Source organism: Haematobia irritans, chromosome 2 (assembly GCF_050003625.1).
Source record: "Haematobia irritans isolate KBUSLIRL chromosome 2, ASM5000362v1, whole genome shotgun sequence".
NCBI lineage: Eukaryota > Metazoa > Arthropoda > Insecta > Diptera > Muscidae > Haematobia > Haematobia irritans.
This window is the reverse complement of record NC_134398.1, coordinates 82,679,374-82,823,552: the sequence shown is the minus strand read 5'-3', so window position 1 is coordinate 82,823,552 and position 144,179 is coordinate 82,679,374. Positions and strand designations below refer to the sequence as shown.

Sequence of the window (144,179 nt, the reverse complement as noted above, 5' to 3'; positions counted from 1 at the left end):
TCGCACTTGAATAGAAACGAATATTGTAGAAATAAACAAGTATATACGGCCGTAAGTTCGGCCAACTGAATCTTATGTACCCTCCACGATGGATTGCGTAGAAACTTCTACGAAAGACTGTCATCCACAATCGAATTACTTGGGTTGTGTAAAACTTCTTAACATCGTTTTCTAAATTGTGAATTAGTCCATACGTGGTAGCGATCCAGAATTGAAATATGGGGGTCGCTTATATGGGGGCTATATACAATTATGAACTTAATATGGACCAATTTTTTGTGATTGGGGATCGATTTATCTGAGGGCTATATATAACTATAGACCGATATGGACCTACACTGTTAGAAAAATATGTTTTTCATATGTTCCGATATAAACAAAATGTGTTTCGGGCACGATTTTAAACCACAATATATTTAAGTGCGAACATGTAATTTTCCTAAACTAACACTAAATGTTTGGGACATCTATGTTAATATGTTAGAATATATTATGTTTGGGGCATGAATGTTTCATAAAAATCATATGTGTGAATACAAACATATATAAATTTACAAATTTCAACTAAACATACATATGTTGTGATATTTTATTCAAAGCGACAGAGAGAGTATAGAGAGAAATAGAGATGGAAACCGGGAGAGTTGACGAAAGATATCAATATAACACAGCAAAAGAGTCAAAAGAGAACAATTTCTCTGAAACCGCTTGTATGTTGTTTCGGAAAACTGTTTTATGATAAGGCCAAAAATTTGATATGTTTAAGTCTAAATATTATTTAATTTGAATAAAGAGAATATACATTCTGAACCAAGAGAATAGACATTTCAAAAACAAACAGCTTATGTTTTCGCCTTGAGAGCAGCATTTTATGTATGTGTGGACATATGTTTTGTTTATCATTTTGGCATTATTTTTTTCTTGGTTCGTTAAAAGAAATCAGGGGTCTTCATAAAAATAACGAAAGGGCACTATACTCTTTTTAGAGTTGGCACGGTAAAATGAAATAAGGAGGAAATAGTGAAAAATTACACAGTAAAATGTAAAAAAAACAAACTTTAGTTCCTCTTTAGTAGTCCACGAGGAGTTGACGGACACCATCAAATATAAAAGCGGGCATTAAGTTCGACTTTTACAGCTAAAACAATTTAAAAAGTTTATTTTCTTTAAAATGAATTATTAAAGAAAAATAAAAGGAATTTTAGAGCGATGGTGTTAAATGCTAGTAAAAAACTGTTCACTCCTAAATAAATTTATGTTTATATTACAAAATTATGTATGTATGTTTATACTCGACTCCACGTTCTTCTTTTGTTAGTTTTTGAATTCCTTCCAAATTTTAAAGTTTTGTACAAAAACAGTTTTTTATTACAAGATTGTTATTTTTGCAATAAAAAATAATATTTTATCCAAAAATCATTCAATTTCGTTTATATCAAGCACTGTTACTGACTATAAATCTTTACTAACGCACATTTCGATGTTTCATTTAAAAAAATTAATATAGTATAAATATAAATGTGTAAATTAAAAAACAAAAACAAAAACAAAAAAAAAAATGTTCGGTCGGAGCAGGGATTGAACCCACGACCCTTTGCATGCAAGGCAGACATGCTAACCACTGCTCCACGTGGCAAACAAATGTATGTTTCTGTTAAATAATGTTATGTTTGCATGGGCTCGTGGGCGCTGCAAACTATGCTATATAAATGTAACTTAAAACGATAATTATCTACTGGTGACTATAACAGCTACGTAGCCCAGTGGATAGTGTGTTGGCTTACAAACTGTATGGTCTTCGGTTCGATTCTCCGTGCAGGCGAAAGGTAAAATTTAAAAAATTTATAAAAGTGAATAATTTCTTCAACATTATTTGTATTACAGAGAAAGGTGCCAAAACTAAAAAATTTCGTGGAAGTGAAAATTACGAGTATGTTAGGGAATGAGCACAATCGTGTTTGGGAAAAATTCTTCCAAGCATATAATATTTTTTGGCTCAAAATGCTTCCAAACATATAATATGTTCACATAAAACAAACATATTAATGTTTCGGCAGTATGCAATAATATATGTGCTTCCTGCAAAATATTTTTGGAACATATGTTAAAGAAGCGATTTTTTTTGAGGGTGTAGTTAGGCATGGTTGTTAACGGCCATATACTAGCACAATGTACCAAATTTCATCTGACTCGGATGCAATTTGCTCCTCCATGAGGCTCCAAAACCCAATCTCGGGATCGAGGCTATATATGATTATGGACTGATATGGACCACTTTTGGCATGGCTGTTAAATATCATATACTACCACCACGTACCAAATTTCAACCAGATCGGATGAATTTTGTTTCTCCAAAAGGCACCGGAGGTCAAATCTGGGGATCGGTTTATATGGGGACTATATCTAATTATGGACTGATATGAACCAATTCCTGCATGGTTGTTGGATAACATATACTAACATCACGTACCAAATTTCAACCGAATCGGATGAATTTTGGTCTTCCAAGAGGCTCCGGAGGTCAAATCTGGTAACCGGTTTATATGGGGGCTATATATAATTATGGACCGATTTCGACCAATTTTTGCATGGTTATTAGAGACCATACACTAACACCATGTACCAAATTTCAGCCGGATCGGATGAAATTTGCTTCTCTTAGAGGCTCCGCAAGCCAAATCTGAGGATCGTTTTATATGGAACTATATATAATTATGGACCGATGTGGACCAATTTTTGCATGGTGGGTAGGTCATATGCTGACACCATGTACCAAATTTCAGACGGATCGTATGAAATTTCCTTCTCTTAGAGTCCCCACAAAAAAATTTGGGGGTTCGTTTATATGGGGGCTATACGTAAAAGTGGGCCGATATGGCCCATTTACAATACCATCCGACCTACATATATATACTTTATGGGGTCTTAGAGCAATATTTCGATGTTTTACAAACGGAATGACAAAGTTAATATACCCCCATCCTAAATCATCTAAATAAGATTACAGGCAAATGTTGTCGTTTAACCCCCATTTTCATGAAGCTCCGTTAGTGGTACGTTAGCTAACAAACTTTTAAACCGTACTATGGACATAACTGTCATCTTGGCTATATATTCCATATGCCAGTTAGGAACTTAACTGCTAAAAATTTTTCAGTTAAAATAAACCCGAGAGAAGATATATCCATTTTACTTTCTGTTAACTGGGAGTTAAAGTCTAACGGAGCTACATGAATATGGCCGTAAGGGAGTTAGATTCACATTATGTTCGAAATCTACTAAATCTACTAAAGTGGATTTTATACTAAATCTAAATCCACTAAAAGTGGATTTTATATATCCTTTTTATAAGGCAAATGGCAGTTGAAATCGATTTTGAAAGTGTGAAGTCGATTTTGAAAGTGTAATGTGAATGAGTAATATCATTAATTTAAAACACAATTATTATGAAATATTCGTGAAGAATATTCCTTAACGGAAAATCTTCAGAATTACCGTTACATAACATATTCTTTTTGAGTTTTTTTTTTTTTTATTTTATTTATTTATAGTTGATACTTTTTTTTTAAGTAAATGCTCAATTATGTGAATAATTATACCTAATGGCACCGTCATTTATTATATTTTATTAAGTCATTAACGGCCAAATGCATTACATTTTGAGAATATCAATTCAAAAATTACCGAGAAGTATTTATTATTGCCATTACAAGTTAGTCATTATAACTCACCGCAATGTAATGCAATGTGTAATGACAGTTTTACTCCTGGTAATGTAACTTGTAATGAGATGTGGTTACCTAGTTTTTGCTGGGTATATGGGAATATAAACCTCCTAAAAAATTGAAGGTGTTAAGATGGTATCAAAAATGTTGGCATACATTGTGGTGAAGGGTATAATATAGTCGGCACCGCCCGACTTCAGACTTTCTTTACTTGTTTTCTATTTTTTGTGTTTTTTTTTGCAAAAATAGTGACAGTGCTAAGTTTTTGTTTACAAATAAACAATTTGATTTCAGTAGAGCATAGATATATTTTTACATTACACCAATTTTTTACCAACATTACTTTTATCTCTGGTAAATATTAATTATTCTCCAATTCGTAGGTTTTAAAATTTTCGGACAAAATTTTATTTTCAATTTTGGTTTCAGATTACACAGAAATACTATAGATTTTCAGGAAAAATATATTTTTTTAAAACTGCATTATGATGTTTTAAATGCAACAAACTTGATTTCGTAGAATTCTAAGTCGTAGGAATTTTTCTTAAAATATATATGTAATGCGCATTCCATTACCATGAACAGGACACGCATTTTGATATTAAAATATATTTTGATAATAAAAAAATGTTTATTCTCTAAAAGTCAAATATTTAATTTGGAATATTTATCCACTGAAAGTAATAATTTGCTATTGGGATTATTATGGAAGAACAGTGAAAACCCCTTTGATTCATAGCGGAAACCCCTATCTTTCTAAATAATCAAAAATAACGAAAACATAGAGTGTTTTGGTGTTTACAATTTATTTTAAACCGAAGCAAAATATTATTTTTATATTTGATTAGCAAAAAAACAAAAGAGGAAAAACAAAAAACATAATAATAATAAAACGTGCAAACGTATTTCATACATTCAAAATCGAAAACACGGACTTGTAATCAGCCATATACTGCAGTCGGAAAATAATGACGTCCAATTCCTCGCTATGGACTATCTACGACATTCAAAAGGTAAAGTTCAGCAAATGATTCAGTTTTCCCAAAACCTCCCAGCCGATAATCTACAGATAGGCTTCTGTTTTCCCATCATCAACATCTTTGGCTGCCACAAACCATCGACGGCTCAGTCAATCCTAAGAGTGGGGTGTTTTTCCATTACTCACAGATAGCGTACAGAGTTGTTGGTCTACATCTACGGAGTGCCACTTAAATTCAGCACAGCAATTAGCTATGACGGCAGCATGCGAAAATACAAGCCCACAATTTGGTTGCTTTGTCGTAGGTACGTACGAGTAAATCACATACTCTCAGTCATCACCTACGTCCTCTTTGACATCAGCAAATCGTCCAGCAAAAGCAATCAGGGTACAGTGATGAACGACAAATCGGTGACCGTTTTGTGCAGTGTATCCATCAAATGCTGATAACCTTAGAATCGATCTGTGGCTAGTGTTAAGACTCGATCGAAAATAATTTCGAGCATAGGATGAACGACGGACGCATGAATGGATCAATGGTGGATGGCCGGCTGAATGGAAGAAAGGGCGGTGGAATGGGTGAGAGGAGTATGCTTTGAATTGGTATAGCAAAATGTCAGTGGGATATGTATTGGTATTTACTGATCGAAGCCCGGGTTCCTCTTCTTCGGTTCCATATTGAGTGTACTTACACTCGTTGTATTTTTCCTGAATGCGCTGTTGATGTTGTTGTCGTCTATCGTTGTCGTAAAATCGAGCCTTCTTATCTCTGGAATGAATTGTGGCGATTTTCTGTATTTTTTTATGATTTTTGTTTTTTTTTTTTTATTATTTAGAAACATCTTCGAGTATCTCTTCGGTATTAACATCAGTTGTATATAGGCGTTTGCATTTGACGACGACGTACATACATGCCTATCGTTTATGTACGTTCGTCGTAGTATGGTGCAAAGATTTGACGCGTGTTCTGAGATTCGATTCGAAAATTGAACATTTCCAACCCCCCAGAAACGACACAGATCCCAAGAAAATCTTAAAGTCAGTGTTAAGTGAAGTGTTGTCGCGAAACAAAGTATCCCGAAATTTCGATCAAATTTCAATTGAAGCTACCACATTCAGGGATCCATTCGATCAATTTTCCGTAGCGCCTTTTTAAAAATTTAACTGCAAGCTTTCGCGAGCGTTTGTGAGTGATAAAAACTCAGAAATTCAAAATTTGCCAACGGCCTTTTAGCTGGTGGATATCTCGCGAATGGTGCAGCTGAACGATATGCATATATCTGTATCTCCGGTATATTCTCTCATTGTGTTCAGTGGAATTTGTACTACAGGATAGATAGAAACAGATCCAACTACTATCCCCAATTTCGTGCCTATATCATCGTACAAAAAGAAAAAATAATCAAAAAAAAAATTAACATAAAAAAACACTATGTAAGTACATAAATTTGCCCCGCAAAACCATCTGTAATAAAGTGGAACGATGTAATTATGCCAAGTTATATCATATCCTGATTAGTAGTAAACAAATCAGTAATTCACTGTGGGAAAATCGGGAAATGAATACAGTCACAAATATTCGATGTGTGAATTTTGTTTTTTTTTTTTCACACTCTCATAAAAAGTATAGGCTGTACTTTTAATTAAAACAAGAAAAGAAACTCTCTTCCCCTTTAGGGATAATGAACATGGTAACGGTTGTAATAATCAAAGATTTATTCTTTGTTGTCTCGTTCTTATCGTTATCTTTATTTTTTGCGTGTAGGCTTGATTTTGATACTTTGGTAGACCAACTAAAAAAAGTTGACTTGGATCCAACTATTTTAACTTTCCTTTGAAGAGTTTGGTATTGATTCCGCTTTTTCAAATAGAGACAAATAAATGTCAGTATGCACTGAAAAAAAATATTATCGTGACGCCAAAGATTTCATGCCCATAAAATACGAATGCGAATTTCGCTTAGCATAGAAGACGCATTTCTGTGATATAAAGTTTTTTTCCTTGTCCAAAAGTCGATAAGCTTTTCAATGAAGCCGTTTTGTCCTTATAATTAATTATAAAAGATTCAACTTACAATTGGGTACCCTAACATGAAAGTAAATTTCGTTTTACTAAGGACAACTTGGCTTTAATACTTCTGAAAAAATCTTCAAAGTTAATGAAATCGTCTTTAAATTTTGCATCTTGGCTACAAAAAGACGGGTTTTACTTGAAACATAATTCATAATTTTTACTTATAGCGAGCATAAGCGTATGAAGGCCTCTGGGGAGGGGGCTTAGACCCCTCCAGAAAAATTTTAGCCCCCCCCCCCAGAATTTGAAAACCTATTTACGATTTTCCATTGTTTCTATATATCTCCCACAAGAAAGCGTTACCAAAAAAGTAGTGAAAATGTTATATTTGGATCCGGAAGTGGTGGAAAATTGGCGCAGAAGTTATGAATATAACATGGGCTTGTCCTAGGACGGATGTCCACCATTTCAACAGCTGTTGCACTAAATTTGAATGACTTTTTAGGGTGTGATCTGAATTCAGTGTTTTGAATGTGAATTAAAAATTTGTGTGACAATTTTCCAAAAAAAAATGTTTATTTTTTTAATGCATTCTTACACCGAAACGTTTGACCTCGAACATTTCCAAAAATTATCGATATTCCTAGAATAGATTTGGCTCTTTTTGCGGCAAAATGTTATTAATGTTTACCCTTTTTTAACGTATTTAAAAAAATACCCATTAAAAATATGAAAAAAAAGTTGTAGAAATTGCATTTTAAAAACTTCCAGTATAGCTAAAACAATTAGCATCTTAATGAGGACATTTTTGGAAGTGCTTTTACCTTAAAGTTGTGTCTTTAGAACAACTTCAAATTTTTTGCTGGGAAAATTATGGAACTATTAGTTGCTTTATTATAAATTAATTGTCTAGTTATGTTGAAGTCTGACTTTTTATTCATTTTTATAAAATAAGATATTAACCCTCTAATGCCCCAATTTTTTCGCCACAAGAAAAAATTATACGGCAAAATTCAGTATATGCTGCAAAGCCTCTTGAACAGTTTTAACGAAATTTTCTTTTTATTTTACCCAGTTTTGTTGGCTTAAGGTGTGTTTTACTAAAGGCTTCCTCATATAACGAAGCCCGCCTAAAGGCAGGATTGGGCATTAGAGGGTTAAATGAATCTATAACTTCAGTCTATTAATTTTTAGCTAGCAAAATTGTCTAGCTACGCTAATGATAGCGAGTCTAAATTTGGAAATTTAAGTTGTCGTAAGTAACACACGTTAATGGACTTTGCTTTGCATGAATAAAAAAATTGAAAACAAGTAATAAATTAATTTTTTTAAATTAAAAACTCATATTTCAAAGAGAATCGGGGTTTAAATGTGTCCTTACTTCAATTCTCCGCCTCTTCGGCTCGGAATCAATATCAAACTCACAAGTGCACTGTTAGAAAAATATGTTTTTCATATGTTCCGATATAAACAAAATGTGTTTCGGGCACGATTTTAAACCACAATATATTTAAGTGCGAACATGTAATGTTCCTAAACTAACACTAAATGTTTGGGACATCTATGTTAATATGTTAGAATATATTATGTTTGGGGCATCAATGTTTCATAAAAATCATATGTGTGAATTCAAACATATATAAATTTACAAATTTCGACTAAACATACATATGTTGTGATATTTTATTCAAAGCGACAGAGAGAGAGAGTATAGAGAGAAATAGAGATGGAAACCGGGAGAGTTGACGAAAGATATCAATATAACACAGCAAAAGAGTCAAAAGAGAACAATTTCTGTGAAACCGCTTGTATGTTGTTTCGGAAAACTGTTTTATGATAAGGCCAAAAATTTGATATGTTTAAGTCTAAATATTATTTAATTTGAATAAAGAGAATATACATTCTGAACCAAGAGAATAGACATTTCAAAAACAAACAGCTTATGTTTTCGCCTTGAGAGCAGCATTTTATGTATGTGTGGACATGTGTTTTGTTTATCATTTTGGCATTATGGGCACAATTTTTTTCTTGGTTCGTTAAAAGAAATCAGGGGTCTTCATAAAAATAACGAAAGGGCACTATACTCTTTTTAGAGTTGGGACAGTAAAATGAAATAAGGAGGAAATAGTGAAAAATTACACAGTAAAATGTAAAAAAAAAACAAACTTTATTTCCTCTTTATTAAAAAGTAGTCCACGAGGAGTTGACGGACACCATCAAATATAAAAGCGGGCATTAAGTTCGAGTTTTACAGCTAAAACAATTTAAAAAGTTTATTTTCTTTAAAATGAATTATTAAAGAAAAATAAAAGGAATTTTAGAGCGATGGTGTTAAATGCTAGTAAAAAACTGTTCACTCCTAAATAAATTTATGTTTATATTATAAAATTATGTATGTATGTTTATACTCGACTCCACGTTCTTCTTTTGTTAGTTTTTGAATTCCTTCCAAATTTTAAAGTTTTGTACAAAAACAGTTTTTTATTACAAGATTGTTATTTTTGCAATAAAAAATAATATTTTATCCAAAAATCAGTCAATTTCGTTTATATCAAGCACTGTTACTGACTATAAATCTTTAATAACACACATTTCGAAGTTTCATTTAAAAAAAAATAATATAGTATAAATATAAATGTGTAAATTAAAAAAAAAAAAAACAAAAAAAAAAATGTTCGGTCGGAGCAGGGATTGAACCCACGACCCTTTGCATGCAAGGCAGACATGCTAACCACTGCTCCACGTGGCAAACAAATGTATGTTTCTGTTAAATAATGTTATGTTTGCATGGGCTCGTGGGCGCTGCAAACTATGCTATATAAATGTAACTTAAAACGATAATTATCTACTGGTGACTATAACAGCTACGTAGCCCAGTGGATAGTGTGTTGGCTTACAAACTGTATGGTCCTCGGTTCGATTCTCCGTGCAGGCGAAAGGTAAAATTTAAAAAATGTATAAAAGTGAATAATTTCTTCAACATTATTTGTATTACAGAGAAAGGTTCCAATAACTAAAAAGTTTCGTGGAAGTGAAAATTACGAGTATGTTAGGGAATGAGCACAATCGTGTTTGGGAAAAATTCTTCCAAGCATATAATATTTTTGGCTCAAAATGCTTCCAAACATATAATATGTTCACATAAAACAAACATATTAATGTTTCGGCAGTATGCAATAATATATGTGCTTCCTGCAAAATATGTTTGGAACATATGTTAAAGAAGCGATTTTTTTTGAGGGTGTGTGAAGACAAAATCCGGGCATGTTTTTTTTCAGTGTAATAGCCCATTTACATTGGTTAGAAATCTACTAATAGTGGATTTGAAATCCTGTTTTTATAAGGCAAACTAGTTAAAGTGCATTTTGGAAATGTATTTAGAAATGTGAATGCGGTATAAAATCCAAATTATAACAGAAAGTAAAAAAAATGTTGTTGTTTTTTTTAATTTCAAAAACGGAATTTTTATGGTAATAGTAGGTTTAAAGTTTACGTTAACTTTAATGAATATGTGGGTAATGCTGTAAAGCAAACATGTTTTTCCTTATTTTAAGGAAAAGTGGCCTTACTTCAAAGAGACGCGATTTTAACGGAGGGATGCGAACATTTTTAAAACCAAGATTATGAACTTTCTTTTAATCACAATTTTTTTTCATTTTAAAGATATTTGGCCTTGATATTAAGGGGTTACCATCATCGTTACCAAGTAGTCCCAAGTATTACCAGAGTGTTCGACTGTAATTTTTTCTTTGTGTCTGGGATTCTAGAAATAATCGACATATTACCTTGGTACATTTTCATATGAGACGCATTATTGTATCACTAACGGCGGAGTGCTTGAAATTTGAAACAGATGTAGCAAATTCTCTTAAATTTCGGATCCTTAGTACAGAGCGTCACATATAAATCTGTCAGATTTTAAGTTTCTGTCAGGTAGTGCTAATTTTTTCTTTTTAACTTCTGACACATATCCAAATCTGCGAAACGCTCTACAAGCCTTTGGTGGACTTACATTCTTGTTTATTGACAAGACAACCTGTTAACGTATTCTCGAACTTTTATTTTGCATTTGGCGTAATATCAAGCGGGCATCTGAGTCATTTAGAAGCCTGTGTTTCCCTCCAGAATTCGGCACAGGAGCAACATTTCATCGTTTTTGTACTGCTACACGCTCAAAAAATCACTTCGTAACCCCAAACACATTCTGCCTCATACATATATATTTTCAGTATTTGTCCAAACAAAATATTACTTGTATTGTTCAAACATATTATGTTTTACCTTTAGAATATATATTTTCAAGGCGTCAATTGGTTACTACCATTTGTTTACTTGCAGCAAAATATCGTAAACATACTTGTGCTGTATTACAATTAAAAAATTTATAATTTATTTGAATATTATACTTCAAATATTTTTATAAACAACATTTATAAGTAAATAAGCAATATCGTTTACGTTTTACATATTCCTCCATGTTGAAATTTTAACCTCACTGGGTTGTGTTGATGTTTTTAGTTATCTTTCTCTCTCTCTCTCTCTCATTCGCCATCTTTACTTTTTCTTATACTCCCTCTCTCTTTTTAAACACATAAGCAATTTCTAAATTAATTTATGTTTGCATCTGCACATATTATATTTAAAAATGTTTATGCCCCAAACATAATATGTTCTAAAATTTTAACAAATATGTTCCAAACAGGTTATGTGTGCTAAAAATTTGTGTTCTGAAATGTGGAAAATGTTAACTAATATATGGAATGCATTCTACCTTATTTCTACGAAAATAACATCGTTGAAACAAATAAAACTGTCTTTGGCGCTATACGAAGTTCAACTTTCTTCACAATGAGTTCATTTTAACTTAAAGAAGGGGTCACTTTTTCTGGGTGAACACGTGACGATTTACCATTTTGCTACTATACTACGTCTAATACGAGTTTTCTCATATTCTTAACCCTTGAAAGTCATCCTTATTTCTCATACACTAACGTCATCCTTCGTCATTTTGACTACGACCAAAGTCAGTGCAATGGTGGACATCCGTCCTATGACAAGCTTATGTTAAATTCAACGTTTCTGCGCCAATTTTGCACCTCTTCCGGAACGAAAAAGAACATTTGCACTACTTTTTTGGCGACGTTTTTTTTTGCTGGGTGGTTCATTCAAATTTTTGTTCAAGACCAAACTCACACTCAGCAAAACATCACGCTCAGCCTTCAGATTTAATTCTTGCTAGCACATTTTTATACCCTTCAGCAATACTGTGGCACAGAGTATAAAAAGTTTATGCATTTGTATGTTATGTAGAGCCCAGAAGGAGCAGTTCTTTTAGTAAACCGATCGCCCTAGAATTAAATTCTGATTCGATTTAGCAATGTCCGTATGTCTGTCTCTCAGGCCGTCTGTCTGTTGATGTATTTTTGTGTGCAGTCCAGATCGCAGTTTTAGTCCGATCGCCCTCAAATTTAGAGTGAGGTCTTTTTCGGCTCAAAGACCCCTATTGATTTTGAAAAAAAAATCTGTTCAGATTTAGATAATACTGTCATATATTTATAACCGATTTTGTCATAAATGACGTATTTATCAACCGATATTCTTCAAATTTCGTATATTCAAATCGTTTGAGAGTCTCGTAAATATTGCAAACTATCAGTTAAGTCGGTTCAGGTATAGATATAGCTGTTATATATATCTTTTCCCGATATGTATTTATATGGCTACAGAGGGCAGAGTTTCATATTGATTTGATTAAAATTTTGCATAAGGAGTTCAACTGTTAGTATTGTTAAGTGTGCCAACTTTGATCCAAATCCGTTCAGATAGATATAGCTCCAATATATATCATTTGGCCGATTTACACTCATATGACCACAGAGACCAAAGTCTTACTCCTACACTGTTAGAAAAATATGTTTTCATATGTTCCGATATAAAAAAGGTGTTTCGGGCAGAATTTTTTAAACACAATATATTTAAGGGCAAAAACGTAATGGTCTTAAACTAGCATTAAATGATTGCGACATATACGTTAATATGTTAGAATATATTATGTTTGGAACATGAATGTCTCATAGAAATAATATGTGTGAATGTAAACATATATAAATTTAAAAAATTTCGAGTAAACATATATATGTTGTGATATTTTATTGAGAGAGAGCGACAGAGAAAGAGTATAGAAAAAGAAATAGAGATGGAGATGGAGACCGGGAGGGTTGACGAAAGATATCAACATAACATAGCGAGAGAATCAAAAAGAGCAATTTCTGTGAATCTGCTTGTAAAGGGTGATTCTTTTGAGGTTAGGATTTTCATGCATTAGTATTTGACAGATCACGTGGGATTTCAGACATGGTGTCAAAGAGAAAGATGCTCAGTATGCTTTGACATTTCATCATGAATAGACTTACTAACGAGCAACGCTTGCAAATCATTGAATTTTATTACCAAAATCAGTGTTCGGTTCGAAATGTGTTTATCGACAAATTTTGTTCAGCGATGAGGCTCATTTCTGGTTGAATGGCTACGTAACTAAGCAAAATTGCCGCATTTGGAGTGAAGAGCAACCAGAAGCCGTTCAAGAACTGCCCATGCATCCCGAAAAATGCACTGTTTGGTGTGGTTTGTACGCTGGTGGAATCATTGGACCGTATTTTTTCAAAGATGCTGTTGGACGCAACGTTACGGTGAATGGCGATCGCTATCGTTCGATGCTAACAAACTTTTTGTTGCCAAAAATGGAAGAACTGAACTTGGTTGACATGTGGTTTCAACAAGATGGTGCTACATGCCACACAGCTCGCGATTCTATGGCCATTTTGAGGGAAAACTTCGGAGAACAATTCATCTCAAGAAATGGACCGGTAAGTTGGCCACCAAGATCATGCGATTTGAAGCCTTTAGACTATTTTTTGTGGGGCTACGTCAAGTATAAAGTCTACAGAAATAAGCCAGCAACTATTCCAGCTTTGGAAGACAACATTTCCGAAGAAATTCGGGCTATTCCGGCCGAAATGCTCGAAAAAGTTGCCCAAAATTGGACTTTCCGAATGGACCACCTAAGACGCAGCCGCGGTCAACATTTAAATGAAATTATCTTCGAAAAGTCATGGACCAATCTAACGTTTCAAATAAAGAACCGATGAGATTTTGCAAATTTTATGCGTTTTTTTAAAAAAAAAATTATCAAGCTCTTAACAAATCACCCTTTATGTGGTTCCGGAAAATTGTTTTATGTGTTCATTTGTTTTGGCTATGCGCTTGGCATGTTAATAAGGCTTCGACAAAAATTTGATATGGTTAAGTCTAGACATTATTTAATTTGAATATTAAATGAGCAAACAGAATAGACATTCGGAACTAAGAAAATAGACAACATGTGTTTTTAATTGAGAGCAGCATTTTATGTATGTGTGGACATGTGATTTTGTTTATCATTTTGGCATTATGGGCACAATTTTTTTCTTGGTTCGTAAAAAAATCGGAACGAGTAAGTCAAAATATTCAGACAAAGTATAAAAAAGGAAAAAAAAAGTTGAACCCACGACCCTTTGCATGCAAGGCGGACATGCTAACCATTGCTCCACGTGGCCAACAAAGGTAGGATTCTGTTAAATAATGTTTTGTTTGCATCGGCTCGTGGGCGCCGCAAACTATGCTATATAAATATAACTTATAACGATAATTGTCTATTGATGACAATAAGAGCTAGTGTGTTGGCTTACAAACAGTATGGTCCTCGGGTCGATTCTCCGGCCAGGCGAACTGTAAAATTTAACAAATTTATAAAATTTAATAATTTCTTCAACATTGTTTGTATTACAGAAAAAGTTGATAAGAATTAACTACTAGTGGAAGTGAGAAAGATGTGAGGGAATATGCAATTAGGCAGAAATATTTTTTTTATCACAAGCATATAATATTGTTGGGCTCAAAATGCTTCCAAACATATAATATGTGCACATATAACAAACATAATAATGTTTCGGCAATGTCCAACAATATTTTTTTGAGGGTTTATTTAAGTGAAATTTAGCACAGGGAGTAAAATTAACATTCTAACATATCTATGTAAGCGAAATTTAGTTGTAATCGCCTGATTTTGATACTTATGTGCACCTGAAATTTGGCACGGACATGTCTTTATCGGCAAGGAGGCCATGTTCGAAGATAGGCTATATCGGTCCAGGTTTTGATATAGCTCCCATATAAAGCGATCCCTCGATTTGGGGTCTTGGGCTTCTAGAAACTGTAGTTTTTATTCGATTTGCCTAAAATTGGAAATCTAGGGGTATTTTAGGACCACAAATATGTATGCCGAAAATGGTGTGAATCGGTCCTTGTTTTGTAGTAGCCTCCTTATAGACTGATCTCCCGATTTTATTTATTGAGCTTCTAGAAACCGTAGTTTTTATCCGAGGAATTTTAGGTCCACAAATAGGTGTACCGAAAATTGTGAGTATCGGTCCATGTTTTGATATAGTCCCCATATAAACCGACATCCCGATTTGGAGTCTTGGCCTTATATAAACCGTAGTTTTTATTCAATTTGTCTGAAATTGGAAATCTAGAGGTATTTTGGAACCATAAAGAGGTGTACCGAAAATGGTGGGTATGGGTCCATGTTTTAGAATAGCCCCTAATAGACCGATTTTACCTCTTGGGCTTCTAGAATCCGTAGTTTTTATCCAATTTGCCTGAAATTGGAAATCTGGACGTATTTTAGGACCGTAAAGAGATGTTTAAGAAATGGCGTGCATCGGTCCATGGTTTGGTATAGCCCCCATAGAGACCTTATAGACCGATCTCCCGATTTTAGTTGTTGGGCGTCTAGAAACCGTAGTTTTTATCCAATTTGCCTGAAATTGGAAATCTAGACGTATTTTAGGACCGTAAAGAGATGTTCAAGAAATGACGTGCATCGGTCCATGGTTTGGTATAGCCCCCATAGAGACCTTATAGACCGATCTCCCGATTTTAGTTGTTGAGCGTCTAGAAAACGTAGTTGCCTGAAATTGGAAATCTAGACATATTTTAGGATCGTAAAGAGATGTGCACGAAATGGCGTGCATTGGTCCATGGTTTGTTTTAGCCCCCATATAGACCGATATCCCGATTTTAGTTGTTGGGCTTCTAGAAACCGTAGTTTTTATACAATTTGACAGCTAGTGGTACAATTAACCGAACTTACTGCTGTATATACTTGTTTTACGTTCATCCTAGGGAGCCACCGTGGTGCAATGGTTAGCATGCCCGCCTTGCATACACAAGGTCGTGGGTTCGATTCCTGCTACGACCGAACACCAAAAAGTTTTTCAGCGGTGGATTATCCCACCTCAGTAATTTCATTTCTGAGGGTTTCAAAGCTTCTCTAAGTGGTTTCACTCCAATGTGGAACGCCGTTCGGACTCGGCTATAAAAAGGAGGTCCCTTGTCATTGAGCTTAACATGGAATCGGGCAGCACTCAGTGATAAGAGAGAAGTTCACCACTGTGGTATCACAATGGACTGAATAGTCTAAGTGAGCCTGATACATCGGGCTGCCACATAACCTAACCTAACCTAACCTACGTTCATCCTGTTTGTTTCTTTGATTCCTTCTCTGTCTGTTACAATGATAGAATGTTAGGTTGCTGCACTGTTAGAAAAATATGTTTTTCATATGTTCCGATATAAACAAAATGTGTTCAGGGCACAATTTTTAAACACCATATATTTAAGTTAAAACATGTAATGTTCCTAAACTAACACTAAATGTTTGGGACACATACAAGGCCGTAGCCAGGATTTTAATTCGGGGGGGGTTCAACTTAAAAAAAAAAATATTCATATAATCTCATGTGTAGAAAATTTTATTTATGCATAGGTATGTATACAATATTTTTACAATATTAAATTGAGCCGACGGGCTTTTTGGGCAGCAAATAAATCAATGACTTCTTCAGTCGGCACATTTATTCGGCGATGAACCGACATTAATGCCAATCCATTGAGTCTACTCTCGCTAGTCGAATTTCTAAGATACGTCTTTAATCTCTTCATTGTTGAAAATGAAAGTTCGGATGAGTACGTAGTAACTGCAGGGATGGAAAATGCAGTACTATAGTACTTTTTTCAATACTTTTTCAGCCCGGTCAGTACCGTAGTACCCCCGCGAATGATTTAGTACCTGTTTTGTAGACATTTTTGAGTCTATATCAGATTTATGGTACAATATCTTTGACAAAATATTTTAATACTTTGAGAAAGTCTTTATCAACCTTATTTGCTAATAGTCTTTTACAAATATGGCAAAACAGACATGTTCATGTGGGAAGAAAATCTCGATTTTGTAAAAGACATAGTCAAAAACAGGATTTTATTGATCTTCAAGAATGTTTTAGTCGAAAAAAGAATGCGATTCTATATTATCGATTTTTTATTAGAAAATGTTGTCAAAATTTTATTTCAATTGAAAATTTTGTAAAAATTTTATTTCTATAGAAAATTTTTGCAAAATTTTATTTATATAGAAAATTTTGTAAAAATTTTATTTATATAGAAAATTTTGCCAAAATTTTATTTTCTTTAAAATTTAGTCTCTTGACAATAATTTTCCAGTGGAATTTTTGTAAAAATTACCTTTCCGCTCAAAAAATAACTTTTTTGTACTTTCTTAAAAATTGTATTTTCCATCCCTGAGTAACTGACAAATTGACCAAAATTTTTAAAAGAATATGCACGTTTGGAAATATCTCTTTATTGCACTCTCCAAGTGCTTCCATCGCTGAATTAGGCAGGTTCTTTTCGCAGGTTTTGCGCCATTTAATTTACACATGTGTGTTTGGCTATTTCGTTGTTGTTGCTATGGCTAAACAAAGCGAGTCATGTTCACAAAAAGAAAAACAAACACAAATAAAAAGCAGAAAGACATTTTCCAAAAATGAAATTTGTGGTGCGAGAACAAAAACAATTTGTTTTTTCGGCCGTCGTTTGACGGACTTTTCAACTAGTACTCTATGATTTGTACAAGTGCACGGATGAAAAAGGCGGTTTTTCATATGTTTGGCTATAAACATTATATGTTTGGAACACAAATTTTTAAACACAATATTTTTGAGTGCAAGCATATAATGTTCATAAACAAGCATAACATGTTTGGGACATATATGTTAATATGTTAGAACATATTATGTTTGGGACATAAAATGTTTGTAAATATAATATGCTTGGATGCAAACATATATTAATTTAGAAATAGCCTATAAGCATATATGTGTTTAGTAGCTTGGAGCGCTATTTAACAGGGAGCGATATTGAATTAAGTTGGTGGTTGTTGCTTGTTATTACAAAATTAACATTTTATTTTTCCTTGGGCAATTGATCAGCTACTTCTTTGATCCTTACAAACTGTGTGGTCCGCTGTTCTAATCCCCGTCCGGCAAAAGGTAAAATTAAAATAAAATAAAAAATCATACAATTGAATAATTTCTTCTACAATGTTTGTATTACAGAAAAAGGTGCTAAGAACTAAAAAAGCTCGTGGAAGTGAGAAAGATGTGGGGGAATATACAATTGGGCAGAAACAAAATTTTGAGCATTCAGGTCGAAAACCTATGTTGTTAGCACCTATATTACCTGTTTATTTTCATAATTCGTTATGATTGTAAATATATAAATAAATAAATAAAATTTTGAGCACAATATTGTTTGGGAGAATTTTTTTTAAGCATATAATATTTTTGGGTGCAAAATGCTTCCAAACATATTATATGTTCACATAATAACATATTGTTTTTTGGAAGACAACATTATTGAATTTGGATGCAAAAATACAAAATGTTTCGAACATAGACTACCCAAACATATATTGGTTAGATTAATATGCTTTCAAACATATTATATATTGGAAGAGATCAAACATATAAATGTTTGGGCAATACCCAAAAATGTATATGCTTGAAGCAAAATATGTTTGGGAGTATATGTTACAGAAGCGATTTTTTGTGAGCGTGTGTTATAGGTAAGCGTTTTTCAAAATAAAACCTCCAGCTTTTCTTCAACATCTTCGATAAGATTTTTCTATGCAGCTAAAAATATATATTTATTTATATAAAAATATTCATTCATTTCGGGGGGGGGGGGGGTTTGATCCCCCTCATCCCCCCCCCCTGAATACGGCCTTGGACACATATGTTAATATGTTAGAATATATCATGTTTGGGGCATGAATGTTTCATAAAAATAATATGTGTGATTTTAAACATATATAAATTTACAAATTTCGAGTAAACATATATACGAGGGCAGTTCGGAAACTTCTTAGCCTAGTACAAAAAGCGCGGTATAAACAGAAAAAAGTTAAGTGTTTTGGAAACTTCCATCTCTGTTATGAACACATGTTAAATTTTGTTTCGAAATGCGTGCTGTCATTAAATATTTACATAAAAAAGATTTATCGGGACAAGAAATTCATAATGATATGGTGAATGTGTTAGGTGAAAGTGCTCCTTCATATGCAACAGTAAAAAATTGGGTTGCTAAATTTAAACGTGGTCGTACAAGCATTGAAGATGAATAAAAGTGCGTGAAATTGCTAATATCATGGGCATCTCAAATGATCGAGTCCATTTAATTTTGCATGAAGAACTACAGATGAAAAAGCTTTCTGCAAGATGGGTGCCGCATTTGTTAACAGTCGATCAAAAACGCATAAGAATGAACATTTCTCAAGCTTGTTTGGATCGTTTTAAGCGAAATAAAATGGATTTTAAGCGTCGTTTCATAACTGTTGATGAGGCATGGATCCACCACTATACTCCAGAGACAAAAGAACAATCCAAACAATGGACTGAAGCTGAAGGAAGTGCCCCAAAGAAGACAAAAACAATTCAATCGGCTGGTGAAGTTATGGCAACGGTTTTTTGGACTTCAAAGATATTTTATTGATTGACTATCTGCAAAAGGGTAAAACAATAACAAGCTTTTGGATCAATTAAATGTACAAATTCGAGAAAAACGTCCTGACTTACAACTCGAAAAAAATAATTTTTCATCAATACAACGCACCAGCGCGCAAGAGTGTTCTAACAATAGCTAAAATCAACGAATTAAAGTACGAGTTGCTTGACTACTCACCTTATTCTCCTGATTTAGCTCCCAGTGACGTTTACTTGTTCCCAAATCTAAAAAAAAAGTCCTTGCTGGCAAGCGTTTTACCTCAAATGAAGATTCAATTACAGTTGTAAACCACTATTTTGAAGACCTTGAGGAAAACTATTTTAATCAAGGGATAGAATTGTTAGAAAAGTGTGTTGAAGTTTCTGGAGATTATATTGAAAAATAAAAATATTTTTGAAAAACTAACTATTCTCTTTCGTTGATAGGCTAAGAAGTTTCTGAACCGCCCTCGTATATAGTGTGAATGAGGTATTATATAATACCGCATTCACTCTATATAGTGTATTTAAATTTCAATTAAAAAGATGATTTAATAAATTAAACGTTTAATTGGGAACGGTAAATTTTTCAATCACGTTTTTAGCTGGAAACTGTATCAAAATTGATTGACAAATTAATTGAATCAATTAATTTTCTAATTGCATACGTAACAAGTAACGATTTTTAATTAAGAGATCCGCGATAGCCGATAGATAAGATTCACCCCCAGCCGGTATTTGACGATTTCCTATCCCTGAATTGAAGCAAATAGCAAACAAGTTAATACCTCACCTTTATTATTTTCTTCTTTAACAGTCGAAGGTGAACCATAATCGCGACGAGGGAAGCGACGAGGTCAGGAAACCATTAGTAACTACGACAGAAAATTTTTGGAATCGAAAAATGGCTTTAGACTTTCTGGCTGGTTGCGTTGGAGGTAAGCACCATATACGGATCAATATACTAAACAGCATTGACCGCATGTTTGTCTTGATTAACAGGTTGTGCTGGAGTATTAGTTGGTCATCCCTTAGATACTGTCAAAGTACATTTACAAACCCAGGATCCTAGAAATCCCAAATACAAGGGAACATGGCATTGCATGCGTTCTATTGTGGCACAAGATAAATTTAGTGGATTATACCGTGGCATCACTAGTCCCATGGGTGGCATAGGGTTTGTCAATGCCATTGTATTTGGTGTCTATGGCAATGTTCAGCGCTCCCGATCCGATCCGGATTCGTTAATGTCACATGCTCTGGCCGGCGGTGTTGCGGGTCTTTTCCAAAGTATTGTTTGTTCTCCCATGGAACTAGCCAAGACACGGCTACAGTTGCAAAACGATTCTTCGTCTGGTCAGAAATTCAAAGGACCCTTGGAATACCTGCGACACATTGTGAGACATGAGGGTTTGCGGGGCACAATGCGTGGTCTGGTATTTACCGCTGCCAGAGATGTTCCAGGTTAGTTCTCCACAACTCCCTAGCTCCCTGCGACAGAAAGAAACTTCTAATCATTTTAGGCTTTGCCAGTTATTTTGTCAGTTACGAGTACATGATGCGTCAGCCAAGTCAGCCCAATGTTGTATATGGCCTCTGTGCTGGAGGTCTTGCTGGCATATGTTCCTGGCTGGCAACATATCCCATTGATGTTATTAAGACATGTATCCAGGCGGACGATTTGAAACATCCCAAGTACAATGGCTACATGGACTGTATACGAAAGGGCTATGAGAGCGATGGCATACGATTCTTCTTTCGCGGGATGACATCTACACTGCTACGATCATTTCCAATGAATGCCGCCTGCTTCTTTGTGGTCTCTTGGATTATGAGTTGGACAAAGAAACGAGATGTCGATGTGGTGGTGCACACAGGTGACGCCATGGCATTGGTTAGTGTGGCTACAAGTGCTCCACTATGCCACTTACCCACAGTCGATCGCTCTGAAGAACAGCTACAGCAACGAAGATTCAGATTGGCTCAGAGCTTACGAACCTTTGGCACCTTCAACGAGGCTGTATGCCACAGCGAAACTCAAGAATTGGCCAGCGAATTCTATCCCGACAAAGAAAAGTACTACATTTTCGAAGATGATCGGTTCCTAGCAAGTGCAGATAAGCCAATTAATTGTTAAGTAGTCATTAAATGAGAAAACATACACACACGACCCCTATTGTTAATTTCTATTCTTTTTTTTTTACTTATCTATTATATTGTATATATGTATGTATGAAACTATTATATATGTATTTATGTACTCTTGTGCGTACAATTATTTTTATAATTTATATATGAAAGTCTTGCGTAGATGCAAGTAAAGAAAACAAAAACCAAAGATCCCAAATAAATGACACAATACTGCCATATTGACACAAACAACCATAAAACATACGAACGAAATATTGAATTTGTAAATTCGTATGCTCCACCCATAGTTTATTAACAAGATGACATCTCTGAAGCAGGTGACTACATTTTTTTCATGATATTATTCTCCAAACTTCATTCTAAAATTACTACAAACTTTGCCAACAATATTGTGGCAACAGAATATATGGCAATACTTAAAGCATATTCTGCAAATTTTATAACAAATTTCAACTCAAAACTACTAAATTATGAATATTTCCTGTTCAACCGAAAGTTTACATAATTACACTGGTAGACATCCAGTACACTAAAACACATTGAATCCATCAGAAAGGAAAGTTTTGTATACATAAAAACGCCGCTTACACGACGATATCATAAAAATAAGTAAATATTTTTTGAAAGATTCACGAAAATTAAGTTTTTGAAAAGAAAACGCCAGATACCAATCTCACAAGGCTAACTAGACATATGTTTCTTTGCTGGCTAATGTCTTTAGTGTAGATTTGGCGTTATTGTTGTCGACTAAAACAAGACATTGTTTGATCGTTCACCAATCAGATGAACTAAAACATGATTCCTGAAGGATTCCAAATTTTATAATAAGAATAAAAAACAAACAAAAATTCATTTTAAATATGGGAGTCTCGACAGGATCCGAACCCGGACCTCCAGATATGTTTTTTATAACAGGTATTAATAAAAGGAATCACTTTTGGTCTACACAGGTAAGTTAGTATTTCTACACTGGTAGAAAAAGTTTCGTTAATATGATGAATTTCTACGTTGTGTTAACGAAATTCTTCATTAAAAGTCACCCAACGTAGCATTTCGTTATAACAACGTAATTTTACATTGTATTTACGAAACCCTTTATTGAATACATTTCGTAGTATTAACGTAGCCTTTTCGTTGTATTAACGAATATTATTCGTTGTATGAATGAAATTTATTCATTGTATGGATGCAGCTTATACGTTGTATGAATGAAAATCATTCATTGTATGAACCCAGTTTTTTTCATTGTATGAATGAAAGGCGAACGTTGTATAAATGAACACAAACGTTATATTAATGAAACCCAACCAATTAGTGCATTTGAGTGTAGTCATTGGTAGTGCATTATTTTTTGTTAAGATCTTTGAAATATGATTTATATACAGTAGGAAATAATATTTACTGATAAATTAAGTAATTTAATAATCATATATTGTGACTTTCACTTAAGAAAAAAAGCCTCTTATTTCTAAGATCAAAAAATGATAGAAAATTTCATTAAAATTGAGCCAACGAAAATTTTTCATTGATATAACGAAACATTTTCATTAAGACAATGAAAATGTTCGTTAATAGTACGAAACGTTTCGTTGACTAACAGAAAATTCGTTATAATAACGAAAAATTTCGTTATATCAATTAATTTGTTTCATTGGCTCAATTTCAATGACACATTTCATTAATATAACGAAACTTTTTCTACCAGTGTATCGCCGTGTCCATTTATCCAAATTTTTTTACAACCAAGGTTCATTACGGTAATTGTTCCGCATTCTTCATCTGAAAGTTCACTTCCCCGGGGCATTTTCACTAAAGATTAAAAATGAACACTAGATTTCTTGCGAATATACAAAAAACACCAATTTAACTTACCTCACCCAAAGATAATAAAAGAGGAAGATGGGAGATTGGCTTGCGTCATACCAAATGTTGCATTTACCAGATTAGTTTAATACATGTTTGTAACCTTTTAGTTGTTTTTAGTTTTTATTTTTTAAATGAAAAATTAAATTTTCTTAATGAAACAATGATAAATTTTAGGCAACAACAAAAAAAATTACATTTTCCCCTTTATGGAAATTTATTTCGTGCTCTTAATTTCTTTTTATGTGCATTTTAATGCTATGTCAATACTTGTCATATACGCGTTTGGTTCGAGTATTAAACTAATGTGGTAAATGGTTTGATGTGCTCAGTAGCCAATCTCCCATCTTCCTCTTTTATTATCTTTGACCTCACCCATCCAAAGACAATAAACTTGAGGAAGATAGGAAATTGGCTTGCGTCATACCAAATGTTGCATTTACCATGTTAGTTCCATACATGTTTGTAATTTTTTTATTTGTTTTTCGTTTTTATATTTTAAATGACAAACTTAATTTTCTTAATGAAACAATGTTAAATTTTAGGCAACAACAAAAAAATTACATTTTCCCTTTTATAGAAATTTATTTCGTGTACTTAATTTCTTTTTATTTGCATTTTAATGCTATGCCAATACTTGTCATATACGCGTTTGGTTCGAGTATGAAACTAACATGGTAAATGGTTTAATCTCCTCAGTAGCCAATTTCCTATCTTCCTAAAGTTTATTGTCTTTGCTGTGCACTCTTCAGCGAAAAGAACGTAAATGTTGTTAATGTTTGCCCATCAGACAAGTTTTCTGTTGAACATTTTACCGTTTGTTTTTCAAGACGCACACGCAAACATGTGCTTATTGCCATGCTTAGATTTGTATTGTACAAATTACATAGTCGCTACAGACGTATTAGAGAGAGTATGGAGAGACGTTTTAGAGAGAGAGTAAGGAGAGACAGAAATACTCAAACTCCCATTCGTATTATTAATTAACTAGCCCAATTCTGAATATTCCCTAGGGAATATGTTCCCTGGGAATTCATTTTTCCCGGGAATAAAATCCTCCTATTCTAAACAGTAGGGGAAGGGAATAACATGGGAGAAATAATTCAGAGTATTCGAAGTCAGCTGTTCAAGTGTTTTATTTTAATAAAATTTTAATATTAAAATTTTGAATTGAAATTGTATTAAATTGATGTAAAAGTTGAGTTAAACGCGAAAAACGTCAAAAATGTTTAGTGCCGTGTTTATGGTAGTAGCTGAGGAGAGGCGTATCAACGTAACAAGGTCTAAAGGATAGAAAGGAGAAAGCTACGCGATGCCATTAACCCACTTGAGTTGCCTGAAACGTTGTAACTACATACTTGTACATGAAGGGGTTGTTACTTAGTTCATGGGATTTATAGGGTTAAAGTGGCAGCCCGATTTGATTCAGACTCACTTAGACCATTCAGTCCATTATGATACAATATTATAGGGTAAATAATCCAGCCTTCAAATACCTGTTGGATGTACTAGCAGACCACATTCCACGTCAACGCAAGTCTTTTGGATTATTTCCACTAGTAAGATTAGGTGCTAGGGAGCCACCGTGGTGCAATGGTTAGCATGCCCGCCTTGCATACACAAGGTCGTGGGTTCGATTCCTGCTACGACCGAACACCAAAAAGTTTTTCGGCGGTGGATTATCCTACCTCAGTAATGCTGGTGACATTTCTGAGGGTTTCAAAGCTTCTCTAAGTGGTTTCACTGGAATGTGGAACGCCGTTCGGACTCGGCTATAAAAAGGAGGTCCCTTGTCATTGAGCTTAACATGGAATCGGGCAGCACTCAGTGATAAGAGAGAAGTTCACCACTGTGGTATCACAATGGACTGAATAGTCTAAGTGAGCCTGATACATCGGGCTGCCACATAACCTAACCTAACCTAAGATTAGGTGCTACGCTTCTTTGTCGAAGGTGGCTACCAAAAAGGACGTAGGAAAAGATCGAGTAGAAAAGGAAAAGATCAGAGTAGCCTGAACAAAGTTCATAAAGAAGTCATAAATATATTTAAAGAACACCTATGCCCGAATTGGATATATTTCATCAAAACAGAAGAAGAAAACTAGTAAATTTCTTCAACTTTTTACGCCACGCGGGATACATGTTCGCATTATTGCTCCTTTATGAAACAAGCACCTACATTAAAGGAAGGGATATTATAGTTTAAATGTAAAACCTTTATTTTCTATTAGCCCAATTCTCAATAGCAACTCCCTGGGAATTTTTTCCCTATTCCCTGTTCCCCTATTCTAAACGAAATCTCCCCGGGGAATTTTTCTCTTTTCCCTTTTCCCTTATTCTAAACTTACTTCGAAAATGGGAAACTCTTCCCTTGGGAGAAAATTGGTATTACGAATGTCAAAAAAAAGGGGAAAACGATTACATTTGTTGGGAATAATTCCGCCAAAAAATTCGAGGGAGTTGCGACCAAAATGTAAGTATTTTATTAAAAAACAATGAAAAACAATAATTTTTCTGTAATTTCAGGTCAAAAACGACAAATAAAAAGCAATTAGACATCCTTATTAGCACAATGCAATTAAATGTAGATATTGCGCGGGGATGGTCAACAAGAAATAAGGAGGAGGTCAACAAGGTATGGCGCAAATTGGAATCCGAGTTAAACGCGGCGGGACCACCATCAAAGACTGTTCCAGAGTGGAAGAAGGTATGAATAATATTAAATTAGTTTATTTAAAAGAACCTAACTCATGAACTATTTTCAGGTATGGTGCGATCAAAAAAAATACGTGCGACACAAGGCGGCACAAAATTTTAAATCATCGCATGGAACTGGTGGAGGCCCAAATATGGAGCAAACGTTTTCAGCTACCGAAGAGGCCATATATAATTTAATTAATATGAAAGAGTCTGTGGAAGGTGTGGCCAAGACGTATGGGCTAGGGTCTTCAAAGCAAAACCCTCAGAGCCTTCAATCTGAATTGGATGATTTTTTACTGCTAGATTGTGAGGTGCTTCAAACTAGTGTGTGCAACTCGGATAATACACCTGAAAAGCCACCATTGAAAAAGATGAAAACAAGTGTGCAAAAAGAAAACATACAGGGCTCGTCTCGCGATGTACTTGTGGAAGAAATCTCCATCCAAAAAGAAATGCTCAAAGCGATGGCAGAGCAGCAGCAAAATACTAAAAAAGTATATCGCTCGATTGACCGCCTTTGTGATTTAAAAAAAGAAATGTTGCGAGAACAAAAGCGCCACAATTTGGTGATGGAACAATTGAGACTGAGAGAAGTGGAGGACAAAATTGATAAAAACAGACGGCTTTTGGAAATAGAAGACTTGAAATATTCGCATTAATTGTACCTGAATATAATTACTATAATTAATAGTTTTGTTTTTTAGTTTTAAAACATGATTTTTTTTTGTTTTTGTTTACTTTTGAAGTAATGATAAGTTTATTTTAAATAAAATGTGATACACAACAATGAATTTCTAATATAATTAAAATAAATTTGATCTTATTAATGTGAAAAAATTTAAAGATTATTTCCAATGTTATTTCTAATATTTTGAGCAATGGACAAATACCGTGACGGAGCTACATGAACTTCATCAATAGTTTCTATGGTAGGGCCACAATCATTTTCCAGGTCTTCAACAACATCATTGCATTTGAAATGAATGCATATGTTATGCAATGCACAACATACATTCGTAATTTTAGCGGCTTTTGCTGGTGCGTAGTGCAGCTCCCTAGCACCAAGAATGCATCTCCATCTATTTTTCAATACACCATTCGTTCGTTCGATCACATTGCGGCACTTGGATTGAATTTCATTGAACTTAACTTCAATGTCATCTTGCAGTGGATATCTATGAGGCGTTAAAAGCCACGGTTCTAAGGAATATCCTGCGTCTCCTATTAAAAAAGAAAAAGTTAGTTTACAAATTATTTTATCATTCAAAACCTTACCGAGGAGCCAATAAGTGCTGCCTCTTCTTAGATATTCTTCTTCAAGGTAACTTCGCACTTCACTAAAGTTCCATATAAAAGAGTCATGGCACGCACCTGGATGGGATGCATCCACATACCGAATTTTCATCTCGTGGTCACAGATCTGTACATATTTTGAAAATCCTCTCATATTTGCAAAAAATAAAAGTTGTGGAATTACTTACCAGCATTACGTTTAAACTATAGTACCCCTTCCTGTTATAATATAGGTGTTTGTTCCTTGAAGGAGCAATAATGCGGACATGCGTCCCGTCAACACATCCTATTACGCTAGGAATTCCATGCTTGACGTAAAAAGCTAAAGAAATTTTCTGTTTTTCTTCTTCCGTTTTGATAAAATTTATCCACTTTGGACATAGGTGTTCTTCAAATATATTTAAGACTTCTTTGAGAACTTTGCTTAGGCTACATTGAGCCACAGATACGTCTCGATCTTTTCCTACGCCCGTCTGGTAGCCACCTTCGGCAAAAAAGCGTAGAGCAGCACTTAGTTTTACTAATGGGGATAATCCAAATGACTTGCGTTGAGGAGGAATATGGGCTGCTAACACGTCCAACAGGTATTTGAAGGCCGGCTTATTTACCCTATAATATTTGTGAAACCTTCAAAAGGAAAGCAATAACTAAGTAACAAGCTCTTCATGAACAATTATGTAGTTACAAAGTCTCAGGCAACTCAAATGGATTGATGGCATCGCGAAGCTTTCTCCTTTCTATCCTTTGGACATTGTTACGTTGATGCTCCTCTTCCTCAGCTACTATCATAAACACTGCACTAAACATTTTGTTCACACTTTCTCCTTTAAATAAACTACTACGTCAAATCAATACAATTTCAGTTTAAAAATTGTGTGTAAATATTTGCTAAAATAAAACAGCTGAAGCAAAACAGCTGATTTCGAATACTCAAAATTATTTCTCCCTAGTTGTTCCCTTCCCTTACTATTTAGAATAGGAGGATTTTATTCCCGGGGAAAATCAATTCCCAGGGAAGGCATTCCCCAGGGAATATTTAGAATAGGGGTATATATAAAAGAATTTTTAAAATATGTACAGATCTGTGACCATGGGATGAGCATTCGGTAGTTGGGTGCATCCCATCATCAATTTTAATTTAAGGTTTTCGACCGGAAATTACAGAGAAATGATGCACTTTGGTTACACTCCCTTGATTTTTTTGAGGGAATTATTCCCAAATATGTCATCGTTTTTCCCTTTTTATTGTCATTTGTAATACCAATTTTTCCCCAAGGGAAAAATTTCCCATTTTCGAAGTTGGTTTAGAATAAGGGAAAAGGGAATAAAGAAAAATTCCCCAGGGAGATATTGTTTAGAATAGGGGAACGGGGAATAGGGAAAAAATTCCCAGGGAGTTGTTATTGAGAATTGGGCTAAACATATTTCATTAATATGACGAAATATAACAATTTTAAATTTATTTTTTTACGATCCATATCATTATATTAACGATCGCTTTCGTTTTATAAATGAAATTTTCAATTCCAGTTTCGGAGTATATAAAACGACTGTTTTAAGGGCTAAATGTTTCCAAAAGTTACTCTCTACACTTGTAGAAAAAGTTTCGTTATATTAATGAAATGTGTCATTAAAATTGAGCCAATGAAATAAATTCATTGATATAACGAAATCTTTCGTTATTATAACGAATTTTCTGTTAGTCAACGAAACGTTTCGTACTATTAACGAACATTTTCATTGTCTTAATGAAAATTTTTCGTTGTATCAATGAAAAATTTTCGTTGGCTCAATTTTAGTGAAATTTTCTTTGTGTGTATGTGCAAATGATTATAATAATTTCATCTTGAAAATTTTTTTTATTCTAACTCTTGAAAAAATTACAAAGTTAATATTCGTAATATTAACGAAACGTGTTTCATTAATATAACGAAAAACCCAAACACAAAATTGTCTTTTAACGATTGATTTCGTTGTACTAACGATCACTTTCGTTCTTATAACGAAAAATAATCAACGAAGCCCGTTCGTTAATAGTACGAAACCTTTTTCTACCAGTGTAAATTAAGGTAATATTGCAAGAAGTAAGTTTTTGATTACCGGTAATGTTTGAAGAATCACTAGTGGTTGCCCAGTTTTTGCTGGATGATACACTTAACCATAGACCAAGGAAGGTATAGACATCTCATGTGAATTCACAATGGTTTTGTTTATTTAGAGTGCGCAGTCATTCCACTCAATTGCGCAGTCAAGTGACTCAATTACTTTTTGGAAAAAGAGAATAACCCTACAAATCAGTCAATTTACATTACAAAAAAGGTGTGGACGGATAGAATTTTATAAGCTTTTACAATATCTGGTGTTTCAACAAGAGAACAAGGGAAAGAAGACAAATTAAAGCCAAATTAAAAAATCACTCAATTGCAGACGAAAAAGAGCCCTCTACGGTGTGCAGACAAACTACAGCGCTGTGAATTCAATTGAGATGTCTTATATTTAATTGGTCTATGCACTTAACATAATTATACTTTTGCACAATATGATATCCAATAAACATTTCATCGTCAATAGGAAAGGCATTTTTAGCAAATATTTTAATCTGCAGCAAAGAACTGTCTTGCACCCATCCAAACTATATTAGACTTATTGAATATGATAGATAATATAATATCATTCGCAGATGATGTCATAATTTATAACTCCGCAAACAGTTTCATTTAAAACTGTGACAGCAGTTCGTCCTTGGATCACCTTTATATGGAGTTAAAGATTATCACAGTGCGTAGACACTGCTCCATGTTGTCAAAGCAGTATCTCCTGAATTGTTATCACAGTAATCATCCAGAGCTCCATCTTATGGATAAACAACCAGGAGTGTAAGGGATGATCAACCTCTAGATCAGGAAACTGACCAGGCACGTCTGAACAGGATTCATGAGGATACTGTAGCTGAAGCGGTGAGAAGCTACACGGACGAAAAAATACTGTTTTTCATATGTTTCGGTGTAAAAATTTTATGTTTGGAACTCAAATTTTTAGTACATTATTTTTAAGTGTAAGCATATAATATGTTTGGGACATATATACTCATATGTTACAATATATTATGTTTGGGACACCACATCTTCTTAAATATTATGTCTCTGGATTTAGTCATATATTATTTAACCCTTCGTTGCATGACATTGCATATATGCAATGTTACACCCAGAAAAAAGTGCCTTCGAAACTAAAGGAAAAAATGTTTATAAATTTAGTTTATCCATTTTATTTCCATTAAGTTAAATTTTTGTGTGAAATAATAAAATTTACTTGTTTCAGTAAAAAACACCTAAACTAAAAACAGTTAGGAATAGTTCATTAATTAGAATAAGGCATGGAATTTTACTAATACTGTTTTCTTCGCTGGGTATAAGAATTTACTACTGAACAAGAAAATTTTATTCACTGATAACAAAGCATTCGTAAAAATAAACAAAAACCGAACTAAAACCAAGTTTCCTCAAATTTAGTAAAATTTCTTATAAAACGATAACACTGAATTCCTTTATTATAGAAAGCTTATCATAAATACGAATAACACTTGGCATAGAAAAATATTATAGTTCATTCGTACTAAGAAGTATTCAATCCTTTCAAAACTTAAGGAAACACACTTGTTAGAATATAGGAAATTTTCCTATATTTCTTTTATCTACTGTAATCGATACCTGTCATCGATGTAATCGATATGTTTGCGCGTGGGTTGTTTTTTTAGTTTGAATCGCGTTGTTATGGTATACGGAGAGATTGTTAAAAAATAATATAGTAAAATAATATAATAAATAACAAATAAAATATTTGTAATTTTAAATTAGTGAGAAAATGGTTCGTTTCTTTTTTCAAAATTATTGAACATAAATAACAAACAATAAGTCTATCAATGTTCGTGATGGTGTATAAAGAAAGAAAACAGCAACAGAATAACAACCCCTTCATTCGTCTTCATTTTGGAATCTTCAATCATCAGGTAACATTCATACAGTGACGCTAATCTTTTGTGAAAAAATTGGTTTATGATTTTTTATATTTGTAGGTATTGAAGTTGTAAAAGGAGGACAAAATCGTTACGAAGCATCTTATTAAAAGTGAAAGGAACAAGAAGAAGAAAGCATTACGTTTTACAGTTGGTGAATTTACATGGATATTGGAAATAGTAGAATAATAAACTAATATTTTAAGGCCAATCGATACTGTTAATTCTTAATAAATATATTTAATATATTAATAAAAACATGTCTTTTATTGAAGAAAAAATGACTATATAAATAAATAAAACTGTATTTAAAAACGAAGGTAAGCAGTTCTCATTTTAAAGTAAAAGGTTTACCACAAATATGTAAGATTTGTCCAAATGAATGAAAAAAGTTAAAAATCATCCATATATGAATTCAATTCAGTTAAATTTTTTCATTCTGTAGTATAGTGGTACATAAATATGGGAAAATGTTAACTAATATATGGAATGCATTCTATCTAATTTCTACGAAAATCATATCGTTCAAACAAATAAAAATGTCTTTGGCGCTATACGAAGTTCAACTTTCTTCACAATGAGTTCATTTTAACTTAAAGAAGTGGTCACTTTTTTCTGGGTCACTTTTCTGGGTGTAGTTTCTTGCCTGTCTAGCTCCTATTCATTTACATATTTTACCATTATTTTTTTTGTTATTCACATTTTGGAAGCCCTAGATTATATTTGATAAAGATTTTGTCCAGTATCGTAACAATTTCATTTAAATAAAGCGAAATTAAAATAAGCATTTTGAGTACCTCGAAAAATTTAACTTATTTGTTTTAATATTATGAAACTTTCTTAAAATTTTTTAAATGTAAATATAAAATGAAAACTTTACTCTATTCTAAACGCTACGTATATAGTTTTATAATACAAATTATATTTGCAAGTGCTCTACAATGAATGATATCATATCTGCAATTTCATGCGTTTGAGCCGATATTAACTGTCATTGCATATATGCCATATAATTGCATATGTGCAATGTCATGCATTCAATCAATTTTTGTTACTACTAGGACACTTAACGATGAATATGAATATAAAGACGAGTATTTTGATGATGATGGAGATTTAAACACCGAGTTTGATATAAATCGAGGTCGTAGAAGAAGATTCGAGTTGATCCTTGCCCTACATCGTTGGAGAATCGTATAACATACAAGCTGCTGGGTTGTAATTGTTACACGTATATCATCGTGATAGATAGGTTAAATGGGTTCAAAATTTTTTTGCGGTGGTCTATCCCCTGTCAATATGTTGGTGACAATTTTAGGTGTTTAAAAGCTTCCTCATGGTGGAAGACCGTTCGAACTCGGAACTATAGAGCTTAATATTGAATCGAACTACACTCAGTGATAAACAGAAGGTCAATATTGTGGTATCATAATTAACTGTAAAGTCGCCATTATACCTACCCTAAGTAAAAACGAGGGTCCAGATTTCCGTGTATCATATAAGCTGGTATATACCAAAACCAGTTTTCAGCATGTGGTACGCTCCAACTTCTTTGTTCCATCATCCGATTCATAAGCGTAGAATTTGACATAAACAGAGTTCCAAAGTCTCTTTTTCGACATACACAAGCATCCGCTGCTCTTACTAGGCACAGATGTGGCTCCAACTCTAGGTATCAGGTAATGATTGCTATGACGTTTCTGTTCCTCTTTTCTTTAAGCATGGTAGTTCTCCAGTCTTTTTCTTGTTTGGGTCACTCCCTATGTTAGAAGTTTCGTCGCCCCTCCGACCATTGCACTGTTCTACGTGGAACATATTGCACCCCGAGAAGGAATATGACCACCTCAAACATGTTTCAGAAGTAAAATGTTAGTTTTCGAAGGGGAACATGTAACATGTTTGACGCAACCATGCTATCTGAATTTGGCAAACATTTTATGTTTGGCGAGAAAAAAAAAATTTTAGTAAAAATGTTCCATTTTCCCCATCCATCAATAAAATTTTTCATTTAAACCATTTTTGATCTCATCGCTTTTCTCCTCTACCTGTGATATATAGAGATAACAACGTGGACTAAAGAAATTGATTATCTGCATGAAATTGCATATATGCAATGTTACGTAACTTTTGCTTCAGTGATCAGAATCGAACGAAAATTGGTTTACGGTATCATAACTCCATATACAACAATTCTAACATACTAAATAATTTTTATCCTTGCTCAAATTAAATCATGCAACGAAGGGTTAATTTAGAAATTTTGTATAAACATATATATCTGACGTTTCTAAACATATATATGCTTATACAAAATTAATAAATTAATAAATTTCTAAATTAATAGGACAAGAGAGAATAGATAAAAAAGATAAATTATTACAATATTTATGATGAAACATAATATGTTTGCACAGTACAAACATTTTTTTGTTTGCATAAATTCTAAAAATATAGATGCTTGAAGAAAAATATGTTTGGTAGTATATGTTACAGATGCGATATTTTTCTGAGGGTGTACAAGGTTAATCCTGCCGGAGGGTGTACAAGGTTAATCCTGCCACATGTGGCCCTTGATGATGTCATGCATGACATCATCTTTTCGCTTGCCCAGCTAAACCTACCCGACTCACCACCACATCACTCTAGACACATCCCACCTGTCTAGGGTTAAGGTCATGCCAATAAATCGGAATGCCTTTAACCGCCTTCAACGCTTCTTCCTTAAACAAGTTCTACGATTACCAGAATGTACACCAAATTACGCTTTATACAACGAACTTCTCTCTTATCACTGAGTGCTGCCCGATTCCACGTTAAGCTCAATGACAAGGGACCTCCTTTTTATAGCCGAGTCCGAACGGCGTTCCACATTCCAGTGAAACCACTTAGAGAAGCTTTGAAACCCTCAGAAATGTCACCAGCATTACTGAGGTGGGATAATCCACCGCTGAAAAACTTTTTGGTGTTCGGTCGTAGCAGGAATCGAACCCACGACCTTGTGTATGCAAGGCAGGCATGCTAACCATTGCACCACAGTTGCTCCCAAACCACGATATTGGAATCTTGTAATAGCGTGGTTGATTTGATGCCAAAGAAAGACCGGATTTGATGCCAAAGAAAGACTTAAATCTAGATAGAGGCAAGATATAATCTCACCGGAGAGAGACTACACGCAAAAAAATAATTTTGATAAAGACTAACTGATAAAGACTAACTCAAAAAAAAAAAAAAAAAAAAATCTGGCTAATTGCATTTTCCCTCACATCTTTCTCACTTCCACGAAGTTTTTTAGTTCTTAGCACCTTTTTCTGCAACACAAACAATGTAGAAGAAATTATACGATTTTATAAATTTTTAAATATTTTTTACCTTTCGCCTGGACGGAGATTCGAACCGCGGACCATGCAATTTGTAAGCCAGCACACAATCCACTGAGCCATGTAGCCGTTATTGTCATCAATAGACAATTACCCATATAAGTTATATTTATATAGCATAGCTTGGGGCGACCACGAGCCGATTAAACAAAGTTTATTTAACAGAAAAATACATTTAGTTGGGCACCGTAGAGCAGTGGTTGCTATGTCCGACTTGCATGCCAAGGGTCGTGGGTTCGATCCCTGTTTCGACCAGATTTTTTTTTTTTTTTTACATATATTCCAGATAAGGTCGGAAGATTCCGAAAAAATGTTCAACATTACATTCTACTATATTAAATTTTTACTATGAACAGTAAAATGTGTCTTATTAAAGACCTACAGTCAGAAAAGAACATATAAACAGTGGTGCCAACTGTTTTGGGCTGAAAATCGTCAATTTTAAAAATATTTTTCGTCAAAATCGTCAATTCATCCCAAAGAATTCGTCAAAAAATCGTCACTCATAAAACAGTTGAAAAAAAGATTTAGGAACAAAAAAGTTTTATTCAAACATCTGAGGCATCCATATATTGTATACACAATAAAGCTGTTATTAAAAAAGGGGTTTTATTCATTTTAGTTACATGAATAATGCCGTTTAAATCTCTAATTAAGTAATATAGTTTCCAGTTTTTAAACGACGATTAATTGAAACAAATTTTTAATTAATTTAAATTAATATATCTGATTGTGACCACATGTACTACATTGTTTAACAAAATTTTCTTGACAGAAAAATTTCCTATTCTCCAAGCTAATTTAAATCCTTATTACTTGCTCATGTATAATTGTTTTATTATTTCTATTATCGGTAATGAATAAATAAATAAAGTGAATTTAACTAAACTGTCTTCATAGCAATCAGAATTATTTTGCTTTAAATAGTTTTTAGACAAAAGAATACCTTGCAAGTTTCAAAGGGATTCCGAATTTTAGGTTTATTTATATTGATTGATTTGAAATTTCTTTCTACATTGGAGACGGCAGGAAGCACGCTACATATAAATTGGCATATTATTGAGATCCAAAATAACTTGTTTACATTACATCTTATAACTACATCACTTTGAAAAATCGTCAAATCGACATAAAAACCCTTAAAATGAAACACTTGAGTCGAGCATTTTAAAAAATCGTCATCTCATAACTAAGTTGTTTGAAATCATCGTCAAATCGTCAGAGGCCAAATTTACCATCAAAAATCGTCAAGATGACGAAAAATCGTCAAAGTTGGCACCGCTGCATATAAACGAAATGGACTGTGTTGTTAGTTCAAAAATAAGTTTTTTTTTTATTGAAAAAATAAAAATTTTGTAACAAACGAATTTTTTTTGGTGATAAAAGTGTATACTTTTCGAAGCAATTCAAAAAACTCTAACAAAAGAAAAACGTTTTCGGTACACGTTTTCCAAACGTTTTTTTTTTCTTTGCGTGTACATGGATTTTTAAGGCACGTGTGGACTTAATTTATTTAAATTCACATATTCGCAATGTAGATGATCAATATTTGCTTTGTAACCTTTTAGTGCATTTATGCAAGCGAGCAATGTTTGCCGAGTCGAATGAGAGTTATGTTAGAATGATATGGACTTGTGCTTAAATTATTGTTGCTTTTTATGTTAATGTTACAATATATTTTTTTTTTTTCAAATTTCGTGGTTTTGAGAATAGCGGTTCGTGAAGTTTTGACTCAATTGAAATTATTGCAACATTATTTGCTTCAATTCGATCTATCTGTTTTAGCAGTGGACGAGACAACAACCATGCCAGAACTAGAAGATTTGTGTCAACTTTCGTTACCCAATAAGCATACTATAGACAAATTTGTAACCCTTTCAAACACAAAGTTGCCTGTGTTTTGAGACTAATACTACGTTCGCACTAGACACGAAATCTCGCTATTTAGAACCAAAATCCCTTTACAAATCTCAAATGTTCGGACTGGCAAGATAACGAGATTTCGTAGATTTGAGGATTTAACAGCTGTTTGTAAATATATCAATACAAACACAAACTCGTATGTGTACACGCACACACACATTTATCTACAAGGAAAATAGGGGCAGGGTTGCAAAAAGGGCATTTTTTGTACTAAAACCACAGTTGTACAAGGCAGTATAGGGGATTTTGAAAGAGATTTTGTTGAAATCTTCTACGAGCCAGCTGATATTTCCCTATTGCAAATCTACTGAGATCTAGGAGGATTTCGGCCTCAAAACCTCGGCAAAAACCTCGTTTACGAGGATTTCCTGTCTAGTGCGAACGTAGTAAAGGGTGATTTGTTAAGAGCTTGATAACTTTTTTTTAAAATAAAACGCATAAAATTTGCAAAATCTCATCGGTTCTTTATTTGAAACGTTAGATTGGTCCATGACATTTACTTTTTGAAGATAATTTCATTTAAATGTTGACCGCGGCTGCGTCTTAGGTGGTCCATTCGGAAAGTCCAATTTTGGGCAACTTTTTCGAGCATTTCGGCCGGAATAGCCCGAATTTCTTCGGAAATGTTGTCTTCCAAAGCTGGAATAGTTGCTGGCTTATTTCTGTAGACTTTAGACTTGACGTAGCCCCACAAAAAATAGTCTAAAGGCGTCAAATCGCATGATCTTGGTGGCCAACTTACCGGTCCATTTCTTGAGATGAATTGTTCTCCGAAGTTTTCCCTCAAAATGGCCATAGAATCGCGAGCTGTGTGGCATGTAGCGCCATCTTGTTGAAACCACATGTCAACCAAGTTCAGTTCTTCCATTTTTGGCAACAAAAAGTTTGTTAGCATCGAACGATAGCGATCGCCATTCACCGTAACGTTGCGTCCAACAGCATCTTTGAAAAAATACGGTCCAATGATTCCACCGGCGTACAAACCACACCAAACAGTGCATTTTTCGGGATGCATGGGCAGTTCTTGAACGGCTTCTGGTTGCTCTTCACTCCAAATGCGGCAATTTTGCTTATTTACGTAGCCATTCAACCAGAAATGAGCCTCATCGCTGAACAAAATTTGTCGATAAAAAAGCGGATTTTCTGCCAACTTTTCTAGGGCCCATTCACTGAAAATTCGACGTTGTGGCAGATCGTTCGGCTTCAGTTCTTGCACGAGCTGTATTTTATACGGTTTTACACCAAGATCTTTGCGTAAAATCTTCCATGTGGTCGAATAACACAAACCCAATTGCTGCGACATTTCATTCATCGACATTTCACGGTCTTCAGCAACACTCTCAGAAACAGACGCAATATTCTCTTCTGTACGCACTGTACGCATTCGTGTGGTTGGTTTAATGTCCAATAAAGTAAACTGAGTGCGAAACTTGGTCACAATCGCATTAATTGTTTGCTCACTTGGTCGATTATGTAGACCATAAATCGGACGTAAAGCGCGAAACACATTTCGAACCGAACACTGATTTTGGTAATAAAATTCAATGATTTGCAAGCGTTGCTCGTTAGTAAGTCTATTCATGATGAAATGTCAAAGCATACTGAGCATCTTTCTCTTTGACACCATGTCTGAAATCCCACGTGATCTGTCAAATACTAATGCATGAAAATCCTAACCTCAAAAGAATCACCCTTTATAACAGTCAGCGTTGATTTTGTTTTTGTTCATGCAAATGTAACGGTATCGAAAGCTACATGTGTTCTCTTTAACTTGAATATAACGTCAGACAATCAAATGCCAATTAGGAAATTTTTTTCATTAGTACGCACGTGTCTCAAGAAAAAACTAGCGAATTCTGAAAAAATTGCCGACGGCAATATACTGGAGTGTAATGGGAAAGCAAAATTGTTTATATTTCTTTTTCGGACATGTTGCATTTTTAAAGCGCGTTCTTTGCAATACAAGAAAGTTTTACCAATATAGTCTGATAATTGAAATGAGTAGATCGTCCAATGAAGGAAACTGATGAGAATGTGGAAATCCGTAACAGGATATTGGGAAATACATTTAAGCCTTTTGGACTACGGCTTAAAGAGAATATTGTTTGGGAGTTTCGGTGAGTTATGGTGAGCCGTTTTCAAGTTATGCCAATATATGTAGCGGAAGTGCCTTAATTTCAATCATAACGGTATATATCGACAAGTCGAGCTAATAGAAACAAACCAAGTGCAGATTTGGATTCAGCGTCCCAAATTACCTTAAAAACAATATTCAGTTCTTCATCAACAAAACCATAAAAAACTAACTTATTACATACAAACACTTACCCATTAGAAAATGTTATTTTTGTACGGAAATCGCGATTTATATCAATTCAGTAAATCGTGAACAAAATCAAAAGTTTTACGCCGATTGTAATGAAATAAAGCTCATTTTATTCGAAATATATTTATCTAACTGTTTCTGGATTTTTCTGTGATTCTGTGATTTTTGTTCCATTTTTATTTTTTTAGGAATTTTTAAAGAACAATTTTTTTTATACCCTCCATCATAGGATGGGGGTATATTAACTTTGTCATTCCGTTTGTAACACATCGAAATATTGCTCTAAGACCCCATAAAGTATATATATTCTGGGTCGTGGTGAAATTCTGAGTCGATCTAAGCATGTCCGTCCGTCCGTCCGTCCGTCCGTCCGTCCGTCTGTTGAAATCACGCTAACTTCCGAACGAAACAAGCTATCGACTTGAAACTTGGCACAAGTAGTTGTTATCGATGTAGGTCGGATGGTATTGAAAATGGGCCATATCGGTCCACTTTTACGTATAGCCCCCATATAAAGGGACCCTCAGATTTGGCTTGTGATTGCTCTAAGACAAGCAAATTTCATCCGATCCGGCTGAAATTTAGTACATGGTGTTAGTATATGGTCTCTAACAACCATGCAAAATTTGGTCCACATCGGTCCATAATTATATATAGCCCCCATATAAACCGATCCCCAGATTTGGCTTGAGGAGCCTAAAAGAGAAGCAAATTTCATCCGATCCGCCTGAAATTTGGTACATGGTGTTGGTATATGATCTCTAACAATCATGCAAAATTTTGTCCACATCGGTCCATAATTATATATAGCCCCCATATAAACCGACCCCCAGATTTGGCTTGCGGAGCCTCAAAGAGAAGCAAATTTCATCCGATCCATCTGAAATTTGGTACATGATGTTGGTATATGGTCTCTAACAACCATGCAAAAATTGGTCCACATCGGTCCATAATTATATATAGACCCCATATAAACCGATCTCCAAATTTGGCTTGCGAAGCCTCAAAGAGAAGCAAACTGCATCCGATCCGGCTGAAATTTGGTACATGGTATTGGTATATAGTCCCTAACAACCGTGCAAAAATTTGTCCACATCGGTCCATAATTATATATAGCGCCCATATAAACCGATCCCCAGATTTGGGTTGCGGAGCCTCAAAGAGAAACAAATTTCATCCGATCCGCCTGAAATTTCGTACATGATGTTGGTATATGGTATCTAACAACCATGCAAAAATTGGTCCACATCGGTTCATAATTATATATAGCCCCCATATAAACAGATCCCCAGATTTGGCTTGCAAAGTCTCCAAGAGAAGCAAATTTCATCCAATCCGGTTGTAATTTGGAACATGGTGTTAGTATATGATCTTTAACAACCGTGCCAGAATTGGTCCATATCGGTCCATAATTATATATAGCCCCCATATAAAACGTTCTCCAGATTTGACCTCCGGAGCCTCTTGGAGGAGCAAAATTCATCCGATCCGGTTCAAAGTAGGAACGTGGTGTTAGTATATGGTCGCTAACAAACATTTCGGTTCATAATCATGGTTGCCACTAGAGCCAAAAATAATCTACCAAATTTTATTTCTATAGAAAATTTTGTTAAAATTTTTTTTCTATAGAATATTTTGTCAAAATTTTATTTCTAGAGAAAATTTTGTTAAAATTTTATTCGGTTCATAATAAAGTTTTCATCATAGTCAAAATTTTATTTCTATAGAAAATTTTGTCAAAATTTTATTTCTATAGAAAATTTTGTCAAAATGTTATTTCTATAGAAAATTTTGTTCAAATTTTATTCGGTTCATAATCATGGTTGCCACTCGAGCCAAAAATAATCTACCAAGATTTTAATTCTATAGAAAATTTTGTCAAAAGTTTATTTCTATAGAAAATTTTGTTAAAATTTTATTTCTGTAGAAATTTTTGTCAAAATTTTTCTATAGAAAATTTTGTAAAAATTTGTATTTCTATAGAAAATTTTGTGAAAATTTTATTTCTATAGAAAATTTTGTTAAAATTTTATTTCTGTAGAAAATTTTGTCAAAATTTTATGTCTACTTTGTCAAACTGAATTATATACGTATTGGATCGATCTTTTTGATTTAATATATACCACGTATGGACTTACATACAATTTAGAAGATGGTGTTAGGAGGTTTTGAGATACCTTGCCATCGGCAAGCGTTACCGCAACTTAAGTAATTCGATTGTGGATGGCAGTGTTTAGAAGAAGTTTCTACGCAATCCATGATGGAGGGTACATAAGCTTCGGCCTGGCCGAACTTACGGCCGTATATACTTGTTTAAATTAATTTCATTTTTTTTTTTTCAAAACTTGAACTATATATCTCTAAAACTACTTGGAAAATTTAAAAACAGTGTAAACACGGCTTAAGGAGAATATTGTTTGGGATTTTCGGTTTTTTTATTAATATGCGAACCGCTTTCAAGTTATTCCAATAGCGGAAGTTAATTTTGAACATAACGGTATATCTCGAAAAGTAGAGCTGATAGAAAAAACCAAGTGCAGATTTTGAAGTTCAATCACAAATCAACACAAAAAAGTTCAAAAGTTCAGTGTGTACAATTGCGGAAGGATCTGCAAGTGGACTATCATAAATTGAAAACTCCCACAATTGTAGTTTTGATAAGATTTCAATTTACAAAAGATAAAGAAAAAACACAAAGACCAGATTTCAGTTTCAGTGGTATATAAGTTTATTGGGGACTTTTCTCTTCTTACCACGAAGATGGCTGCTGCGCAAGTAAGTTAACTAATTCATTTTATATCACAAAAAAAGCAAATAGAGAGATTTGGAGCTACTTAAGTTAAAGAAAATGGAACCCTTTATCCATTTGAGTAAAAGCTTAACTTCAGCTGCCTCAAGTTGGGTAAAGAGTTGCCATATTGAGACAATAATTCAAATTAATTTTAATTCAATTAGTTCAGTTATTATTTGAAAATAAATGTAGTTATATTTGTTGAATAGGCTTCAACATACCGCCCCTCTTGCAGCGTTGCAATATTAGATTCGGCAGGCGCCCGATATGGTCCAACCAAACATGGTACTCTGGGCAATTGGTAACGATGATGAAGTTTGTATGAGTCCTGCGCGTAAAATGCTAGATATATAGTCATTTCCAAGCATTATTACAATGTTTATGGGTTTATAAAAATGTGGGTCGGCAAGATTCGGGAGGTGATTGAATATGGTCATCAGCCTTTTGTCGTCAGTAGAGTTTGGCATAGTTGTCTTTAGTTGACTACGTATCTCTCCGATGATTTGAATCTTTGCCGTTGTGTCATGGTACGATAAGAGATTGATTGTACAATAATGTTTATTTCCTTTTCCTGTCGTTTTTAATCTCAGCCGTTCTACTAAGTTGGCTAATATTATCGTCTGGGTTGCAGCTGAATTCATGATGAGTCTGGCTTTATCAGATCCTCGATTTGTTAGAATTTTAGCTAAAGCTGTTGGTAGAAATATGTGACTTTTTGGACGAACACTTAGTCGTTCGTTCATATATGGTTCATGTCTCTTCGAAGTGGCGGTAGCCATTGTTGTAGTAACTTTATTCGAACTTTGATTGCGGCTACTAAGATCACGGTCATAGTGTTGTATACGACTGCTTGATGGTAGTGTATGGCTGGATACATTAGCAGATACGTGGTGGCGATCTTCGTCAGTGTCTAGCATTGTGCGATGGTTACGATTGCATACTAGGCATGTTTTCCTTGAGCGACACCAATATCGAGAGTGTGAAGAACATAAAGATTTAAAGCAGAATCGTTTTTGCTTGACTTCTTCTCTCCTTTTCGTAACATCCATTTGTTGAAAAGCGGGACAATCTTTTAAGGCATGTCGGTCCTTGCAGAATCGGCATTTGGGAAGGCTAGATATAGAACTGAAACGTAAGATTTATTAAATTGTGAACGGTTTTGTGTTCTATGCATTGGGAAGAATGCATAGTTTGACTAGTGGGCGTATGATATTTCCATTCTGTGTTCTAATATCAGCTACGCGAACATTAGAGTCATTGCCTCTGAATACCCTTTCTACCCTACCAAGGCACCATTCGTTAGGTGGGAGGTTATCCTCTTTCACTATCACAAAGTCATTAATCTTCAGATTCTGCTGAATAGACTTCCATTTATATCGTCTCTGTAATTCACTAACGTATTCGGCCTTCCAACGTTTCGCAAAATTTATCTGGAGGGCCTTTAAACGCTGCCACCTATTGATGCGCGTTAAGTCGTCAGAATACTCCTCTGGAACAGCGATTAAAGCTGCTCCTCTCAGCAAATGACCCGGTGTAAGCGAAATCAACTCAGTTGGGTCCTGACTTATTGCCGAGAGCGGCCGAGAGTTCAGTATGCTCTCGATTCGCACAAGTAGTGTCGAGAATTCTTCAAACGTAAATTTCACGTTGGAAGCTACTTTGCGTAAGTGAGTTTTCATGCTCTTAACCGCCGCCTCCCATAATCTTATATTTCTCAGAAACAAACCTTTGAACGTTATTCAAAAAATTCTTGTACTCAGCCGCCAATTTTCTACTGGCGCCTACGAAATTAGTTCCATTGTCAGAAAATAGTTTGTTCGGGAATCCCCTTCGCCCTACAAATCGATTAAGAGTAGCCAAAAAAGCATCAGCGGTTAGTTCAGAGCAGGCTTCAATGCGTACCGCGCGAGTAGACATACATACAAAGATAGCCGCGTATCCTTTCTGCAGTTTTGCGTTCCTGAGCTTCGAAGTCTTGATTTCGAAAGGCCCAGCGAAATCGGCTCCAGTGTACGAAAATGGCAATGACAAAGTACATCTTTCAGATGGCAGGGAGGCCATTATTTGATTCCGGATCCGATTTTTAAAAATGGTGCAAGTACGACAGTTTCGTATGTAATGTCGAATCGCGCTCTTTAGCCTTATCACATAAAATTCTTGCCGGATTGCACGTAACATCACTTGATGTTCAGAATGCATCAGTAGCTTATGAGTAAATTCGATAAATAGTTTGCAAAAACGTGATTTCTCGGGCAAAATTATCGGGTGTCTTTCATTATAGCTAAAATCGGAATTGGATAAACGACCATTTACATGTAAGATTTTTGTTTATCAAAGGTAGGATTCAGTGTTAAGAGTCGGCTTTTTGAATGGATTGGTATGTTATTCTCGAGTGCTTGATACTCCTGTGGGTAGTATCTGAGTTGAGCGATTCGTATCAAATTAGCTTTGGTAAAAGAAATTTCTTCGTTAGTAATAAAATCCCTTTGCATATCCGCAGAGTTTATCTTTCTGCATTTTCGTATGAATCTGTGGACATAGCATAACACGCGAAGAGCACGATCGAATGCAGAAAAACGATCCAGAATGTCTTCAATTTGAGTATCTGAATGAAATGTTAATATTTTCCGTTCAAGGCTCGGTTCCTGGAAGGTGGTATGCTCAGGCCAGAATTCGGAAGATTGGACTAACCATTTTGGGCCATGCCACCAGAGTGAGTTTGACTTCAAGTCTAACGCAGTGCATCCACGTGTACCAATATCCGCAGGATTATCATTTGAAGGAACATGTCTCCACGTAGCGTTTCCGACTTCAGATATCTTATTGGCAACAAACGTCTTCCAATTGAATGGTGGTTTGCCCAACCAAGCTAAAGTAATAGTGGAATCTGACCAAAGGTATATTTGAGAAATCGAACAGTATATTTTTGCAAACAGATTTCACCAGTTTTGATAACAATGCGGCACCACAAAATTCCAGTCTTGGTAAACTTAAAGTTTTTAAAGGAGCCACTTTGCTCTTTGAAACAAGTAAGTTTGAAATAATTACGGTGTAAGATATTTTTGAGCAAATATAGATGCATGTACAGTAGGCCTTTTCTGACGCGTCGCAGAATCCGTGAATCTGTGTTTGGCTGCCAGGGGTATAGTTAATCCAGCGGGGAATTTTTATCTCTTCAATATCTTGGAGGTTGGAAACGAATAAATTCCACTTATCTAAAGAGTGTGGTTTAACTCCTCGTCCCAATCTGTTCCATCAATCCATAGTTGTTGTAAAAGAACCTTTGCCACGACTATGATTGGTGCCAGCCAGCCAGCAGTATCGAATATTTTGGCGACGATCGACAGTATTTTTCTTTTCGTTACAGGAGGAGATGGTATAGTAATATTTGAAACTTTATAGTGAAATTCGTCAGTCATTGCATTCCATCGAATGCCTAATATCTTAGTTGCACTGGTATTCTCAAGTTTTAAAAAATCTACGTACAGAAGATCCTCGGGGGGCACTTGACGAAGAATTTCAGGATGGTTGGCGGTGATCTTTTTCAGTGGGAACCCGGCAGAGTTTAACAAATCTGTAAGTTGTAGTAGGTAATATTTCGCTTCAGCAATTGAGTGTGCCCCGGACAAAATATCGTCAACGTAAATCTGATTTTGTAAAATCTTGGAAGCAGTTGGATGAGTTGCTTTTCCATCCTCACTCAATTGTAGCAAGGTCCGGATAGCCAAATAAGGAGCACAGTTCACTCCGAAGGTTACAGTTTTCAAGCAGAAGTCGCGTACCGATGCAGTTTGCAAATCTTGGAACAGAGTTCTCTGGTATTGCCTATCATTCTCATGAACATAAATTTGGCGATACATCTTTTGGATGTCACCATTAAAAACATACTGAAAAACACGCCAGCGTAGTACAATATTCATTAAATCATTTTGCAAAATTGGACCTGTATGCAAAATATCGATCAAAGAAAATCCAGTAGACGTTTTCTTTGAAGCATTGAATACAACTCGAACTTTGGTAGAAGCCCTCTCTGGCTTAACTACAGCATGGTGTGGAAGATAGTAGGAGCAGTATCCGGACTTGTCATATAGTTCAGTTGATGTTGTAGATTCCATATGGTCAAGTATCAAATATTCTCCCAAAACATTTGAATATTCTGTTCTAAGTTCAGGCGATTTTTCCAAAGATTTCTCCAAATGAAGAAACTGTCCCATGTCCGCTCTTCTCGATGATCCGAGATGTACATTGGGAGATAAGTTTTGTCTAAAAGGCAATCTTACAACATATCGTCCATCGGATCGACGAATAGTGTTTTCCTTATAGAAATTCTCACACCAAATATCATCTTGGGAAAGATTTCTTTGATGAGGAATTTCTTCCATTTCCCAGAACTTTTTTACCCCGTCATTCAGATCTTCCGACGGTGTCACAAAAGATGCGATTGAAGAGACAGATCGAATTCGAGGCGGACCGCTCAAAATCCATCCGAGTTCGGTCTCCTGAGCCAAAAGATTACCAGATACATTCTTTTGGAGCCCTGATTTCAGTTCAAAAGGAAGAATGTCACTTCCAATTAGCATGTCTATCTGTGCTGGCTTGTAGAAATAGGGATCAGCTAAATCAATTTTCCTCAAATTCGACCAGTTCGATATTCGAGTTGTAGTATATGGCATCAAATGGTTCATATTGGAAATTACAATAGCAGTGGTTTCTATTTTAAAATCAGATTTACGAGATTTCAGAGTAATAGTACAACATTTCGACGAATTTTCTAAGACTTTTCCCCCTAGGCCGGAAATGGTTGTGAACGATTTCTTTGTTGGTATTGAATATTTGTTTATAATTCTATTCGAAATAAAAGATCCTTGGTCAATAAAAGCCCGAACAGTAAAATTAGCTCCTAAGTGTTCCAAGTTGACCAGGGCTGTTGGCAATCCCCCGAATTAACAAAATTGGATTGGACATGTGAAATAGAATCAAAGTGTGTAGCAGTAGAGGTTGTTGGTTGTTCGTCAATATGATATTGTGTGTCAACATGATATGTAGAGACTTGTGGTTGTGTTTGACTACCTTCCCGGCTTCCAGCGTGGCTAGATTCTGGGTGCAATAATGTGTGGTGGTGTTGTTGACATTTCTGACAATGTCTATCAATTTGACAGCTTTAAGTGTTGTGGCCGTGAGACAAACAATTTTCGCATATTTTGTTATTAATAATAAATTTTCGCTTTACAGAAACTGACCACGATTTAAATTTAGTACAAGCTCGAAGAGCATGATTTTGCTTGCAACCTTTACAAGGCTTATAATTGTTTTCCGATTTTGTATAATAATTTTGAGATTTATGTGTACTTGTAGCAGATCCTAGTGGTTTCCTTATGTCCGAAATTGACTCTAATATGTTAAGTCTTCGTGAAATAAAATCATCCAATTGATCCCATGATGAAATCTGTTTGTGATCCTCTAAAGAATTCTCCCAAACAGCTAACGTCTCATCAGGTAACTTTGAATATACCCAATACACTAGAATAGGATCCCAGGCGACAACGGAAATATTGTATGTTTTCAGAACAGATATACAATTGTTAATAGTGCATTGTAAATTTCTCAAAGTTTTCCCCTTCTCGGATCCTACTCGCTCAATTTCGAAAATCTTCCTCAATTGATGATTAACAAGGATACGTTTATTTTCATAACGTTGTTTCAACGCCTCCCATGCCAATCCAAAATTGTCGTCAGTGAGTGCAAATTGCTTGACTATCTGGCTAGCCTCACCTCTAGTCTTACCTCTTAAGTGGAAGAGCTTTTGTGCCGGCGATAATTTGGGATGATTGATATAGATAGCAGTAAACATATCCCTAAAACTGGACCACTTATCATATCCCCCGCTGAAAATTTCGGTATCACAGAAAACCATTTTCATCCGATGGCTTGGGTTCAATATTCCCAGCAGAATGCACGGAGTTTTCCATCCTCCTTTTTTCTATATCAATCAGATCCAGCATGTCAGCTTTACATTTTTTATATGCTCTGATGGATTCATTGAATTTCGAATGTATGGATTCCCGGTCTTTTTTTGTGTGGTCAGAATTTGTCATTTCTGTTTCATAAACATGAGTGAGCGATTGCCAACGACGCTCCAAATCGTCTAAATCTACTTGTAAGCTCGACAGTTTATGATCAGAAAATTCAATTGCCGCAAAGTTAGCACAGTATGTGACCACTTGGTCAGAAAAAAATATAAACTTTTGTGACGCCATTTGGAACTATATGAAGTTTAGCCAACGAAACTTCACTTCTCCACCTTCTCCTATCGGTTACCGACAATTAAATTGGTCCTGATTTCCAGATATCAGATTATTCGTATTAAATAGCCAGATTTCTCCAAAATAGTAACAAGTAAAATTCGTCAATTATAAAAAAAAAAATACAATATACCAAGTACAAGGTTCGCCCTCGTATTGATTAACAGAAAACTGTAACACTGTTCACAGACACGTAAACAGAGAAATTTCAAATATTCGAATTCTTAAATAGTAATGACGATTGAGCATACCAATGTTAATGTTCAATGCCAAAACAGATTCACCAAATAACTGTTATACTCACTCAAGCGAGAATTAACATATCAATATAAAATTTTCGAGTTCCAATATAAGATGTGATTCAACAATTCAATTTTAATGTTTAATGAGACAAATTCACTAAATGACAGTCAAAATCACATGAGCAAGAATCGTCAGCACACCAATATCGAAATTCAATGTAATAATTTACCCAAAAAATGTTAAACAGCCCAAGTAAGAATTAGATCCGATACAAATCCAAGAATTTTGAACACTACATTCAAAACTGTTCACTTCAGTTAAAATCCTCGTTTCCTTCCTGGAATATATCAACAAGGATATCCAAGTACCCGACCAGAGAAAAACTTCAAACCAAAGAACAAATCATCAAATCAAGTATTGGTCCGTTTCCGAAGTTTTCCTTAGGATTTAATATCTCACACAGTTCAAAGATTATTTCCGTAATCAATAATGAATTTTCTTATTCCCAAGGAAAATTCGTCCTCATTCAAAGACATACAATTTTAAAAAATCCGTATCATACAGTCAAACAAACAAAGCACTGGTAGTTCACTGTCGTTCAAACGATTTTCTTTTTATTTTATCCGTGTAACAGAAAAAAACAATGCTTCTAATGTGTCGTAAACTTCATATTTAAATTTCTAAGTCGCATAACGTTCTATATCAGATCAATATATTCCTTTCAGTGTAATGTAAATAATTCACGCGATAAATGTTACAACGCAATGTTGTATAGCAGAACAATGTTACTAGTAGAATAATATTGAGTTGGCTGTGAACAGGTTCAGCGAGTAATTCTAACTTTTCAACTCGTCCCCCACATGGAGTACTGCTCCTAAATTCCAAAGACAAATATCAATTATAGAATTACTAAACAAGCAATTGAGTAAAGATTCCTCAATCTATAAGTTGGTACCTTCAGTTTATGTACCTGAGAGACTCGGTTGTCTGGCAAATTCCCATAACAAATGCCTCCGTGACGTGAAATAAATATCCGAGTAGTCCCGATGAAAAAATTATTATTATTTGGCAAACCGATATTTCACCTATAAAATCTCCAATTAATCATCAGACGGTAGTATGAAGTCATAAATTTCCCAAAGTACTTAACCGTGATATCGAAAGGTCTCCAATGAATCATGCATCCATATATACATACCAGGTAATTAAGGATATTACAAGCGGTTTCCTGTATAAATGTAAAGAATTTTCCCGCATGTCAGGAAATCATAAACTACTCATGCCCCTCGGTCAGACAAATATCCTTTAGTAATTGGCAATAGAGTTGCAGACAACCAACCCCGTAAACAACTCTTCCAAATAGTTATCTCATAATTCCCCAATCATCGTGCATGTAGATACAAATAAGACAATAATAAAAATAGGACGAAAAAACTCACCCGAATAGCAAGATATAATTAAGGTAGAAATAATGAATGTCTCGAGTCGTATGCTTCTATTCATCTATATTATCCCATCCACATGCATTCCCGGGTTCCACAAAATCCAGCTGTCGTCCAGTGTTCTCCTAGACATTTAGTGTTATATCTCTATTACTCACTTCTCCCTTCTCGTCACCACCAAATGTACATATATAAAATGTATCAAGAAATTTTCCTGTAGCAGCAATATATATTATTATATATTAATATACCACGGTGCCGTTTGGTAAATCAGCTGCCCTCCGGCCTCTCGATACTAAGGAATGGTCCACTTCCACGATAAAGTTAATAAGACCAGCCTGTGTTCCAATATCCAGGTATTTGGAGACAATTTGTCAACACAATATAAAACAGGCGGCAAGTGGGAGTGAGGGTTCGCGATGCGATCAAAAGTCTACTTTCGTATACTAAATGTGAGACAACTGTAGAAGAAGTAACAAGCAGGCCTACCTCCTCATGTCAGCTGTTATTCATAAGCCTCGATAAGATTATTTCGATAAATCCGTCATGTGCAAATCATGACCCCTCCGCTACTGGGAGCTAAGGTCGTAATCAACATTCCTCGTCTCTGCCATGAAAAATGTGACCAGGACGTATTTCCCCGTGCGGATTGTGGTCAAAGCCTTCCTTTCGAGAAGGTCCTATTGCCGCAAGAATAAATTATAATGTAACTTCTATCACACAATTTTCTTCACCAGGCTGCGTTAAATCTAGCAAAACCCAATGTCGTACCGTGCACACGTTTCGTATTCGCATTCATATCTTTAGAATAAAAAGTCGTAACACAATATTCTGGCCACTATTTCTCCACATGCCAGGCAGACACTATAAGTATAGACAATCTTCACTTAAAACACTCGAATTAAACTTGTTAATTTTTTCCTTTGTTACTTGGCCAATGTGCCTTCTTTTCCTCTTCTTTTTCCCTTTTCCTTTGTTCTCTTTACTCTATTTACAGATCTTGTACTTTATTGGTCGTGGTTGACATCAGTCAAATGTGCTAATAGTATGAGAGACGATAGAGAGATATTGAATTGTCAAGCCAAGTATTTATTTCCTCTGTCGTTGGACGGGAGTCCAATACGTCTATGCAAAGTGAAGGGTTGGAGGAGTTGTCCTAAGAACCGTTTTCCAAGAGACGTCTACTGTTCTCGTATTTGGTCGGTGACAAGTGTGTATACAATGACGTTTAAGAGAAATTGTACTCTTGTATGTTAATTTGTAGCAGGTATGTTAATCGGGCGAATAGGATGAATAAGCAAGAGAGAGGATTAACGAGTGTTCTTTTGTACAAATGTTGATAAACATCAGAATGTGACAGACTACCACACGTCTCCCATATCTCTCGATTTTTCCTTTACTACAACAGAAGACAACGTAACCCAAAGTGATGGTCTGCCATAGGGGTATATTATGATCAAGAAGAAATCGAGTGTCAATAAAATCGTAATCGTACAGAAAAAAGCGTCCCGGTAACTACTTCGAAGAAAGTAGAGTTGTTGTCACTAGTGTGATGCCCCTGTTATTCACAGTGATGGATATGTCAACTATGGCACTGTAACTGCTCTTATTACCCAAACCGCAGTAAATATGCAATTGTCGCATGCAAATGCAAATTACATTCAAGATGTGTGTCGCCTCGATATCATTCCGTAAGAAAAGAGATTAGGGTAATACAGATATGAACCGATAACAACCAATTATACCCGTAATTCGTTATTTCTCTTGTTCGACTCGTTCCCTGTCAGTATGTATGAGTATATTCAACCTCAGAGTGCTGCTCGTGAAGCATAATCAATGGTTTATCAATGTTATTAACATAAACTTTCGTTAAAAGTGTTCTTAGCAATACGATGTATTTAATAATATTGCAATAACAAACTAGACATTGCGCAACAGACGAATCATAATGGCATACGTCATGCAATTCTCGAAACAACCTTTTCCCAAATAAAGAGTTCCAACGTACTTGTCGCCACTAATATCCATAAAGGGTATATTGTTTTCTATTAGAACACAAAAGCCCCAACCGTTCACAAATTAATAAATGTTACGTACCTTCGTTCCATGGTAAACTGTTCAGAATTTGTGTCAAGAAAATGGGGTGGACGATATCCAATATTATAATTTGAAGAATTTTTCTCCAGGTTCCTTAACGGGTCGATAGGACCATAGGTCACTGGTTCATATCTGGTTCGAAGGACCATGTACAATTGCGGAAGAATCTGCAAGTGGACTATCAGTGGTATATAAGTTTATTGGGGACTTTTCTCTTCTTACCACGAAGATGGCTGCTGCGCAAGTAAGTTAACTAATTCATTTTATATCACAAAAAAAGCTAATAGAGAGATTTGGAGATTTGGAGATACATAAGTTAAAGAAAATGGAACCCTTTATCCATTTGAGTAAAAGCTTAACTTCAGTTGCCTCAAGCAAAGATAATTGAGAAGAAGATGCAGCCTTGTCATAGCAAAACTGAAGCACCAGAGGACTCTGCCAACAAAATATCATAAAGTTTGCGTCGACGTGTCTCTCAAATGTACTGCCGTTTGCGTCGGAAAATATCATAACATTTGTGTTTTTCTTAAATTTCTGAATAAAAACCCACAAAAGCAGTACCAAAACGATTGTAGAAAATTAAAATAAAACGTATGTGCATTTTAAAGCAAATATTCATTATGGTTTTATGTGAATATTGCCGTTTAAATTTATTCTTGGGCAGAGCTGCTTTGGAAAAAATTGACAAATAAAACAATTTTTTTCTCATAGCCCTCTACACCTTGACATTTGTCTTCTCTTGATAAGAGCACAATGCTCAATCTTGTTATACTCAGTTATCTTTGCCTCAAGTTGGGTAAAGAGTTGCCATATTGACACAATAATTCAAATTAATTTTAATTCAATTAGTTCAGTTATTATTTGAAAATAAATGTAGTTATATTTGTTGAATAGGCTTCAACACAGGGTTAAGCGAGGACTGACTCGTTCCAATGACAACGGGTGTTAAAACTGAATAAGATTTTACATGGGAAATGAGCTAGGTTTTGAGTCACCTGTGATTCAGTTATGACTAACAATTTATTAACTTAAAGTCAGCTAAATTTCCTACAGGGAATGTACTTCGTACAACAACAGTCTCGACTGCGCACCATCCCTGTAGGAATGTCTCGAACTCACTCAAAATCAAACTAACTTTCTACTAACTAATTTGAGGCGACTTTAAGCTAACTCATTATTTATGCAGTCTTGAGTCAGTGGAATTTTTCCCAAACTCACTTTTTCTCGATCAGCAATGAGTTACCTTTTTACTCACTCAAAGCTGATGCATATTTAAGTGAAGTAAAGTCATGGAAACATTTCAAATAAACAAACAAAAAATATGTATTGGCTTCTATAACTGTCAATTTGGATTTGGCTTTTTATATTTGTTTCAATTTAGCTTCTATTTTCAGAGAACTTTTGTAATTTTTTGTCACGGTTAGCGGTAAGTAGCATATAAATGCATTATTCAAACGCAATTTAATAATTAAACTTTCCTTATTTCCACTAGAACCCATCATTGTCAGTGAAGGAATAAATGGAAACTTTGAATAAAAGTGTTAAATGGCTGTTTGAGGACGAAGATATTGGGAAATACACTTAAGCCTTTTGGACTTCCCTGACGAATGGCACTTCCATTCAGTGTGCGTCATTACAAAAGTAGGTACAACTCCCTCTGAGTTAAACGAGAAAATTAACACAACACTCAAACTCAAGACAAGATGAACTCAACTAATATTATCCGAATTTTTACTTACGTTATATTTTATTTATTGTAAAATAATTTAAAAAAATCTGAATTGTTATTATTTTTAATTAATTCAAAATAAAATGATTCAAAAATAATAAAACAAAAACAAAATATTTTATTATCCACAAAGAGCTCACCATAAACTAATCAGTTAAGAGCTAACTCATAGTATGCTCATATATTATCAGCCTAAAGCTAACTCACTTTGAGCTAACTTTTGGTTAGCTGAAGCTTATGCAGGTTTGAGTGAGGACTGACTCGTTCCAATGACAACACGTGTTAAAACTGAATAGGATTTTACATGGGAAATGAGTTAGGATTTGAGTCACCTGTGACTCAGTTATGACTAACAATTTATTAACTTAAAGTCACCTCAATTTCCTACAGGGATGGATGATCAATGCATTTTGAAACAAACAGACTGAATACAGACAAACCAAAAACAATTTCGAAAAAGGTTTATATACATGTGACAGATTTTCAAAATTATAATAAAAATGTTAACAGTTTTTATTAAATCTTGTGTAGTACATATCAAATAAAATTTGTTATCGATTTATTCTCATTTGGTATCACAAGAGGAAGGAGGTGCAAAACTGCAGTGAGTATTATTTATTATGTAGTTTTATATGTATTTTATTTTACAGTTATTTTACATTTTTAGAAATAAACGCTCAATTGTTTGTAATCACATTCATACCCAAAATTTGTTTGTGTTTTCAAATGGTTAAATTGGCAAAACCTCCGGACTCAATTGCGGCCAGCAACAATGTGTATATTTACTAAATTTTAATTTGTTTACTTTTGTACATTCTAAACCGAATTTCACAAATATATTTTTTATTAACATATTGTGTGTAAGTGTATCAATACAGACTTTTTTTCTCAAAACTTGGAAGTGCGTTTTTGAAAAAATTATAGAAGTTTTTTTTCTTAGTACATATTTGGGGGTAAGGTTCACAAATCACCTGGCAACACCGCTTAAGATTTCAATAGCGTCCATTGTTTGATTGTGAACCATATTTTAAATTTACTAATGAATCCGTTGTGATTAATGAATGTTACTTATTCATCAGTAATTGCAGCGAAATCTTAGCTAGACGCTACATAAATGACTTCAACATGATTAAAAGTAAAAACCATATTTTTAGCGATACAGATAAAAAGTTGGGGTCGAAAGGGTTAAGTGGTTCATATGCGTGGGTATTACATCCATACACTTAGGGTATTTGGCTAATATTCACATTCAAGGGATGGCCAAAATCAATACCAATATCTATTAGCCGCCAAACGGACACGCAGAGCTAGAGTGACTACGTCAGTGTGTTTGGGTGAAACAAAATTTTGTCTTTTGCGTCTATGCTAAATTGCTTTACTCGACTGATTTAAAAACTCTTCTACATGGCAGGTGCATATCCACCAACTTGTAATCTAATAACATTCCAGGTTGGGAGGGGCGCACAGTGATTCGAATCGACAAAAATAGAAGGAGGCTTCATAGGAAAGCGAAACTTTGAAGAGCGTTGTTGATTATCAAAACTAAGAAATATGTGCAGTTTGATTCCGATCAGAGAACTCCTCCACGTACACGCTCAAAAAAGTCGCCTCTGTAACATATACTCCCAAACATATTCTGCTTCTATCATATATATTTTCAGAATGTGTTCAAACAAAAAAATTATTAAAAATGTGCAAACATATTATGCTTCACCCTAAGTATATCTTTTTTAAAAACATGTGTTTGTAATTTGTTTAAATAAATTGGATCCCCAAACGTGTATTTTTATATAAAATATATCGATGTCTACATTCCAAAGTGCGCTAAGTCTAAAAAGTGAATTTTACAGGAAATAAGTTTTGTTTTTTGAAATTTCTCAAAACCCGTATAAGATAGAAATTCCCTTATTTGCGGTCTTAAAATCTTATTGTTTATATTTTTTTTAGTATGTACGAACTCAAAATAGTGATAATAGAACATGGCTAAAAATTACTTAGACCACTTAAGACCGAACACAGCTTTTTGCCCTTTTTGGATTGGACATTTTTTAAAACTTTAGACACAGGCTAAGTACAATATTAACCATAACTTTTGATAGAAATGTCCATTAAATTCGATCTTTTGACAGGATTCACATCAATCCGAATAAAAACCAGCGAACTCCATCAAAACATGATAAGTAGACTTAGCGCACTCTGGAATGAGGGCGTCGATATAAGTCGATAAGCAATCATAAACGTTTACTCAACAACCCTTTTATTTGTTGCACCTAAAAATAATGTGTTAAAAATTTGTTTCCCAAACACATAATTTTTACACCTAAGCATATGAAAAACAATATTTTTCGTCCGTGTGCCACCCAAGCAAAGGGATCAAAAATATCTGAGTGTATAGAGGAGTGAGGTAACACAAATAGCTAAATGTCCGTCATTTGGGAACAGTAATATTGTATGATTAGAGCCGAGATATTGTTCAAGTGGTAAGCTAAATTTTGACACCCTTGGTGGACCGGAACCCTATTGACCGTCCTCTTAAATTGAGCCCCTCGGCTATGGGAAAATTTTTCAAAAAATGTATCTGTTTTTTGTTCTGCATTTTGATATATGGCATAATTTATTTTTTTTGCAGTTACATAATGTCTGCGTTGGTACATTTGATGGTCACGAAGTAAATATAGAATGATTACTTATTGTTGAAATTGAACCAAAATAGATTGTGTAAAAATATGTGAAGTTTGCTTGCACGACATTATAAATACAAATAAACAATAAATTAGTTTATAAATAAATAAAAAACAAATAAATAAAGTTAATTTTGTGTTTTCTTTTCTCAACTGGCGTCATTTTTTCAACGACGAAAAAGTTTTTTCATAAAGATCAAAACATTTTAGGTTGTGACCATGTTCTTTTAACTGGAAGAAAAACATTTTTGACGAACACCATAACATTTTAGATCGTGACCATTGTCTTTTAATGGAAACAAAATTCTTTTTATCAATATAATAACATTTTAGATGAGGACAATTTTATTTTTCTTAGAACCATGTTCACTGAGCCAACATGGTTGCAGGTTAAAATGTTACATGGTCGCCGCAAAAATATCTGCTATCATATTATTTTGCTCTTCGAATATGATTGTGACAATTATGTTTCTTCTCTGCGTGTATAATATTTAATTCATGGTGGTAGGTATTTAATATTCGGCCCAGCCGAACTTACTGCTGTATATACTTGTTTTTGGCTTTAGTTCAAAAACCACCACCTCAATTCCTACACAAAATATTTAACTTTACTAAAATCGGACCACTCGTTCTTTTACACCATCCACGTAATTTGACGCCATTTTCGAATACAAAAAAGCAAAAAAAATTCAAATATTTTTTAAAAATAGTTCTAGTCAAATATATTTGTAATCGAAACTTGGCTATTGGCTTGACTATTAAAAAAATAAATCCGTTTTCGAAGCACTGTGGGCCGCGGCTGCATACAATATATGGTAACCAAGGGACTCTGTACACATTCATAATCTGTTTGCATTGAATAAACAAAAAACAACAGCTCCTGTTTATTATCCATAACGACACTGCGGTCGATGTTTAGTAAACAATCCTTGCGATTGTAAACCACTAGGGCTCTTCGTAAAACCTCCTTCATTTGAATTCGGTTTATCCTGGAAATTTTTGTCATCCAGTTCAATTTATTTTCTTCAATATTAGAAAGCTATGTCAGAAAACAAAGAAAGTGATTTGTGTCAAGCAAACGAAACTGAAGATGTGGCAGTTCCTGAGGACGATTCAGTTCCAAGTGAGTCATGCGAATTGGACGATATCCCGCCTGCCGAGGGGAACAATGCCTCTGGTGTTCCCTTAGCGCTTTTGCCACCCAATCATCCATTGTTGCAAAAATTCCAACAATCCTTGAAAGAATATCTCCTACGTACACGAGATAAGCTCATCAATGAGATCGAAGAAATTAATTATTGTACCAAGCAAAAGGAGCAGGAGCGTGAAGAGCAGGGTGCAATCCTATACGACATGCAGGAAAAAATTCAACATCAAAACGAAAAACTTGAAGAGTTTGCCGAACAAATTCAGAACTACTATGAAAAACGCCACAGCGAGGAGCAGGCTGCCCAAAAACTCAAGGAGGAATATGAGGAAAAATCTCGACTCAGCAAGAAACAGAAGACGCAATACAATAAGCGAATGGCCGAATTGGAGAATATGCAAGAGTTGGAGAAGAGCATACGAAGATGGGCTGATGATGTTGAAGATGAGGTGAAAAATGCTAAGCGCGTTGTAAGCCGTGATGCTCAACTTCAACAACAGCTGTCGGAGGAGAAGAAAAAGTCCGATCTGTTATTTTACCATTTGGACCTGGAAGTGAAGAGAAGTGAAAAGGAACTGGAGATGGTGCAAAACGAAGTGAAGGACATGGAAGAGGTTATGAATGTTCTCAACATGAGTGTTTCCAATGCCAATGCAGATTTGGAAGCTTTGGAGAGTGAACACAAACGTTTGACGCAAGCCTGGTCGGAGGTAATTGTTGCCATATCCTTGCGAGATCGGATACTCTATCAAGTTCAAGAGGCCATGAAGTATGTTATTCACGATATATGTACAGTCCATGCAGGTTTTAATTCACATCCTTTTTCTATACCAGCAAAGAGAAAGAAACCATAAAACTGAACACAGCTGGGATACAAGCTGTCCAGAAACAAATAAGAAAAGAATTGGAGTTGAATGAAAAGTTAGAACTGTTCAAGAACCGGCTAACGGACGACTTCACAGCCTTAAGGAGTCAGTGTAAGTACAGTCCAGTGGTCATATTTACAGTGAAAACCCAAGGAGGCAGAATTTCTCTCATACCAGCAGTGTAGCCATTTTAGCAATTTTGGAGCTAGAATTAGCACTTATTTTTTGTATTTAGCCGCAAAATTTCCATTTAGCATTTTTTTTGCTTTTTTCAACTATAAAGTTATATTAATACTTGCAAAAGTAATAAGACCCTTCAACACCGAAAATTTAGCGTATCAATCAACTCACAAGCAAAAATAGCAATGCCCGTCTGTATATCTGTTCATGTGTCCTCGATTTGGTAAAACTTCTTACTTAAATATGCCCTACACTTGGCGTATTTATTAATCGATTTTCATTCAATTTTTCAAACCTACTACAACTTCAAAAATTAGAAATGCTTGTTTTCCAGATTTAGATCTCATATATATACACAGAAAAAAAGTGCCTCGTAAATTTAAGAAGATTTTTACAATAATTTATTACAAGAATTTTCCAGAATTTCAGTTCATTTTTCGTATCTTCAACGAAAATTAACTACTCGAAAGGAAATTTTACAAATTCTAAGTAGCAATCGTTTAGTTCATGGCCTACAAAATACGATGGAAATTTCCTTAAAAAATTTCTTAACTGGTAGTTAAAAATTCGTTTGTCATGCTATAAAACTACTTGTGAAATGTAAAGTATTTTCTAAATAATAAGTGCAATTTACTATAAGAATTTTTTGTATAAAAAAAATTTGTTTACGAAAAATGAACTTGAAAGTGGATAGGAATTTCTTACTGACAATTCCTATAGTTAATAATTGTTGGTAAAAAATTACCCAATGAAATATTTTTAGTTCACATGTAATTAAATTTATAGACATTTTCGTCAAAAATGGTAGATAACATATCATGAAAATTTTGCAAATTTTAAGTTAAACGTTTCATCGTTCATAAACTGGTGTGCCTTTACGAATATTATTCTTAGAGTAAATTGTCAGCAGTTGCTATGAACTAATGCATAGTACAGAGATCTTTATCGGCATAGTGGAATGTGATTAATGTAAGATGATGTTACTTGAGTTTTGTTGTGTATACATGAGCGTGGGGTTGTGTTTTTATTTTTATTCATTTAGTGGTTTGTGTGTGTGTGTTTGTTATTCGCGGATGGTTTATTTGGCTGGATGAGGTGTTGTTTTCAATAAAGGCACATGTGTTTTTGTTGTTGTAGGAATGTTTTGCACACAAAAAAAAGTGTCTCGTAAATTTAAGAAGATTTTTACAATAATTTATTACAAGAATTTTCCAGAATTTTAGTTCATTTTTCGTATCTTCAACGAAAATTAACTACTCGAAAGGAAATTTTACAAATTCTAAGTAGCAATCGTTTAGTTCATGGCCTACAAAATACGATGGAAATTTCCTTAAAAAATTTCTTAACTGGTAGTTAAAAATTCGTTTGTCATGCGATAAAACTACTTGTGAAATGTAAAGTATTTTCTAAATAATAAGTGCAATTTACTATAAGATTTGTTTGTATAAGAAAATATTTTTTTACGAAAAATGAACTTGAAAGTGGATAGGAATTTCTTACTAACAATTCCTATAGTTAATAATTGTTGGTAAAAAATTACCCAATGAAATATTTTTAGTTCACATGTAATTAAATTTATAGACATTTTCGTCAAAAATGGTAGATAACATTTCATGAAAATTTTGCAAATTGTAACTTAAACGTTTCATCGTTCATAAACTGGTGTGCCTTTACGAATATTATTCTTAGAGTAAATTGTCAGCAGATGCTATGAACTAATGCATAGTACAGAGATCTTTATCAGCATAGTGGAATGAGATTAATGTAAAGATGATGTTACTTGAGTTTTGTTGTGTATACATGAGCGTGGGGTTGTTTTTATTTTTGTCCATTTAGTGGTTTGTGTGTGTGTGTTTGTTACTCGCGGATGGTTTATTTGGCTGGATGAGATGTTGTTTTCAATAAAGGCACATGTGTTTTTGTTGTTGTAGGAATGTTTTGGCTTTGCTTGGTTTTGTTTGGCATGCTTCAGTTGTATAGTTGGCGTTGGCGTGGGCTGTTGCATTTTTTAAGTAGGTATGCAACAAGGGAATATAAAGGCATGGAATATTTTGGAATTTTGAGACATATATTGGTGTTTGTGTATTAAACCTTTTAAATGAAAGTTATTAATATTTTATCGGTAGTTTATAAAAAAGTTATTATGTATATTTAGGAAAAAATGTTGAAATTGAAAGTGTATTGAAATTTTCATTATTCTATATAAAAAATTAATATTCAATTCCAGATGAATGTGAAAAATTTTTGTTATATCTCAGCGTATAGTTTATTCATAAATTGGTAAGTATCTTTTTAATATGACTTTCTTTTAAAAAGAATATTTTTTATGTATATTATTATTTGTTAATTAATTTTTTTGGAAACCAGTTCAATGTTTTTCTTTGTTGTAAAACAATATTTAATTTCAGAGCAACTCCAGATGGATTCGAACAAATTTACAAAATAGAGAATTGGTAAGATTTCTTTTAAAAATTGGCTTTATTTCAACTAGAACAGTTACGTTTATGTGACCTTTTTATCATCAAAATTACATGTTTTTAATGCCTTATTTTAGTATTTCTTTAATCAATTTTTTTTGGAAAGCAATGTAATATTTTTAATGTAAAAGACAAATATTTAATTTCAGAGTAACCCATTAAAAATTTGGAAACATTGTTAGTACTCCTTTGCTTGTAATTTAATAGTGAATTGGTAAGGATTCTTTAACTTTCTTTTAACCCTGGACAGTCATCCTTATTTTTTGTACATTAACGTCATCCTTCGTCATTTTGACTACGGCTCATTTCACGACGCAATAATTTTCATCGTGAGCGAAAAAGTGAACCAAACTTTAATTTATTTTCACATTCAATTTGGTTTTAATTAGTATAAAATAAAAATAAAACAGTCTAATTAGTATTACTTAAATTTACCATTTCCCAATAGACTAAAATGCATTATAAATCGAAAAAGAAATTACGTGTCGTCATTTTGACGAACGATGACTGTCTAGGGTTATCAAGAATATTTGGTTTTTTATGCATATTATTATTTTTTTCATTAGATTTTTTGAAAACCTATTTAATAATTTTATTTAATGTAAAAAATAAATATTTAATTTCAGAGTAACCCAAATAAATTTGGACAACTTTTCATATTTCCCCTCAGCGTACAATTTAATAGAGAATTGGTAAGTTTTATATTAGAACTTTGGCTTTCTTTTAACTAGAATATTTATTTTATTATATCCTTCACATCGATAACAAACAGTTTTATGACTTTATATATAACACTTCATTATTTCTCTAATTGTTTCAGGTACAAATTTTATGAGATACGTTTTCCAAAGAAAAGTTGAATTCCTTAGACCATTTGATAAAATGCCCCCAAATATGGTAAGTTACAAGCTAAAATGAAGAATTAAAAATTATATTTCATTACATGGTGTTAATTTTTACCAATTTCCATTATTGTTTCCATTTTTTTCCAGCAAGATATGTGAAAAAATTACCTACGATGAATAAAAAAAGGATAAGTCAAAATGTCCAAACAGCGAGTTCAAATGAACTACTCTCTGTTCCACGTGGTCATAATTTTTATTCACAAAAAACATTGTATTAAGAACTTTCATCATAAGTTTTTATAATAAAGTACTTTTGCTTAAAGAAAGTTTAATTTTAATGTATGAACATTTTCATAATAGTAAAACGGTTTGTTGTTCCTTTAATTATTTAATTTCTATGTACTGTGGAATGATTGATTTAAAAATAGTTTAGTCGTCGAAATTTTAAAGAGACTGTTAATTTTTATTATCGGGTTTCTCACAAAATAAGCAAGTAAACCAAAATAATACTGACTTTTTAACTTGGTAGGGGTATATAAATCTTATGGTGTTGTAAAAATGAACTAAAATACAATGTTATAGATGAACTAAAATTTAAGAAAATTATAAACTAGACAAGTTGAAAAAAATCTTAAGGGCTAAATCATGGTCAATATTACTACAGTTTAGTTCATTTTGCAATGGAAAAGGGTTCACTGTTTTTTCAGTGTATATGTATCATCCAATTCTTCATAAACAGCGATATTCTCATTTATTATAACATTTTAATGAACGAAAGGCTTCAACCCTCTCAGTTTAAAAAAAAAACATGTAATCTCCCGGATCATACACTGAAAAAAGCATTCCCGGTTCCAAAGATTTTGTCTTTACTTTAACAATTTTGGTATTGATTCCGAGCCAAAGAAGCACCCAGAGAAGGAATATGATCACCTCAAACATGTTTTCAGAGCAAAATGTTATTTTTGGGTGGTGACCATGTAACATGGTTTTCGCAACCATGTTATTTTCTCGGAAATCATGTATATGATTTCGGCAAGCAGGTTATATTTGACGAGAAAATAACATGTTAGTGACAAACATGTTACATGGTCACCATACAAAGATAACATTTTGCTCTTGAAACATGTTTGAGGTGATCATATTCCTTCTCTGCGTGAGCAGAGAATACAAGTAAGGATACTTTTAAGACACAATTCTCTTTTAAATTTGGGTTTTGTGTACTTACTTCGAGGAAGCAAATTTTATTTTTCGTTTTTTTTTCAGCTTTTTTCTTCATATGCTATCAAAGTCCTTTAAAAACGAGTTAACGACAACTTTATTTTCCAAATTCAGACTCGACTTCCAGTAGAAATTATGCTATGTTTCGAGTAAAAAAACGTCTTTAAAATAAAGTGTTATGATACCCATTTGTAAGTCAAGTCACTTACTTATAAGGACAATACGACTTCATTGAAAAGTTTATCGACTTTTGGGCAAGGAAATATACTATATATTAGAGAAATACGTGTTCTATGATAAGCAAAATTTGCATTCGTATTTTAAGGACATTAAATCTTTGGTCTCACGGCAACATTTTTTCAGTGTAGTTAGCGTTTGGAATGACTCCAAAATACATGGCTTGACATCTTTCAATCCTAATGAAATATATTTCTAATGCATAATTTAACGCATACATTTAAAAATCCTTTTTTAGATTTAGCATTATTTTTTTGGCTATTTAATATTGTTTTTAGCATTTTATCAATGCAGCAAACCTTTTTTGAGATCGGGCCGCACAGCATACCAGTTACCGCGATGTTGAAATCTTATGCAGTTAGTTAGTGGTCACATGTGAATTATACTCGAAACTCGGAAAAAATTAAATTTGGACCTTGTAAAAGCCCAATGAGGCAATTCTGGAGACAGGTTTTTACAATGGCTAAGTCCGAGCATGCACTCAGAAAATTGAACGTCGTAACTACAAGTAAATTCCATAATATTGAGTAGTTCAAAACTCACAGTTACTCATAGTTAGTTAAATTTAACTATTGATGAACAAAATTAACTCAGTGGAAATAAATTGAACATACACTGAAAAAAATATTGTGGTGAGGTCAAAGATTTCATGTCTTTAAAATACGAATACAAATTTTGCTTAGCATAGAAGACACTCTAAAATAAAGTTATTTTCCTTGTCCAAAAGTCGATAAACTTTTCAATGAAACTTTTCATGAAAGAAAAAATTTATAGGCTAAAGTCAACTTGACTTTAATAATTCAGAAAAATTCTTTAAATTTAATGAAATTGTCTTTAAATTTGTCGTCTTTTTGCATCTTGACTACAAAGCAAAAAATCGTTCAAATATAGAACATGTTTTTCAAAACTTTATTTTAAAGAAGTTTTTTACTTCAAACATAGCATAATTTCTACTGGAAGTCGAGTCCTAATTTGGAAAATAAAGTTGCCGTTAAGTCGTTTTTAAAGGACTTTGATAGCATATGAAGAAAAAAAGCTGAGAAAGCGAAAAATTAAAATTTGCTTCCTAGAAGCAAGTACACAAAACCTAAATTTAAAAGAGAATTGTGTCTTAAAAGTATCCTTACTTGTATTCTCCGCTTCTTTTGCTCGGAATCAATACCACATTTTTTAAAGTAAAGACAAAATCTTTGGAACCGAGTATGCTTTTGTTTCAGTGTACGGCCATTACCAGAAAAATGGTTAAGAACTCCCAATGAGTTCGTAAATGGACTGGAGTAAATATAATAATAGGGAATACGTATTTTCTCGAACGTACGAAGAAGTTTCTCAGCGTTACTGAACTTTTACTGTGTAATATTACGAAGTCTGGTTGGACACGAAATTTCCATTTTTATCATAAATAAACTAACGATGAGTGTCAATTGTAACTACCGTTAAGTGAATCTATTTCTAGACAATAGTTCATCTCCGAAACATGTGCTCGATTCTAATAAATGATTCTAAAGGATTTGTACTACAGAAGTGTAAGTGTTTTGTACTAAATATAATATGACATGTAGAAATGGGGATCCTCCTCCCTTGAGGTCTCCTTGCTCCGAATCACCAGGTGGTCTAGGAAATCCAGAACATTAATTTTTTTCGTTTTTAAAAAATGTATTATTTTGTTAATTTTTTACTTCTGAACAGTTAAATTTGAACTTGACAAAAGTTAAAAAAAAAAAATACTAACCTATAGGAAAATGTTGAAATTACTCGTACTATGAATAAAGGGTGATTTGTTAAGAGCTTGATAACTTTTTTTAAAAAAAAAACGCATAAAATTTGCAAAATCTCATCGGTTCTTTATTTGAAACGTTAGATTGGTCCATGACATTTACTTTTTGAAGATAATTTCATTTAAATGTTGACCGCGGCTGCGTCTTAGGTGGTCCATTCGGAAAGTCCAATTTTGGGCAACTTTTTCGAGCATTTCGGCCGGAATAGCCCGAATTTCTTCGGAAATGTTGTCTTCCAAAGCTGGAATAGTTGCTGGCTTATTTCTGTAGACTTTAGACTTGACGTAGCCCCACAAAAAATAGTCTAAAGGCGTCAAATCGCATGATCTTGGTGGCCAACTTACCGGTCCATTTCTTGAGATGAATTGTTCTCCGAAGTTTTCCCTCAAAATGGCAATAGAATCGCGAGCTGTGTGGCATGTAGCACCATCTTGTTGAAACCACATGTCAACCAAGTTCAGTTCTTCCATTTTTGGCAACAAAAAGTTTGTTAGCATCGAACGATAGCGATCGCCATTCACCGTAACGTTGCGTCCAACAGCATCTTTGAAAAAATACGGTCCAATGATTCCACCAGCGTACAAACCACACCAAACAGTGCATTTTTCGGGATGCATGGGCAGTTCTTGAACGGCTTCTGGTTGCTCTTCACTCCAAATGCGGCAATTTTGCTTATTTACGTAGCCATTCAACCAGAAATGAGCCTCATCGCTGAACAAAATTTGTCGATAAAAAAGCGGATTTTCTGCCACTGATTTTGGTAATAAAATTCAATGATTTGCAAGCGTTGCTCGTTAGTAAGTCTATTCATGATGAAATGTCAAAGCATACTGAGCATCTTTCTCTTTGACACCATGTCTGAAATCCCACGTGATCTGTCAAATACTAATGCATGAAAATCCTAACCTCAAAAGAATCACCCTTTACATACTTCTTTAGCGACACACGAAGTTCAATATTAACACTGGTTAGTTAAAAATAACTCGCTAATGGGTTCACTCTTCTCTGATTGTGACTTCTGAACGAAGCCAAGTCTGGAATTGGGTTTGTGTAACTAATATGGTTTCCAGCTAGAGGTGTTATTTTAAATCACCAGTTATTTCGGTAGATGTCACTTTTGTGCCATTAATTCTACGCATTAATTAAAGAATCGTGTTTGTCAACGCATGACTGCATGGTACACACAGAAAACAAATTTGTTGTGTCAACCAATTTTTTTGCCAACCAAATTATTTGGTTCCGTCAACTATCAGAATTTAACCTACATTATTTATTACTACAACCAATTGAAATTGGGTATCACAACCATTTCATTTTGTTGTTAGTTAGAACAACCAACAATTGTCTGGTATAGCAGTCTGTTGGATTATTGGAACAACCAATATTTTACATTTACTTTACACCAAAAATTAAATGCAATAAATTTTTCGTTAATATGTTTATGGTTTATTTGCAACTAATTATATAATTCTTGAAATAAATTTACACACGGTTTGTACCCTGAACCACTATTTGGTCAGGCGATAATAATTTCTATTTGCGTGCTTACTTGTATTATTAGTTCTTGTTTCCAGGTTGAATTCACTGATCGGTTTTGATTCACATCCTGAGTTCACTGGATTTAGCTGCCCGTATATTTGTTTCTCGTAAGACAGAAGTCGTATTTCTCCATCCATTCTAATGTACTTCGGAACAAGGATCCAATTTGGGGTTGTTCCTATAACAATTTCTACCGTCGAACACTTACCTGCAAATATTCCTGCTTTCTAGGATAATATGCTCCAACTAAAGAAAGTGGTCTTGTTGACTGTTCCTACACGCAGAGAAGAAACATGATTGTCACAATCATATTCGAAGAGCAAAATAATATGATAGCAGCTATTTTTGCGGCGACCATGTAACATTTTAACCTGCAACCATGTTGGCTCAGTGAACATGGTTCTAAGAAAAATGTAATTGTCCTCATCTAAAATGTTATTATATTGATAAAAAGAATTTTGTTTGAATGAAAAGACAATGGTCACGATTTAAAATGTTATGGTATTCATTAAAAATATTTTTCTTCTAGTTAAAAGAACATGGTCACAACCTAAAATGTTTTGATCTTTATGAAAAAACTTTTTTCATCGTCGAAAAAAGGACGCCACTTGAGAAAAGAAAACACAAAATTAACTTTATTTATTTGTTTTTATTTATTTATAAACCAATTCATTGTTTATTTGTATTTATAATGCCGTTCAAGCAAACATCATATATTTTTACACACTCTATTTTATTTCAATTTCAACAATAAGTAATTATTCCATATTTACATCGTGCCCATCAAATGTACAAACGCAGGCATCATGTAACTGCAAATAAAAATAAATGATACCATATAGCAAAGTGCAGAACAAAAACAGGTACATTTTTTCAATTACACTTTCCTTTTTTGTATTCACATAAAACCACGTGCCACTTCTGAATAAATAAATAAACACAAAACACAGTAAATCCGTATTCTCCGTCCATTCCAAGAAACAATCAACACACGACTGACGCGCAAAATGAAAATCGTGTGTACCTGCTCAATGTTTTTATAAAATTCTTTTCGCTGTAAACATGTTAAAAATTAAATGGTCACGAAAAAAGTTTAAATGGTCTTTATGGCCATGTAATGGTTCTAGACATGTCTATACTTAACCTATAAAAATACTTTTTTCCCTGTAAAAAAGTAAAAAAAAATGAATGGTCAGGTACATGATTTTCCCGACCATTTAATGGTCTCAAATTCTATCATTTAAATGATAGAACATGTTTGCTGTATTTGAGAACCATTCAAATGCTTATTGCCACCATACATTTTTCTCCGCTCGAAAACTATTTTTACAAAGACAAAATACATGGTTTTCGCGGCAATTACATGCTCTAGATAAGCATTAAATGGATGCGGCAACCATGTACAAACATGGTTATTCTGTGCGTGTATTATCAAATTTTGGATTTTTACCAGCAATTACAATAATTGGTTCATATTACAGACGTTTTGAACATTTCTATTAATTCCCCTTTGGAACAGACTATTCTTGGTGTCCGAACTTGAGGTACGAAAGCGTTTATCATCTTGGTGTTGCTTAAAAGTTGGACTCTCTCACAAAGCCAGAGTTAGGCTGTTTGGCTTCAACACTAACTTTTTCATTGGCATTACCTTTGATATAGGAAGGACAATATAAAGGATTGACCTTCAATCCTATTGATAAAGTTGGTTATAACTGTGTGCAAGCTCATGGATTTTCCATAATTTCCCAACTTTCTCAAGTAATAAACTATTTGGAATTTTCCTTGTCTTCAATAAATTTTCGAGACATGACACTTTTTCCAAATATATGTTGCAGCAACATGTCCCACTAAGAACTACCAAATTTGTTACCACAACCAATTTATTTATAGTACAAACTTTCTGTTGGTTTTCGAGACAATTTTAAAAAATAAATCTGGTAACACAACAGTACGGAACAGAATGAAATTTGATTGTAATTAATAGTTTTATAACAAACAATATTTGGTCGTGAGTACTAGCATTTGACTGTATTGATATTTTATTGGTTATACCAACTATTAAATAAAATACATAACTGACATATGGTTCAAGCAACTAAAACGAATGGGCCTCAACTATATTTTTATTGTCGTGATCGAATTTCAACCAAACCTTTCTCTGGGTGTATGTAATTCCACCTTTAGGGATATCGAATTTTTGTGAGGAGTCTCATTAATCAAAATTTATACCCATATATAAACAAAGTTATTGAAAAACATACGTTTTTCAAGAAGTTTTGAGAGCGACAACTTGTCTTTTTTTCGAAAGGACCCAACGCCCACGTCCCGGCCCCTTCTGACCGGGGAGCCACATTAGAACGTTGAAACTCAATTAAGAGGAACCGATAATTCCTAGAAGACCTACAGGGAATATTAATACTAATTCAGGAAACTAGTTCAGCGCAGTGAACTTCCCCCAAAAAAAACCGCTTGGTAACGTAAGGGTCTGAAAACTCTTTCGGCCAGCGTTTTATGAAACGTAATAAGGCCCCAAAGACCTTATTAACCATTGTAGTAACGTGATAGCGAGCCGCAGATACCAAATAGGTCTGGACCTGAAGAATCGCATATGTTTCTTCAGATTCTAATCCATTAAATTAACCCTACACCAGTCCTCAAAAAGATTCAACGCCCTACGCATACATGAAAGTCCTAGAATCAACTATGGACTGGAGCAAATCATTCACAAACAATAAAAATACAATGAGTCCCAAATTACTACCCTAAGGTACACGCTGAGACATCTCGAATATGACTCTCTCCTTCTCTGACATCTCTAAACAAATATATGTTCACAAGAAATTTCGAAATTTATTATACCCTCCACCATAGGATGGGGGTATATTAACTTTGTCATTCCGTTTGTAACACTTCGAAATATTGCTCTAAGACCCCATAAAGTATATATATTCTGGGTCGTGGTGAAATTCTGAGTCGATCTGAGCATGTCCGTCCGTCCGTCAGTCCGTCTGTTGAAATCACGCTAACTTCCGAACGAAACAAGCTATCGACTTGAAACTTGGCACAAGTAGTTGTTATTGATGTAGGTCGGATGGTATTGCAAATGGACCATATCGGTCCACTTTTACGTATAGCCCCCATATAAACGGACCCCCAAATTTGGCTTGTGATTGCTCTAAGACAAGCAAATTTCATCCGATCCGGCTGAAATTTAGTACATGGTGTTAGTATATGGTCTCTAACAACCATGCAAAAATTGGTTCATATCGGTCCACTTTTAAGTATAGCCCCCATATAAACGGACCCCCAAATTTGGCTTGCGATTGCTCTAAGGGAGGCAAATCTCATCCGATCCGGCTGAAATTTGGTACATGGTGTTAGTATATGGTCTCTAACAACCATGCAAAAATTGGTCCACATAGGTCCATAATTATATATAGCCCCCATCATTAGCGTAGCTAGACAATTTTCCTAGGGGGGCTATAGCCCCCCTAGCTAAAACTTTATAGACTGAACTTATAGGTTCAACTAATGTTTTATTTCATAAAATTGAATAAAAAATAGACATCAAAATAACTCGACAATCAATTTATAATAAAGCAACTAAAAGTACCCTACGGGGAAATTGGTGCAAATTGCCACTGACGGACCTATCACAGAACTGGTACCTGTGCTCCAGTTAGTTGCAATTTTCACATTTAGTGAAATAAAATTATCAGAATAATCTTTTGTTCAACATATTTCAAAAGTTTTTTTCATTTCGGGTTCGATTAGGAACCCAAATTGAAAGAGATTTCTAAGAGTTTGTCCGAGACTGGTTCCTGAGGACCTGTTTATGGGTTGCTCCTGCTAAATTGTCCTTTGGGATGAGTCCAAGACGCGTCCTAAAATGTAAGTTTACTCCGTCAATGACAAACCCATGTTAAAGTGGACGGTCCCTTCCATACGTTTTGATCAGAACTGGGACTGGTCCATACACACCAGGGACTAGTCCTGTACCAGTTCTGTGGTTGATCCATTTCCTGTAGGGTAGTTCCACACATTTCCCAGCAAAAAATTGGGAGTTGTTCTAAAGGCACAACTTAAAAAGCACTTCCAAAAATGTCTTCACAAAGAAGTTAACTATTTTAACTACACAGGAAGTTTTTTTTACTTCATTTTTTTATATTTTAATGCGTAATTTTTTGTTTTCTTTTTTCAAATAGTTTAAAAAAGAGTAAGAATAAATAAAATGGTACAAATTATTCAAATTTTGCCATAAAAATGCTAAATCCATTATAGAAAAATCGATAATATTTGAAAATATTCGAGGGAAAACGTTGTAAACAAGCGTTAGAATGCATTAAAAATCATAAAAAAGTATAAAAATTATTTATTTGGGAGAATATCACAAAATTTTTAATTCACATTCAAAATTCTGGGGGGGCTAAAATTTTTCTGGGGGGGTCTAAGCCCCCTCCCCAGAGGCCTTCCTACGCTTATGGCCCCCATACAAACAGATCCCCCAATTTGGCTTGCGGAGCCTCTAAGAGAAGCAAATTTCATCCGATCCGGCTGAAATTTGGTACATGGTGTTGGTATATATTCTCTAATGACCATGCAAAAATTGGTCCACATCGGCCCATAATTATATAGAGCCCCCATATAAGCCGATCCCCAGATTTGACCTCCGGAGCCTCTTAGAGGAGCACAATTCATCCGATCCGGTTGAAATTGGGTACGTGGTGTTAGTATATGGTCTCTAATAACCATGCAAGAATTGGTCCATATCGGTCCATAATTATATATAGCCCCCATATAAACCGTTGCCCAGATTTGATCTCCGGAGCCTCTTAGAGGAGCAAAATTCATCCTATCCGGTTGAAATTTGCAACGTGGTGTTAGTATAAGGCCGCTAATAACCATGCCAAAATTGGTCCATATCGGTCTATAGTTATATATAGGCGATCCCCAATCACACAAAAATTGGTCCTTATCGGTTCATAATCATGGTTGCCACTCGAGCCAAAAATAATGTACCAAAATGTTATTTCTATAGAAAATTTTGTCAAAATTTTATTTCTATAGAAAATTTTGTCAAAATTTTATTTCTATAGAACATTTTGTCAAAATTTTATTTCTATTGAAAATTTTGTCAAAATTTTATTTCTATAGAAAATTTTGTCAGAATTTTATTTCTATAAAAAATTTTATCCAAATTTTATTTCATTTGTTTTGTTTTGTTATTGTTGGTTTTGTTCTTTAAGCATTGTTGTCGTTTTTTTATTTCAGCTTAAAACCATACATTGACTAAACTACAAGAGTAGCTTAACCAACAGAGGAAAAGAATGTTTGTCAAATTTATTTGGGCAAAGCCCTATAGACTGCAAGATGGTTGGATGGACGCACGTTTCGGAATTACCACATTCCTCATCAGCATCCTCTACTTGCAGCAAAACTATCAACCAATTATCAGAATAAATTCAGGCAGTTTATTAAACCCAACAAAAACCACACTTGAACCCTCCGAAAAAAGGTTTTACATTGATAGCCGGCTTATGCCAATGTAAAACCTTTTTTCGGAGGGTTCAAGTGTGGTTTTTGTTGGGTTTAATAAACTGCCTGAATTTATTCTGATAATTGGTTGATAGTTTTGCTGCAAGTAGAGGATGCTGATGAGGAATGTGGTAATTCCGAAACGTGCGTCCATCCAACCATCTTGCAGTCTATAGGGCTTTGCCCAAATAAATTTGACAAACATTCTTTTCCTCTGTTGGTTAAGCTACTCTTGTAGTTTAGTCAATGTATGGTTTTAAGCTGAAATAAAAAAACGACAACAAATTTTATTTCTATAGAAAATTTTTTCCAAATTTTACTTCTATAGAAAATGTTGTCAAAATTTTTTTTGTCAAAATTTTATTTCTATAGAAACTTTAAACTTAATTATATACGCATTTAATCGGCCTTTTTATACCCTCCACCATAGGATGGGGGTATATTATTTAGTTTAATATATACCACGTATGGACTATGTGGTATATATTACGGTGTTAGGAAGTTTTAAGATACCTTGCCATCGGCAAGTGTTACCGCAACCCAAGTAATTCGATTGTGGATGACAGTCTTCAGTAGAAGTTTCTACGCAATCCATGGTGGAGGGTACATAAGCTTCGGCCTGGCCGAACTTACGGCCGTATATACTTGTTTTTGTTTTGTTATTGTTGGTTTTGTTCTTTTGTTGTTTTTATTGCAGCTTAAAACCATACATTGACTAAACTACAAGTGTAGCTTAACCAACAGAGGAAAAGAATGTTTGTCAAATTTATTTGGGTAAAGCCCTATAGACTGCAAGATGGTTGGATGGATGCACGTTTCGGAATTACCACATTCCTCATCAGCATCCTCTACTTGCAGCAAAACTATCAACCAATTATCAGAATAAATTCAGGCACACTTGAATGAATGAACCACACTTGAACCTCCCGAAAAAAGGTTTTGTAAGATAGCCGGCTTATGCCGAAATAAATTCAAAACAAACATATCTCTTTTCCTATGCCACTGTCAAATCATCGATTTGAATTCAGTTGGCTGGGTTTATTTTGAGTGTGCTTCCCTTCTTTTTCCATTCTTTTTGTTTTGTTATTGTTGGTTTTGTTCTTTAGGCATTGTTGTTGTTTTTATTGCAGCTTAAAACCATACATTGACTAATCTACAAGTGTAGCTTAACCAACCAACTTTAAAAGCACTTCCAAAAGATGTACTCCTAAAGATGTTCTTTATTTCAACCACACAGGAAGTTATTTTAATTCAATTATTTATAAGCCGCGTTTTTCTTATTTTTAATGGGTAAATTTAATTTTTTGTTTCAAAAAGGTTAAAAACAGAGTAAGCTTTAATAAAATGGTACAAATTATAGAAATTTTGTCGAAAAAAATTCTAAATCCATTCTTGAAATATTGCTAATTTTTCAAAATATTTTAAGTCAAATGTTTAAGACAAGCTTTAGAATGCATTAAAAATCATAAAAAGTTATAAAAATTATTTATTTGTCAAAATATGACAACATTTTAAATTCACATCCAAAACACTGAATTTGAATCACAGAGTAAGAAGTGATGCATATTCAGTGCAACGGCTGTTGAAATGGTGGACATCCGTTCTATGACAAGCCCGTGTTAAATTCATTGCTTCTGCGCCAATTTTGCACTACTTCCGGACCCAAAAAGAACATTTTCACTACTTTTTTGGCGACGCTTTTTTTTTTACTGGGTAGTTTAGTAAATCTTTCATCTGTGTATATTTTTTCCTCTTTTTTGGTTAATTTAACTAACGCACACCAAAAACTATTTGAGTAAAAGAGACTTTCTCCACACATAATAATTCCATGAACTAAAATAAAGTTAAATTGACTTTAGTGAAATAGAGGGTTCATTTTTGTTTTTTTGAGTGTGAAAGTCACACTTTTCCGTCCGTGTTGTACATAATTTTATTGGAACATTTTTCTGTAATTATAGCTATTACTTTTTCCATATATTTCAGGCAAAACACAATCCGATATTTTGGCCGAATTGGAAGAAAAACTTGTCGAAATACCCATTCTACTGGAACAGACCGAAAAAGATCTTAAAGAGGCAAAATTTGAAGGAACAAATTTAGAAACGCAAATACGAAGAATCCAATTGAAAATCGATAAAGAATACAATAAAAAGTACCAAACTGAAGAAAACATTCTTAAAATGGCCCAGGAGCAACTGATAACTGACAAAGCCAGCGAATACCGCCTTAAATTACTAAACAATTCACAGGAAGAACGCCGAAGTATGGAATTAAACTTGGCCCAAGCACAAAATCAGTTGGCTGAGACCCTTTTGGATATGGAACGATTCAAAGCAAATAACTTTCGGACAAGCCAGGAGAATGAAGAACTCAATGATAAGCTGGTTTCAATGGAACGCAAGGCTGATTTCTTAACCATGGAGCTTAAACAGCTTGAGACTCAAATTGAAATAAAAATGAAGAGAATGGATAAGTTAAATAATCAATTGGATGAATTATTGCGCTCGAATGATGGACAGGAGATTAGCCCAACCGAAATAAAGGTGCGTTTGGACACTTTAAAAAAATATACGAATACACTACAACCCTTATACTCAAACAAAAATTTTATTGGCTACTTACTATCTACGATCTACTACAATTAAAAATTAGCTAAAATGGGAAAGCACATTTTCCTAAAATACATGAATTTTCTGCTTTCTTTATATAGCATTTTCACTTCAAATGAAACCTTTTACATTTCAAATGAAACCCTTTTCAAATCAAATGAAACCTTTTTCAAATCAAATTAATGCTTTTTCAAATCAAAGGAAACATTTTACAAATCAAATGAAACCTTTTACATTTCAAATGAAACCTTTTTCAAATCAAATGAATCTTTTGAATTTTTAATGAAATTTTGATCCAGATTTTTGTTCGAATTCATATATAGATCATTAATGGTTGGGGTATAAGTAATGTGTACATGAAGGAAACAAATGGCATGGCTAAACAATTTATACTTTAAGGCTGAAAAAAGAAGACCAACAAAAAAACGTAGTAAAAACACAATGATAATGTTCTTTGATATTTCAGTATTTTAGATTTCATTTAAAACAAGTAAAGTAGAAAGTCGGGCGGGGCCGACTATATCATACACTAAACCACCCTTACTGAATTAGTAATCATAAGCATTTGTGGGGTAACATTGATATAGGTCTGGGAGATAAACCGCAGTTGCATATTTAAGAAAATTAAGGGGTACATTTTTATGGGTTCTTTGTCTCAATCTGACTATAGCTCATGGTCAGTGTTTTCAGGGTAAATGTTGGGTTTACCCTACAAGGACAAAAAAAGTTCCCTACTTTCCCATACATTCCCAAACAATTTTCCCTATAATATTTTTCGCTATATTTAAACAAATTTTACAAAATAAAAATCGTTGTAAGTACTTTATTATCTTAAAACTTGAAAATGCAACGTCTATAACGTAGACAATAAATTTGTATTACCACCACGGTTGCCACAGATGGTAGAATTCTACCAAAAATATAGTTAGTGCTATAGAAGATTCCATTTAGCCAACTTTGAGTAAGATCGGTTGATAAATAAGGGTTTTACGGCCAAATTTAGCAAAATCGGGTGATACATATATATGGGAGCTATATCTAAATCTGAACCGATTTGGATGAAATTTTGCAGACTTGATGAAAAAGATTATTTTTTGCCAAATTTGGTGACGATCCGTTTGTAAAAAAGCGCAACGTAACCCCATTTGTCGAAATCGGGCGATACATATATATGGAAGCTATATCTAAATTTGATCCGATTTCTTCCAAATTCAATAGCGTTCGTCCTTGTGCCCAAAAACCTCCCTGTACCAAATTTCATCAAAATAGGTTAATAATTGCGACCGGAATACTGTAAACAACAAATACATGGGCAGACAGACGGACGGACGGACACCAAGCGCTACATCGTCTCAGGAGGTGATTCTGAGTAGGTTGGTATATATTTTATGGGTTCTAAAATCAATATTTCTGGTAGGCACATTTTTTTGGCAGATGAAACTTATTATACACTGACCACTATGTGGTTTAGGGTATAAAAACAAATAAGGAAAATCATAAAGAAATATTAACGTCTTCTAATTGTATCTTTACGTAAAGTAGTTTTAGATAACAAATATTTGATCGTAAATTCTACGTCTGCCGAGAAATGGATCAGTACACTTTTTAAATATTTTTTGAAAATTTCCATTATTTTTTTTTTGTCCTTACTGTGTTTTATATCTGGCAAAATTCAGAAATCCCAGCAAAAAAAGCGTGGCCAAAAAATTCACAATTTTTTCAGATTGGATTTAGCATTTTTTTCGACAAAACTTAAATGATTTGTACCATTTTATGAATTCTTACTCTGTTTTTACCTATTTGAAACAACAAAAGTTAAAATTACCCATTAAAAGTATGAAAAAACTATGTTATAAAAAATTGAATGAAAAGAACTTCTTGGGTAGTTAAAATAAAGAACATCATTGGGAGTGCATCTTCTGGAAGTGCTTTTAAAGTTGTGCATTTGGAAGAACTTCCAAATTTTTTTGCTGGGATAGTAAAACAAAGAATGCATTTTTGGATGTACATTACGGGTAATGACTTAGGAAGAACTTCCGAATTTTTTGCTAGGATATAAAAAATGTCCAAAAAAGTTCGGATTTGGATTTTGGTTCCGTACACAAAAAAAAAAATATTTTGACTTATAATGCCACCAAATAAATCCTTAGTTTACAACTGACTTCAAAGAATTTTTTGTTTTATTTTTTAAATTTCGTATGAAAAATTACAATAGTTACTATAACTCATTATGGATTTTCGATTGGATGAAATTTCCCATGAGAATAGTAGACATCGATTAGTATTAGTGACTTTAATTTAATTAAAAATCCTAATAAATTTTTGAATAACATTTACCCTACCTATATTCAATTAAAACAAGCTTATATTTAAGAGGGCGTGCAATCCTAAATTAAGACTTGGATAATCAATAATTTTATCATTAGTTGAGGGTACAAATAAGAAAGTAACACATAATTCTTCAAGGAAATAATTCTTCAAAAAAGTGTATTTTTGCTTTTAGCGAAAATAATTTTGCGGACTAATTCATTCATTAAAAAGAATTCCTTTGGTTTTAGAGATTCATTTGATTTGAAAAAAAGTTTCATTTGATTTAAAAAAGGTTTCATTTGATTTGAAAAAGGTTTCATTTGAAGTGAAAATGCTATATATACAATTTTTCTTACCCAGGACGTGGTTACAATCCGTCCAATGTTTGAAGCCTTTTTGTAGCCATGCAAATTTGCACCGCAACCAGGTTATGATGATCTTGGTCACCATTTAAAATGTTTTGATCTTTATGAAGAACTTTTTTCCACCTTTACGTTGTGTACTTACTTTCCTCACAAACGAAATTTTAAACCAACGAAGGTTTGTTTAAACCACATTGCATACAAACGGTCTTGGTATCAATCGCAGTTTCGACCAAAACACCAAAAAGTTTTCCAGAGGTGGATGATCCCCTCTCAGTAATTTAAATGAAAGTTCGGAGGGTTCACCATTTGTAGTACTCTGAAAGAAGAGTTTTCTTTTCTCAGGAACGAAATTTTAGAAAAGCAAAGTTTTCTTTGCACGCTAATTTTGTTTCTTTAACAACAAATAAAACGTATTAAATACAATCGATGAATCGTTTGTCATCAATTCGGATATATTTGCTCTTAAAGAAAATACTTTACATTAAAAGGGAATTTTGTTTGTCTAAAATTTCGTTCCGGAGGAAAACATTTTTTCTATGGGTGTATCACGATGGACTGAACAGTCTAAGTGAGCCTAAAAATAATAAAGGGTAGCTCTCAAGGCCGTAGCCAGGATTTTATTTCGGGGGGGTTCAACTTAAAAAAAAAATATTCATATAATCTCATGTGTAGAAAATTTTATTTATGCATAGGTATGTATACAATATTTTTATAATATTAAATTGAGCAGACGGGCTTTTTGGGCAGCAAATAAATCAATGACTTCTTCAGTCGGCACATTTATTCGGCGATGAACCGACATTAATGCCAATCCTTTGAGTCTACTCTCGCTAGTCGAATTTCTAAGATACGTCTTTAATCTCTTCATTGTTGAAAATGGACGTTCGGATGAGCACGTAGTAACTGCAGGGATGGAAAATGCAGTACTATAGTACTTTTTTCAAAACTTTCACACCCCGGTCAGTACCGTTGTACCCCCGCGAATGATTTAGTACCATCTGTGTGTACATTTTTGAGTCGATATCAGATTTACGGTACAATAGCTTTGACAAAATATTTTAATATTTTGAGAAAGTCTTTATCAACCTTATATGCTAATAGTCTTTTACAAATATGGCAAAACAGACATGTTCATGTGGGAAGAAAATCCCGATTTTGTTAAAGACATAGTCAAAAACAGGATTTTATTGAACTTCAAGAATGTTTTAGTCGAAAAAAGAATGCGATTCTATATTATCGATTTTTTATTTCGGTAGAAAATGTCAAAATTTTATTTCTATATAGAATTTTTGCAAAATTTTATTTTTATAGAAAATTTTGTAAAAATTTTATTTCTATATGAAATTTTTGCAAAATTTTATTTCTATAGAAAAAATTTTGCAAAATTTTTTTCTATAGAATTTTTTTGCAAAATTTTATTTCTATAGAAAATTTTTGCAAAATTTTATTTATATAGAAAATTTTGTCAAGATTTTATTTTCTTTAAAATTCAGTCTCTTGACAATAATCTTCCAGTGAAATTTTTGTTGAAATTTAGTAAAAAGTACCTTTCCGCTCAAAAAATTCCTTTTTTGTACTTTCTTAAAAATTGTATTTTCCATCCCTGAGTTACTGGCAAAGTGACCAAAATTTTTATACCCTGCTCCACACTGTGGAACAGGGTATTATAAGTTAGTGCATATGTTTGCAACACCCAGAAGGAGACGAGATAGACACATGGTGTCTTTGGCAAAAATGCTCAGGGTGGGTTCCTGAGTCGATATAGCGATGTCCGTCTGTCCGTCTGTCCGTCTGTCCGTCTGTCCGTGAACACATTTTTGTAATCAAAGTCTAGGTCGCAGTTTTAGTCCAATCGACTTCAAATTTGGCACAAGTATGTGTTTTGGCTCAGAATAGATCCCTATTGATTTTGGAAGAAATCGGTTCAGATTTAGATATAGCTCCCATATATATATTTCGCCCGATATGGACTTATATGGCCCCAGAAGCCAGAGTTTTACCCTAATTTGCTTAAAATTTTGCACAAGAAGAACAATTAGTACTATAGTCAAGTGTGCCAAATTTTATTGAAATCGGTTCAGATTTAGATATAGCTCCCATATATATCTTTCGCCCGATACGGACTAATATGGACCCAACAGCCAGAGTTTTATACGGATTTGCTTGAAATTTTGTATTAGCATAACACTTAGTCGTATAGTCAAGTGTGCAAAATTTGATTGAAATCGGTTCAGATTTAGATATAGCTCCCATATATATCTTTCGCCCGATATGGACTTATATGGCCCCAGAAGCCAGATATTTGGCCGAATTTGGTTGAAATTTTGCACTAGGAGCACAATTAGTAGTATAGTCAAGTGTGCAAAATTTGATTGAAATCGGTTCAGATTTAGATATAGCTCCCATATATATCTTTCGCCCGATATGGACTAATATGGTCCTAAAAGCTAGAGTTTTGACCCAATGTGGTTGAAATTTTGCACAGGGAGTAGATTTAGCATTCTAGCTATGCGTGCCAAATTTGATTGAAATCTGTTAAGATTTATATATAGCTCCCATATATAGCTTTCGCCCGATTTACACTCATATGACCACAGAGACCAATTTTTTGCTCCGATTTAGTGGAAATTTTGCACAAGGAGTAGGTTTAGCATTGTAGCTATGTGTGCCAAATTTGGTTGAAATCGATTCAGATTTAGATATAGCTCCCATATATATCTTTCGCCCGATATGCACTTATATGGACCCAGAAGCCAGAGTTTTATCCCGATTAGCTTAAAATTTTGCACAAGGAGCACAATTGGTAGTATATTCATGTGTGCCAAATTTGATTGAAATCGGTTCAGATTTAGATATAGCTTCCATATATATTTTTCGCCCGATATGGACTTATATGGCCCCAGAAGCCCGAGTTTTGGCCCAATTTAGTTGAAATTTTGCACAGGGAGTAGATTTAGCATTCTAGCTATGCGTGCCAAATTTGATTGAAATCGGTTCAGATTTATATATAGCTCCCATATATAGCTTTCGCCCGATTTACACTCATATGACCACAGAGGCCAATTTTTTGCTCCGATTTAGTTGAAATTTTGCACATGGAGTAGAATTAGCATTGTAGCTATGCCTGCCAAATTTGGTTGAAATCGGTTAAGATTTAGATATAGCTCCCATATATATGTTTTTCTGATTTCGACAAAAATGGTCAAAATACCAACATTTTCCTTGTAAAATCGCCACTGCTTAGTCGAAAAGTTGTAAAACTGACTCTAATCTTCCTAAACTTCTAACACATATATATCGAGCGATAAATCATAAATGAACTTTTGCGAAGTTTCCTTAAAATTGCTTCAGATTTAAATGTTTCCCATATTTTTTTACTAAAATTGTGTTCCACCCTGATGGATTAGCCAACATAAAATTTTGAGTCTATAGATTTTGTAAAAGTCTATCAAATTCTGTCCAAATCGAGTGATATTTAAATGTATGTATTTGGGACAAACCTTTATATATAGCACCCAACACATTTGACGGATGTGATATGGTATCGAAAATTTAGATCTACAAAGTGGTGCAGGGTATAATATAGTCGGCCCCGCCCGACTTTAGACTTTCCTTACTTGTTAAAAGAATATGCACGTTTGGAAATATCTCTTTATTGCTTCCATCGCTGAATTATGCAGGTTCTTTTCGCAGGTTTTGCGCCATTTCATTTACACATGTGTGTTTGGCTGTTTCGTTGTTGTTGCTATGGCCAAACATAGCAAGTCATGTTCACAAAAAGAACAACAAACAAACATAAAAAGCAGAAATGCATTTTCCAAAAATGAAATTTGTGGTGCGAGAACACAAACAATTTGTTTTTTCGACCGTCGTTTGACGGGCTTTTCAACTAGTATTCTATGATTTGTGCAAGTTTTATAGATAAGCGTTTTTCAAAATAAAACCTCCAGCTTTTCATCAACATCTTCGATAAGATTTTTCTATGCAGCTAAAAATATATATTTATTTATATAAAAATATTCATTCATTTCGGGGGGGTTTGATCCCCCTCACCCCCCCCCCTGAATACGGCCTTGGTAGCTCTTATACTCATCAACCCATACAGCCAAGCATAATACCTATTTATAGGCCACTGTGTAATGCACCCACAAACCGCGCCTAAAGAAACTTCGTTGAAAGAAAACAAATAACTTTAGTTGCAACTTCTGATGGTACATTTTTTTAAACGATACTATTTTTTGGTAAAACATATTTCAAAATTGTTCCTACAATTTCCAAGTATGTGTACCATATTAAATTTTTACTACAAAACATCAAGATGTGTAATAATGGCGGCGTAATGCAATTTGTTTTTCAGAAAAGAACAACAAAACGAGATCGGCTGTGGTTTTGGAATAGAAATGTTTTTATTTAAAAATGTTCGCAAATTTCACTTTTTGTTTTTCTCAACATTTTTTATTATACTTTTATATATTAATTGCCAGGGGTTTAATCTGGGTTTGTTGCACTATAACAGAACGCTTTAGCACACTTAGTCAAAAGCCATTGAACACGAAGCGCCGAAACGTCAATTCAAATGTTTCCACGTATAACATTATAACCACTTCTCGAGATGTTCATTATTAGTTTGAGTGAAACAATAAAGAACACAAATGTCACCAGGGGTATTTTTATCAAATATTTATTTTCAAAAATTAAAACTTCTAGTAAGTGCTTCTCAAAAGAACATCCATGGAAGTGAAAAGTCAATTGGCACAGGTTCAAATCCCTGTGTGAAATTTTTAATTTTATTTTCATTATTTTTTTAATTTTTTATTTTATATTCTTTTTTTCGACATTTATGCCCTGTTCTTGTATATCGAATGAAAACCAGTTCGAAAGAAAGGCAGTCACTCGAATTCGAATGAATTTGGGTTTTTCTATAAATGTTGCTGAAACAAAAAAATTGCGTCATACCAAATGTTGCTTTTACCAAAGACAATAAACTTGAGGAAGATAGGAAATTGGCTTGCATCATACCAAATGTTGCATTTACCATGTTAGTTCCATACATGTTTGTAATTTTTTTATTTGTTTTTCGTTTTTATATTTTAAATGACAAACTTAATTTTCTTAATGAAACAATGTTAAATTTTAGGCAACAACCAAAAAATTACATTTTCCCCTTTATAGAAATTTATTTCGTGTACTTAATTTCTTTTTATTTGCATTTTAATGCTATGCCAATAAATGTCGTATACGCGTTTGGTTCGAGTATTAAACTAACCCGGTAAATGGTTCGATCTCCTCAGTAGCTAATTTCCTATCTTCCTGAATCTATAATCTTTGCTTGTGCAGAACTTTTGTATACACACCACATTAGTTATCAATTTATATATGGACCAATTATTGCATGACTGTTAGTGAACCCATATCCTATTCAACCGTCGAACGGAACGGACGTGTTTTTTAATAGCGGATAAAATCATCGTAATAATTACCTACTACGAATTTCAAGTGTGGTGGGATATTAGGCCACCATGCAGAGAAATTCAAAGACATCCACTGGGTTGCTAACTTCAGGGCCCAGTGGACGGGTATCGACTGGAGTTATAAATTTGGGCAATGACCAAGAGTTAGGCCCAATTAGTCGACCTGTAGACAGGTGGCGACAATTTGACAAGTCGAACCTTTTCCAAGGTAACGGCATCAAAAGGAGGTAATCCCTCACGAAAGAGATTCAAGGAACGCAGAAATGCTTTGTTTATCCTAAAGAAATTAGGATCAGTCGACCCAAGCACGTTGTCGGCTAAACAAAGCGATTCCTTAAAATGGGCTCAAGGAATTCTTGAGGCTGGAAAAAGGGAACGATCACCGGATGAGCTGCCATCCTCCAAAAGGGATCAACGATCGTTTGCCTCAGTTGCTAAAGACAGCCTTGTGATGGCTATTATAAATAAAGGAGCATTGGACGGTATGGTTCCAAAGCAAAAATAGGGGGAAATTGAGAATGCTTTGACTGGCGTCTACTCACAGGTGCTGGAAAAGTTTCCCGGCCCAGATCCTCGACACCAAGAGGCTGGTTGGTATCAAGGACGATTTAAGCTAGTCGCATTTGAGGACCAGAGGTCTATAGAATGTTTTAAAGCTGCTCTGATACTAATTGGTGAAGTTTGGGAAGGAGCTGCTCTAGAGTTAGTCGAGAAGAAAGGCATACCGGCTAGACCAAGAGCACATGCGTGGATACCTGCAAACCCTCCTGACCCTGAATCTATTTTAAATAGACTGAAACAATGCAATCCACATCTTCCAACAGCTGATTGGAAGGTTGGCCGTTTGGATGAAGTGGATGGGCCAAGACGGCATGCAGTGTTTATATTGAACACTCAGTCTTTGCCACATCTAGCAAAGTCTCAGGGCCGTGTATGTTATGGCTTTCATTATATCCAAATGAAGGTATATAAAAACGATCAGCTAAATGATTCAGAAATGGACAAGCCTCTGTCTGAATCAGAAGTAAGCGGATCCTCTTGCGAAGTCGAGGGAGATACCAAAGTTGAAGACATGGATAGATACCGTATGCGTGAGGAGGCTTCTATTGCCTCAGAACTCACCAAAGTTGAACCTATGGTTATTGCGAGAGTCACCGATATCTCTGAAGAGGACATTCTTGATGCCTCGATTGAAGCGGCTGATGTGACGGTTGTTGAAAATCTCGATGGTCCTACGGATCCTCCAGATAAATCTTCATCATTGTAAGGCTGCATGTGCTGCCTTAAAAGTTCTCCTGATGAAAGGGGACATAGACATAGTTCTTATTCAAGAACCATATGTTTATAGAAACAAAATATGTGAATTAAGTACTCCGGGGTTCAAACTATTGCAGTATACTGGTAATGATGTAATTCGAGCCTGTATAATTGCTAAAAACGAGCTTAACTTGTTTCTGCTTCCTTCAATGTGCAATGCAGACACTGTCGTTGCCAATTTAGAAATAGCCAAATGCAAATATTGGGTATCTTCGGTCTATATGGGACATGACAGGGAGATGCCTCCATGTGCCGTTAAGACCTTAGTTGAGGAGTCACTGAAAACAAAGACGAAACTCATTATGGGATGCGATGCGAATGCGCATCATAGTATATGGGGAAGTAGTGATACTAATGCAAGGGGAGAGTCGCTAATAGAGTTTATTTTGCGTACTAATCTGGTAGTTTGCAACAAGGGAGATGCCCCAACCTTTGTCACTAAAAACAGGCAAGAGGTTTTGGACATCACCTCGGCCTCGCAAGAACTGAATGAAATGATATCTGAGTGGCATGTTTTAAGTGAACACAGCTTCTCAGATCATCGCTACATCAGTTTCAAATTTGATGTTCATACCACCAAGACCATATTTCCGCCAAATGTTAGGAAAGCTGACTGGAATAGGTATAGGGAATCGTTCAATATGATGATACCGGAAATACCAGAGACAAATATGAGCACTGTGCAAGTTATCGAACACGCAGTGGAGAGGATTACTAAGGCCTTCAACATTTCACTGAAAGCCGCATGCCCTAAAGGGAAGGCAAGGGGGAAAAATCGACCACCATGGTGGTCTACGGAGTTAGGTAATATGAAGAAATCGTGCAGGAAGCTCTTTAACAAAGCAAAGTCCACCAGAGCTCCTGTGGATTGGGACGCTTACAAGAAGAATCTGAGAGGATACAAGCGAGAACTGAGAAAGGCTCAGCATAACTCTTGGAATGATTACTGCAGCAGCATTGAGAATACGTCCGAGGCTTCCAGACTACGGAAGGTGCTAGCATCCACGAGCTCCGCTCCAGGTTTCATTAAAACATCGGAGGGCAATTGGACAACGTCCAGTGAGGAGACGCTGGAGGTACTATTGGACACACATTTTCCCGGAAATCAGACGGTTGAACCATGCACTGGCGGTGCCACAGTGGCTCAGCGGTCGCTTCCTATCGAGGAAATTGTATCAGAATCTAGAATAAAATGGGCGTTAAATAGCTTTGGATCATTCAAATCCCCCGGACCTGATGGAATTACTCCGGCGGAGTTACAAGCGGTGGCTGACAGAATTATCCCCTGGTTGTCGGCGATATATATAGGATGTATCAACTTAGCATATATTCCACGAAAGTGGAAAGAATCAAAAGTCGTTTTCATACCTAAAGCGGGAAAAGCCTCTCACTCGAATGCGAAGGATTTCCGACCAATCAGCTTATCATCATTCCTACTTAAGTGTGTAAATATAACCATAGCGATAGGCGGTGGGCGAAACATTTTTGCCGCAACGGCAAATACAATAAGCTTGACGGCGAATAATTCCCTTTTTCACGTTTCCTAGCGTTTTTGTTGTCAATACAGCATGCTTTGACAATATGAAACAATGAAGTTGAAAAAAAACATACAATGGCTTGTTATTTGTTGAGTTATTTCAAGAAAAAATAATCTACTCGTGTCCAGGCAACAGCAATTCCTAGTGGTGAGTTAAAAAAATTGATAAGCGATGGCAACACTATACCAGTTTTCGCCATGGAGTTAGAATAAGTTTTAATTTAGCGACACGCCGCTAGCCGTCACGGTATTCCGTCGCGGATTTTGGGCTTCCCATAACAAATACACGTAAATAAGTGTTCGCCTACCGCCTATCGCTATGGTTATATTTACACACTAAGACTCTGGAGAGGATGATAGATATTTATCTTAGAACTAGAGTCGATTCAAGTTTGCTCTCGAAACGACAACATGCATACTCGAAAGGCAGATCTACTGAGACCGCATTACATGAACTAGTCAGCTTTATTGAAAGCTCACTATCTGTCAAAGAATACACAATCGTGGCATTTCTAGACATCGAAGGGGCGTTCAATAACGTCCATCCGAGCTCGATATTAAATTGACTGACAACTCTGAATGTTGATCCAGGTATACTTAGGCTGTTAGACGAACTTCTAAGGAAGAGACGCATTTCAGCCACACTAGGACAAGCAAACATACAAAGGTATGTGAACAGAGGCACTCCTCAAGGAGGAGTTCTATTCTTTGGAATGTTGCTATAAACGACCTTCTGGTTTCCCTAGAAAAAGAAAGGATACAAGTGGTGGCATACGCAGATGATATGGCGCTAGCAGTCAGGGGAAAATTCCCATCAACAGTTAGAGATATTATACAGAGAGCCCTCCGGATGACTGAGAAATGGGCGAAAGATAATGGTCTTGGGGTAAATCCTGCAAAGACAGAACTAGTCATGTACTGCAAAGATCGCAAAACTCCCACGGTTAGGCCCATTTCCTTAGGGGGTATTAAAATTCCCTTTAGGGAGTGTGCAAAATACCTTGGCGTTATTTTGGACAGGAAGCTGAACTTTAAGCTTAATATTGAAGAAAGGGCGAGGAAAGCAACGGTAGCTTTATACTCGTGCAAAAAGGCAATAGGGAAAAAGTGGGGACTAAAACCAAAAATTGTACATTGGCTATACACGGCAGTGGTTAGACCTGTAATGCTATATGGTGTTGTAGTCTGGTGGCCGGCACTTCACCAGCCGACAAGTTTAGACAAAGTTCAGCGTATGGCGTGCTTGTGTATCTCAGGTGCATTCAGCAAGACAGGAACAAACTCCCTTAATGTCATACTGCATCTATTGCCTTTAGACATTTTGGCCAAACAGTCAGCTGCAACAACGGCTGTGCGGTTGCGCGAGCTATCGCTGTGGTGGGAAAAAAGTTACGGTCACAGTTCGGTCCTCAAAATAATGCCAGACGTGCCTAACGTAGTGGATTACACTTTGGCGAGTCCACTTTTCGACAAAAAGTTTGAGACTCTAATTCCCAACAGTGAGGCGTGGTGTACACGGACACCGGGGAATAAAAGATATATAGATTTCTACACTGATGGCTCCAAATTGGATGGCCAAGTGGGTTTCGAAGTATATTCTAAAGATCTGGAACTTCGAATAGCCAAAAGATTACCTGATCACTGTAGTGTTTTTCAGGCTGAAATATTAGCAATAAGAGAGGTGGCGAATTGGCTGAGAAGTAATGTTCCAAAAAATGTGGGCATTAATATATACTCAGACAGTCAACCTGCAATAAAATCCTTGGACTCTGTGTTCCTCAACTCGAAAACGGCCATCGACTGCCGCAAATCTCTCAATGAGATGACTGAGCAGCACAATATTCACCTAATATGGGTGCCTGGCCACAGGAACATACCGGGGAACTGCGAAGCAGATGAGCTAGCAAGGCTAGGAACTACCTTACATATTCCAGGGGAACTAGAATCTGTTGGTGTGCCTCTGGCTACCTGCAAGCTCTTACTGCGTGAGAAGGCTGTCATGATGGCAAATGTTCGATGGGAGAACGACACTAAGCAAATATGGCCCCATTTAAACTTAAACCGCACACTAGATATGCTAGTGTTCTCGAGACGTCAGATATCACTCCTGATATCTGCTATAACGGGTCGCTGCCTGATAGGCGATTTTGCAAAAACTATTGGTGCGAAGTATAATGACTATTGTATGAGCTGTCATGATGCGGAGGAAAAGGAATCAATAAAACACCTCTTGTGTGAGTGTCCTGCATTTTGTGTAAGGCGTAAGCAAATTTTAGGGGCATATACCTGGAAAACGTTAACAACAATTTGGTGCACTAAATTTACTACTAAAAGTACTCAGAATTTCACCACGACCAAGAAATTTTACACATTATGGTGTCTGAGATGTTACATAGGGATAATGACTATGTCTGTATACCCCAACCAATGGAGGGGATTTACTAACATACACCTTTCTGGGTGTATCCATCTGAATATCCGAAAACCTGAAAATATATTCCGCCAAAACGGAACACAAATATTAACTAGTTGGCTTCTTATATTTCCCACAGATAAAGCAATTGGAGAAAATTATACAAGCAACAGAACAACAGATACGAGACTACCAACAATTCTGGATTATGCTGCAAAATCACTATGTTAATCTAACCCAAAAGAGAAGTGGCCAAATGAATCAAATACAAATTACCAGGAAACGTGAGTATCATTCGAATCAACGAAAAATAACCATAGTTATAGTTTGCACACAAGTTTGGCTTTTATAACGAATGCTACTTTTGTAATACTTTGTTTTTTTTTTTCGGACCGAATAATGTAAACAACTCATATAGTTTATGAAAAGTTCGAGCTAAATCCCTTCATATACTCAAAAAAAAAGTTTACTTGGATCCAAAGATTTTGACCTTCCTTTAAGGATTTTGGTATTGATTCCTAGCCAAAGATGCGACTTCTATAAAATAAAGAAAATTTTTACGGACCTCCTTGGCTTTAAATCTAGGATCGATAAAATTAAAATTGGATACAGATCTCATTCATCGAATTTGCATTCTCTGTTTGCGATATATTAATAAAGTTATTCATGTAAAAGGTAGTTAAAATTTCAAGGGTCGATGTTGATTTTGAATAAAACACAAAAGATTTAGGAAATTATTGTAATTTTATTTTATTATGATACATTGGTATTACTCAATTATTTATGGAACAAAATATCGGCCAAATGGGCGCCGCGACCTCGGTGGCACACATTCATCCGATGGTCCAAATTTTCGATGACGCTGAGGCATAATGGAGGTTCTATGCCGTTAATGTGCCAAATTATCTCATCCTTTAGCTCTTGAATTGTTGCTGGCTTATCGACGTACACCTTTCCTTTCAAATAACCCCAAAGAAAAAAATCCAACGGTGACATCGCCATTACGTGAGATAACACGACCATTGAATTTGTTGCGCAAAAGTGTCATTGTTTCGTTAGCTGTGTGGCAAGTGGCACCGTCCTGCTGAAACCACATATCGTCCACATCCATATCTTCCAATTCGGGCCATAAAAAGTTCGTTATCATCTCACGATAGCGAACACCATTCACAGTAATTGCCTGACCGGCCTCATTTTGGAAAAAATACGGCCCGATGATACCGCCAGCCCATAAACCGCACCAAACAGTCACTCTTTGGGGTGCATTGGTTTTTCGACAATCACTCTTGGATTCTCATTCGCCCAAATGCGGCAATTCTGTTTATTGACGAATCCACTGAGGTAAAAATGTGCCTCATCACTGAAGATGATTGAAGATGATCGAAAATTGATCATCCACTGTTGCCATTTCTTGGAACCATTCTGCCCATTCACGACGTCCATGGTTCAAATTGAGTAAGTCTGAAATAGAGAAATGTCAAATAAAATTCGGAAAAAACTTGGCGTTTAGGTGTGGTTCACACTCAACATCGGCCCTTACAATTTAACCACCCACAACAAATTCCAGTTTCAAAATCCAAATTATGCCAAGTACTTTAAAGTAAAAACTGTTTTCTTAATGTAAAAAAAAAACTTTAAACGCTAAATCCTTAAACGCTAAATCCTATATTTGATGCGTTTTGATCTTAAATTTAAAAATTCAATATGTCAGTTGAGTTAAATACGATTTCTTTAAATTAAAAATGTTTTTCTTAATTTTAAGAAACATTTGCCTTACTTCAAAGATCTACAACTTCAACAGAGGGACGCAAAATTTCAAGATTTGTGTCCTAAAATTAATGAAAAAAAATTTTGAAGCAAGGATTATAAACTTTCTTTTAATTAAAATGTCATTATTTAAAAAAATTGTTCTTAGCATTGAGTAAATTTCGAGTCCTAAAATTTAAGTTGCATAATCTTCCATATTAGGTCAATATTTTTTCAGTGTAGATTTACTGTAGTTGGTTCTATACTATTAAACCTAAAAAACTAAAGAAGAATCTAGAGTTACGCCATTTCCAATGCATTGCAAAATAATTTAGTAATAAATATGATATTGATATTTTCGTCATTTATTAAAAAAAAAAATATTTCTCCCATTTAAATTCAACAAAAACAAGTATATACGGCCTAAGTTCGCCGAATTTTATCTACGATGGATTGCGTAAAAAGTTCTACTAAAGCCAATCATCCACAATCGAATTACTTGAGTTGTAATTGTCTTCTAAATCATAAAAAAATAAAAAAGCCAGATTAAATACACCGAAAAAAGTGAACGATTTTATAGGAAGAATGAACTACCTCGCGCGAAAATTGAACTAAATTTTACTCCACATTTTGAGATTTCCACAAAACGTTGTTAAAACCAGGAAAATTTAATGCCCTCTTGTAGTTTTTGACTGCAGTTCACGAAATTACATACTCTCATAGAAGAAAAAATGAACTAAAAGTAAAGAAGAAAATCATTGGCGCCAAATCATCACCATTTTAACCATACAGTAGTTTATTCTTACTATTTTTGGGAATCGTACGAAAATCTTCGTTTTTTTTAGTTCCTATTGTGTACGGTCATTGAACTTTACACCCACGTTTAGTTCATAAAATTTTTGAGACATACTTAAAAAAAGTAAGATTTCATTAAGCTTAGAAAATTTCGAGAAAAATAATATAATTTAAATACACCCAGAAAAAAGTGCTTTCGAAACTAAAGAAAAAAATGTTTATCAATTTAGTTTAGCCATTTTATTTCCATTAAGTTAAATTTTTGTGTGAAATAATAAAATTTACTTGTAAAAAAATCCTAAACTGAAAGAATTTACTACTGAACAAGAAAATTTTATTCACTGATAACAAAGCATTCGTAAAAATAAACAAAAACCGAACTAAAACCAAGTTTCCTCAAATTTAGTAAGATTTCTTATAAAATGATAATTCTGACTTCCTTTATTATAGAAAGCTTATCATAAATACGAATAACACTTGGCATAGAAAAATATTTTAGTTCTTTCGTACTAAAAAGTATTCAATCCTTTCAAAACTTAAGGAAACACACTTGTTAGAATATAGGCAAATTTCCTACATTTCTTTTATCTACCTGTAATCGATACCTGTCTTTGATGTAATCGATATGTTTGCGCGTGGGTTGTTTTTTAGTTTGAATCGCGTTGTTATGGTATACGGAGAGATTGTTAAAAAATAATATAGTAAAATAATATAATAAATAACAAATAAAATATTTATTATTTTAAATTAGTGAGAATTTTTTCTTTTTTTTTCAAAATTATTGAACATAAATAACAAAGTCTATCAATGTTCGCGATGGTGTATAAAGAAAGAAAACAACAACAGAATAACAACCCCTTCATTCGCCTTCATTTTGGAAACTTCAATTATCAGGTAACATTCATACACTGACGCTAACCTTTTGTGAAAAAATTGGTTTATGATTTTTTATACCCTGCGCCACACTGTGGAACAGGGTATTATAAGTTAGTGCATATGTTTGCAACACCCAGAAGGGGACGAGATAGACACATGGTGTCTTTGACAAAAATGCTTAGGGTGGGATCCTGAGTCGATATAGCCATGTCCGTCTGTCCGTGAACACATTTTTGTAACCAAGGGATTAGGTAGTAATTTAAGCCCAATCGACTTCGAATTTGGCACAAGTATGTGTTTTGGGTCAAAATAGAACCCTATTGATTTTGGAAGAAATCGGTTCAGATTTAGATATAGCTCCCATATATATCTTTCGCCCGATATACACTTATATGGCCCTAGAAGCCTGAGTATTACCCCAATTTGGTTGAAATTTTGCACAGGGAGTAGAATTAACATTGTATCTATGCGTGCCACATTTGGTTGAAATCGGTTCAGATTTAGATATAGCTCCCATATATAGCTTTCGCCCGATTTACACTCATATGACCACAGAGACTAATTTTTTGCTCCGATTTTGTTGAAATTTTGCACAGGGAGTAGAATTAGCATTGTAGCTATGCGTGCTAAATTTGGTTGAAATCGGTTAAGATTTAGATATAGCTCCCATATATAGCTTTCGCCCGATTTACACTCATATGACCACAGAGGCCAATTTTTTGCTCCGATTTAGTTGAAATTTTGCACAGGGAGTAGAATTAGCATTGCAGCTATGCGTGCCAAATTTGGTTGAAATCGGTTCAGATTTAGATATATCTCCCATATATAGCTTTCGCCCGATTTACACTCATATGACCACAGAGACCATTTTTTAACTCCGATTTAGTTGAAATTTTGCACAGGGAGTAGAATTAGCATTGTAGCTATGCGTGCCAAATTTGGTTGAAATCGGTTCAGATTTTGATATATCTCCCATATATAGCTTTCGCCCGATTTACACTCATATGACCACAGAGGCCAATTTTTAACTCCGATTTGGTCGAAATTTTGCACAGGGAGTAGAATTAGCATTGTAGCTATGCGTGGTTGAAATCGGTTCAGATTTAGATATAGCTCCCATATATATGTTTTTCTGATTTCGACAAAAATGGTCAAAATACCAACATTTCCCTTGTAAAATCGCCACTGCTTAGTCGAAAAGCTGTAAAAATGACTAATTTTCCTAAACTTCTATTACATATATATTGAGCGATAAATCATAATTAAATTTTTGCGAAGTTTCCTTAAAATTGCTTCAGATTTAAATGTTTCCCACATTGTGTTCCACCCTAGTGCATTAGCCGACTTAAATTTTGAGACTATAGATTTTGTAGAAGTCTATCAAATTCTGTCCAGATCGCGTGATATTTAAATGTATGTATTTGGGACAAACCTTTATATATAGCCCCCTAACACATTTGACGGATGCGATATGGTATCGAAAATTTAGATCTACAGAGTGGTGCAGGGTATAATATAGTCGGCCCCGCCCGACTTTAGACTTTCCTTAAAATTCGGTCAGATTTAAATGTTTCCCATATATTTTACTAACATTGTGTTCCACCCTAGTGCATTAGCCGACTTAAATTTTGAGTCTATAGATTTTGTAGAAGTCTATCAAATTCTGTCCAGATCGAGTAATATTTAAATGTATGTATTTGGGACAAACCTTTATATATAGCCCCCAACACGTTTGACGAATGTGATATGGTATCGAAAATTTAGATCTACAAAGTGGTGCAGGGTATAATATAGTCGGTCCCGCCCGACTTTAGACTTTCCTTACTTGTTTATTTGTAGATATTGAAATTGTAAAAGGAGGACAAACTCGTTACGCATCAACTTATTAAAAGTGAAAGGTACAAGAAGAAGGAAAAATACGTTTTACAGTTGATGACATTACATGGAAATTGGAAATAGTGGAATAATAAACTAATATTTCAAGGCCAGTCGATGCTGTTGATTCTTAATAAATATATTTAATATATTAATAAAACGTGTAAAATACATTGAAGAAAAAATTGCCTATATAAATAAATAAAATTGTATTTAAAAACGAAGGTAAGCAGTTCTAAATTTGAAGTAAAAAGGTTTACCAAAAATATCTTAGATTTGTCCCAATGAATGAAAAAAGTTCAATAAAATCATTCCATATATGAATTCAATTCAGTTAAATTTTTTCATTCGGCAGTATAGTTAGGCTGTCCATTACGTCTCTTTTAAAGAGAACATGTTCTCTTTTTGTGTTCGTATCTTTTTGTTCACTCTCTTTTTTTGGTGCCGTATTTCTATGTCCAACAGTGCTCTTTATGTACTCTATTTAAAAAAAAAATCATAGATTGATGGAATTTTATTTATTTAGTTGGAATTCGCCACAATTGTTCGCCACTAATTGTTTACTGGGTTAAATCTGTTGATAAATTAAAGGCCGGAACACAATTGCGACGTTTCGACGTACGGCGTAAAAATTAGAAATATATGTAATTGAACATACGACGTAAATACGCCAATAACGTATTGGCGTATTTACGTCATCGTCAATTTATTTTGGTTATTTTTTAAGAAAATGTGATTCTTTTTGTTTTTTATTGTTTTATTATATATTTATTTCGTTGTTTCTATCATTAGAAACTATTTATTATTATTTTAATTTTAACATCAATAAAATTATTAATTATTTAATAAAGATTTTTTTTACTGTAAACTCTTTTTTAGGTAAAATGTTCTCTTTTTATAAAGCGAAAGTTCTCTTTTGAAAATTATCCATATGGAAACCCTAAGTATAGTGGTACATAAATATAGGAAAATGTTAACTAATATATGGAATACATTCTACCTAATGTTGAAACAAATATAAATGTCTTTGGCACTATACGAAGTTCAACTTTCTTCACAATGAGTTCATTTTAACTTAAAGAAGTGGTCAATTTTTTCTGGGTGTACTAGCAAATATTTTTTTCCAATAAAAATAAGTTAAATTTAGCGTTAGTTTAACTACGGAATTTTTTTTCTGCGTACCTATATGACCAATTAAGTTCTTGATCGTTTTATGAACCAATTTTCGCACGGTAATTAGGAGCCAAATTTAAAACGGATCGGATGAAATTTGCGCCTCAACGTTGCCCCGAATACAGAAAAAAGTGATCCCTTCTTTAATTTAAAATTAACTCATTGTGAACTTCGTATTGCGCCAATGACATTTTTATTTGTTTGGACGATATGATCTTCGTAGAAATTAGGTTGAATGTATTCCAAATATTAGTTAAGATTTTCCTATATAGAAATTTAACTGAATTGAATTCATATATGGAATGATTTTATTGAACTTTTTTCATTCATTTGGACAAATCTGGTAAACCTTTTACTTCAAAATTAGAACTTATTACCTTCGTTTTTAAATACAATTTTATTTATTTATACACCCAGAAAAAAGTGCCTTCGAAACTAAAGGAAAAAATTTTCATCAATATAGTTTATCCATTTTATTTCCATTAAGGTAAATTTTTGTGAAAAATAATAAAATTTACTCGTTTCAGTAAAAAAATCCTAAACTGTAAGCAGTTAGGATTAGTTCGTTAACTAGAATAAGGCATGGAATTTTACTCATACTATTTTCTTCGCTGGGTATAAGAATTTACTACTGAAAAAGAAAATTTTATTCACCGATAACAAAGCATTCGTAAAAATAAACAAAAACCGAACTAAAACCAAGTTTCCTCAAAATTAGTAAAATTTCTTATATAATGATAATTGCGACTTCCTTTATAATAGAAAGTTTTTCATACATACGAACAACACTTGGCATAGAAAAATATTTTAGTTCATTCGTACTAAGAAGTATGCAATCCTTTCAAAACTTAAGGAAACACACTTGTTAGAATATAGGAAATTTTCCTAAATTTCTATTGTCTACCTGTAATCGATACCTGTCATCGTAATCGATGTGTTTGCGCGTGGGTGTAATCGATATATTTGCGCGTCGGTTGTTTTTTTAGTTGGAATCGCGTTGTTTTGGTATACGGAGAGATTGTTAAAAAATAATATGGTAAAATAATATAATAAATAACAAATAAAATATATAAAATATTTGTTATTTTAAATTAGTGAGAAAAATTTTCGTTTTTTTAAATAAATCTATCAATGTTCGTGATAGTGTATAAAGAAAGAAAACACCAGCAGAATAACAACCCTTTCATTTGTCTTCATTTTGGAATCTTCAATTATCAGGTAATATTCAGTGACGCTAACCTTTTGCAACAAAAATGTTTTATGATTTTTTATATTTGTAGGTATTGAAATTGTAAAAGGAGGACAAAATCGTTAGGCAGCAACTTATTAAAAGTGAAAAGTACAAGAAGAAGAAAAAGTGCCTTTTTTAGTTGATAATATCACACGGAAATTGGAAATAGTGGAATAATAAACTAATATTTCAAAGAGATTCGATGCTGTTGATTCTTAATAAATATATTCAATATATTAATAAAACATGTCTTTTATTGAAGATAAAATTGCTTATAGAAATAAATAAAATTGTATTTAAAAACGAAGGTAAGCAGTTCTAATTATGAAGTAAAAGTTTTACCACAAATGTGTAAGATTTGTCGAAATGAATGAAAAAATTTCAATAAAATCATTCCATATATGAATTCAAATTAGTTAAATTTTTTCATTCTGTAGTATAGTGGTATATAAATATAGGAAAATGTTAACTAATATATGGAATGCATTATTCCTAATTTCTACGAAAATCACATCGTTCAAACAAATAAAAATGTCTTTGGCGCTATACGAAGTTCAACTTTCTTCACAATAAGTTCATTTTAACTTAAAGAAGGGGTCACTTTTTTCTGGGTGTATAAGCAATTTTTTCTTCAATAATATATTGAACATATTAATTAAGAATTAACATTATCGACTGGCCTTGAAATATTAGTTTATTATTCCACTATTTCCAATTTCCATGTAATGTTATCAACTGTAAAACGCATTTTTTTCTTTTTCTTGTACTTTTCACTTTTAATAAGTTGGTGCCTAACGATTTTGTACTCCTTTTACAATTTCAATACCTAGAAATATAAAAAAACTATAAACCAATTTTAGGTTTATATTTTTGACCAAAAGGTTAGCGTCACTGAATATTAACATACATGATAATTGAAGATTCCAAAGTGAAGACGAATGAAGGGGTTGTTTTTCTTCTGATATTTTCTTTCCTTATACACAATCACGAACATTGATAGACGTATTGTTTGTCGTTTATTTTTAATAATTTTCAAAAAAAAAACGAAATTTTTTCTCACTAATTTACACAGAAAAAAGTGTCTCGTAAATTTTAAGCAGATTTTTACAATAATTTATTACAAGAATTTTCCAGAATTTTAGTTCTTTTTTCGTATCTTCAACGAAAATTAACTACTCGTAAGGAAATTTTACAAATTTTAAGTAACAATCGTTTAGTTCATGGCCTACAAAATACGATGGAAATTTCCTTAAAAAATTTCTTAACTGGTAGTTAAAAATTCTTTCGTCATACAATAAAACTACTTATGAAATGTAGCATAAAATACTTTCTAAATAATAAGTGCAATTTACTATAAAGAGTTTTTGTATGAGAAAATAATTTTTTACGAAAATTGAACTTGAAAGCGGATATCAATTTCTTACCGACAATTCCTGTAGTTAATAATAGTTGGTACAACATTTCTCAATTAAATATTTTTAGTTCACTTGTAATTAAATTTATACACATTTTCGTCAAAAATGGGTAGATATCATTTCATGAAGTTTTTTCTAATTTTAAGTTAAACGTTTCATCGTTCTTATACTGATATGCATTTAAGAGTATTGTTTTTAGAGTAAATTGTGGACAGATGCGATGAACTAATGCATAATACAGAGATCTTTCACGGCAAACTGGAATATGTTTAATGTAAAGATGATGTTACTTGAATTTTGTTTTGGTAGCGAGTGATGTTGTGTATATCTGAGCGTGGGGTTGTTGTGTATATCTGAGCGTGGGGTTGTTTTTATTTTTGTTCTTTCAGTGGTTTGTGTGTGTGTGTATTTGTTATTCGCGAATGGTTTATTTCATAGATGCCCAGCGAGCAATTATGTCCGACGTGTCGGACGTCCGAAAACGTCTGCTAAATCTCTGGTATTATATCAGATATTTAGCCGAAAATCTGTTATTTCATCCGAGGTTTATCCGACTTTGTTTGCACATTCTCTGATATTTTTTCAGACGATGTCTGCACAATCTCTGAAGTTTTGTACGAGAACTAACCGACGTAGTCGGCAGAATCTCTGAAAAGAATTTTGTCAACCGAGATTTGACCGAAAACCTCTGCCAAAGTTCGGAGGGAATTTTTGTTTTTGCATTTTGTTATTATTTTTGCATTCCATTGTCAGTTTCTATTGTAATATCGCGCGGAACAGATCGTACAAATAAAACGGCGAGTGATAAATAAAATAGTGGCAAAGTGAAGTGTTAAAATAGTACATAACAATATCATAACAGTGTTCTAAAAAAAAATAAAAAACTTATATTTAAAGACGACAACATTGCTTCAAAATTTTCTTGGTCAAATACGAACAACAACATACCTGTCAAGGATTTCTATTTTATAAAGTTGCTTAAAGGTATTTAAAATAGCGCTATTGTTATTATTATTATTTTAATGATTATAAATTTATTTTTTTATGACACATTTGAATGAATTCCTCAAACGTCGAACTCTACTATTGAATTAAATATGAAGGCTTTTTTCAATGCAGCAAAAGATCGACTGAATAAAAGAAATAAGAGAAGGATTGCCGAACTATAATGTATATATTTTTTAACAATATTATGTTACATTATACTTAACCGCTATTTATGCGTATTGAATTGACTTTAAAAAATGAATTGTAATACGTTTCAAAACAAACATTGATCTCTTAGCATAACATAGATTTTTAATAACTTTGAAATATAATTTTAGTTTAAAATCTTTTTAAATAACTTTGAATCATATTTTTAATTGTCCGACAAAGGTCCGAGCTTCTCGGTAGAAAGTCGGACAAAGTGTACGACAATCGTCCGAATTTCTAAACTATCAGATTTCCCTCAGAATTGCCCATCCGAATTCGGACCGAATTCTGTCGGAATGTCTGGACAATCTTCCGATTTCCCTCAGACATTTCGGTCCGAATTCTTGTCAACCGCTCATTACACTTTCCGAACGATTTCGGACCGAATTCGGAATCAGACTCGGATGATTTAGCAGACATTCTTTCAGAATTCGGACCGAATTCGGAAGTAATTGTTCGCTGGGTGTCAACTAAGTAATAGATGACCCATCGGTGTCAAACGCAGTCTGACAGTTCCCAAAATGAGGAATAAACGAAGAAAATGGGGGAATTACAAATTCTCTCTTAGATTCGTTTTTACAATTTTCCTATTTTATCCACAATTTGAACATTTTTGATACTCTAGATGATTTATAATCAAATTAAATATTCAAAAGAAAATACAAAATTTAATTTTGAGCACATTTTCTCTTTACGAAAAACACAAAACGAAATGTCAGAAAATTCATTTGGGCTTCTTCAACATTTTCTGGTCGGAGAGCGACGGGCCATCTATTAGTTAGGTTATCTATGGTTTATTTGGCTGGATGAGGTGTTGTTTTCAATGAAGGCACATGTGTTTTTGTTGTTGTAGGAATGTTTTGGTTTTGCTTGGTTTTGTTTGGCATGCTTCAGTTGTATAGTTGGCGTTGACGTGGGCTGTTGCATCTTTTTAGCAGGTATGTAACAAGGGAATATAAACGTATGAAATATTTTGGATTTTTTGAGACATATATTGGTGTTTGTTGATTAAACCTTTTAAATGAAAGTTATTAATATTATATTAATATTTTAGCGATGTGATGATCGATAGCTTAAAAAAGTTATTAAGAATGTTCAATATTTAGGACAAATGCTGAAATGGAAAGTATATTGAAATTGTTTTATCTAAGTTAATTTTTATTATTCAATGTAAAAAATAAATATTCAATTTCAGAGTAACTCCAGAATGTGGTATAACAATGGACTGAATAGTCTAAGTGAGCCTGATACATCGGGCTGCCACCTAACCTAACCTAACTCCAGAAGAATTTGGAAAATTCACCTAAGCGTAACGTAATCATAATCATAAATTGGTAAGTATTCTTTTTAAAATGGGGCTTTCTTTTAAAAAGAATATTTTTTATGTATATTATTATTTGCTAATTACTACTTTTTTTGAAACCAGTTTAATGGTTTTCTTTATTGTAAAAAAATGTTTAATTTCAGAGCAACCCCAAATGGATTTTGGCAAATTTTTATATTTCTTCTCGGCGTATAATTTAAAAGAGAAGTGGTAAATTTTCTTTTAAAAATTGGTTTTCTTTTCACTAGAATATCTACGTTTTTATGACCTTTATATTATCAAAATTACAGGATTTTAATACCTTATTTTAGTATTACGTTAAACAAATATTTTTGGACACCTTTTTAATATTTTTAATGTAAGCAACAAATATTTAATTTCAGAATAACAATTTGGAAACATTTTTATGAATTGGTAAGCATTCTTTAACATTATTTTAACCAGAATATTTAGTTTTTTATGTATATTATTATTTCTTTAATTAGATGTTTTGGAAAACTATTTAATGGTTTTATTTAACGTAAAAAATAAATATTTAATTTCAGAGTAACCCCAAATGAATTTGGATAACTTTTTATATTTCCCCTCAGCGTACAATATAATAGAGATTTGGTAAGTTTTATATTAAAACTTTGGCTTTCTTTTAACAAGAATATTTATATTATTATGTCCTTCACATCGATAACAACACAGTTTTATGAGTTAATATATTACTTAATTCATTATTTATCTAATTGTTTAAGGTACAAACTTTATGAGGTACGTTTATCTAAGATAAAGTTGAATTCCTTACACCATCTTACACCATAAAATGCCCCCAAATATGGTAAGTTACAAGCTAATATAAAGAGCTAAAAAAATATATATTATATTACATGTTAATTTTTAACAATTTTCATTATTCCTTCCATTTTTTCAGCAAGATATGTGAAAAATATACGTACGATGTAGAAAAAATTAAGGACAAGTCATAATGTCCAAACAGCGAGTTAAAATAAACTACTTTCTTGTTCCATGTGGCCGTAATTGTTATTCGCAAAACCATTGTATTAAGAACTTCCATCATAAGTTTTTATAATAAAGTACTTTTGCTTAAAGAAAGTCTACTTTTAATATATGAAAATTTTCGTAATAGTATAACTGTTTGTTGTTTGTTTAATTATTTAATTTCTCTGTACTGTGGAATGATTGATTGATAAAAATAGTTTAGTTTACCCAAATTTTATTATCGGGTTTCCCAAAAAATGATCAAGTTAACCAAAATAATACTGACTTTTTAACTTGGTAGGGGTATATAAATCTAATGGTGTTGTAAAATTGAACTAAAATACAATGCCATAGATGAACTAAAATTTAAGAAAATTTTAAACAAGTAGGCTAGATCATGGTCAATATTACTACAGTTTAGTTCATTTTGCAATGGAAAAGGGTTCACTGTATTTTTAGTGTAAAATAATAAATATTTTATACATTTTATTTGTTATTTATTATAACAGGTTGGCTGATAAGTCCCCGGTCTGACACATATATGGCGTCGCTAGTATTAAATGCATATTATTTTTATATAGTACCAACCTTCAAATGATTCGTGTCAAAATTTGACGTCTGTAAGTCAATTAGTTTGTGAGATAGAGCGTCTTTTGTGAAGCAATTTTTTAATTGTGAAAAAAAATGGAAAAAAGGAATTTCGTGTTTTGATAAAATACTGTTTTCTGAAGGGGAAAAATACGGTGGAAGCAAAAACTTGACTTGATAATGAGTTTCCGGACTCTGCCCCAGGGAAATCAACAATAATTGATTGGTATGCAAAATTCAAGCGTGGTGAAATGAGCACGGAGGACGGTGAACGCAATGGACGTCCGAAAGAGGTGGTTACCGACGAAAACATCTAAAAAATCCACAAAATGATTTTGAATGACCGTAAAATGAAGTTGATCAAGACAGCAGAGGCCTTAAAAATATCAAAGGAACATGTTGGTCATATCATTCATCAATATTTGGATATGCGGAAGCTCTGAGCAAAATGGGTGCCGCGCGAGCTCACATTTGACCAAAAACCAACACGTTGATTCTGAGCGGTGTTTGCAGCTGTTAACTCGTAATACACCCGAGTTTTTCCGTCGATATGTGACAGTGGATGAAACATGGCTCCATCACTACACTCCTGAGTCCAATCGACAGTCGGCTGAGTGGACAGCGACCGGTGAACCGTCTCCGAAGCGTGGAAAGACTCAAAAGCCCGCTGGCAAAGTAATGGCCTCTGTTTTTTGGGGTGCGCATGGAATAATTTTTTATCGATTATCTTGAGAAGGGAAAAACCATCAACAGGGACTATTATATGGCGTTATTGGAGCGTTTGAGTTTACGTGATATTAAAGATTAGGCAACCAAAATTTTAGGATGCGAAATATGCAAAATATTAAGGACAAATTTCTTTATATCTAATTAAACAATTATTTTTCGAGCTTTATGGACAGATATATTCTCCATAAGGAGTTAGCATAAAGGGCCCAAAATTGAGTTATCTCTCCCAGCCAGATCTATACTAAAGGCTGTGGAAAGGTTCATTCGCCCGAACCGAAACATGTACAGTCCAGGCGTGTATAGATTGGTATCTGGCGTTTTCTTTTCAATGGCTCTATTAACCATGTTCCTTAATCTATATCTGTCCATAAAGCTCGAAAAATAATTGTATAATTAGATATAATGCATTTGGACGTCAATTGCCTGTTTCATTATCAGGCTAACATGAAATATAACAAATTTCTTTATAATAATGACATTTTTATTAAAATAAAGTTTATAATCTTTGCGTCAAAAATTTGTTTCATTGAATTTAGGACACAACTTTTTAAATTTGCGTCCTTCCGTTAAAGTAGCATGCCTTTGAACTAAGACTAATTTTCCTTAAAGTAAAGAAATTATCCTTAAATTAACCGAAATATTGAAAATATTGAAAGGCTAAGACTTATTTTGAGGATTTAGCGTCTTTGGTTTAAAGTTTTTTTTAGAATTAAGAAAACATTTTTTACTTTGAATTATCCGTTAAAATTTGGATTTTTAAACCGACATTTGTTTGTACATGATTACCTTTATTACTAAACCGCGAAAAGAGAATTAAAATTTGATAAATGAGATCTGTATCCTAGTTTTAATTTTTTTGGTCCTAGATTTAAAGCCAGATATGTCGCTAAATATTTTCTTTATTTTAAAGAAGCCGCATCTTTGGCTCGGAATCAATACCAAAATCCTTAAGGGAAGGTCAAAATCTTTGGATCCAAGTAAACTTTTTTGAGTGCGGATATGAAAATTTCCACTGTACAGGTTCAATTTTCAAATTACCGCAGAGGTGAAATGTTTCATGTTATTTTTATTGTTTTGTTGTGTTTGTTTTTTTTTTTTAATATCCATTCTTTTTGGCGACATTTAAGTGTCCTAAAATTCAATAGTCACTTAAAACGGGCACATTTTCTACACACACAAAAAGTGTCTCGTTAATTTAAGCAAATTCTTATTAGTTCATGTTTCGTATCTTCAACGAAAATTAACTACTCGAAAGGAAATTTTACAAATTTTAGAAATCGTTTAGTTCTGGCCTACATATGGAAATTTCTTTAAAAATTTTCTTAACTGGTAGTTAAAAATTCGTTTGTCATACTGTTACGTTTTTATATTGAGGCGTATTTAATTACCTGATAATTAAATAAAATAACGACAATCTACAATTTATTTGTTTAACTGATTGGTTTCACTTATTTGCTCTACGATGTGTACTGTATAAACTTTAGCTTACGACTGACCTCTCAGCTCCCTGTGTCAGCTCTTTTATAGTACTGTATAACGATATCGAAAATTCTCGGTAGTCTGGCCTACAACATTCTAGACTATTCTACTACCTGGTAGATGTCGCACGGGCGACATCGCACATATTTATCGGCCTATGCTCATTGTCTTGGCTACAATCAACTGTCTTGGCTAAGCAATGAAGATAACAAAACAAAAGGGGTTACTTTACAATGAACGATTGGGAAACTAAGAACACAAAATATGTTTAGGAAAGTACTAGAAAATAAACCATGCCATCGGACTGTGTGTGTAATGGCGTAGTTCTAGTCTTCTGGATACCAAGGGAGTCACACATTTCTTTGAATATGGCCGATTCAAAATTTCTTCCTTGGTCTGAGTATATCTCAGATGGCACACATATCCAATTCTTGTCGACTACATCTACAATCGTCTTCGCCTCTTGGTTTGGAATGGCATAAACTTTTGGCCACTTGCTGAAGTAATCCATGACCACAAGGATATATCGGTTTCCAGAATCACTTACTGGGAAAGGGCCTGCAACGTCCATTGCTATTCTTTCAAATGGCGCTCCTGGCCTATACTCTTGCATAAGACCTCTACTTTTTCGTCTTGGCCCTTTCGCCTTTATGCACGTCTCGCAATTTGCAACCCATTCAGCAATTGATTTCTGGCATCCAACCCAGTAGAATGGTTGCTTCACTTTCTCGGCTGTTTTGGTTATTCCCAAGTGGCCTCCACTAGGTCCATTGTGGAATTCCGTCAAAACATCTCTTATTTTAGAATCCGGTATGATGATTAAATTTCGGCTGATCTTACCATCTTCGCTTTCCCATTTACGTTGCAGGGTTTCATTGACCAGACATAGACTGTCCCATTGAGCCCAGTATGATTTCATAAGTGGGCTTTCGGCTGCGATATCTTTCTTGCTGGGTTTCTTATCTTCTTCCTTCGCCGAAATAATTTTGCTCCAAATGGTATCTTTACGCTGTTCTACTGGCCAGTCTACTCCAGATTCGACGTGCAACAGCCGGATATCCACGATTTCTTCTTTATGTTCAGCTTTCGAGCAGTGTTTGCACTCGACATTACAAGGCGTCCGCGTTGCCATGTTTGCCACCTTTTCTATGCTCGATCATAGCTTTGGAGTCTTTCGATCCAACGTGCCAGCTGAGCTTCCGGATTCTTGAATTGAAGCAACCATCGTAGAGCTGAATGATCAGTTCTTAAGCAAGAAATTCTGTCCATACAAGTATTTGTGGTAATGCTTTACGCTTTCTATGACAGCAAGCAACTCTCTTCTCCTTACGCAATAGTTCTTTTCGGACTTGGACAACGTTCGGCTAAAATATCCGATGACCTTCTCTTTACCATCTATCTATTGGGACAACACGCCTCCAATTCCGAACGCGCTAGCGTCTGTATCCAAAAATGTTCACCAGCAATAGGATATGCCTGGACAGGAGCAGAACATAAAAGTTCTTTTAGATTATGGAATGACTGCTCCTGCTCCTTGTTCACTGGAACTTCGTACCTTTTTGCGTTAATTTATGGAGGCTTGCGGCGATACTGGCGAAGTTTGGTACGAAACGCCTGTAGTATGTGCATATACCAAGGAAGCTGCGCAATTCATGGAGATTTTTGGGACATGGCCAATCTTTTACTGCTTGAATTTTGTCTTCATCGGTGGATATGCCCTCTACTGTAACATGATGACCCAGGTACTTAACTTCTCGCTGGAAAAGCGAGCACTTCTTAGCGTTAAGTCGTAGACCAGCGGCTGACAGTTGCTGGACAACATCATTCAAGTTCTTAAGATGCTCGTCAAATGTCTTTTTCGGCGATTTCCACTTGCCAATAGCAAGTCAAGCGTGGAAAACCATGTTGTTCCGGCTAGTGTGTCCAACGTGTCATCAATGTGTGGAAGTGGATAGCTGTCTTTCTTGGTGACATCATTTAACTTTCTGTAGCCCACGCAAAATCTGGTGCTTCCATCTTTCTTTTTGACTAGTATAACTGGTGAGCACCAAGGACTTGATGATGGCTCGATCACACCACTTTCCGCCATTTCCTTTACGAGCTTATGAACTTCATCTCGTTTTGCCAGTGTAACACTTCTTGGTGCCTGTTTTATTGGTCTTTGCTCTGTAGTATTTATTTCATGCTTCACCACAGATGTTCTTCCTTGATTTCTCTTCTCAAAAGCAAAGGCAAAGGCGTTTTTCCACAACAATTACTTGGCCTTATTTTTTTCGGACGGTGATAGATGACGTGTCCAAGCTTCGACATAACCTTCCAGATGTTTCTTCGCTTCATTATGTTTCTTTGGCGATTTATTTTCCATGTTGACTATTGCTTCGGCAGGAATACATTTGCCAATGTCAGAAAATTTTCCAATATGCTCTTGATGATCACATAAATTCAAAACTCGAACTGGTATAAGTCCCTCTTCATTTGTTGTTACCAGGGCATTTGCTATCAAGATGTTGTTGTTTTTGTGTTCTGCTGGTTCAACAATGCACAATTTGCCGACTTCACAATCTCCATTCATAGAAATCCATATAATTGCTTCGGCATTTGGTGGTATTGACTCTGGCTGGCTTGTTGTCAAACATCTGGCAGGTGTATTCTCACTATAGCCCACGTTTACCGGTATTTCGATATCGCACCAGGTCATTACACGACGCTTCATATCCAGGTTGAGACCAAAAGCAATCATAAAATCCGCTCCAATTATAACTTCGTCCACTATGTCGGCCACAATGAATTCATAATTTACGGATTTATTTGCAATGGTTAACTTTGCAGGAACCTTTCCATATACGGTTACTGGTTCCCCTGTAGCCGTACGTAGTCTGACTCCAATCAGTGGTGTAACTTCCCCTTTTACTAAATCGGATCTAATGATAGATTTCGATGCACCAGTATCTAACGTCAAAGTACGCTTATGACCCGCAATAGTCAAATGGTTGTTTTTCTGTTGAACTATTGCTATGGAGATTGTGGGAGCCAGCTCTTGCTCCGCTGAACTAGCTCGATTTAGTTTAAAGGTGACACACTGTGGTGTGGGTTCACCCACTTATGGCTATTGTTTGATGTGGATGGCGATTTCGATCTTAATCGCTTACGACGTGCTTTACATTCGCGAGCAACATGTCCAGGCTTATCACAGTTATAGCACTTCATTCTGGATTTAATTGTCTCCTGCTTCATTTCTTGCATTGCCTTCTTAACGGCTTCTTTCACTGAGGCAATCACGGAATTTGATTCATCTTGCTCGGTCTCCACTCTGCGTACCTTGTGAATTTGAGGTCGTGCCAGCAATCTCGCAGCGTCTTGTGCAAGCGCAAATGTTACTGTTTCTGCAAAAGTAGCATTTTGCGACGCATATGCTGCGCATTCTATATCTGGGTCTCTAATTCCGTTCACAAAGGTATCAATCTTGATGCGGTCCACAAGTGGATGGCTTTCTCCTGGATATGTCAAAAGCACCAACCTCTCAACCTCTGTTTGAAGTGCTGCTATTACTTCATTATATATATCTGCCTAATTAAGATCTGACTTATGAGTAAAAGTTACAATGTAATGTATTTAAACTCAACGAAAAAATTGAAAACGGTCATAATATGCAATGCCTTCTCAAAAGAACCTCCAAAATTAAAATTTCCGTGGGGGATGAAATTTTTTATTTAATTTTCATTATTGTCTGAGACTTGTTCGAAAGAACCTCATGGGATATTATTTATACTTAAATATAAGAAGTTTTAGGACACCCTAATACTATTAAACTAATGTTACGAGCTGGAAGATAAACTGTGGATCCTCAATAACATATATATTTCGGTTGAAGTACGTCATGTTTGCACGTTAAATACCTACAACAGTTTGTTTGAACAAATTCTGAAAATATATATGTTTGAAGCTGGATCTTGTTAGGAGTATATTCTACAGAACCAATTTTTTATCTAACATAGACATGTTACTTTTAGCGAAACTAGAACTATAAGAACGTGTGTCTTTTTTGCAGAATTATCGATTATAAAGCAGAAATCTTTAAAGTTGGACCAAGAGCTCGAGTTTTCGGAGAACAATACCAAGGAACTCAATAGGGATATTCAAATATATCAGTCCAAATTGGAGTTATTAAATGCCAAAGTCGCCAAAAAACGCCAGCAACACGAATTGGTTGAAAATGAATGCGAGCAAGAGCATGCGGATTTGGTTGACAAGCTCAAGGTACGTAGCAACAACAATGACAACTTTCCAAGTGTGCCTACACGGAAAAAATACCAAATTATTTCGATTTAAAAAGTTGATTAAAGCTGACAAATTTTTCAATTAATAATACACTGAAGTGTACATTACACTTGATGAGAGGTGACTTTTCTTATGTATTTTAATCTGCTGAATTCGAAAATGAAGGTAAAAAAATCAACCGAAAAATGACAAAGTTATAATCAATTGAGTGAATAAATCCGATGCCAAATCATTCGGGTAAGTATGTTAGTGAAAGTCTACTTATATGGCTACCTACTCGTAAACACCCCTACTTATAATCCTAACTACCGCCCTTGTGTTGAGCGGAGAATTCTACGAGGAGATGTCGCTCAAAATAACCAATAGACTATTCTCTGCATTATCGGTAACCGCCCATTTTGTAGCTGGAAATTAACACATAATTTCTCCGCAAAGCGTTACCCACAAAAAAGGGGTGGTGAAAATATTCTAGCTAAATAAGCACTTCAAATCGATAATCTGGAACGATTTTTATTATTTTTAATAAAGGCTAGTTTATATTTTGACTTTGGCTACATAAGTTCTAAATTATTTAATTGTAAATAAAATAATTAAGTCATGATTATATGAACAAACAGAAATAATATTAATATTCGTTGTAAGACGCATTTACTTTCGATTGGCTATTCCTTTGTCGGCGCATTTCCAAGCGTATTTGTGGTTCTGAAAGTCCATTGCTGCTAGGAAGTTAAGACACCGATTCTGCAATTAAAAAATATATATGAAACAAATATAATTGCTCTGTAATGGAACTACAACTAATTTTTATACCCACCACCATAGGATGGGGGGTATATTAACTTTGTCATTCCGTTTGTAACACATCGAAATATTGCTCTAAGACCCCATAAAGTATATATATTCTGGGTCGTGGTGAAATTCTGAGTCGATCTGAGCATGTCCGTCCGTCCGTCCGTCCGTCTGTTGAAATCACGCTAACTTCCGAACGAAACAAGCTATCGACTTGAAACTTGGCACAAGTAGTTGTTATTGATGTAGGTCGGATGGTATTGCAAATGGGCCATATCGGTCCACTTTTACGTATAGCCCCCATATAAACGGACCCCAAAATTTGGCTTGCGAGGCCTCTAAGAGAAGCAAATTTCATCCGATCCGGCTGAAATTTGGTACATGGTGTTAGTATATGGTCTCTAACAACCATGCAAAAATTGGTCGACATCGGTCCATAATTATATATAGCCCCCGATTTGGCTTGCGAGGCCTCTAAGAGAAGCAAATTTCATCCGATCCGGCTGAAATTTGCTACATGGTGTTAGTATATGGTCTCTAACAACCATGCAAAAATTGGTCGACATCGGTCCATAATTATATATAGCCCCCATATAAACCGATCCCCCGATTTGGCTTGCGAGGCCTCTAAGAGAAGCAAATTTCATCCGATCCGGCTGAAATTTGCTACATGGTGTTAGTATATGGTCTCTAACAACCATGCAAAAATTGGTCGACATCGGTCCATAATTATATATAGCTCCCATATAAACCGATCCCCCGATTTGGCTTGCGAGGCCTCTAAGAGAAGCAAATTTCATCCGATCCGGCTGAAATTTGCTACATGGTGTTAGTATATGGTCTCTAACAACCATGCAAAAAGTGGTCCACATCGGTCCATAATTATATATAGCCCCCATATAAACCGATCCCCCGATTTGGCTTGCGAGGCCTCTAAGAGAAGCAAATTTCATCCGATCCGGCTGAAATTTGTTACATGGTGTTAGTATATGGTCTCTAACAACCATGCAAAAATTGGTCGACATCGGTCCATAATTATATATAGCCCCCATATAAACCGATCCCCCGATTTGGCTTGCGAGGCCGCTAAGAGAAGCAAATTTCATCCGATCCGGCTGAAATTTTGTACGTGATGTTAAAATATGGTCTTTAGCAACCATGCAAAAATTGGTCCACATCGGTTTATAATTATATATAGACCCCATATAAACCGATCACCAGATTTGACCTCCGGAACCTCTTGGAAGACCAACATTCATCTGATTCAGTTGAAATTTGGTATGTGGTGTTAATATATGGCCTCAAACTCCCATGCAAAAATTGGTCGATATAGGTCCATAATTATATATAGGCCCCATATAAACCGATCCCCAGATTTGACCTCCAGAGCCCCTTGGAAGAGCAAAATTCTTGCCATTCGGTTGAAATTTGGTACGTGATGTTAGTATATGGTATCCAACAACCATGCAGGAATTGGTTCCTATCAGTCCATAATTATATATAGCTCCCATATAAACCGATCTCCAGATTTGACCTCCGGTGTCTTTTGGAGAGCAAAATTCATCCGTTCTGCTTGAAATTTGGTACGTGGTGGTAGTATATGATATTTAACAACCATGCCAAAAGTGGTCCATATCAGTCCATAATCGTACATAGCCCCATATAAACCGATCCCGTGATTTGGTTTTGGAACCTCTTGGAGAAGCAAATTTCATCCGAGTGAGTTGAAATTTGGTACATTGTGCTAGTATATGGTCGTTAACAACCATGCCTAACTAAGTCCATATCGGTCTATAGTTATATATGGCCCTCAGATAAATCGATCCCCAATCACACAAAAATTGGTCCATATCAAGTTCATAATTGTATATAGCCCCCATATAAGCGACCCCCATATTTCAATTCTGGCTCTCTACGTACAATCCATATCGATTCGTAATTATTTGTAGAATTAACTATACATAACTTTTTTGCCTAATATATACCATGTATGGACTAAATCACAGTCTTTCGTAGAAGTTTCTACGCAATCCATGGTGGTGGGTACATAAGATTCGGCCTGGCCGAACTTGCGGCCGTATGTACTTGTTTTACTTAAATTTTTAAATTACATTTGTTTTGAATAACTTGAATGACTCCGTATGCGACCAAAGGATTTGAAACCTAGAGAACAACTGAACAAATGTTATAACGTCTAGCGGGGCTTTGTTTATTTGTTTTCTTTAAAAACATCTCCTTAAGATTATATCATATCTTTTTATACATTACGCGTAAGCACCGAAACCAAATTAAGAACATCATTGTGTGGTTTTGTTTAATTTTGCTAGAGACACTATTTTGTACATTACTTTTGGATACCAAAATGAAATGATCACTTGATTTATTTTTTCAATTTCTCTCTCAACTTTTTTTTTTGTGAGAAAGACAACGTCTTTCCTATCGATTTCATACTCAACTGGTAATGACCAATATAGTCGGTTGGACATTTAACACTCGTATGTATGATTTGGCATCGGATTTAATCATTCAATTGCTTATAACTTTGTCATTTTTCGATCGATTTTCTTCTAGTTGATCTTATTTCTTACCTTAAAGCAAAGACAATATACGTAGGAAGATGGGAAATTGGCATGCGTCACACCAAATGTTGCATTGACGGTGTCAGTTCCATACATTATAATTTTTTTTTAAATGAAAAACTTATTTTTTTTTAATAAAACAATGTTACATTTTAGGCAACAACAAATTTTTACATTTTCCCCTTTATCGCAATTTATTTCCGGGCATTTAATTTCTTTTTATTTGCATTTTATGTCAATAGTTGTCGTACACGCGTTTGGTGCGATAAACGTAAAGTATGGACCTAACACCGTAAATGGTTTGATATGCTCAGTAGCCAATTTCCCATCTTCCTACGTGTATTGTCTTTGCCTTAAAGTATTATTTTTACGAACATGAAGAGAAACAATTTTGTTTCAATGGTTTATACTTTTCTGGCGGCTAAGACTTTTTGAAAATTTGTCCTATTTGCATCGTTATATTTTGAACCACTTAACATATCACAGATCCAATTATACAAGTTTGTTCGTCATCTCAATATCTTACATTAAAGTACAACGATATAATCGGAGGTAGAAATACCTCGAGATATGATTTGTTTAGTGACAAAAGGCCGAAAAACTAAAAATAACGGGATATCTCAAAAACTGTTCCATAAAAAAATTTTTCATTCTCATTTTCGAATTCAGCAGATCAAAATATATAAGAAAATTCACCTTTCATCAAATGCACATGAAAAAATTTTATTTTTTAAACTAGTGTAATTTAATTGATTTTTAATCAAGATAGAAAATTAAAAAAATTTGAAATGTTTAATTAAAAAATTAATTGATACAATTAACTTTTAAGTCAAACTAGGAAGACTAAGTCAGTTAGACAAATTGATGGAAATGTTTTAATTTTTAATTAAAAATGTATCTCAAAATAGAGGTGTGCGCGTGACACGAAAATCTCATGAACAAAATCCAAAGCAACTGTCATGAATGTACGTGAATGGGACAAAAATAAATATGTCGTGCGTGAGAAATAAAATCGGGTCGTGAATGTGCGTGAATAAAATTTCTGCAAAATTACGCTCATGAAAAAAATCAAGATTTAATTCAAACTCGTATGTTAACTGAAATTAATTTAGCTCTCGAACTATATTCTATTTTTGAATTTTGCTTTCCGTTTCCGTTTGCTGATTTCCGTTTTGGAAAATATCGTGAATCACGTGAATTGTCGTGAATCGAGCGTGAACATAAGTCTTTAAAAGCAGTTCGTGCGTGAGCGTGTGTGAGTACTGGTTTTCATTTCGTGAATGTGCGTGAGTGGGATTGGCTACCACATGTATCGTGCGTGAATAACTATTTTGTTTCGTGAAACAATCAATTTTTCTGAAACAATCAATTTTTCAATCAAAGTAAAAACACTAATTCAGTTCAGAATGAATTGAGAAACTTACATTTTTAATTAAAAAAATATATTTTTTTTTTTGTTTTACAATCAACATCAATTAAATTTTTAATTGAACCAATCAAGTAATTTTAATTAATGAAATCAATCAAGTATTTTTTTGTGTCCTATTAAAACTGTGATTGATCATTTTCGTGATTGAAAACATTTTAATTAAAAAATTAGTTGGATCAATTAATTTCGTGTTCGAATCAGAAAACAATTTTTTTTTTTGTGTAAACTTCATTCCCTTCGTCTCTTTTATAGGACAATGAAATGCGTGTCTTGGAATTGGAGGAAGATATCAATGAATTACAAAACCAAATCGAACATTATAAGGATGAAGTTCTGGACAAACATAGAGAATCCCTATCATGGGAGACCAAGTACAAGTTGATCGAGGAAACTCTTCGATGGCGCAAAGAGGAGGCAGCCCTGGACAGTGAGCTTGGAACAATGCGTACGGAAATCCATCGCATGCAAATTCGACACCAGCAATTGAAACGTGCCCAAGAAAAACTTATCCAAGATCTCGATCACTGCGTAATGCATCGTGAGCATATCTCAGTGACCGCATCCAGCAAACAGACCATGGATCAAACAAAACCAATTAAGGTTAAACAGATCAACACTACGATTCAATACAAGATCAATGACTTACGCAACAAACTAAAGCTCATTCAATCAGAAATCGGAGTAATTTCTGATCAGCAACTAAAACAATTGTCCAATGAGCATCAACGCATTGAGGAAGATATTAAGGGATTACGAGTTAATATCGAACAGGAAACTGCGGAGGATAACAAAGTTCGCAGCGAAATAGAAGCAAACCTCTTGCAAAAGCATCAAAATTTGGAAAATATCATTCGAAAACAAACCAGGGCCAAATCATATAGACGCCTAAATGCCTCTGCTCAACCTCTAAAATTGCCACGATCGGAGACGACCATTGTAAGTCAAATGCAAAAGCAACTGGAAATGAATGACCACTTAGTCGATGCTGTTCAAGCTTTGGCCAATGATCACCCTGAAAAGCAATCATTCTTCTCGAAGCTCCTACAAGTTCTAAAGCCATAACATGGAAACAGTTGGAAATGAATGACCACTTAGTCGATGCTATTCAGGCTTCGGACTATGACTCCATGTTCTAAAATCATATTCAATTCAATATTTGTCGCTTATATTACATTCGTATTTCACAGTGAAAAACAAAGCATAATTATAATTTTATTTTTTATGGTAAATTTTATCGAACATTGAAAGAAATTATTAATACATTCAGGCAATCGCTAAATAAAAAATATGTTTGCTGTGAAAAGCTAACTTTCTACTCTGACTTAATAATTACAACCAGGGCTGTGGAGTCGAGCCAATATTGCTCGACTCCGACTCCAGCATTTTTCATCAGCTCGACTCCGACTAAGGAGTCGACTCCGGGTAATATAACTAAATCTCATTTTAATACCACTAATTTGTAGTTCTATTGTGGGGGTACCGTAAGTGGATCGATATAAAGTATCCTATTTATTTATGTGTACAAAAAGGTCTTAATTTCACATTAGATGCCAATTGAGCTCTATATTTCAAATTTAGGGCAATGTTTAATAAATAAAATAATGATATAAATACCCATCATAATATGAGAAGATACCAACAGTATATGTATTTGTGGACCAAAATTATTTATACTATCTCAAATCCTTTAAATTTGTTGCGAGCTGTAACATATAAAGGTTTATATTCCCATATGCATGAATTTGAATCTGAATCGATTTAGACAAAATTGTATATACTTCTACAAAACCTATGTACTTTAAATTTAAATCTAACGTTATGGGACGTAACACAATTTTAACAAAAAATAAAAATGCAAGGAAAGTCTAAAGTCGGGCGGGCCAATTATAATATACTCTGCACAACTTTATATTTAGATCTACATTTTGATCAAATCGCAAATCAGACTTCTACAAAATCTCGGGCAATATTTGGGAAATATTTACAATTGTTTAGAAAATTTCGCAAAAATGCATTCATGATTCATTCATTGAAAATTTTGAAAATTTGAATCATTTCTACAAGTTTTTGACTTAGCAGTGAGAATCAGTGAGCATACAATTTTGGAAAAATCGTTTTGTAGTAAATAAAATTTTGCAAAATTTTCTACAGAAACATAATTTTGACTAAATTTTCTATAGTAATAAAATTTTGGCAAAATTTTTTATAGAAATAAAAGTTTGAAAAAATTATCAATAGAAATACAATTTAAAAACAAAAATTGTGTAGCAACCAAAATTTTGCAAAATTTTCTATAGAAATAAATTTTTGCAAAATATTCTATAGAAACAAAATTTTGACTAAATTTTCTATAGAAATAAAATTTGGACTAAATTTTATATAGAAATAAAATTTGGACTAAATTTTATATAGAAATAAAATTTGGACTAAATTTTATATAGAAAAAAATATTTATATAGTAATAAAATTTTGAATACATTTTTTATAGCAGTGAGTACTGATTACTGATGCTCACTTAAGAAACAAAATTTTGAGAAAATTTGCTATAGAAATAAAATTTGACAATTTTTTTTTATAGAAATAAAATTTTTGTGTAGTAAATAAAATTCTGCAAAATATTCTACAGAAACAAAATTTTGACTAAATTTTCTATAGAAATAAAATTTTGACCAAATTTTCTAATAAAAAATCTATTACTAATTATACAATTATTTTTCGAGCTTTATGGACAGATAGATTAAGGAACATGGTTAATAGAGCCATTGAAAAGAAAACGTCAGATACAAATCTATACACGCCTGGACTGTACATATTTCGGTTCGGGCGAATGAACCTTTCCACAGCCTTATATAACTCAATTTTGGGCCCTTTATGCTAACTCCTTATCGTAAAACTAGGAAAAACACGACTAATGTACGCGTTAGAATTGTTGTTGTATCCTGGAAACCAGTTTCTGTAAGTTGTCACATGTTGTTGTAGTTGACTGTAGAAACAATAAGCATTGTTCGACTGTTCACCACTTAGGTGAATTCTAACAAATTAGCTTTCTAAAAATAAATTTCGTGTTGTTGCATTACTATGTAACAAAACGAAATAAAAATAAGATTAAGGGACTTCTAAGTTATATGAAAAGATGATGTACAGTGGGAGAAAAGATGATTCAATTTGTAAGAGGTAAATTCCCAAATGTTTTCTCCATAAGGAGTTAGCATAAAGGGCCCAAAATTGAGTTATCTCTCCCAGTCAGATCTATACTAAAGGCTGTGGAAAGGTTCATTCGCCCGAACCGAAACATGTACAGTCCAGGCGTGTATAGATTTGTATCTGGCGTTTTCTTTTCAATGGCTCTATTAACCAAGTTCCTTAATCTATCTGTCCATAAAGCTCGAAAAATAATTGTATAATTAGATATAATGCATTTTTGGACGTCAATTGCCTGTTTCGGTATCAGGCTAACATGAAATATAAAAATCTATTACTATAAAATTTTGGCAAAATTTTCTATAGAAATAAAATTTTGATCAAATTTTCTAATAAAAAAATCTATTACTATAAAATTTTGGCAAAATTTTCTATAAAAATACAATTTAGACTTAAATTTTTATAGAAATAAAATTATCAATAGAAATAAAATTTTGATAAAAATTTTGCAAGATTTTCTATAGAAATAAAATTTTGCAAAATATTCTATAGAAACAAAATTTTGACAAATTTTCTATAGAAATAAAATTTTGACTAAATTTTCTATAGAAAAAAATATTTCTATAGTAATAAAATTTTGAATAAATTTTTTAGAAATAAAATTTTGACAAAGTTTGCTATAGAAATCAAATTTTGACAAAACTGTTTATAGAAATAACATTTTGACAAAATTTTCTATAAAAAAACAACTTTGAAAAAATTTTCTGTCAATATTCCTTAAAATAAAATAAAAAAAATAATTTCGATTGTTCGAAATATTTCAAATAAATTGATATGGGCATTAAAATGGATCGATCCAGCCCATCTGCTAGTCTAACATTCTAGGAAACATAAAAAGATAGACGTAATTGGAAGTTGATTTCCATCAGTGTTGCCAGTATTGGGGATTTTTCCCCAAATCGGGGATATTTTTTCGAGGATGAGGACAAAATTTTTGAGTTGGGGACTTGGGGATTTGGTGGGGAATTTCCACAAATTTGGGGATTTTAGTGGGGAATTCTCATCAGTATAACAAATTAGGTTTTGAGTTATGGTTTATATGAAATTCTTTACTTCTACATGCTTATAAAGGGGCTCAAAGAAGTACAGAGAATCTTCAAAATATGAAAAAAATGTATTCCAAGAACTACTTTACAATTTACTTTGTTTCTAAGAAATTATTTACTATTGTGAAATTATTTCGTAAGGACTTGGGTCGAAGTGTTGGCCCCTCACCTGTATACATCACTAATTTGGAAAATATATATAAAACATATAATAGAGTTCATATGGGGGCAACAACGCCTTTTGGTCGATCACCCAATTTTATTTCTTAGCTATTCAGAACTATTTGATTCATAACTCCTATTTTTTTTCTCTGATGAGGGATTGTATCAGATAATATTTTGAGTACCCGTCTAATTTTTTGGATTTTGAAACCGTAATCTTATTGTAACTCGTAAACTGGTATAACAAAAATTTCATATTTTTACAATTTTTAGATTATGGCTGATTTTTTACAGCAGAGCCTATTTCTTTTCAAAAAACTTGCCAAACACGGTATTGGGGATTTTTGTGGGGAATTTTAAATTAAATTGGGGATTTTTGGGGATGAAAGCGTCTTTTTTTGGGGACAAGAACCCGAAAAATACTGGCAACACTGATTTCCATATACAATCATGCTGTACATTGATCGAATGAATAACGCAATGGAAACTAATTTGCGTAAAAACTTGCTTAGTTACAAAAATGTGAAGTGTTTTAAAAAATTTGGTTTAGCCGGAGTCGGAGTCGAGCAAAATTTTTACGACTCCGACTCCGGCTCCACAGCCCTGATTACAACAAAAGCAAAACTTTTTGTTTTATTTAGGTCAGGTATAGTGGCATTTAGGCTTAGGCTTCCTTAGACTATTCAGTCCATTGCGATACCACAATTGGTGAACTCATCTCTTATCAATAAGTGCTGCACAATTCGATGTTTCAGCTCATTATAATGAAAATTTAATTACACTAGTTTTCAAATTTTTTTTCATGTACATTTTATGATGATGAGAGGTGACTTTTCTGATGTATTTTGATCTGCTGAATTCGAAAATGGAGGTTAAAATTTTTTAAAAAACAATTTTTGAGATATCCCGCTATTTTTAGTTTTTCGCTCTTTTTTCACTAAATTATGAAAGGTATTGAGATGACGAGCAATAGTGTATTATTGCCACTCACTCACACAATAATGCATGCCGAGTGGCATTTTTGTGTGGGTGAGTGTCTCATATTTGCATGATTTGACATCGGACTTGTTCACTGAATTGCTTATAACTTTGGCATTTTTCGGTCGTTTTTCTTCTAGTTGGTCTTATTACTTACGTTAGAGTATCATATATTTTTTTTTTTTGAAATTTGCCCTTTTTGCACCGATATTTTTTGATCCACTTAACTAACATAACATAGATCCAGTTAATCTAATATATACCACGTATGGACTAACTTACATCCGTAAATATTACCACAACCCAAATAATTCCATTGTGGATGACAGTCTTTAATAAAAGTTTCTACGCAATCCATGGTAGAGGGTACACAATCATACCCTAAACTACATAGTGGTCGGGGTATAATAACTTTGATCTGCCAAAAAATGTGCCTACCAGAAATATTGATTTTAGACCCCATAAAATATATACCGATCGACTCAGAATCACTCAGTCGATGTAGTGCTTGGTGTCCGTCTGTCTGTCCATGTATTTCTTGTTCACAGGATTCCGGTCGCAATTATTAACAGATTTTGATGAAATTTGGTACAGGATGTTTTTTTTTGGCACAAGGACGAACGCTATTGAATTTGGAAGAAATCGGATCAAATTTAGATATAGCTCCCATATATATGCATCGCCCGATTTCAACAAATGGGGTCACGCTGCGCTTTTTTACAAACGGATCGGAAATTTGACAAAATGTAATCTTCTTCATCACCCTTCAAGTCTGCAAAATTTCATTAAAAAAATTTCAACGAAATCGGATCAGATTTAGATATAGCTTCCATATATATGTATAGCCCGATTTTCCCAAATTTGACCATAGAACCCTTATTTATTAACTGACCTTACTCAAAGTTGGCTACACTGTTAGAAAAATATGTTTTTCATATGTTCCGATATAAACAAAATGTGTTTCGGGCACGATTTTAAACCACAATATATTTAAGTGCGAACATGTAATGTTCCTAAACTAACACTAAATGTTTGGGATATCTATGTTAATATGTTAGAATATATTATGTTTGGGGCATGAATGTTTCATAAAAATAATATGTGTGAATGTAAACATATATAAATTAACAAATTTCGAGTAAACATATATATGTTGTGATACTTTATTCAGAGAGCGACAAAAAGAGAGTATAGAGAAAGAAATAGAGATGGAAACCGGGAGGGTTGACGAAAGATATCAACATAACAAAGCGAGAGAATGAAAAAAGAACAATTTCTGTGAAACCGCTTGTATGTTGTTTCGGAAAACTGTTTTATGATAAGGCTAAATATTGGATATGCTTAAGTCTAAATATTATTTAATTTGAATAAAGAGAATAGACATTCGGAACCAAGAGAATAGACATTCGGAACCAAGAGAATAGACATTTGAAAAACAAACTGCATATGTTTTCGCCTTGAGAGCAGCATTTTATGCATGTGTGAACATGTGTTTTCTTTATCATTTTGGCATTATGGGCACAATTTTTCGTTAAAATAAATCAGGGGTCTTCATAAAAATAACGAAAGGGCACTATACTCTTTTTAGAGTTGGGACAGTAAAATAAATAAGGAGGAAATAGTGAAAAATTACACAGTAAAATGTAAAAAAACAAACTTTAGTTCCTCTTTATTAAAAAGTAGTCCACGAGGAGTTGACGGACACCATCAAATATAAAAGCGGGCATTAAGTTCGAGTTTTACAGCTAAAACAATTTAAAAAGTTTATTTTGTTTAAAATGAATTATTAAAGAAAAATAAAAGGAATTTTAGAGCGATGGTGTTAAATGCTAGTAAAAAACTGTTCACTCCTAAATAAATTTATGTTTATATTATAAAATTATGTATAAATGTTTATACTCGACTCCACATTCTTCTTTTGTTAGTTTTTGAATTCCTTCCAAATTTTAAAGTTTTGTACAAAAACAGTTTTTTATTAAAAAATTTTTATTTTTCCAATAAAAAATAATATTTTATCCAAAAATCAGTAAATTTCGTTTATATCAAGCACTGTTACTGACTATAAATCTTTAATAACACACATTTTGAATTTTCATTTAAAAAAATTTAATATAGTATAAATATAAATGTGTAAATTAAAAAAAAAAAACAAAAAAACAAAAAAAAATGTTCTGTCGGAGCAGGGATTGAACCCACGACCCTTTGTATGCAAGGCAGACATGCTAACCACTGCTCCACGTGGCAAACAAATGTATGTTTCTGTTAAATAATGTTATGTTTGCATGGGCTCGTGGGCGCTGCAAACTATGCTATATAAATGTAACTTATAACGATAATTATCTGCTGGTGACCATAACAGCTACGTAGCCCAGTGGATAGTGTGTTGGCTTACAAACTGTATGGTCCTCGGTTCGATTCTCCGTGCAGGCGAAAGGTAAAATTTAAAAAAATTATAAAAGTGAATAATTTCTTCAACATTATTTGTATTACAGAAAAAGGTGCCAATAACTAAAAAATTTCGTGGAAGTGAAAATTACGAGTATGTTAGGGAATAAGCACAATCGTGTTTGGGAAAAATTCTTCCAAGCATATAATATTTTTGGCTCAAAATGCTTCCAAACATATAATATGTTCACATAAAACAAACATATTAATGTTTCGGCAGTATGCAATAATATATGTGCTTCCTGCAAAATATGTTTGGAACATATGTTAAAGAAGCGATTTTTTTTTAGGGTGTAGATCCAGTCCTCTATAGTACTAACTGTATGTGCAAAATTTCATGGAAATCGGTTCAGATGTAGATATATCGCCCGATTTTGAAAAATTTGCCCCTAATGACCTTATGTTTGACCCTAGAGGACTCATTTCTTAACTGATCTTACTCAAATTTAGCACAAGGTCACCTTCTGTGGTTTCAATTAAACCTGGGGAATATCATCTAAATCAGTTCAGATTTAGATATAGCTCCCATATATATACATCGCTCGATTTTCCCAAATTTGGCTATAATACTCTTATCTATTAAACAATGCTACTCAAGTTTCAAATTTGTATGTACTATCCGATCGTATTTAGACTTACATGTAACTTTAACATAATAATATTGCCCGATTTTCCCGAATTTTGATTTATTACTCACATTAATTGAGCGTTTTTCCTCTTTTTTTACTAATGGACTCAATATTAGTTATATACTAACTCTGTAGGTGCAAAATCAACTACAGCTACAACTATATATAATATCAGAAATTTCTGTTCAGATTGTGCCAAACCCATAAAAATGTACCCCTTAATGTTTTTAAATATGGAAATGCGGGTTAGCGCTCAAACCAATACCAATGTTACCCCACAAATGCTTATGTTTGCTAATTCAGTAGGGGTGGTTTAGGGTATGATATAGTCGGCCCCGCCCGACTTACTACTTTACTTACTAGTTATTTCGTCCAATTGGTCAATCAATTAATCTAGTATACAGAATATTTGTGCAATCAAAAGGTAGGTACAATTTTAACATTTTTTATTTTTGTTTTACCTGCTTTTTTCACTTTGAACCAAAAATATGAAAAATATCCGAATTTGCAATGTATCAATATAATTCCAAATATTATATTGTTTTGCCATTATTTATGTCACTGATTGGTTCAAATTTTAATCAACGTGTGAAAATTCAGAAAATGAATTGCTACTAAAATTAAACTTGCCCAGCCCCTCAATACGCCTTTTTATGCTAAAAGACTACAAAGGCATAACTCTGCCGTTAATTGAAAAAATAAAATAACTTCTACTTATTCTGTTTACTTTCAGAAAAACTAATTTAGCTTACAAACTGCTGCTTTATTGGAAATCTAGGCGCATCTACATATTAGAAGGAACATGGTTATTATGAAAAGGAGGATAGTGATCTACATATATAGTTTATTTTTTTTTCACCTTTAGTTGTTATTGAACGTAATTGTATACACGGACGAAAAAGACTGTTTTTCATATGTTTGGGTGTAAAAATTATATGTTTGGAACTCAAATTTTTTAACACAATATTTTTAAGTGCAAGCATATAATTTTCATAAACCAGCATAACATGTTTGGGACATATATATTAATATGTTAGAACATATTATGTTTGTAACATAAAATGTTTATAAATATAATATGCTTAGATGCAAACATATATTAATTTGGAAATAGCCTATAAACATATATGTGTTTAGAAGGAGAGACCTAGAGAGTAGGCTACAAGTAAAATAATGGAAGTAAATAATTGGCGCCTTAAAAATATATCCACACAAAGAAAATTTCATTAAAATTTTTGACTACCAGTGTATGCCCTAAGATGAAGCATAATATGTTTGAACAATACAAACAATATTTTGTTTGGACCAATCCTGAAAATATATATGCTTGAGGCAAAATGTGTTTGGGGTATATGTTACAGAAGCGATTTTTTTTTGAGGGTGTATGTAAGTTATGTTAGAAAAAAACACACAACCCAATAAAAAACGCTTGAAAAATACTAAATCTCAACAATTTTTCAAACATTTTTTCAAAGGATTAGGGTAATATTCAAGTTGAGAAATTGTTGAGAAAATCGCGTTCTCAACAAAAAACAGACATTACCCTCAACAGTGAAATTCAACACATTAGCAATAATATCTCAAGTGTTATCCTCAAATTGAAATGCATCGCTACTCAATAATTTGTCAAACAATTTTCGATGCGAGTCAAATTCAAAATAATAATAATAATCTTATTAAACATATCCACAAATAAGAACAAAAAAAAAACAAACTACAAAACTTTAAATATCTTAAACATTATTAGTAAACACTTTTGCATTGATCATTCGATTTCCTTCCTGTTGGTGTTATAAAACAGCATTAAAATGTATTAACATGAGGGCAATTTGGAATTAGGAACGTACTGGACCGCGTGTTAGAATTGATTTCCAGCAGAAGGAATTCACAAAATATCCATTTTAAACTGATAATAGCATTTGAATTAAACTGATGATGTGATGCACATTTTCATCCAGAAGTTGTTGATTTCAACAATTTGTTGTTTTTAACAATTTTAATTGGTTGCACTTGTAATGTTTCTGGAAACTTTTTCTTGTTGATAAGCCACTCATTTTTCATTGGTCAACTTCTTAATGTTTGCAAGAATGTAGCATCCAAAGATTTTAGTTTTCTGCAAAGATGATGTGATGCACATTTTCATCCAGAAGTTGTTGATTTCAACAATTTGTTGTTTTTAACAATTTTAATTGGTTGCACTTGTAATGTTTCTGGAAACTTTTTCTTGTTGATAAGCCACTCATTTTTCATTGGTCAACTTCTTAATGTTTGCAAGAATGTAGCATCCAAAGATTTTAGTTTTCTGCAAAGAGATTTAAATTTAGTGACTTCTCTAAAGTGTTGATTTAATTTTTCATATTGACGTACCAATTATTATAAACTATTTTAAGCAGTTCCAGTTAATTGTCCACCATTTTTTCATCGGTCAGCTTTTTAATGTTTTCAAGAACGTAGAATCCATAATTTTAGTTTTCTGCAAAGAGATATACATTTAGTGACTTCCTTAAAGTTTTATTTCATTTTCGCTTACCTATTTTTATAAACTATTTGGTTATTTGTCTAAAATTTTCCATTTTTTTTTTTTATTTCTTGCAATTGACCACGAACTTCGTTGCACAAATAAGTATTGAAAACCACATGTTTTTTTCGTTGCATTTTAGGGTAGTGTTTTGTCAAAGTTTTCTCATATTATCTTCAACACCTTTTCAAAGATTTCGTCAACATTTTGGCAAATTGGAAGTAATTCGCAAACAATTTGAAGATGTATTGAAGATGAGCTTTTTCAAGTCAAGTTGAATTTATGTTGAAAATGATATTTACCCTCAAACTGAAAAGTTGTTGCATTTGAAAAACGCTTATTCTGTGTTTATTGGGAAATAACAAGAACAAAATTCTTTTGTTTATAGAATAATTCACAAAAATACAATATTGAATATTTTTTTAAAAGAAACGCATATTTTCTTTTATTTCAAACAAAATTAAATAAAAATTTTTTGATTGAAATTTATTGGCAATATCAGCTAAATACACTTGTTTATACTGAAAATGTACACTTGATGAGAGTCGACTTTTTTTTCATCTGCTGAATTCGAAAATGTTAAAAAATTTTTATGGAACAGTTTTTGCGATATCACGTTATTTTTAGTTTTTCGCTGTTTTTTTACTAAACAAATTATATTTCGAGTTAGAAATGCCCGATCGTTGTTGGTACTTAAATGAAAGGTATTAAGGTGTGGGTTTTCAATCCAAATGGGTGATTGATACCATCATTTTCGTGATTGAAGACATTTCAATTAAATTAAAAAAAAAAACAAAAACAAGTAAGTAAAGTAGAAAGTCGGCCGGGACCGACTATATCATACCCTAAACCACCCCTACTGAATTAGTAAACACAAGCATTTGTGGAGTAACATTGGTATTGGTTTGAGCGATAAACCGCATTTCCATATTTAACAACATTAAGGGGTACATTTTTATGGGTTTGGCACAATCTGAACAGAAATTTCTGATATTATATATAGTTGTAGCTGTAGTTGACTTTGCACCTACAGAGTTAGTATATAACTAATATTGAGTCCATTAGTAAAAAAGAGGAAAAACGCTCAATTAATGTGAGTAATAAATCAAAATTCGGGAAAATCGGGCAATATTATTCTGTTAGAGTTACATGTAAGTCTAAATACGATCGGATAGTACATAAAAATTTGAAACTTGAGTAGCATTGTTTAATAAATAAGAGTATTATAGCCAAATTTGTGAAAATCGAGCGATGTATATATATGGGAGCTATATCTAAATCTGAACTGATTTAGATGATATTCCCCAGGTTTAATTGAAACCACAGAAGGTGGCCCTGTGCTAAATGTGAGTAAGATCAGTTAAGAAATGAGTCCTCTATGGTCAAACATAAGGTCATTAGGGGCAAATTATTCAAAATCGATACATATAAAGGGTGATTTGTTAAGAGCTTGATAACTTTAAAAAAAAAAAAACGCATAAAATTTGCAAAATCTCATCGGTTCTTTATTTGAAACGTTAGATTGGTCCATGACATTTACTTTTTGAAGATAATTTCATTTAAATGTTGACCGCGTTAGATTGGTCCATGACATTTACTTTTTGAAGATAATTTCATTTAAATGTTGACCGCGGCTGCGTCTTAGGTGGTCCATTCGGAAAGTCCAATTTTGGGCAACTTTTTCGAGCATTTCGGCCGGAATAGCCCGAATTTCTTCGGAAATGTTGTCTTCCAAAGCTGGAATAGTTGCTGGCTTATTTCTGTAGACTTTAGACTTGACGTAGCCCCACAAAAAATAGTCTAAAGGCGTCAAATCGCATGATCTTGGTGGCCAACTTACCGGTCCATTTCTTGAGATGAATTGTTCTCCGAAGTTTTCCCTCAAAATGACCATAGAATCGCGAGCTGTGTGGCATGTAGCGCCATCTTGTTGAAACCACATGTCAACCAAGTTCAGTTCTTCCATTTTTGGCAACAAAAAGTTTGTTAGCATCGAACGATAGCGATCGCCATTCACCGTAACGTTGCGTCCAACAGCATCTTTGAAAAAATACGGTCCAATGATTCCACCAGCGTACAAACCACACCAAACAGTGCATTTTTCGGGATGCATGGACAGTTCTTGAACGGCTTCTGGTTGCTCTTCACTCCAAATGCGGCAATTTTGCTTATTTACGTAGCCATTCAACCAGAAATGAGCCTCATCGCTGAACAAAATTTGTCGATAAAAAAGCGGATGAAATCCCACGTGATCTGTCAAATACTAATGCATGAAAATCCTAACCTCAAAAGAATCACCCTTTATATGGGCGATACATATATATGGGCGATACATATATATGGGAGCTATATCTACATCTGAACCAACTTTGATGAAATTTTGCACAAACAGTTAGTACTAAAGAGGACTGGATCTAGCCAACTTTGAGTAAGGTCAGTTAATAAATAAGGGTTCTATGGTCAAATTTGGGAAATCTAAATCTGAACCGATTTCGTTGAAAATTTGCACATATAGATAGTACTATAGAAGATTACATTTAGCCAACTTTGAGTACTATCGGTTGATAAATAAGGGTTTTAAAGCCAAATTTAGAAAAATCGGGCGGTATATATATATATATATATATATATATATATATATATATATATATATATATATATATATATATATATATATATATATATATATATATATATATATATATATATATATATATATATATATATATATATATATATATATATATATATATATATATATATATATATATATATATATATATAATAAAAAATAAAAAAAAATATAAATTAATAAAAAAAAGTACAAAAAGTAAACAAAGTAATAAAAAACTAAAAAAATTATGAATTTTTCGCTTCCATGGAAGTTCTTTTGAGAAGGTTTTGCAAATTACGAGAATTTTTAATTTTTTTGTTGATTTTTAATGGAAAAATATATATTATATAAAAAATTGCCGCTGGTGAGATTTGAACCTGCGTTTCTTATTTTTTCGTTCATACAAATAAAGAACATCTCGAGAAGCAATTAGAATGTTATTCCTTGGTGTCGTATTACGATCATATCACAAACATTTTAATTGACCTTTCGACGCTTTTGTTCAATGGCGTTTGTGGCTGAGCGTGCTAAGGCGTTCTGTTATGGTGCCTGCAAACCCAGGTTCAACCCCTGGTCGGAGCGAAAAAGTTTTTCAAATTGTAAAAATTAGATAATAGGAAAATAATTGTGTAATAAAACATATGGATGAAAAAAAGTGAAATTGGTTGAAAAAAAAATTTTTTTTTCGCTTTTTAAATTTCTTCATTCAAATTAACTTCCAGGGCTAAAAAACTTCTAAAGCAATGCAAAGGATCCAAAAAGGGAGTACTTCCGTCTTATGACAAGCCCATGTAGAATTCATTGGAGATGATCCAAGTTTGCACTACTTCCGGATCACAGATTGGGGATCCAAACTACTTTTTTGGAAGCTCTTTTTTTGCTGGGGTGCTGTTCAAAACATTTGCATCCAACCCTACCATGAACTTAATCTAGGTATATCTCCCATAATAATAACTTTAATGTTTCGCTTCCACTTAAAAAATAATCGTTATGGAGTGGTATTTCCAAGTTCTAATTGGGAAAATGAATGGGCTGTTATTAAAAATTGATATTTGGATAAAATTGATAATTAGATAAAATTACCGGCAATAAGCACAATCAACATAATAAAGCGCAAAATATCGATGATTTTAAAGTTGGGGAATCACAAAAATGAATTTCGGAAGAGTACAATATGCAAAAGCCAACTGAATCTCAAGGTATAAACAGTGGATGCACCAAAACTGTACACTGGGGTAGAAGAAAACCTAAGACTACGCCAAAAGAAGATCATATAATCAAAACAACTATGCAGCAATTCAATCAAATATCATCTAGAGAAGTCAAAAATTAAATTCAACTGGGTATATCTACCATAACGGTAGCGAGGTAGAGCATTAGAAGTCGGAGTGCAATTATACGAAAATGTGAAAAATCACTTATTTCAAAGAAAACTAGGTTAGCGCGCCTTGAATTTTCACAAAAATACCTTAAATGGCCTCAGGAACAGAGGATATGCGCTATATTTTCCTACGACTCAAAATTTAACTTGCATGGATCGGATGGTAGAAATTTAGTACGAAGGCTGCAAGGAAAGCCTTAATCCAAGAAATACAAAAAGTTACGTCAATCATGGTGGGGCCAATATTAGAGCCTGGGGGTATTTTTCTGGACAAGTTATTGGCCCGATTTATAGAGTCGAGGGTATTATGCTGTCGGAAGTCTACAAAAACATTTTGTCTCTTGTGATATTGCCGTAAGCATTCCGGGAAATGTCGTCTGCATGGATTATTCAGCGCGATCACGACCTCACACGCACGCACTCACAGAAAAAACATGTTTGGACATGGTTGCCGCATCCATTTAATGCTTACCATTTTGCGCGTCAGTCGTGTGTTGATTGTTTCTTAGAATGGAGGGAGAATACGGAATTACTGTGTTTTGTGTTAATTTATTCAGAAGTGGCACGTGGTTTTATGTGAACACAAAAAAAGGTAATTGAAAAAATGTACCTGTTTTTTTCTGCATTTTGATATATGGTATAATTTATTTTCATTTGCAGTTACATGATGTCTGCGTTGGTACATTTGATGGGCCCGAAGTAAATATAGAATGATTACGTATTGTTGAAATTGAACCAAAATAGAATATGTAAAAATATGTGATGTTTGCTTGCACGACATTATAAATACAAATAAACAATGAATTAGTTTATAAATAAATAAAGTTAATTTGGTGTTTTCTTTTCTCAAGTGGCGTTCTTTTTTCGACGATGAAAAAAGTTTTTTCATAAAGATCAAAACATTTTAGGTTGTGACCATGTTCTTTTAACTGGAAGAAAAACATTTTTGACGAATACCATAACATTTTAGATCGTGACCATTGTATTTTGATTAAAACAAAATTCTTTTTATCAATATAATAACATTTTAGATGAGGACAATTTTATTTTTCGTAGAACCATGTTCACTGAGCCAACATGGTTGCAGGTGAAAATGTTACATGGTCAACGCAAAAATAGCTCCTATCATATTATTTTGCTCTTCGAATATGATTGTGACAATCATGTTTCTTCTCTGAGTGCGTGTAACGTGGTAAAACAATGGATTTTCGATGAAAAATTGCGGGTGCTTGACTAGCATTTTCAGTCGCCTAAAGTAAAAGTCATAAAACAAGCTTTGGAAAGCTGTAAAATGAAAAATTGATATGAAATTTTTCCAAAACGCTTACGAAATCTATTTGAACCTGAACCATAGGATATGATTGACCATTTAATCCTAACCAATGGCAAAAAGTTGCGCAGAAGTAATCCAACATGGCTATAGTATCAACTATTAACATTTATCGTAAAATGTTACAAAAAAGTTAATTTTAAATATATGCGTCACATATATTAGTATGTGTGTGAAAATAAATACGTATTTAAAACCCTAGACACAAACCAATTGTACACAGAAAAAAAAGTGTCTCGTAAATTTAAGAAAATTTTTACAATAATTTATTACAAGAATTTTCCAGAATTTTAGTTCATTTTTCGCATCTTCAACGAAAATTAACTACTCGGAAGGAAATTTTACAAATTCTAAGTAGCAATCGTTTAGTTCATGGCCTACAAAATACGATGGAAATTTCCTTTAAAAATTTCTTAACTGGTAGTTAAAAATTCGTTTGTCATGCTATAAAACTACTTGTGAAATGTAAAGTATTTTCTAAATAATAAGTGCAATTTACTATAAGATTTTTTTGTATGAGAAAATATTTTTTTACGAAAACTGAACTTGAAAGTGGATAGCAATTTCTTACTGACAATTCCTATAGTTAATAATTGTTGGTAAAAAATTACCCAATGAAATATTTTTAGTTCACATGTAATTAAATTTATATACATTTTCGTCAAAAATGGTAGATAACATTTCTTGAAAATTTTGCAAATTTTAAGTTAAACGTTTCATTGTTCGTAAACTGGTGTGCCTTTACGAATATTATTCTTAGAGTAAATTGTCAGCAGATGCGATGAACTAATGCATAGTACAGAGATCTTTATCGGCATAGTGGAATGTGATTAATGTAAAGATGATGTTACTTGAGTTTTGTTGTGTATACATGAGCGTGGGGTTGTTTTTATTTTTGTTCATTTAGTGGTTTGCGTGTGTGTGAGTTTGTTATTCGCGGATGGTTTATTTGGCTGGATGAGGTGTTGTTTTCAATAAAGGCACATGTGTTTTTGTTGTTGTAGGAATGTTTTGGCTTTGCTTGGTTTTGTTTGGCATGCGTCAGTTGTATAGTTGGCGTTGGCGTGGGCTGTTGCAACTTTTAAGCAGGTATGCAACAAAGGAATATAAAGGCATGGAATATTTTGGATTTTTGAGACATATATTGGTGTTTGTTTATTAAACCTTTTAAATGAAAGTTATTAATATTTTATCGGTAGTTTAGAAAAAAGTTATTACGAATATTTAGGAAAATATGTTGAAAGTGTATTGAAATTTTTATTATTCTATGTAAAAAATTAATATTCAATTCCAGATGAATTTAGAAAATTTTTGTTATATCTCATAGTTTATTCATAAATTGGTAAGTATTTTTTAATATGACTTTCTTTTAAAAAGAATATTTTTTTATGTATATTATTATTTGTTAATTAATTTTTTTGGAAACCAGTTTAATGTTTTTCTTTGTTGTAAAAACAATATTTAATTTCAGAGCAACTCCAGATGGATTCGAACAAATAAAAAATAGAGAATTGGTAAGTTTTCTTTTAAAAATTGGCTTTATTTTAACTAGAATATTTACGTTTTTGTGATCTTTTTATCATCAAAATTACAGGTTTTTAATGCCTTATTTTAGTATTTCTTTAATCAAATTTTTTGGAAACCAATGTAATATTTTTAATGTAAAAACAAATATTTAATTTCAGAATAACCCCTTAAACATTTGGACAAATTTTTAGTACTCCTTTGCCTGTAATTTAATAGTGAATTGGTAAGGATTCTTTAACTTTCTTTTAGCACTGGACAGTCATCCTTATTTTTCGTACATTAACGTCAGCCTTCGTCATTTTGACTACGGCTCATTTCAAGACGCTAAAATTTTCATCGTGAGCGAAAAAGTGAACCAAACTTGATTTTATTTTCTTATTCAATTTGGTTTTAAATAGTATAAAACAAAAATTCATAAAACGGTCCAATTAGTATAACTTAAATTCACCATTTCCCAATAGACTAAAATGCATTTTAAATCGAAAATGAAATTACGTGTCGTCATTTTGACGAATGATGACTGTCTAGGGTTATCAAGAATATTTGGTTTTTAATGCATATTATTATTTTTTTCATTAGATTTTTTGAAAACTTATTTAATAATTTTATTTAATATTTAATTTCAGAGTAACCCAAATAAATTTGGACAACTTTTTATATTTCCCCTCAGCGTACAATTTAATAGAGAATTGGTAAGTTTTATATTAAAACTTTGGCTTCAACTAGAATATTTATTTTATTATATCCTTCACATCGATAACAACACAGTTTTATGAGTTTATTTAGAATACTTCATTATTTCTCAAATTGTTTCAGGTACAAATTTTATGAGATACGTTTTCCAAAGAAAAGTTGAATTCTTTACACCATTTGATAAAATGCCCCAAATATGGTAAGTTACAAGCTAAAATGAAGAATTAAAATTATATTTCATTACATGGTGTTAATTTTTAACAATTTTCATTTTTGTTTCCATTTTTTCCAGCAAGATATGTGAATAAACTACCTACGATGAATAAAAAAAGGATAAGTCAAAATGTCCAAAAAGCGGGTTCAAATGAACTACTCTCTGTTCCACGTGGTCATAATTTTTATTCACAGAAAACATTGTTTTAAGAACTTTCATCATAAGTTTTTATAATAAAGTACTTTTGCTTAAAGAAAGTTGAATTTTAATGTATGAACATTTTCATAATAGTAAAACGGTTTGTTGTTCCTTTAATTATTTAATTTCTCTGTACTGTGGAATGATTGATTTAAAAATAGTTTAGTCGTCGACATTTTAAAGAGACTGTTAACCAATTTTTATTATCGGGTTTCCCACAAAATAAGCAAGTTAACCAAAATAATACTGACTTTTTAACTTGGTAGGGGTATATAAATCTTATGGTGTTGTAAAAATGAACTAAACTACAATGTTATAGATGAACTAAAATTTAAGAAAATTATAAACTAGACAAGTTGAAAAAAATTTTAAGGGCTAAATCATGGTCAATATTACTACAGTTTAGTTCATTTTGCAATGGAAAAGGGTTCATTGTTTTTTCAGTGTAATAGATTAGGGTAAAAAAATTTGGGATTTTTCCGAAAAACTGATTTTTTGGAAAAACTAAAGGGTGATTTGTTAAGAGCTTGATAACTTTTTTTTTTAAAAACGCATAAAATTTGCAAAATCTCATCGGTTCTTTATTTGAAACGTTAGATTTGTCCATGACATTTACTTTTTGAAGATAATTTCATTTAAATGTTGACCGCGGCTGCGTCTTAGGTGGTCCATTCGGAAAGTCCAATTTTGGGCAACTTTTTCGAGCATTTCGGCCGGAATAGCCCGAATTTCTTCGGAAATGTTGTCTTCCAAAGCTGGAATAGTTGCTGGCTTATTTCTGTAGACTTTAGACTTGACGTAGCCCCACAAAAAATAGTCTAAAGGCGTCAAATCGCATGATCTTGGTGGCCAACTTACCGGTCCATTTCTTGAGATGAATTGTTCTCCGAAGTTTTCCCTCAAAATGGCCATAGAATCGCGAGCTGTGTGGCATGTAGCGCCATCTTGTTGAAACCACATGTCAACCAAGTTCAGTTCTTCCATTTTTGGCAACAAAAAGTTTGTTAGCATCGAACGATAGCGATCGCCATTCACCGTAACGTTGCGTCCAACAGCATCTTTGAAAAAATACGGTCCAATGATTCCACCAGCGTACAAACCACACCAAACAGTGCATTTTTCGGGATGCATGGGCAGTTCTTGAACGGCTTCTGGTTGCTCTTCACTCCAAATGCGGCAATTTTGCTTATTTACGTAGCCATTCAACCAGAAATGAGCCTCATCGCTGAACAAAATTTGTCGATAAAAAAGCGGATTTTCTGCCAACTTTTCTAGGGCCCATTCACTGAAAATTCGACGTTGTGGCAGATCGTTCGGCTATTCATGATGAAATGTCAAAGCATACTGAGCATCTTTCTCTTTGACACCATGTCTGAAATCCCACGTGATCTGTCAAATACTAATGCATGAAAATCCTAACCTCAAAAGAATCACCCTTTACTAGGAATTTTAAGTTAAAATTTCGCAGGAACAATTCCAAGGATACACCCTACATAACGGTTTATTTATTTTGGAAATATATTAACCACCGCAAGAGATATGTGGTGACACATTTGGGAATGGGAGGAGACCCATATCTCTGGAACGGGATATCCTGCCAGGACTACCTAACCGGCCGTGCTTAGTCCTATGAAATACCTATCGAACAAGGTATAGCATATATCAAGATTTGATTTTTAAGACACCAAATAAGCTCTTTTAATTTCTGTATTTATTATCCTAAATTTCTGGAGAGGATCAGTGGCCATATCTCACGAACGAAGTTAGCCTCTGACTTAAAATTGATGACGAATTAATATGCTTGGAACACCCTTTAATCGCAGGGTAAAAATTTGGTGATGCGATATTGTATAACTCCAAAATTGTTCCTTCAATATTGCTTATTTTACGTATGAATTTTCGGAGGGGAGGAATGCGTCCTGCAGGTGTGGGGCACATCCTGCCGATATAACTCCCACACAAATTCATACTCCTAGAGTTGCCCTTTCGATCAAAAGAAACAGAGAATCATGAATTGATTTTGGGACTGCTCCACCTCCTCATCAATATGACCATTTTTTAAATTAAAAAATACAAAACTGAAGACAAGCAAAGCAGAAAAATTTCGCACAAGATGATTGGTCAGGAGCTGTGCTAATATCAATGGAACGGGATGTCCTGCAAACATGGCATAACAACCATTATAAAGCAACAAGAATTATATATACGGATTAATGCCACCTTATCCCAGAATTGGGTTTAGTATACCCAGATACGTTCAAATACAGCCAATAATATGCTGGATTTGTGCCCGGGAGCAGTGGCCATATCTTTGGTGTGAATTATCCTGCCAACATGAGATGACCACTGCTGTATAGTACTAAGAAGCTGCTTTCCGGAATGGTGTCACTTTGTCCCAGAATTGATTTTGGTATACCCAAATACGCCTGTTCAAATGTGGCCAATTTCATACCGGTTTCTGGGCGGGAGCAGTGACCATATCTCTGGAGCGAATAATCCTGCCAACATGAGATAACCACTGTTGTATAGTACTGGGAAGCAGCTTTCCAGAATGGTGTCACTTTGTTCCAGAATTGATTTTGGTATACCCAAATACGCCTATTCAAATTTGGAATCAATTGTAATAGATTAGTGTAAGAGAAATTTTGTGTTTTTGCAAAAGATACGCCTGTTCAAATGTGGCCAATTTCATACCGGATTCTGGCCGGGAGCAGTGACCATATCATTGGAACGAATTATCCTGCCTACATGAGATGACCACTGTCGTCTAGTACTAGGAAGCTACTTTCCGGAATGGTGTCACTTTGTTCCCGAATTGATTTTGGTATACCCAAATACGTCTGTTCAAATGTGGCCAATTTCATACCGGATTCTGGGCGGGAGCAGTGACCATATCTCTGGAGCGAATAATCCTGCCAACATGAGATAACCACCGTTGTATAGTACTGGGAAGCAGCTTTCCAGAATGGTGTCACTGCCAACATGAGATGACCACTGCTGTATAGTACTAGGAAGCTGCTTTCTGGAATGGTGTCACTATGTCGCAGAATTGATTTTGGTATACCCAAATACGCCTGCTCAAATGTGGCCAATTTCATACTGGATTCTGGCAGGGAGCAGTGACCATATCTTTGGAGCGAATAATCCTGCCAACATGAGATAACCACTGTTGTATAGTACTGGGAAGCAGCTTTCCAGAATGGTGTCACTTTGTTCCAGAATTGATTTTGGTATACCCAAATACGCCTATTCAAATTTGGAATCAATTGGAGCAGTGACCATATCTCTGGAGCGAATAATCCTGCCAACATGAGATAACCACTGTTGTATAGTACTGGGAAGCAGCTTTCCAGAATGGTGTCACTTTGTTCCAGAATTGATTTTGGTATACCCAAATACGCCTATTCAAATTTGGAATCAATTGTAATAGATTAGTGTAAGAGAAATTTTGTGTTTTTGCAAAAGAGTACCCCTAAAGAATAACTATTTTGAATTTAAATAAAATTTTGCAAGAACAGTATCGCTTATATAACAATTTTGTTATTTCTTAAATATATTGGCTAGAACTAAAGTAATGGTGTAAAACATTTAGCAGCGGATGTATAAAAACTCTGAAACTCTTTTCCTGATTATTTTAACGTTATTTCAAAATCACAGTTCGTGTGTGCAGATGTTGAAATGGTTTACACTTTTTTCTAAATTTTATTATTAGTGTTTAAACCCCAAAAATAAATTCAAATAAAATTTTATTAAAAGAAAGACAACCGTGATTTGAGCTTGCATACTTAAATAAATCTCGTTTTCAGCTCACTCATCAACGAGTTAGACCAATACCTCGACGATAAACCGGGCAAAACTACCCTATGACACGATTCCATATTTTGTCTTTAAGTAAACACAGGTAGACCTCAACATACATTGTTCCTCTAAGAGCCTACATGTCAATTACACGATTTTGGTTAGGCTTACCTGTTTTAGTTGCGCTAACAGAGTCAACTAATAAGGGTGACCAACTTCGAATATTAATTTCGCTCAAAAACTTTAGAACGTTGGTATAATCTCCATGTATGTCAAGTCATGTATCGTCATTAGAAGTAAATTGAGGCCCAAAATTACATTTTCATGCACACATGATGAATTTTTTATGAAACCCAATATAGCAAACCACTAAACATGTCCTGGTTTTTCACCTACTGTAAGTTTTTCTTGTTATGATTCTTTAATGCCGAGAAAACTTTCCAAAAATTAATGTTCACTATAAGTAGTGAATTTAGTTGTTTTCCACAAATATCAGCACTAGAACCCAAATTTTACTGTGCATTCAAGAAATTTCTTGCTGCTAAGCAAAGATTGACTAAACATTGTTTCAATTTATTTAATAAAATTTTTCAAACTATCTTCAAAATTCAAAATTTTAAGTAAAATTTATAAATCTTAGACATTGTATAGAGCTAAAGTGCATTAATGTCGTTTGGATTTCGGTAAGTTTGTAATTAAGTTTTAAGGTATAGAGCGTACACCCAGAGAAATGGTTGGTTGCAATTCGATAATTACAATGAGGAAATGATGTCAGTAACTTATTTTTTGTTACAAGAACAATGTTTTGATTATTTTCCCCATTATACATTCAACACGACCATAACAAAGTTCACAGGATCAAAACGAAATTCACATAACCATTCAATTGGTTACAATAATCAATGCCGATAAATTTGGTTTTAAGCTGCATAAAATTGTTGAGCTAACCACCAGCATAGTGAGACCTACTTCATGGGAATCAACAAATGGTTGGTACAACCCAAAGTTGAGTATACTAATAGAATCTTAGTTCAATTATACGACGGGCGTAAGGTAGTTGTTGCAACAAATAAATATTTATATCAACATCGACATGGTAAATGGTATGACGCTACAAAATTTGCAAAACGGGGAACAGCATTTACTTGATAATAGTCCGCAATACATTGAATAAAGTTTATCCCATAGAAAAGAAGTTGCCTTCAGGTAAGTAGCGCACCGATTTATAAAAAAGGAATATTACAAAAGTTTCCATAAAAATTACAGGCTTCATACACCAACAAACACAAATACTTTTTACGGCAAGCGAGCTTTTTTTATTGTATTAAGAATACAGGAAGAGTCTAAGTCGATCTGTATTTATATCTAGAGGCTTAAGGAAGAAATTTCTGGCAAGTATATATTGAATTAAGTTCTGTAGTTTGACCACATAATTGCAACCTAATAACCATCTGTCATTGGTATACAAACATTACCTATAAAAATTGTAAATTGTGATGTAAATTGATCTCACATATAAAGGGTGATTCTTTTGAGGTTAGGATTTTCATGCATTAGTATTTGACAGATCACGTGGGATTTCAGACATGGTGTCAAAGAGAAAGATGCTCAGTATGCTTTGACATTTCATCATGAATAGACTTACTAACGAGCAACGCTTGCAACTCATTGAATTTTGAAGCCGTTCAAGAACTGCCCATGCATCCCGAAAAATGCACTGTTTGGTGTGGTTTGTACGCTGGTGGAATCATTGGACCGTATTTTTTCAAAGATGCTGTTGGACGCAACGTTACGGTGAATGGCGATCGCTATCGTTCGATGCTAACAAACTTTTTGTTGCCAAAAATGGAAGAACTGAACTTGGTTGACATGTGGTTTCAACAAGATGGCGCTACATGCCACACAGCTCGCGATTCTATGGCCATTTTGAGGGAAAACTTCGGAGAACAATTCATCTCAAGAAATGGAGCGGTAAGTTGGCCACCAAGATCATGCGATTTGACGCCTTTAGACTATTTTTTGTGGGGCTACGTCAAGTCTAAAGTCTACAGAAATAAGCCAGCAACTATTCCAGCTTTGGAAGACAACATTTCCGAAGAAATTCGGGCTATTCCGGCCGAAATGCTCGAAAAAGTTGCCCAAAATTGGACTTTCCGAATGGACCACCTAAGACGCAGCCGCGGTCAACATTTAAATGAAATTATCTTCAAAAAGTAAATGTCATGGACCAATCTAACGTTTCAAATAAAGAACCGATGAGATTTTGCAAATTTTATGCGTTTTTTTTTTTTTAAAAGTTATCAAGCTCTTAACAAATCACCCTTTATGTAGATCAAAAGCCTTTGTTGTATTTATTTTCGTAGTGTTGGGGCCTAATCCCAATTCTCCGGCCTATCTAAATTTTAGATTCAGGCAACTTTGGAGCTGGCCTTTCACTAGCACTTTTCCGTGGGATATTTGCTGTAACCAGACAGCGTTAATGATATTAGCCTTTTTCGGGGCAGAAGAGGGGATTCTATTTTGTAACAGCTTTTCCCGGAGCACACAAATCACTTTTTAGTTGGTTATTATAAAATCTTTGACCTACCCCACTGGGCACTATAATGAAGATTGATTTTAACACTTTATGTTAATTTTCGGGAATGGTATATGATTTCGTTTTATTGGCGTTCAATTTGGCTCACAATTTCTCGATTTTAAAAATTCAACAAACAAACACTTTCAAACGTTTTGACTGTCGCCGTGTCTTCCACGATTTGAACCTTTGTTCGGGTTTACTTTTATTTTCACTCGATCTTGCAGAAGAACAATTATTGCGCGCTGGCTTATGATTGACAACGAACTTAACTTATTTACTTCTTTTTCTTTCATTCTCTCACCCCTTGGGTGTCTAAGGAGGATTTCATTGGGACAACGGCGACAATCAAACGGGTTAAAGGCGGCCATAGGTTCACTCATGCACACACAGAAAACAAATTTGTTGTGACAACCAATTTTTTTGCCAACCAATTTATTTGGTTCCATCTACTACCGGAATCTAACCGATAGAATTTGTTGCCTCAACCAATTGACAGTAAAATTGGCAGTCACAACCAATATAATTGTATTTGTTTTTTTGATGACAGCCAACTATTGTTTGAAGTAACTGCCTTTTGAATTATCAGGGCAACCAATAAAATTGCTATCGGTACCCCATTTGAACCACGAACAGCATGCAAAATTATGCAAAAAATCATTATTTATTTTTAGTACTTTATTGTTCAATAATATAAAGGCATAAATAATACATATTTAGATATAAAATTTTGTGTAATACTAATCCGATTTTATTGTTTCCTTCAAATCGCAATGTATCTTTCAAGTTATCTTCCGAATCTATTTTGTGCGCCGGGGTGTATGGGGAAATAATCGTAACGTTCTTTTCCTCCTGTAGCTACCGCCAAGATTTTGTTGTTGAGTGAGTTGCTACGTAGACCCAATGGTTTTTGATGGGTAACGTTCACACCCTCAAAAAAAATCGCTTCTTTAACATATGTTCCAAACATATTTTGCAGGAAGCACATATATTATTGCATACTGCCGAATCATTAATATGTTTGTTTTATGTGAACATATTATATGTTTGGAAGCATTTTGAGCCAAAAATATTATATGCTTGGAAGACTTTTTCCCAAACACGATTGTGCTCATTCCCTAACATACTCGTAATTTTCACTTCCACGAAATTTTTTAGTTATTGGCACCTTTCTCTGTAATACAAATAATGTTGAAGAAATTATTCACTTTTATAAATTTTTTAAATTTTACCTTTCGCCTGCACGGAGAATCGAACCGAGGACCATACAGTTTGTAAGCCAACACACTATCCACTGGGCTACGTAGCTGTTATAGTCACCAGTAGATAATTATCGTTTTAAGTTACATTTATATAGCATAGTTTGCAGCGCCCACGAGCCTATGCAAACATAACATTATTTAACAGAAACATACATTTGTTTGCCACGTGGAGCAGTGGTTAGCATGTCTGCCTTGCAAGCAAAGGGTCGTGGGTTCAATCCCTGCTCCGACCGAACATTTTTTTTGTTTTTTTTTTTTGTTTTTTTAATTTAACATTTATATTTATACTATATTATTTTTTTTTAAATGAAACTTCGAAATGTGCGTTATTAAAGATTTATAGTCAGTAACAGTGCTTGATATAAACGAAATTGACTGATTTTTGGATAAAATATTATTTTTTATTGCAAAAATAACAATCTTGTAATAAAAAACTGTTTTTGTACAAAACTTTAAAATTTGGAAGGAATTCAAAAACTAACAAAAGAAGAACGTGGAGTCGAGTATAAACATACATACATAATTTTATAATATAAACATAAATTTATTTAGGAGTGAACAGTTTTTTACTAGCATTTAACACCATCGCTCTAAAATTCCTTTTATTTTTCTTTAATAATTCATTTTAAAGAAAATAAACTTTTTAAATTGTTATAGCTGTAAAACTCGAACTTAATGCCCGCTTTTATATTTGATGGTGTCCGTCAACTCCTCGTGGACTACTTTTTATTAAAGAGGAACTAAAGTTTGTTTTTTTACATTTTACTGTGAATTTTTCACTATTTCCTCCTTATTTCATTTTACTGTCCCAACTCTAAAAAGAGTATAGTGCCCTTTCGTTATTTTTATGAAGACCCCTGATTTCTTTTAACGAACCAAGAAAAAATTGTGCCCATAATGCCAAAATGATAAACAAAACACATGTCCACACATACATAAAATGCTGCTCTCAAGGCGAAAACATAAGCTGTTTGTTTTTCAAATGTCTATTCTCTTGGTTCAGAATGTATATTCTCTTTATTCAAATTAAATAATATTTAGACTTAAACATATCAAATTTTTGGCCTTATCATAAAACAGTTTTCCGAAACAACATACAAGCGGTTTCACAGAAATTGTTCTCTTTTGACTCTTTTGCTGTGTTATATTGATATCTTTCGTCAACTCTCCCGGTTTCCATCTCTATTTCTCTCTATACTCTCTCTGTCGCTTTGAATAAAATATCACAACATATGTATGTTTAGTCGAAATTTGTAAATTTATATATGTTTGTATTCACACATATGATTTTTATGAAACATTCATGCCCCAAACATAATATTTTCTAACATATTAACATAGATGTCCCAAACATTTAGTGTTAGTTTAGGAACATTACATGTTCGCACTTAAATATATTGTGGTTTAAAATCGTGCCCGAAACACATTTTGTTTATATCGGAACATATGAAAAACATATTTTTCTAACAGTGCATGTAGTTACAATTGCCAAATGTTAACAGTGCATGTAGTTACAATTGCCAAATGTTAGTTGCGCTGACAGATATCATTGATAGTTGATGGAACCACCTGCTTTCGGTTGGCAAATAATTCGGTTGAGGCAACGAATTTGTTTTCTGGGTGTAGGTTAGGTTAGGTTAGGTTATGTGGCAGCCCGATGTATCAGGCTCACTTAGACTATTCAGTCCATTGTGATACCACAGTGGTGAACTTCTCTCTTATCACTGAGTGCTGCCCGATTCCATGTTAAACTCAATGACAAGGGACCTCCTTTTTATAGCCTAGTCCGAACGGCGTTCCACATTCTAGTGAAACCACTTAGAGAAGCTTTGAAACCCTCAGAAATGTCACCAGCATTACTGAGGTGGGATAATCCACCGCTGAAAAACTTTTTGGTGTTCGGTCGTAGCAGGAATCGAACCCACGACCTTGTGTATGCAAGGCGGGCATGCTAACCATTGCACCACGGTGGCTCCCTTTCTGGGTGTAGGATGAGTAGCGTAAACTTAAGGTAATACTATAATTAAAATGAAGTTGTAAACATACTTATATTTAGATCTAGTTTGTTGTTAACTATTTTCATAATACAACACAGTGTAATTCATATAATATTTATATGTGATACAAAAGATTGATATTATTCACAACTTGTGTGAATGAAATGCATGGGTTAAATATAGAAATTTTAAATTCAAGAATATTATAAAATGGCTCAATGGCAACACTATGCCACACATGCAATGATAGAGCCAAGAGAAAACATATCCTTACCCTTTTAAAGCGCAAGAGAGCCAATGTCGTAACGCCGTTACTATTTCAATTTTTAGTAAAGGAGCGAAAACTCAATACACACATAGTCGATCGTTATTATTTCTTGTAGTCGTTTAGTTGAGTTATTCGTTGAAGCGTTCTTTGAATTTGCGATGGCCTAGTATGTTAAACGTTAGGCGTAGTTTTTCTTTATTAAACAGATGCGAGTTCGAGTCCACGTTCGGTTGACGTTTTTATTTTTATCTTTGTTTTTTATTCTTGATTTTTTTGTGTTTTAATGAAAAATATTAATGCATTACAAACGGATTGACAAATTTAGTATACCCCCATCATATGATGGGGGGTTTAAAAAAATGTATATGCGTACACATATATGTATGTATATGTATAAATATAGTCAAAAGTGGGCTCTAACACCTATCCCTTGAACAAAATGAGACTGTACCGAACTCTCAACATATTCGGCTATCCCAAACATTGAATTTGTGTAGTGAATAACTCAACTAAACGATATGCCACTACAATTGCAAGTCTTCACGCTTGTGTATGTGTGTTTTCGTTTCCACCCCAAAATCCATTTCTCAAAAATTTAAATAGTAACGGGATTAAGTTATTTGGTTTTCTTTGTTTTTTAAAGAGTTAAATGTGTATTTTCTATTAGCTCTCCCGTTAAATGTTCTAATAACATAAATATTAGTAGTTTTGCTACCCTGCTTATGGTCAAGGCGTTGGTCTAACTCGTTGATGAGTGAGCCGAAGGCGGGATTTATTTAAGTATGCAAGTTCAAATCACGGTTATCTTACTTTTAATAAAATTTTTAAAAAAGTGTAAACCATTTCAACATCTGCACACACGAACTGTGATTTTGAAATAACGTTAAAATAATCAGGAAAAGAGTTTCAGAGTTTTTATACGTCCGCTGCCAAATGTTTTACACCATTACTTTAGTTCTAGCCAATATAATTAAGAAAGAACAAAATTGTTATATAAGCGATACTGTTCTTGCAAAATTTTATTTAAATTCAAAATAGTTATTCTTTAGGGGTACTCTTTTGCAAAAACACAAAATTTCTCTTACACTAATCTATTACAATTGATTCCAAATTTGAATAGGCGTATTTGGGTATACCAAAATCAATTCTGAAGTGACACCATTCTGGAAAGCTGCTTCCCAGTACTATACAACAGTGGTTATCTCATGTTGGCAGGATTATTCGCTCCAGAGATAAGGCCACTGCTCACGCCCAGAATCCGGTATGAAATTGGACACATTTGAGCAGGCGTATTTGGGTATACCAAAATCAATTCTGCGACAAAGTGACACCATTCCAGAAAGCAGCTTCCTAGTACTATACAGCAGTGGTTATCTCAAGTTGGCAGGATAATTCACACCAAAGATATGGCCACTGCTCCCGGGCAGAAATCCAGCATATTATTGGCTGTATTTGAACGTATCTGGGTATACTAAACCCAATTCTGGGATAAGGTCGCATTAATCCGTATAGATAATTCTTGTTGCTTTATAATGGTTGTTATGCCATGTTTGCAGGACATCCCGTCCCGTTGATATTAGCACAGCTCCTGACCAATCATCTTGTGCGAAATTTTTCTGCTTTGCTTGTCTTCAGTTTTGTATTTTTTAATTTAAAAAATGGTCATATTGATGAGGAGGTGGAGCAGTCCCAAAATCAATTCTTGATTCTCTGTTTCTTTTGATCGAAAGGGCAACCCTAGTAGTATAAATTTGTGTGGGAGTTATATAGGCAGGATTTGCCCCACACCTGCAGGACGCATTCCTCCCCTCCGAAAATTCATACGTAAAATAAGCAATATTGAAGGAACAATTTTGGAGTTATACAAAATCGCATCACCAAATTTTTACCATGCGATTGAAGGGTGTTCCAAGCACATTAAGTTGTTGGTGTATCCTTGGAATTGTTCCTGCGAAATTTTAACTTAAAATTCCTAGTAGTTTTTCCAAAAAGTTTTTCCAGTTTTTCGGAAAAATCCCAAATTTTTTTACCCTAATCTATTACACTTGGTTTGTGTCTAGGGTTTAAAATACGTATTTATTTTCACACACACATGAAAAAACTTCCGATGAAAAGATGCTAAGTCCACTTAGATGAACAACGCAAAAAGCTTTGTCCATTCTAAAGTGATCTAAGTCATTTAGCTATGTTCTATTATCACTATTTTGAATTTGTAAAAAATTCTACAATAAATATGATTTTAACACCGAAAAAAATTATTTTTCTATCTTATACGTGTTTTGAGATATTCCAAAAAAAAAACTTTGAACGTGTCTCCTGTAAGATTCACTTTTTAGACTTAACGTACTTTGGAATGAAGACATCGATATGTATTTCAATTTCCAGCAAAAAAGCATCTGCAACATCTGTTCAGCAACAGCTGTGCAACAAAATCAAAGTTGC

The 144,179-nt window shown here is 33.9% G+C and overlaps 6 protein-coding genes and 3 long non-coding RNA genes across 10 annotated transcripts; 5 read left to right on the top strand and 4 right to left on the bottom strand.

Moving 5' to 3' along the window:
- Positions 1-4,855: 4,855 nt before the first annotated feature.
- Positions 4,856-22,027, top strand: LOC142225643 (mitochondrial basic amino acids transporter). Of its 2 annotated transcripts, none has more exons than XM_075295446.1 (4): positions 4,856-5,009; positions 20,455-20,575; positions 20,640-21,101; positions 21,161-22,027. In XM_075295446.1, exons 2-4 carry the CDS (start codon positions 20,542-20,544, stop codon positions 21,772-21,774), a joined length of 1,110 nt encoding a protein of 369 aa, XP_075151561.1. In that variant the 5' UTR covers positions 4,856-5,009; positions 20,455-20,541; the 3' UTR covers positions 21,775-22,027. The 2 variants fall into 2 exon arrangements, with proteins under 2 accessions (XP_075151561.1, XP_075151560.1); XM_075295445.1 differs by lacking the exon at positions 4,856-5,009 and adding an exon at positions 5,589-6,138.
- Positions 22,028-25,879: 3,852 nt separating this feature from the next.
- LOC142225642 (uncharacterized) lies at positions 25,880-27,194 on the top strand. Its single transcript, XM_075295443.1, has 3 exons — positions 25,880-26,124; positions 26,178-26,358; positions 26,417-27,194. Coding segments are annotated over exons 1-3 (777 nt in total). The 5' UTR covers positions 25,880-26,122; the 3' UTR covers positions 27,011-27,194.
- A 16,048-nt stretch (positions 27,195-43,242) lies between these two features.
- Positions 43,243-43,755, bottom strand: LOC142224705 (uncharacterized). Its single transcript, XM_075294494.1, has one exon. It carries the CDS (start codon positions 43,753-43,755, stop codon positions 43,243-43,245), a length of 513 nt encoding a protein of 170 aa, XP_075150609.1.
- A 4-nt stretch (positions 43,756-43,759) lies between these two features.
- On the bottom strand, positions 43,760-44,137 carry LOC142224704 (uncharacterized). Its single transcript, XM_075294493.1, has one exon. It carries the CDS (start codon positions 44,135-44,137, stop codon positions 43,760-43,762), a length of 378 nt encoding a protein of 125 aa, XP_075150608.1.
- Positions 44,138-45,291: 1,154 nt separating this feature from the next.
- LOC142224703 (uncharacterized) lies at positions 45,292-47,927 on the bottom strand. Its single transcript, XM_075294492.1, has 2 exons — positions 47,336-47,927; positions 45,292-47,000 (listed from the first exon to the last, which is right to left on the bottom strand). Exons 1-2 carry the CDS (start codon positions 47,925-47,927, stop codon positions 45,292-45,294), a joined length of 2,301 nt encoding a protein of 766 aa, XP_075150607.1.
- Positions 47,928-57,290: 9,363 nt separating this feature from the next.
- Positions 57,291-114,209, top strand: l(2)41Ab (lethal (2) 41Ab). Its single transcript, XM_075295442.1, has 6 exons — positions 57,291-58,486; positions 58,552-58,694; positions 74,376-74,935; positions 88,554-88,698; positions 107,875-108,083; positions 113,154-114,209. Exons 1-6 carry the CDS (start codon positions 57,612-57,614, stop codon positions 113,961-113,963), a joined length of 2,742 nt encoding a protein of 913 aa, XP_075151557.1. The 5' UTR covers positions 57,291-57,611; the 3' UTR covers positions 113,964-114,209.
- Positions 95,898-96,355, top strand: LOC142225640 (uncharacterized). The gene is made up of 2 exons (XR_012719350.1): positions 95,898-96,097; positions 96,160-96,355. It is a non-coding gene; the product is annotated as an uncharacterized LOC142225640 (long non-coding RNA).
- On the bottom strand, positions 108,599-111,060 carry LOC142225641 (uncharacterized). Its single transcript, XR_012719351.1, has 2 exons — positions 110,988-111,060; positions 108,599-108,845 (listed from the first exon to the last, which is right to left on the bottom strand). It is a non-coding gene; the product is annotated as an uncharacterized LOC142225641 (long non-coding RNA).
- Positions 114,210-130,889: 16,680 nt separating the features above from the next.
- On the top strand, positions 130,890-131,734 carry LOC142225552 (uncharacterized). Its single transcript, XR_012719319.1, has 3 exons — positions 130,890-130,955; positions 131,359-131,424; positions 131,549-131,734. It is a non-coding gene; the product is annotated as an uncharacterized LOC142225552 (long non-coding RNA).
- The last annotated feature ends 12,445 nt before the right edge of the window (positions 131,735-144,179 follow it).

Coding starts and splice junctions, on each gene's coding strand:
- LOC142225643 (XM_075295446.1), top strand. CDS start 20,542: ATGGCTTTAGACTTTCTGGCTGGTTGCGTTGGAG. Junction 20,576..20,639: donor TCTGGCTGGTTGCGTTGGAG/GTAAGCACCATA, acceptor CTTGATTAACAG/GTTGTGCTGGAGTATTAGTT. Junction 21,102..21,160: donor CGCTGCCAGAGATGTTCCAG/GTTAGTTCTCCA, acceptor TAATCATTTTAG/GCTTTGCCAGTTATTTTGTC.
- LOC142224704 (XM_075294493.1), bottom strand. CDS start 44,137: ATGGCCTCCCTGCCATCTGAAAGATGTACTTTGTCATTGCCATTTTCG.
- LOC142224703 (XM_075294492.1), bottom strand. CDS start 47,927: ATGTTTACTGCTATCTATATCAATCATCCCAAATTATCGCCGGCACAA. Junction 47,001..47,335: donor AAATCATGCTCTTCGAGCTT/GTACTAAATTTA, acceptor GATTGCCAACAG/CCCTGGTCAACTTGGAACAC.
- LOC142225642 (XM_075295443.1), top strand. Junction 26,359..26,416: donor CTGTTCCAGAGTGGAAGAAG/GTATGAATAATA, acceptor AACTATTTTCAG/GTATGGTGCGATCAAAAAAA.
- LOC142224705 (XM_075294494.1), bottom strand. CDS start 43,755: ATGAAAACTCACTTACGCAAAGTAGCTTCCAACGTGAAATTTACGTTT.